Source organism: Salvelinus alpinus, chromosome 12 (assembly GCF_045679555.1).
Source record: "Salvelinus alpinus chromosome 12, SLU_Salpinus.1, whole genome shotgun sequence".
In the NCBI taxonomy this organism is placed as follows: Eukaryota; Metazoa; Chordata; class Actinopteri; order Salmoniformes; family Salmonidae; genus Salvelinus; species Salvelinus alpinus.
Genome location: NC_092097.1, coordinates 36,175,337 through 36,303,565, shown reverse-complemented (window position 1 = coordinate 36,303,565; position 128,229 = coordinate 36,175,337). Strand labels below are relative to the sequence as shown.

Sequence of the window (128,229 nt, the reverse complement as noted above, 5' to 3'; positions counted from 1 at the left end):
TATTGCATGACATAAGTATTTGATACATCAGAAAAGCAGAACTTAATATTTAGTACAGAAACCTTTGTTTGCAATTACAGAGATCATACGTTTCCTGTAGTTCTTGACCAGGTTTGCACACACTGCAGCAGGGATTTTGGCCCACTCCTCCATACAGACCTTCTCCAGATCCTTCAGGTTTCGGGGCTGTCGCTGGGCAATACGGACTTTCAGCTCCCTCCAAAGATTTTCTATTGGGTTCAGGTCTGGAGACTGGCTAGGCCACTCCGGGACCTTGAGATGCTTCTTACGGAGCCACTCCTTAGTTGCCCTGGCTGTGTGTTGCGGGTCGTTGTCATGCTGGAAGACCCAGCCACGACCCATCTTCAATGCTCTTACTGAGGGAAGGAGGTTGTTGGCCAAGATCTCGCGATACATGGCCCCATCCATCCTCCCCTCAATACGGTGCAGTCGTCCTGTCCCCTTTGCAGAAAAGCATCCCCAAAGAATGATGTTTCCACCTCCATGCTTCACGATTGGGATGGTGTTCTTGGGGCTGTACTCATGCTTCTTCTTCCTCCAAACACGGCGAGTGGAGTTTAGACCAAAAAGCTCTATTTTTGTCTCATCAGACCACATGACCTTCACCCATTCCTCCTCTGGATCATCCAGATGGTCATTGGCAAACTTCAGACGGGCCTGGACATGCGCTGGCTTGAGCAGGGGGACCTTGCGTGCGCTGCAGTATTTTAATCCATGACAGCGTAATGTGTTACTAATGGTTTTCTTTGAGACTGTGGTCCCAGCTCTCTTCAGGTCATTGACCAGGTCCTGCCGTGTAGTTCTGGGCTGATCCCTCACCTTCCTCATGATCATTGATGCCCCACGAGGTGAGATCTTGCATGGAGCCCCAGACCGAGGGTGATTGACCATCATCTTGAACTTCTTCCATTTTCTAATAATTGCGCCAACAGTTGTTGCCTTCTCACCAAGCTGCTTGCCTATTGTCCTGTAGCCCATCCCAGCCTTGTGCAGGTCTACAATTTTATCCCTGATGTCCTTACACAGCTTTCTGGTCTTGGCCATTGTGGAGAGGTTGGAGTCTGTTTGATTGAGTATGTGGACAGGTGTCTTTTATACAGGTAACGAGTTCAAACAGGTGCAGTTAATACAGGTAATGAGTGGAGAACAGGAGGGCTTCTTAAAGTAAAACTAACAGGTCTGTGAGAGCCGGAATTCTTACTGGTTGGTAGGTGATCAAATACTTATGTCATGCAATAAAATGCAAATTAATTACTTAAAAATCATACAATGTGATTTTCTGGATTTTTGTTTTAGATTCCGCCTATCACAGTTGAAGTGTACCTATGATAAAAATTACAGACCTCTACATGCTTTGTAAGTAGGAAAACCTGCAAAATCGGCAGTGTATCAAATACTTGTTCTCCCCACTGTATACTGTATATAGGACCCACCTTAGTGGTGGATGGCAGCCATATTTTTGGGATAGGACTTTTATAAATGTTATTTGCACTGTGAGTTTTCAAATACTTTTAACCTCTAATTCCTCCCAAACCCGGATCCGGGAGCACCCCCCACAGTAAAAAAGCTGACTAGCATAGCGTCACAAGTAAATACTAGCATCTAAATATCATTAAATCACAAGTCCAAGACACCAGATGAAAGATACACATCTTGTGAATCCAGCCATAATTTCTGATTTTTAAAATGTTTTACAGGGAAGACACAATATGTAAATCTATTAGCTAACCACGTTAGCAAAAGACACCACTTTTTTTACTCCACCAGTTTTTTACTCCATCAGTAGCCATCACTAATTCGACCAAATAAAGATATAAATAGCCACTAACCAAGAAACAACTTCATAAGATGACAGTCTGATAACATATTTATTGTATAGCATATGTTTTTTTAGAAAAATGTGCATATTTCAGGTATAAATCAGTTCTACATTGCAGCTGCAATCTGAAATAGTGCCGAAGCTGCCAGAATAATTACAGAGACCAACGTCAAATACCTAATTACTCATCTTAAAACATTTCTGAAAAATACACAGCGTACAGCAAATGAAAGACCAACATCTTGTGAATCCAGCCAATATGTCAGATTTTTTAAGTGTTTTACAGCGAAAACACAATATAGCATTATATTAGCTTAGCACAATAGCCAGAAACACAAGCAATTTACCAGCAGCACAGGTTAGCGATCGTAACAATACAGCAAAATATATATAATTTTGGACTAACCTTGATATACTTCGTCAGATGACAGTCCTGTAACATCATATTACACAATGCATATAGGTTTTGTTCGAAAATGTGCATATTTAGCAGCACAAATCGTTGTTATACAATGTGATCAGTGGCAACAGGTCATGCATTCTGGCCAAAGCCATCTTGGAAAGGCACCTAAGTTTACGATTATTTATCGATTAGATTGACTAAAAAATACAGGTTGGACAGCAAATGAAAGATGCATTAGTTATTAATGCAACCGCTGAGTTAGATTTTTAAAATTAACGTTACTAGACATACAGTGTGCGTTACAGCCAGACTAGTGCCGCAATAACGGCGGACAAATGCGTTTACATTTTTCCACATAAATACGGAATAACATCATAAATAGTTCTTACTTTTGGACGAGCTTCCATCAGAATCTTGGGCAAGGTGTCCTTTGTCCAAAAGAATCGTTGCTTGGTTGTAAAACGTTGTCTTCAACTTCGGAATTAGCAGCTAACAATAGCCATGTGGAGCAGACATGCCCAAATCCTCAAAATGCAATACTAAGGAAATTCCGAAAATAGCAATATACTCGCATAAACTGATATAACTCGGTTTAAAATAACTTCGTTATGATGTTTCTAACACCTAAATCGAATTAAATTACAGACGGATACATCTAAGGCCGATAACTGAGCGTTCCAAAATTTCATCCTGAGGTCTTGCTTCGCGTCATGACGAACGACAAAAAGAGAGGTCCCTTCGTTCCTTGGAGCTTTATAAGCTCTGAGATCTACGTAGACACTCCATTCCAATTCTCATTGGTTACTGACATCCAGGGGAAGGCGGGTGCAGTTCATGTCGACCCATAGGATACATACAGAGTTTTAAACTGATCTGAGAACAGAGCCTCGTTTTCAGACCTTCGCAGTTCCTGTCATGATTTTCGCTGCAGAACGAGTTCTGTTTCACCCACAGACATAATTCAAACGGTTTTAGAAACTAGAGAGTGTTTTCTATCCAATAGTAATAATAATATGCATATTGTACGAGCAAGAATTGAGTACGAGGCAGTTTAATTTGGGAACGCTAAATGTCGAAGTTGAAACAGCACCCCCTGTAGTGTCAAGAGGTTTTAAGATGTGAAATGACTACTATGTAGATGGTGACGATATAAGTATGGGGTATGTTTTAAAGGTTATTCTAAATTGTTTTAAATGTGCATACAGCAAGCATTGATTAGCAACTTAGAAAGTTAAGCAGGAACCAAGATAGCAGGATTTGAGCAACCAAGCTGAAATTGATGAGAGAAAATGGATAAGCAGCAGGAATTGAGCATCCAAGGTAGTAGACTGTTTCTGGACATCTGAAGGAAACATTGGCAGTATTCTCCTCAGAAGTGTCAAGTCAGTATTTAACAGGACAGTCCTTCTGGTGGTAATTTTGCAGGAATTCACCAAAGGCATAAAAGCAGCATATCATCCCTCAAAGACAAGGTCTTCTGGAACTCTATGTATGGAAATCCACATCTTATGGAACTCCAGAAGCACATTAAGTGAAGTTTAATTCCCTGCAGGACACAAATAAATTATCCAACCATTAGCACCTTGGATTTGACAGATAAAGATAATTGTCCGAATAACGCCCCAATTATTTAGTTAGTATATTAAATGACAGACATGATATGATGTGGAAAGGTGCGAAATTATGTCGTTAAACTGTCAATTGCAATTATCGTGAAACTGATCTGATTATGGTATTTTGTAATACTCTTTTGTAACTCTGTTATGATGTAACAGTACTCTACTTGCGTTGTGTACAATCAATCATCGACACAAACTCCAACTTTTGGCACCAGTCAAGGAGTTTTATTCTGATAGGAACAGCACAAAATTGCACGTCATGCAATGCACGGCTCACCATCCAACTCTGCACTCACGCACTGTACAAAATATACGAACCCCCCCACCAGACACAGTAAGTTGCTAGCTAGTATTAGCTGGAATTCTCTACAACAAAATGCACAACAAATATTCACCAAAAAACGCTGCATCTTATGTGTGATGTTCGAATATCATTTACAAACAAATTGATATAAATTATACATTTAAATCATCACTTTGGAGTATATAAATCACTTTTGACGTACAGTGCTTTGCAACCAACAACTTACCGCTGGTTTGGTGCTTGTTCACTGGGACGATTCTAACTGAAACATCCTCCCTCGTAAGCAAGCTACGCAAACCAGCCAATAAGATGCCATGTAGAGTAGATGAAGGAAAGACAAAACTAAAACCAAAAACCAATTGGCTTAACAATAAAGTGGCAAGGGGAATCACCAATATAACCCTGTTACAATGATACATTACACAATTATTTTATAAAACAGTTTTATAACACTAGCCTTTGAATCAGTTATTTTCATTCTAAATATTGTTGATGATATCATCATTGACAATCGGCCTTTAAACTTTTAACAATTTTATAGTGCAGTAATAACAGCTTTCTCCATTATTTATGGCTGCACTCATCCTGACAGTGTGTCACAACTTACATGTTCACACATGAGTCCATATCAGACGATATTCTGGGTACATGCAAATTTGAGCAATTCTGGATGAACAAATGTTAGGCAAGGGAATCTTTTTTGTACTGGCTCAAGGTCTTTGTTTCAGTGTGTTATCACACCAGAGGCATAACAATAGTTGTGTCTATGAATGCAATATCCTGAGATTTTCCAATATAATACAAAAGAAAACACATACGCTTTTCCCCTCAGGTTGCCATACTGATAATTTTTCACATCTGTTAAAGTTTCAAGTTTTAATGTCACATGCACAAGAACAGTGAAATGCCTTTCTTGCAAACTCAAAATCCAACAATGCTATAATCAATAATAATGTAATACTAAAATAAAATAAAATAAAAACGAGAAATGTGAATAACACAATAAGTAAGTAAGCATACTATATACAGGGTCAGTTCCAATACCATATTTACAGAGTGCACGGATACTGGAGTGATGGAGGTAGATATGTATAGGGGTAAGGTGACTAGGCATCAGGATATAAGATAAACAGAGTAGCAGCAGCTTGTATGTGAGTGGGTGTGCGTGTAACGGCTTTCCTCCTCTTCAGACGAGGAGTATGAAATATCGGACCAATGTGCAGCGTGGTACGTATCCATAATATTATTTAATCGAGAATGAATACAAAAGAACAAGAGAATAAATGAAAACCGAAACAGTACCGTATGGTGCAAACACGAACACAGGAAACAATCACCCACAAAACACAATAGAAAACAGGCTACCTAAATATGGCTCCCAATCAGAGACAACGACTGACACCTGCCTCTGGTTGAGAACCATACTAGGCCAAACACATAGAAATATAACAACAGAACAAAACATAGAAAAACAACATAGAATGCCCACTCCAACTCACGCCCTGACCAACTAAAATAAAGACATAAAAAAGGAACTAAGGTCAGAACGTGACAGTACCCCCCCCCCCCAAAGGTGCGGACTCCGGCCGCAAAACCTGAACCTATAGGGGAGGGTCTGGGTGGGCATTTCACCGCGGTGGCGGCTCTGGTGCGGGACGTGGACCCCACTCCACCATAGTCTTGGCCCACTTATGTGGCGCCTTTGGAGCGGCGACCCTTGCCGCCGACCTCGGACTGGGGACCCTTTCAGCGTGCCCCGAATAGACGGGAGACTCTGGCAGCGCCGGACAGGCGGGAGACTCCGGCAGCACCGGAGTGAAAGGCGGCTCCGGCTACGCCGGAGTGACGGGCGGCTCAGGCAGCTCCTGACTGACGGACGGCTCAGGCAGCTCCTGACTGACGGGCGACTCAGGCAGCTCCTGACTGACGGGCGACTCAGGCAGCTCCTGACTGACGGGCGACTCAGGCAGCTCCTGACTGACGGGCGACTCTGGCTGCTCCGGACAGGAGGGAGACTCTGGCTGCTCCGGACAGGAGGGAGACTCTGGAGACTCCGGACTAGAGGGCGACGCTGGAGGCTCCGGACTAGAGGGCGACGCTGGAGGCTCCGGACTAGAGGGCGACGCTGGAGGCTCCGGACTAGAGGGCGTCGCTGGAGGCTCCGGACTAGAAGGCGTCACTGGAGGCTCCGGACTGACGTCCTTCGTTGGAGGCCTCATGCCATGGATCCTCACCGGAGGCTTCGTGCCATGGATCCTCACCGGAGGCTTCGTGCCATGGATCCTCACCGGAGGCTTCGTGCCATGGATCATCACCGGAGGCTTCGTACCATGGATCATCACCGGAGGCTTCGTGCCATGGATCATCACTGGAGGCTTCTTGCCATGGATCATCACTGGAGGCTTCGTGCCATGGATCATCACTGGAGGCTTCGTGCCATGGATTATCACTGGAGGCTTCGTGCCATGGATCATCACTGGAGGCTTCGTGCCATGGATTATCACTGGAGGCTTCTTGCCATGGATTATCACTGGAGGCTTCTTGCCATGGATCACCACTGGAGGCTTCGTGCCATGGATCATCACTGGAGGCTTCGTGCCATGGATCATCACTGGAGGCTTCGTGCCATGGATTATCACTGGAGGCTTCTTGCCATGGATCATCACTGGAGGCTTCGTGCCATGGATTATCACTGGAGGCTTCTTACCATGGATCACCACTGGAGTGGAGAGATGTTACGGGATTTTTGTGTTTAATGACTAAAATATGTATACATTTGACTTAGACGTTACTGTATGAATGAAACCAATTATAATCATAATTCTGAGTGTAATATGTTCCTTATTAGAAAGAATGGAGTTATCTTCAGACAGGCTGGAATGCTGTGTTCCTTACAGGACATTCTGTCTCTACCCAGGGAGGGGAAAGACCTTGAGTTGGTTGCAGATAGTTTAACAGGTGGCAGACAGTAATGAGGCTGTGAACTGTATTGCCATTGTATTCTAGAGGAGGATGGACATTAAAACCTATGACATCATATTTATTATATAACCTGATGTAAATTGTACTATGATTCAGTACTCTCGAGAATAAACGCTATTGATTGATTGATTTTAAGACTGGTTTTCTGTCCATTTGGCTGATAATTATCTTTCAAATTCTTATTTACGGGCAGAATGTTTTAATTGAATTGGTTGATAAACAGGAATCAAAATTCCTTTAACAAGAGACACACAGGAGGCCTGGCTCTGGGAGAAGGCACAGGGCTCACCAGGCTGGGGAGACATGCAGGAGTGTTAGTGCTTAGCACAGACACAGACCTCACCAGGCTGGGGAGACATGCAGGAGGCCTTGTCCTTGGCCGAGGCACCGGATGCACTGGACCGTGGAGGCGCACTGGCGGTCTCGAGCGCAGAGCTAGCACCACTTGTCCTGGCTGGATCCCCCCTGTAGCCCGGGAAGTGCGGGGAGTTGGAACAGGCCGCACTGGGCTGTGCTGGCGAACTGGAGACACCGTGCGTAGGGCTGGTGCAGTATACCCCGGGCCAAGGAGGCGCACTGGAGACCAGATGCGCTGAGCCGGCATCAACCCTCCTGGCTCGATGCCCACTCTAGCCAGGCCGATTCGAGGAGCTGTGATGTAGCGCACCGGGCTATGCGTGCACACTGGGGACACCTTGCGCTTCTCCGCATAACACGGTGCCTGCCCAGTCACTCTCTCGCCACGGTAAGCACGGGGAGTTGGCTCAGGTCTCCTACCTGAGTCCGCCAATCTACCCGTGTGCCTCCCCCCAAAAAAATCTGGGGCTGCCTCTCGTGCCCGTTACCTCGCGCCAATTCCTCGTAGTGGCGCAGCTCCGCTCTAGCTGCCTCCAGCTCCTCTTTCGGACGGCGATACTCCCCCGGCTGTGCCCAGCGTCCTTTGCCGTCCAAAATTTCCTCCCAAGTCCAGGAGTCCAGAACCCTCTGCTCCTGGTTACCACGCTACTTGGTCCTTTTTTGGTGGGTGATTCTGTAACGGCTTTCCTCCTCTTCAGACGAGGAGTATGAAATATCGGACCAATGTGCAGTGTGGTACGTATCCATAACATTATTTAATCGAGAATGAATACAAAATACAAAAGAACAAGAGAATAAATGAAAACCGAAACAGTACCGTATGGTGCAAACACGAACACAGGAAACGATCACCCACAAAACACAATAGAAAACAGGCTACCTAAATATGGCTCCCAATCAGAGACAACGACTGACACCTGCCTCTGATTGAGAACCATACTGGGCCAAACACATAGAAATATAACAACAGAACAAAACATAGAAAAACAACATAGAATGCCCATCCCAACTCACGCCCTGACCAACTAAAATAAAGACATAAAAAAAGGAACTAAGGTCAGAACGTGACAGTGCGTGTGTGTGCGTGTGTGTGTGTGCGTGTAGGGCCCTGTGAGTGTGCATACAGTACAAAAATCTAAAGGTAAATAATGATGCAAGGTTAACTCAGATAGTCCATGTAGCTATTTTGTTAGACATTTGTCTGTCTTATTGCTTGGGGATAGAAGCTGTTCAATAGCCAGTTGGTGCCAGACTTGATCCACCAGTACCGCTTGCCGTGCGGAAGCAGAGAGACTAGCCTATGGCTTGGGTGGTTGGAGTCTTTAATGATTGTCTGGGCCTTTTGGATATAGATGTCCTGGATGGCAGGGAGCTCGGCCCCATTGATGTACTGGGCTGTCCGCACCACCCTCTGTAGCGCCATGCGATCGAAGTCTGCGCTATTTACATACCAGGCAGTGATGCAGCCAGTCAAAATGCTCTCAATGGTACAGCTGTAGAACCTTTTGAGGATTTGAGGGCTAATACCAAACTTCTTTAACCTCCTGAGGGGGAAGAGGCGCTGTCGCACCTTCTTCGCGACTGTCCGCGTGTTTGGACCATTTTAAGTCTTTAGTGATTTGGACATTGAGGAAGTGTTAGTCATTGTTTCAGGCAGCCGCTGTAGTCCACAAGGTCATGTGTGTTCACACCTCTTACAGTACAGGACCTTAATACCATGTCATTCACAAGCACAGACATTGATTTATACATGACTTTAATCCAGCCAATCATTAAGTGAAAAACAACTAACTATGTGCATGCCATCCAGCCAATGTACTACCACTGCTCTTAAAACACACCTTTTTATCTTTGCTTTTCCTTAGGGTGCTTTTTAGTTGTTCAGTTTTTATTGTTATTCTTTAGTTTTTTATCCTCTCATGTTTGTTGTGTAGTAAATATTTCAGTTTTTATTTAAATAGTTTAAAAAAGTTTTTTCCTGTGAAGCACATTGTGTTGCATTCCATGTTTGAAATGTGCTGTATAGCTTTATTTGATTTGATTATACAATACAACCTTGTCCCCCCAAGCGTTAGGAAGCAGGGGCTTAGCAACACAGTTGCTTCAATCACTTTAGTCTGGCAGGCTTCAAGTACCCTGTGGGTCCAGTAAACATTATCTAAGCATTTCCAAGAACCATCATAAGAAGACATTAGTGGAATGAGAGTCATGGCACTGTGGGAAAATAGTCTTTATGTATTTTTTCTGATGTCTAAGTTTCATAATGCCGTCTCATCTTGCTGTCGCCAGGATTTAATACCCAGATTGCATCCCAAATGGCATCTATTCACTATAGCATGCACTACTTTTGACCAGAGCCATCTGTGCCCTGGTCAATAGTAGTGCACTAAATAGGAAATAGAGTGCTGTTAAGGACGTAACCCCAGTTACTTTGATGCAACATAAGCCGCTGGCTGCACAGTAGGGGTCCACGGTCCAACCAGTCATCTTGTGACACAACCCTAAAAATGACGTGGCCAAAATGATTTGTGTTACTTAATTTATAATGCTATATGGGTCACTTTTGACAACTATATATGTTTTTTTGTATTATTTTATTTTCAATCGAATGTACATTTGAAATTGATGCCAAATTGAAATGTATCAGATGATCAATTATGGTCTAGTTTTTACATTATAAAACTTCTTTGTCATGTTTGTGTGTGTGAGTATATATATGTGCATGTGTGTGTGTGTGTGTTCACCATGTCATATAGTATGAAAATGCATAGCATAGCCCACCTTCCTCAAGTGTAAAGACTCAATCATTCTGTAAATTGAAATTCAAGGTGGAGGAAAACATGTTTACTCCATCCAGGCTTTACATGCTGTACATACATGCCAGTATTTCAACACATTGTTGCAAGTACTACTACCATTCATTACTACCATTCATTGACTCCATCCACCAACCAACCAACACTTGCCCATTGCAGTGCCCTTGATTTACCTCAACACTTCAAGGTTTTGTAATAATAAACCTACAGCACTTAATTTATGAAATCTGTTTCTCTTTATTTGGATACTCCCCTATAGATGGTCTACAGATTCTTAAGCTATCAACAAACTATTAACTGCTACTTTTTTGATACAACAACTAGCTGGGTTACAGTTTGGGTTAGAGTAAGATTAGGGTAAGAGTTAAGGTTAGGGTTGTATTTAGGATAAGGGTTAGGGTAAGTGGATAGTTGGAAACCATCTATTTGGGTCTATCAAAGTAAAGTGTTACCATTTAGTCTATAGTATATGGTATAACCCTGGTATAACCCTGCTGCTGTTCAAGGTCTAATTAAACAAGGCAAGCAGCTCTCTTCAATCACACTGGTCACATTACATGATTCATTCAGATATTTAGGAAGACCGACATGAGGCAGGAAACAGTTGATGAATAAGTACTTCTATTTACAAACAAGCACAAATAATCTAGCTGGAATTTGTGAATTCTTAGGCATTGCTGCTGAAGCTGTATATAAAGTATGTAAAAGGCTCTCTTTCCAAGAAAACAAAAAAATGTAAGCCGTGTTCATGTTAGCATAAGGTTTTCAGAACTGGGCTCTGATCATTATTGTACCTTGTTTTGAGGAGATGACCCTAAAAAAAACATACTTATGGATTCACCTGCTGCTCATGATCATGTCATCTCCATCTTTTCATTCAGATTTCATGTATCATTATCATAATAATAATCATAAGCATTATCACCACCATTATCATCATCATCATCATCATCATCATCATCACAATGAAGCTTACTCAACCACTGAATAATTCAACAAATTCTAAACTTTCCGTAGTCTAGCCTGTCAAGATCCTTTTGCCACAGTTCACTTGTTGACCTGTTTGAAAGATCTCATGTACACTAAATTGAAAAGGAGGACAAGTACTTTTATTGACTGGGTGCTCATTCACTCTCTTCAGGCTCATTAGTTACTAATGGGGCCCTAGCTGAGGCTCCCTTGTGCCGAGGTTAAAAGTGCAGCTAGGACTTATTGCTCCAAGGGTGAAAGTCTGTGATCTTGCCCCTTCAGCACATCAGTAATACTGTACACACCCAAAGAACATGAGACAAACACGACACATGAGACAGACAGCACACGAAACAGGCACAGCACATGAGACACACAATAAAGACCCTGGTTCAACCAGACTTTGGTTCAAATACATGTGTACTTGAGTATCTAGTATTTAAAATACTTTTTCTGTGTATTTGAGTATTTTCAAATACACAGCCCAAAACAACTACTTTTATTTGAGTATTTATATGGTTATTTGTTTAAAAAAATAAAAATGAATAGTCTGCCAAATTGTATTTGACAGTATATTCAAATACTTATTTCAAATACTATTTTCTACCCATCTCAACCCATCCTTCCAATGTTTTTTTCATCTGCATACTGTAAAAGAGTATCAATGTATTTCTAAGAACACTGTACTCTATGTAATACAAGGAATACAAAGGCTCCTGGTTAAGGCTCATTTAAGCCTGGTGCCCTAACCCCTGTCTGTCTTCTCTGTCTGCACCTAAGGTGGTCTCAATATCCAGGCTGCTACTCACAGAGCTGAGGTCAGCTGCAGTTTCACAGCCCACCCCTACATACATAAATACCAATGGTATTTCAGGCTGGCCTCCCCATGGTGCTGGTATCTGGAACCTCAAGATGTAGGCCCTTGATGAACTCAAACCCTAGAAGGCATTGGCATGATAATGGACTTGAGGCCCAACCAAGGTCAGGACTTCAGGAATTATGTGTTTTCAGTTTTCAGTTCCATGTTTTCCCATCACTAGGACTGACATAGAGAAGTGGACTTCGCTCTATGTTTCGCTAGTTTCTAATGTAATGGGCCCCAGCTCCCCAGGGGGCCCCCACTGACTGATTCTGAATGCAAATGTGATGATTAAAAGCTTTATAGGGCATACACATTGCACAATTGCCTGAAATGAAATACATATGAAATTGGGGGGGGGGGGAATGTCCCTTTTGAAGATAGAGGGACCTTATACAAAGAACTAATTATGTCTGCATGTGCATAAATATAAAACACATAGTCTTTGTGATGTCTACACGGGACTTTGTGATGTCTGCAGAGCACAGGACTTTGTACAGTAGTAGGATAAGCCCAATGCCTTGTTATTATAGTCTGGTTGTCCCAAGGCTAAGATATAAGCACCCTCTTCTGAATGTACATCAGACCAGAATCTGTTAAAATGATTCCTTCTATACAGAGAAGGAATATCAAAGACATATCTATATCTATATCAAAGACACTAACTGTAATACAAAATATCAGTATTATCTGTAATTCCTTTAATGTCACTGAGAATTATAAACCGTATAAATTAGGAAATTAACCTGTTTCAACAAGAATTGAAAGTCAGTTATCCTATATTGGAATTGTACAATGTGTTATTCTGTGTAGCTCTGCTGAAACATCAGTCTCTCCCAACCCAGCTGAGAGGATCACAGTCCTGCAGGCATTCTTTTGGACACTAAAAGTGCAGCTCTCATTCAAATATCTGGATCTCGTGCTAGCTAATGAATGACTTGTCAGCCCTCATGTCTTTGCATCCCCCTTCAGGCAGAAGCAGCTGGAATCTTGACAGTGCTGTTATCCATAAAAGCTCCAGCAGCAGCAGACAATTGCACCAACCACTGACCTCCAGGCAGGAATTCAACAGACTCGACCAGCAGTACTCGCCTTCGGACCCTCTCTCTCTCACTCACTGCAGGATGGCAGGTCCTCTCTTGGCAGGCAGGCATGAGACTCTCCCCAGACCGATGCAGGATGCCCAACAGAGGGTCAATGAACGAGGCCAGTGGGAGAACAAATTTGAGTTCATTCTAACTGTGGCTGGCGCTATTGTTGGACTTGGAAATATATGGAGATTTCCCTATCTTTGTTACAAGAACGGTGGGGGTGAGTCAACATAGTCCTATTTTTGTCTTTTGGTTAAATACAGAGAGCTCCAAAAGTATTAGGACAATGGTTTGGCTCTGTACTCCAACACTTTGGATTTGAAATGATACAATGACAATGAGGTTAAAGTGCAAACTGTCAGCTTTAATTTGAGAGTATTTCCATTCATATTGGGTAAACCGGTTAGAAATTATAGCACTTTTTGTTCATAGTCCCACCATTTTAGGGAACCAAAAGTTACCTATATGTGAATTAAAGTAGTCAAAAGTTTAGTATTTTCCTAGCACGCAATGATTACGTCAAGCTTGTGACTCTACAAAATTATTGGATGCATTTTCTGTTTGTTTTGGTTTTGTTTCAGATTATTTTGTGCCCAATAGAAATTCATGGTAAATAATGTATTTGTATCATTTTGGAGTCATTTTTATTGTAAATAAGAATAGAACATGTTTCAAAACACTTCTATATTAATGTGGACGCTACCATGATTACGGATAATACTGAATGGATCGTGAATAATGATGAATGAGAAAGTTCCAGACGCACAAATATCATGCTCCCTCTCCCCCCGAAAGGTGGTAACCTCCCTGGTTATTGTAATGGTGAGAGGTTAGCATGTCTTGTGTATGATATTTGTGCATATGTAACTTTCTCACTCATCATTATTCATGATTAATTCAGGATCATCCGTAATCATGGTAGCATCCATATTAATGTAGAAGTGTTTAGTGTTTAGGGGGATAGGTCCCTTTAAAAATGTTCTTTAGAACTTCCAAAATGTTCTTTAGAACTTCTAAAATACTTCTCATAGTTATGGGTCAGTAATAAAAATAATAAGTAATAATATGAAATAGGTACAGTCTGTGAGGTATGTGGCTGTTGATCTAATGTCTCATAACAGCTATTCTTACATTGAGCCAGTTGGCTAGCTCGCGAGTTGGTTCTGGCTCGCGAGAATACTGTTATTAAGGTCACCAGCTCTGTCTTCATTTTAGATTCCCATGATTAAGCAATAGTTTTTTTTTTTATTCCTGCAAAATTTCTTGCCGTTTTGTACCTAAACACCATTCAGTGTTACATCAGAGAACATGAAATTAACCAAAAACATTTTTGATCTTATTTAATATTGTTCACTTATTTGCATCTTGCATATATTTTGTGTATATTATTACAGTTTACAATATACACTGAGTGTACAAAACAGGAACACCTGCTCTTTGCATGTCAGACTGACAAGGTGAATTCAGGTGAAAGCTATGATTCCATCAATCAGTGTAGATGAGGGAGAGGAGAGAGGTTAAAGAAGGATTTTAAGCCTTGAGACAATTGAGACATGGATTGTGTATGTGTGCCATTCAGAGTGTGAATGAGCAAGACAAACGATTTAAGTGCCTTTGAACGGGGTATGGTAGTAGGTGGCACCGGGTTGAGTGTGTCAGGAACTGCAACGATGCTGTTTTTTTTACACTCAACAGTTTCCCGTGTGTATCAAGAATGGTCCACCACCCAAAGGACATCCAGCCAACTTAACACAACTGTGGGAATCATTGGAGTCAACATGGGCCAGCATCTCTGTGGAATGCTTTCGATACATTGTGTAGTCGATACCCCGACGAATTGATGCTGTTCTAAGGGCAAAAGGGGGGTGCAACTCAATATTAGGAAGGTGTTCCTAATGTTTTGTACACTCAGTGTATACTACATGCTTAACTTGTATGTGATTCTACAATAGATAGTAGAACAAATAATGTTGTATAACACACTTTCCACTCCTAATAACATTACATTGAAGTTTCCAAATTTGTTCTCTTTTAATAAAAAGTTTGGTTGTGAGAGCATATGATGAAATTATCCTATTATTTTATCCAAGTCTCTCTGTCTTGTTTACACATGCATGGTTGATTTGCTGCCTGGTCAGATGTGAGATCAGGCAAAAAGAGAAAAGAGAAGGATTGGTTTGTTGTTTAGCATAAAGCTCCTTTAAATGATACAAAGAAACAAAGCTGCATCCAAATACTGTAGTTGAACCCCCTGAAAACTCATACCGTCTGACCCCATGGTCATTGTGCTGGTTTCGCATTCACATTCCTTTGAGATAAGTAAGTATACATTAATTCACCTTGCATGGTAACAATTTAAAGATGATTTTTGGGGGGGATTTTCCACACTGCACTTTCAGGAGTGTGTTTGGTTTGCACAGTAGTGTGTCTCTCAGATGTAGGGAGATAGTTGACACTAGATTTAGATATCAGTAATGTGACCCGTTCAGTATTGATGATGGTTGAACACGGCTGAGAAGTCATCTGTCGCAGGCAACAGGAATTTGATTTCTAAAACTGAGTATATTGTGAGGGTGTGATCCATGAGACAAATTTAAATTTAAAGTGGCATGAAAAAAAATTGGTTTGTTCAGATGTATAATGATGAAAGATACAAAGACTTATGCATACTGTCAGTGTCAACTTAATCTCAGCACCCAGAACCAAATCAGCTTTCACAAGATATTGTCAACTGAAGGTTAAAGTTTGAACATAGATTAACATCAAGCATTGTATATGGAGTTCTAATATGTGTGACTCCTTCCTGTACTGTAGGTGCGTTCTTCATCCCGTACATCCTGTACTTGGTGACCTGTGGCATCCCTCTGTTCATCCTGGAGACGGCTCTGGGACAGTACACCAGCCAGGGGGGCATCACCTGCTGGAGGAAAATCTGCCCGCTGTTTGAGGGTGAGTATTGCTGTACAGTTCTGTGCACTTAAAAATGATGTTTTCAAATGCCTTTGCTGCAGCCCAAGTAGGCTACATTGTTTTCATTGTGACAAATTCTCTCGTAGGATGAGCCTTTATTATGTGCTTTCCGCATTTCATAATGTAGATGTCTTGCATGGTCTTGCTACAGCACAGTAAAGTTGAAAGATTATGGTACATCATTATGTAAAGTAGAAACCATAATGAAGTAAACAAAATAAACCACTTTGCAATGAATAGTAGAGTGAGACTTAGAGTAGAATGAGTAGGTGTGGTTCCTTATTCGTGCTGAGACACGAAACAAATAATTGCTTTGTGATCTTCATTCATGAAGATTTTTGTGCAGTTACATAGGGCCCCAATTTATTACCATTCAAAAGTTTTAGAACACCTACTCATTCAAGGGTTTTTCTTTATTTTGACTATTTTCTACATTGTAGAATAATAGTGAAGACATCAAAACTGTGAAATAACACATATGGAATCATGAAGTAACCAAAAAAGTGTTAAACAAATTAAAATATATAATAAATGTGAGATTCCTCAACTAGCCACCCTTTGCCTTGATGACAGCTATGCACACTCTTGGCATTCTCTCAACCAGCTTCACCTGGAATGCTTTTCCAACAGTCTTGAAGGAGTTACCACATATGCTGACCACTTGTTGACTGCTTTTCCTTCACTCTGCGGTCCGACTCATCCCAAACCATCTCAATTTGGTTGAGGTAGGGGGATTGTGGCGGCCAGGTGATCTGATGCAGCACTCCATCACTCTCCTTCTTGGTAAAATAGCCCTTACACAGCCTGGAGGTGTGTTGGGTCATTGTCCTGTTGAGAAACAAATTATAGTCCCACTGAGCCCAAACCAGATGGGATAGGGTATCGCTGCAGAATACTGTGGTAGCCACGCTGGTTAAGTGTGCCTTGAATTCAAAGTAAATCACAGACAGTGTCACCAGCAAAGCATCCCCACACCATAACACCTCCTCCTCCATGCTTTATGGAGGGAAATACACATGCAGAGATCATCCGTTCACGCACACCGCGTCTCACAAAGACACAGCGGTTGGAACCAAAAATCTCCAATTTGGACTCCAGACCAAAGGACACATTTCCACCGGTCTAATATTCATTGCTCGTGTTTCTTGGCCCAAGCCAAGGTGTCCCTAAGTGTCCCTTATTGGTGTCCCTAAGTAGTGGTTTCTTTGCAGCAATTTGACCATGAAGGCCTGATTCACACAGTCTCCTCTGAACAGTTGATGTTGAGATGTGTCTGTTACTTGAACTCTGTGAAGCATTTATTTGGGCTGCAATTTCTGAGGCTGGTAACTCTAATGAACTTATCCTCTGCAGCAGAGGTACCTCTGGGTCTTCCATTCCTGTGGCGGTCCTCATGAGAGCCAGTTTCATCATAGCGCTTGATGGTTTTTACGACTGTACTTGAAGAAACGTTCAAAAGTTCTTGAAATTTTCCGTATTGACTGACCTTCATGTCTTAAAGTAAAAGTAATGATGGACTGTCGTTTCTCTTTGGTTATTTGAGTTGTTCTTGCCATAATATGGACTTCGTCTTTTACCAAATAGGGCTATCTTCTGTATACCCCCCTACCTTGTCACAACACAACTGATTGGCTCAAACGCATTAAGAAGGAAACAAATTCCACAAATAAACTTTTAAGAAGGCACACCTGTTAATTGAAATGCATTCCTGGTGACTACCTCAGGAAGCTGCTTGAAATAATGCCAAGAGTGTACAAAGCTGTCATCAAGGCAAAGGGTAGCTATTTGAAGAATCTCAAATATAAAATATATTTTGATTTGTTTAACACTTTTTTGGTTACTACATGATTCCATTTGTGCTATTTCATAGTTTTGATGTATTCACTATTATTCGACAATGTAGAAAATAGTAAAAAGAAAAGAAAAACCCTTGAATGTTCTAAAACCTTTGACCGGTAGTGTATATCCAACTAATATTACAACAGCGTCCCTTTCTGAAGACCGTGTCTGAATTAAATGTTCACTTTTTAAAATTAATAATAATATATGCCATTTAGCTGATCCTTTTAGCTAAAGTGTCTAACTGCACAGAGATAGCATACATCTTAGCAGCAGGAAATTAACCCTTCATGACCCTGGTGTTGCTACTAGAGCCATGCTTTTACCAACTGAGTCTGAGTCCCACATTAATTGATGTCATGATCGCACAGCTGAAGCAAGCACACACACACACACAAATAAAAAATGTGTTTAAAAATCAGACAGATATTCTTCGGAAGGGCTACTTGAAACATAAATTGATTTAGATCTTAGACATACAGTATTTTCAGAATGAAAATATCTATCATGGAAGCCCAACGGCCGGCAGATGGCGATATTGAGTCGTGTCATTTTACCGTCCAAATGCATTGTATGCAGCCGGCAATAGTTTTGTATCCCTCATGGACCAATTTATACCTAAAACATTCTCCATTCAGGCTGCATAGGCTGCATTTTCCTCCTTAAATATATTTAATTGTGAGAAAATGAGAGAAAAAAAACTGGGAAAATATGCTTACTTTCATTATGAAAAACCATTTTCCACCACCAGTGACTAAATGCTAATCCAAGATGTTGTGTATTGCGTTCAGCCAATCAGGTTGCATCAGTCCGTTTTCTCACCCCTAACCTAACACAGCGCTGTATTAAATCAAATCAAATTTTATTGGTCACATACACATATTTAGTAGATGTTATTGCGGGTGTAGTGAAATGATTGTGTTCCTAGCTCCACCAGTGCAGTAATATCTAATAATTCACAATAATACACACAAATCTAAAGTAAAAGAATGGAGTTAAGCAATATATAAATATTAGGACGAGCAATGTCGGAGTGGCATTGACTAAAATACAGTAGAATAGAATACAGTATACACATATGAAATGAGTAAAGCAGTAATTAAACACTATTAAAGTGACCAGTGATTCCATGTCTATGTATAAAGGGCAGCAGCCTCTAAGGTACAGGGTTGAGTAACGGGTGGTAGCCGGCTAGTGATGGCTATTTAACAGTCTGATGGCCTTGAGATAGAAGCTGTTTTTCAGTATCTCGGTCCCAGTTTTTTTGCACCTGTACTGACCTTGCCTTCTGAATAGTAGCAGGGTGAACAGGCAGTGGCTCGGGTGGTTGATGTCCTTGATGATGTTTTTGGCCTTCTTTTGACATTGGGTGCTGTAGGTGTCCTGGAGGGCAGGCATTGGGCAGACTGCATCACCCTCTGGAGTGCCCTGTGGTTGCGGGCAGTGCAGTTGCCTTACCAGGCGGTGATACAGCCTGACAGGATTCTCTCAATTGTGCATCTGTAAAGGTTTGTGAGTGTCTTAGGGGCCAAGCCAAATTTCTTCAGCCTCCTGAGGTTGAAGAGACGCTGTTGCGCCTCCTTCACCACACTATCTGTGTGGGTGGACCATTTCAGATCGTTGGTGATGTATACGCCAAGGAACTTGAAGCTTTTCACCTCCACTGCGGTCCCGTCGATGTGGATAGGGGTGTGCTCTCTCTGCTGTTTCCTGAAGTCCACGATCAGCTCCTTCATTTTGTTGAAGTTGAGAGAGAGGTTATTCTCCTGACACCACTCCGCCAGGGCCCTCACCTCCTCCCTGTAGGCTGTCTCGTCATTGTTGGTAATCAGGCTTACAACTGTTGTGTCGTCTGCAAACTTGATGATTGAGTTGGAGGCATGCTTGGCCACGCACCCCTGTGTTGAGGATCAGCGAAGTAAAGGTGTTGTTACTTACCTTCACCACCTGGGGGCAGCCCGTCAGGAAGTCCAGGACCCAGTTGCACAGGACGGGGTTCAGACCCAGGGCCCAAGCTTAATGATGAGCTTGGAGGGTACTATGCTGTTGTAGGCTAAACTATAGTCAATGAACTGCATTCTTACACAGGTATTCCTCTTGTCCAGATGGGATAGGGCTGTGTGCAGTGCGATGGCAATTACATTGTCTGAGGTTCTATTGGGGCGGTATGCAAATTGAAGTGGGTCTAAGGTGTCAGGTAAGGTGGAGGTGATGTGATCCTTAACTAGCCTCAAAGTTCAGTTATCTTTGCTTTCTTGGTTACAGGAACAATGGTGGACATCTTGAAGCAAGTGGGGACAGCAGGCTGAAACCAATGGTGCTTTCAGGTGCTTGTCGGAACTAGGAAACTTGGAAATGTCCGTCTTGCTAATTGAGGCATAGACCCTACATGCTGCGTTCAACCAGTTAGCAAGTTCTGAATGAATGAGCTCGCATATTCCCTTATAAGACCTTTGCTTGAAAAACGAGAAACCGTTTTTTTTTGCTCTCCTGGGCTGAGGGTCAGAATTGCGATGACATGAAAGCATAAGAATGGCGCTGTTAAGATCAGAGATTCATCTCCTGAGTATACACCTTAATTTGAGTTGTACATACCTATGTCTCCTGATTGCAAACCAAGTAATCTTACTTATGTCTTCATACTCTCTTGAGAACCTTGATAGTCTCAGAATTGAGTTAGTCGGTAGTGGTGAGCACTCTGAAGTCGAGCCAGTCCAGGATGTAGTGGGCCTACCTGCGGTGACAGGTCTGGTCTTCCAATGTTTGCCCTGAGAGTCCTACCAGAGATGATTTTGGACTGGTAGGAGTGAGATTTTTGGAAAGAGTGAATTCCTGCTTTTTGGCCGACCCATACATTGTGCTAAGCTGGGTAAAGGACAAACTGGGTATGGTTACATCTGTTTTGAGAAGTGGAATTGTTTAGATTTTTTGTGTATCTGCCTCCCAGAGGAAGCGGGTGCTTCGAATCATGCGGATCAAATGAAAAGGAATATTCCTATTGCTTGTGATGCTCTACATTTGGTTAGACATAGACCCACTGGCGAGACTGAGAACATCCTGTCTGTCTTGTTGAGCTTTGATACAGAGTTTATACCTGATAAAGTCAGGTTTGGGTATATTTGCTATTATGTGAGGGCTTCTGTTTCCGAACCCGCGTCGGTGCTGTAGGTGCAAAGGATTCAGACATGTTGCAGCAGTGTGTAGAAGGGAGATCCCAAGACGTGAGAAATGTGCAGGAGGGCATAGTCAGAGATAGTGTACAGTTGGGATAGAGAAAGTACTGTGTGTCAACTGTGGTGGTGCCCATGCAGCTGGGTATCCAACGAACCCTGTGAGAGAGAGACAGGTTGAGATTTCCAGAGTGGATGCAAAAAGTTTCCTATGCTGAGGGCAGTGAAGAAAGGCGAGGATAGCCCAAGGCTGAGTGTGTCGACTGGAAGGCCCCCAGTGAGTAGGCCTTAAGAAAGAGAGCCAGAGAGGATGAGTTTGACTTAGGTTGGATTTCATGCATTTATAGCCATGGTGATCAACTGCACTAAACTGATGAAGCGGAAATCACAGAAGATAGATGTGGTAGTTGCAGCAGCAGAGAAATATTTGGGAATGAGAGATTTTAGTGCAGAAGATCTACAGGAAGTTGAGAGACGGGGTTCCGGCCTCCCAAGCCGATGGCCTGGTGTAGGATGGTTTAGGGCCAAAGTAGTGGGATGGTGTGATGGGTTTGGGGAGATAGTGTATAGAAGGTACTCTGGTCAGATGAGGCAAAAATTTAGCTTTTTGGCCATCAAGGAAAATGCTATATCTGCTGCAAACCCAACACCTCTCACCACCCCGAGAACATCAATGAAAAACATGTTTTTCATTGGCAGGGACTGGGAAACTGGTCAGAATTGAAGGAATGCTGGATGGCGCTAAATACAGAGAAATTCTTGAGGGAAAGCTGTTTCAGTCTTCCAGAGATTTGAGACTGGGACGGAGGTTCACCTTTCAGCAGGACAATGACCCTAAGCATACTGCTACAGCAACACTCGAGTGGTTTAAGGGGAAACCTTTAAATGTCTTGGAATTGCCTAGTCAAAGCCCAGACCTCAATCCAATTGAGAATCTGTGATATGACTTAAAGATTGCTGTACACCAGCGGAACCAATCCAACTTGAAGGAGCTGGAGCAGTTTTGCCTTGAAGAATGGGCAAAAATCCCAGTGGCTAGATGTGCCAAGCTTATAGAGACATACCCCAAGAGATGGGTCTCTACAAAGTATTGACTTTGGGGGGGTGAATAGTTATGCACGCTCAAGTTTTGTCACGGATCGCTAGGAGTGGTGGGTGTGGAGTCATGCGCAGAGAGCAGTGCTTTCAATGAATACGTTTATTTCAGCTGGGTCCAGCCAACAACCAGGCAAAATGACCAATAAACCGAATAGTCCCTCAACCAGGGAAAATAACAGACAGCCAACACATAAAAGCAAAAACAATAATACACCACTGACATAAAGGATAAGCTCGCACAACAGCAGGCGGGACCTGGGAGTTTAAATAGCCCCTAATTAACAACAAATAAGATACAGGTGAAAACAATCAAGACCAAACCAACAGAAAATAAAAAGGAATCGGTGGCAGCTAGTAGACCAGTGACGACGACCGCCGAGAGCGGCCCGAACAGGGAGAGGAGCCACCTTCGGTGGAAGTCGTGACAAGTTTTCTGTTTTTTTTGTCTTATTTCTTGTTTATTTCACAATAATAAATATTTTGCATTTTCAAAGTGGTAGGCATGTTGTGTAAATCAAATACAAACCCCCCAAAAATAAATTTTAATTCCAGGTTGTAAGGCAACAAAATAGGAAAACATTTTAGAAATTGCCTGGCTGGGCTGATGAGACAGTGGATTGCGCAGTCAGATGGAACAGAGTAAATAGGCATATTGACATCATAGATTTAGCCAGTGGTATCTTGTGGAATAGACACAGGCTGGAATGCGGTTTTAACCAATCAGGATTCAGGATTAGACCCACCATTGAATAATTAAATGATAATGCCCGGGTAGCCGGTGTTTGGAGGATATATTGGCACGGGTGTTGTTGGGCTTGAGACAAAGTCGAGGGCCGGCAAACCGTGCCAATATATCCTTCAAACACTGGCTTCAAGTGCATTATCACTTTTATACAACGGGTTACCAACATATTCAAATAATGATTTACATATTTTCATTAGAAACATCATTTTGATGGATTTGTTGTTCGTTCTGTCGATTCAGTTGCTAGAGACGCAACCCAGTCGTTCAGTCTTTTTGTTCTGTATCTATAGACACGACCCAGTTGTTTGTTCTAAATGTTCCATTGCCATACTGCCTGGCAACGTTCTTATCCCTTGCTTGCTAGCTAGTCAACTACGGCTAATTTAGTCACGTCAAAAAGTGCAGCCAGAATAACAGCAAAGTAGCCGCATTTGGATTTGTTTAAGCTGTTTTCTGGTGACATTTACTTGGATACATCTATGAGCTAATGAGGCGTGATTTTGCCTGGCATAGAAAATGTGCTCACTCGTCAGGACACTGTTGTTCAGAGGAGCTATCCAACAACACAACTAACACAATCACTTCAAACTGAAGCTGGAAAGACTACAAACTCGCTGGACTTAATTTCATTTTACCTTTTTTCAATTGACATTTCTTTGTATGTATCCATAAAAATTATGCCAGCTGATTCATAATTTCGACTGGCTGAGAAAAGCTGCCTGACTGTCTGTCTCATCCCGACACCCGACACGTTCATTACCAAGGTTGGGTAGGTTACTTTCTAAATGTAATTCGTTACAGTTACTAGTTACCTGTCTAAAATTGTAATCAGTAACGTAGCTTTTGGATTACCCCCCAACTCAGTAACGTAATCAGATTATATTCAGTTGCTTTTAGATTACTTTCACCTAAAGAGGCATTAGAAGAAGACACATGTATGTTACCAATTGAACGACATCTATTGCAGGATAAATCAATGTTAAAGTTTAAATAGCTGGCCATATATGGATGTTCAATTTTACTTTATTGGTTGGTGATGTAGGCTTCTTCTAACCCATCACTTTCTGCCTTATACAATAATATGATTAAATTATATCTTTACATTAATATATATAATTTACAAGTCAAAAAATGGACGTAGCAACTATAGATTGACCCTTTGAGTCTCTGAAATGTGTGCGAGTTTGAGCATGTGTCCATTAGGCCAATGCATTTTATTTTTTTATCTTCATGAATTAGCCCCACTTTTATTCCATAGGCTGGGATCCACACTATGCAGCTGTTGCAAGAGCGCATTTTTCACTGGCTATCCACTGGTTTCAAAAACAATGATTGATAGGACAGTTTTAACTTCTTGAATTAACTTCTCTAGGGTATGTGGGACGGTAGCGTCCCACCTCGTCAACAGCCAGTGAAACTGTAGGGCGCCAAATTCAAAACAACAGAAATCCCATAATTTCAATTCCTCAAACATGCAAGTATTTTACAACATTTTAAAGCTACACTTGTTGTAAATCCAGCCAAAGTGTCCGATTTCAAAAAGGTTTTACGACAAAAGCACACCAAACGATTATGTTAGGTTAGAGCCAAGTCACCGAAAAAGACAGCCATTTTTCCAGCCAAAGAGAGGAGTAACAAAAAGCAGAAATAGAGATATAATTAATCACTAACCTTTGATGATCTTCATCAGATGACACTCATAGGACTTCATGTTAAAAAATACATGTATGTTTTGTTCGGTAAAGTTAATATTTATATCCAAAAATCTGAGTTTAGGCGGGACGCTACTGTCTCACTTGGCAAAAAGCCTGAGAAAATGCAGAGCGCCAAATTCAAATGAATTACTATGAAAATTACTATAAAAATCAAACTTTCATTAAATCACACATGAAAGATACCAAATTAAAGCTACACTGGTTGTGAATCCAGCCAACATGTCAGAATTCAAATAGGCTTTTCGGCGAAAGCAAACGATGCTATTATCTGAGGATAGCACAATAGTAAACAAAGACAGAGAAGCATATTTCAACCCTGCAGGCGCGACACAAAACGCAGAAATAAAAATATAATTCATGCCTTACCTTTGACGAGCTTCTGTTGTTGGCACTCCAATATGTCCCATAAACATCACAAATGGTTATTTTGTTTGATTAATTCCGTCGATATATATCCAAAATGTCCATTTATTTGGCGCGTTTGATCCAGAAAAACACTGGTTCCAACTTGCTCAAACATGACTACAAAATATCTCAAAAGTTACCTGTAAACTTTGCCAAAAAATGTCAAACTACTTTTGTAATACAACTTTAGGTATTTTTTTACGTAAATAATCGATAAAATTGAAGACGGGATGATCTGTGTTCAATACAGGATTAAAACCAACTGTAGCTAGCTTTCTGGTCTCGCGCCTCTAACAAACAGGACACTTCAAGTGACCCTCCTTCAAGATGGCCGTACTTCTTCATTACACAAAGGAATAACCTCAACCAATTTCTAAAGACTGTTGACATCCAGTGGAAGCGGTAGGAACTGCAAGCAGGTCCCTTAGAAATCTGGTTTCCCAATGAAACCTCATTGAAAAGAGAGTCACCTAAAAAAAAAGAATCTGAATGGTTTGTCCTCGGGGTTTCGCATGCTAAATAAGTTCTGTTATACTCACAGACATGATTCAAACAGTTTTAGAAACTTCAGAGTGTTTTCTATCCAAATATACTAATAATATGAATATCTTATCTTCTGGGGATGAGTAGCTGGCAGTTTAATTTGGGCATGCTTTTCATCCAAAATTCCGAATGCTGCCACCTACCCTAGAGAAGTTAACTTCTAACGAGTCAGAAACCCGGATCCGGGAGCACCCCCCACCCCCCACCAGTAAAAAAGCTGAATAGCATAGCTAGCATAGCGTCACAAGTAAATAGTAGCATCTAAATATCATTCAATCACAAGTCCAAGATACCAGATGAAAGATCCACTTCTTGTGAATCCAGCAATCATTTCTGATTTTTAAAATGTTTTACAGGGAAGACACAATATGTAAATCTATTAGCTAACCACGTTAGCAAAATACACCATTTTTCTTTGTCCACCATTTTTTCTCTACACCAGTAGCTATCACCAATTCGGCCAAATAAAGATATTGATAGCCACTAACCAAGAAAAAACCTCATCAGATGGCAGTCTGATAACATATTTATTGTATAGGATAGTTTTTGTTAGAAAAATGTGCATATTTCAGGTAGAAATCATAGTTTACAATTGCACCCACCATCACAACTCGACTAGAATAAATACAGAGAGCAACGTGTATTACCAATTTACTCATCATAAAACATTTCATAAAAATAGACAAAGCATAGCAATGGAAAGACACAGATCTTGTGAATTCAGACAATATTTCAGATTTTCTAAGCGTTTTACAGCGAAAACACAATAAATCGTTATATTAGCATACCACATGTGCAAACGTTACCCCAGCATGAATCAAAGGCAAGGGGAGCGATAACGTTATGATCACCAAAATATATGAATTTTTTCACTAACCTTCTCAGAATTCTTCCGATGACACTCCTGTAACATCATATTACAAAATACATATAGAGTTTGTTCGAAAATGTGCATATTTAGCCACAAAAAAACGTGGTTATACAATGAGAATACTAGCAAAACTGCCCTGAAAATGTCGGGCGCTATATTTGAGAGTGATCTAGTCTAATCGATAGCTAATCATAAACTTGACTAAAAAATACAGGGTTGACAGGAATCGAAAGACAAATTAGTTCTTAATGCAATCGCTGACTTAAATTTGTAAAATTATCCTTACTGTGCAATACCGGGTCCGCCAAGCAAAGCTACACATAACAAAATGGCGACATATGCGTTTAAAATTTTTCAACAGAACAGCGATTTATCATCATAAATAGTTCTTACTGTGAGCTGTTCTTCCATCAGTATCTTGGGCAATGTATCCTTTCTTGGGTCTAATCTTCTTTTGGTCGAAAGCTGTCCTCTTGTCCGTCGAAATGCCCACTAACGTTCGACCGGGACCCCGAAACGTGCCCGGTGCTTCAATGTGCATCACAAAGCAATGCCTCAAAATCGCACTAAACGGATATAAATTGCTATAAAACGGTTTAAATTAACTACCTTATGATGTTTTTAACACCTATAACGAGTAAAAACATGACCGGCGATATATAAGTGGCTAAACCAACGCTTGGAAAGAGAGAGAGTCCGACGTCCATCTTGCGTGAGGCGCAGCGGGAAAAGAACGGTACATCCGGTCTTTTCTGTTTTATACTGGCCCTGATTGCGCAATCGACTCCATTCAAATTGTCACCTCTTACTGACATCTAGAGGAAGGCATGGGCAGTGTTTGTATCCTCATAGGATTTACAGGGACTTTAAAACTGACCTGGGACCAGAGGCCAAAATGTCTGAAATCTCACTCCATATCAGGAAAAGTGCTGTAGAATGGGTTCTGTTTCACTCAGAGACATAATTCAAACGGCTATAGAAACTAGAGAGTGTTTTCTATCCAATAATAACTATAATATGCATATTGTACGAGCAAGAATTGAGTATGAGGCAGTTTAATTTGGAGACGATAAATGCTAATGTTGAAACAGCATCCCCTATATTGAGAAAAGGTTAAACAGTTTCTGGGTTCAAATACACATTTAGATTTGTGAACAGCCATCCACAACAACCACAATCCGTAAGGCTCAAATAGCTAAATGAGAGAGCAGCAGTGTGATTCACATCAATGCGCTATGTAGATATCAATAATAAGTGATATCCGTATTGCAGTAGACTTCACCACTGCTGTCATCCTTACTTCCAAGCGTTTACTCAAGTTGGATAATCTTTGGATGCTGACAGCAGTCGCACCATTGGAAGACATAGCTTGGACTGTAGCCTAAAAAAGCCTATTCCTGCTCTTTTCCCGTGATCCATCAAACACATTTGGTGTGTCATCATAGTGGTCAGACTCACTCAGGTGGAACAAACAAACGTGTGCCTTTTTTCACTGCTGATTTGAATGTCATTGAGAAAACAGAGAAGTGTCATATTTTTTTGCACAAACATCCTTTCTGGATTTAAAAGTAATCCTCCAAGTAATCGTCTAGTTTTTCAAAAGTATCTGTAATCTGATTACAATATTTTTGCTGGTAACGTAATGGATTACAGTTACCGTTTCTTTTTGGTAATCCCTTACATGTAACGGATTACATGTAATCCGTTACACCCTGAGCCTGTTCATTACTATGGCCTGGGACATCTGGAGATCGAATTTGAATATTGAAACAATGCTGCAAATGTTGGCGACAGACAGCAAGGCTTATACACATTTCTGCTTTTGAAAACGAAATGTTAGTCTAAAAGGAATGTGCAATAATGTCTAGATGCTTTTTATGGTGGAAATCAAGTTAATAAATTGCCTGGGTGGGCTGATGAGACAGTGGATTGTGTAGTCAAATGGAACAGATTTAGCTGGTGGTAACATGTATTTGTATTTATTATGGATCCGCATTAGCTGCTACCAATGCAGCAGCTACTCTTCCTGGGGACCAACAAAATTAAGGCAGTTTATACCATTTTAAAACATTACAATACATTCACAGATTTCGCAACACACTGTGTGCCCTCAGGCCCCTACTCCACCACTACCACATATCTACAGTACTAAATCTATGTGTATGTATAGTGCGTATGTTATTGTGTCTGTGTGTGTGTGTGTGTGTCCCCGCTGTTCCATAAGGTGTTTTTTTATCTGTTTTTTAAATCAAATTTTGCTGCTTGCGTCAGTTACTTGGTGCGAAATAGAGTTCCATGTCGTCATGGCTCTATGTAGTAATGTGTGCCTCCCATAGTCTGTTCTGGACTTGGGGACTGTGAAGAGACCTCTTGTGGCATGTCTTGTGGGGTATGCATGGGTGTCTGAACTGTGTGCCAGTAGTTTAGACAGACACCTCAGTGCATTCAACATGTCAATACCTCTCATAAATAAAAGTAGTGATGAAGTCAATCTCTCCTCCACTTTCAGCCAGGAGAGCTTGACATGCATAATATTAATATTAGCGCTCTGTGTACATCCAAGGGCCAGCAATGCTGCCCTGTTCTGAGCCAATTGCAATTTTCCTAAGTCCTTTTTTGTGGCACCTGACCACACGACTGAACAGTAGTTAAGGTGCGACAAAACTATTGCCTGTAGGACCTGCCTTAGAGCATCGCTTTATTATAGACAAACTTCTCCCCATCTTAGCTACTACTGCATCAATATGTTTTGACCATGACAGTTTACAATCTATGGTTACTCCAAGCAGTTTAGTCATCTCAACTTGCTCAATTTCCACATGATTTATTACAAGATTTAGTTGAGGTTTGGGTTTAGTGAGTGTTTTGTTCCAAATACAATACTTTTAGTTTTAGAAATATTTTGTGCTAATTTATTCCTTGCCACCCACTCTGAAACTAACTGCAGCTCTTTGTTGAGTGTTCCAGTCATTTCAGTCGCTGTAGTAGCTGACGTGTATAGTGTTGAGTCATTCCGCATACATAGACACTCTGGCTTTACTCAAAGTCAGTGGCATGTTGTTAGTAAAAATTAATAAAAAAGCAAGGGGCCTAAACAGCTACCCTGGGGAATTCCTGATTCTAACTGGATTACATTTGAGAGGCTTCCATTAAATAGACACCGTCTGGAATGCGGTTTTAGGATTAGACCCACCCGTTGTATAAAGCCAGATAACCAGTGACGATGCTTTGGCTTGCCTGGAGAGAAAAAATGTGTGCACGAACTGACGAAAATGCCCTGGCTGTAGTTCAAGTGCAAGTCGGAACTAGGAAACTCGGAAATATCCGATGTGCTAACTGATTGATCGCGGCACGCGTATAACTATAACCTGTTAGGAAGTACAAAATAAAGTTACAGAAATTGAAGCCTATGCCGCCTGATGTTTTAGGTACTAACCGGTCCACGAAGGATATGAACGTTTTGCCGGCTGCACACAATGCATTTGGACAGTAAGGTGACAAGACTCAATTATGTGCCGGACAGGCCTTTGGGGCTACTGTCATTGGGAATCAACTGCAGTGAAAGTAAATTGAAAAATCGTGTTAGTTTTTTATGAGCATGTTGCTATGTTTTGCTTGTCTTCATCAGGAATGGGCTATGCCGCCCAGGTGATCACTATATATGGATGTATGACCTACATAGTGATTCTGGTGTGGGCTTTCCTCTACCTGTTCTCATCCTTCACTGCTGACCTACCATGGGCTAACTGCAACAATGCTTGGAACACAGGTATTTACAATATTGTTGACTTGACTGAAATTTGGTGCAGAGGAGGACTGCTATGTTTCATATGTTTCCACTGAAACAGACCCCCAGCTGCCTGAGGGGTCCCCACTGGCGGATTTTTAACACAACTTTATATGGCCTATATCTATTTAATAATTTCTTGAAATTAAAAACAGAAATGTAACAGGTCCCCAAATGGTCAAATCCCCTGACTTGGTGGCAGTTTTATCAAACGGTGTATTAGAGGCTGCTGGGTTGCGATAATCTTTATAGGAGCAACTACCTCTGTAGCCTAGTTATTTTCTCTTTTTTTAAATTGAACCTTTACTTAACTAGGCAAGTCAGTTAAGAACAAATTATTATTTACAATGACGGCCTAGGAAGAGTGGGTTAACTGCCTTGTTCAGGGGCAGAAAGACAGATTTTAACCTTGTCAGCTCGGGGATTCGATCTAGCAACTGGCCCAACGCTCTAACCACTAGGCTACCTGCCGCCACAATAATGAAGCACAGAGTGCTGCTAACAAGTAACATCCATCACTGAAATTCAACGACTCTTATCAACAACAAAAAATTCGAACTGCTTGCAGGCATGGTAGTTCAGTGAGGGGAGATCATGAGCAATCAGTGTGTTCACGTGAACATCTTCTGACAGTTTGCACAAATACTGAAGACAGTGAGAATAATGGGGGAGAGGAGCTGTCTGGTATCTTCTATCCCCCCCCCCCCCCCCCCCCACACACACACACACACACACACCCACACACACACACATCAAAGTGTTTACCTTGTCATCGGACCTCTTTAAAACATTTTCTCAGAATGAAAGAAATAGCGTTTAACATTTTAAGGGTTCATATTGCTTTTGAGTCAATTACATTAAGAGAATCTGTCTATTAGGTTGCATATCCACTTGAAGCTGTCAACTTAATAACCTGTTTCAACTAGACTTGAATGTATTTCAGATTTTTGTGTGACATTTGGCACCAAGAATGCCAGCACCAATTGGACTGTTCCACTCCTGAATGTGTCATCTTCTGTTGTGGAGTTTTGGCAGTAAGTCTATAATAAATGCTGTGTTTTTAACCCCACTGCATCGTTCGTGATTAGATTCTTGACTCCTCAAATTAGAAATTAATCAGATACTATTGTCTTATTTCTTAAAAGGAACTATTGTAATTGTGAAATAATTCTTATAAGCATACAATAGACTACAATACATTTACATACAATATATTTTATTTTGGTGATCAAATGTATTGCTGTGTCAACTATTTCTCCTTATAGCCGGCGAGTGCTGAGAATGTCAGATGGAATTGAGTCATTGGGAGGCATTAGATGGGAGCTGGCTCTGTGTCTTCTGCTGTCCTGGGCCATCTGCTACTTCTGTATCTGGAAAGGAGTTAGGTCTACAGGGAAGGTGATTTTGATTTCATATATTAGTCAGACAGTAGTTTCATAATTGTGCATCATTCCAATCTCAATCAATCTTGAATTCAGAGGTAACAAAACAAACATAAAATAAACAGAGGGACAGCTATTTGATGTAGCTTTAAAGTTACTTGGTGCAATGATGGGCCCATAGTTGGTATGGTGATACCAGTATGCTTGGCTATATTGTGTTTTCTGTATTCTACTAATCCTGTACTACTAATTTATAGGCAGCCTACTTCACGGCCACCTTCCCCTATGTAATGCTAGCGGTGCTATTTGTCCGAGGAGTGACCCTTCCAGGAGCTAAAGATGGCATATTCTACTACTTGTATCCCAATGTTACACGCCTAGCTGATCCACAGGTATTATCTGTAGTATGGGCAAATTTCCCAGACACAGATTAAGATTAGTCCTGGACAACAACAAAAAAAACACTTCAAATTTAGTATTTCCATTGAACATCCTTAGTCCAGGAGTATGCTTAATTGGTGTCCAGGAAACCGGCCCTCTAAGTCCTTGTTTAGTCTCGCATCTTACTGATATACATTTCCCTTGTGCTACTTAAACATATTCAGTTTATGACTTCAGTTTAACTCTTCTTTGTCTGTTTGTTCGTCAATAAGGTTTGGATGGATGCAGGAACCCAGATATTCTATTCTTACGCCATATGCCTGGGCTACCTGACCTCTCTTGGAAGCTACAACAAATACAACAACAACTGCTACAAGTGAGGCTTCAAATAGTGTGTGGGTTTGATAAAAAATTGGAGGTACTAATTTGGCACATTGAAGATCTCACATAGTTTGCTTATTTAGCAGTACCAGGAGGATCTATGGTCACAAGATCTCTTCAGTCAGTCAGTCAGTCTGGAGACAGGAAAAAGCACATCTGGTTAGGTGAGGTGCAGGCTGGAGAAGTAGAACGCATAGAAAAGAAAAACCACACACTGTCATGGCTCTGACGCATTTCTTTTTATCACTTAATAACGTTTCAACAGCAAGCTGCCTTCAGGGTTTCATCTGGCAAACACTGCAGGTCAAGATCTCTTCAGAGCATATAATAACAGTTTGCTTATTCACCTATGCCAGGAGGTTTCATGACACATTACCTCAATCGCCCTGAATGTTAATAACATGTATTTAAATCTTATTAGACCCTTGCCAACAGTGTATGTGAAAGAGGAAGGTGTATTTATACGTTAAACTTGTTTTGTGCCTTGCAGAGATTCCTTCTACCTGTGCTTGTTGAACAGTGGGACCAGCTTCGTGTCTGGTTTCGCCATTTTCTCCATACTGGGTTATATGGCTGGGGAACAGGGTGTGGACATCTCTGTGGTTGCTGAGTCAGGTGAGTCTTTAAAGGACATCAATCTACAATGGTATGACTCCCTATTATCCTACTGATCACCCCAAGTACTGTCTGACAACATAATTGCTAGGCATTGTGGATGGCTGAGAGAGCGGAATGCTGAGATAGAAAAATTATGTTCAAGACAAACAGTATCTGATATTCTATCTTGTCCTCAGTCTGCACTTTAATCATCAGAGAGAGCTGGCCCATCTTCTTTAGTTAGTGAGACCTGCGCCTACTTCACCTTTCATCTGAACTTCATTTTGTCTGCATCTATACCTTGTCTGGTAGAAGCACTGTCTCAGCTCATGAAATCTACTTTTTTGACATGCATAACTGAATGTCTCGTTAAATTAATTCAATCAGATTGCATTTGGGTACATATATTCTGTAACTTTTTCATTGTTGTGCTGCTGAAGGTCCTGGCCTGGTCTTCATAGTGTACCCTCAGGCAGTGTCCTTGCTCCCCTGCCCTCAGTTCTGGGCTGTCTGCTTCTTCACCATGATCATCCTGTTGGGAGTGGATAGCCAGGTTAGAGCTCAACACACCTGGGTGTCCTGTCCCTGTTGTGTCCCTCCCTTTACCTTTCCCTCCTATGTACCTTGCCCTCTCTCTCATTTTCCCCAGTTTGTCGCCCTTGAGAGCCTTATGACCTCGGTAACGGACTTCTACCCCAACCTCATCAGAAAGGGCTACCGGAGGGAGCTTCTGCTGCTGCTCATCTGCTGCTGCTGCTACCTGGTTGGACTTATCATGATCACAGAGGTGAGAGGTCTTCGCTGCACACCAGCTCTCAAACTGTTGTTGCTGTATGACCACAGGTAGAGGTGGTTTTCTAAAACTGAACACTTAATATCAGGAACATGAATTGTGAAGTGTTATAGTGAGGTAAGTGAAGTAACTTCAAAAGAATGGCAATGAAAGGTTGGATCTAAGCAGCACTTTTTCAAAAACTAAACCATAAAATATACCGAACAAAAATATAAACGCAACATGCAAAAATTTCAAAGATTTTACTAAGTTAGTTTATAGAAGAAAATCTGTCAATTTAAATGAATTCATTAGGCCCTTATCTATGGATTTCACATGACTGTGCAGGGGAACAGCCATGGGTGGGCCTGTGAGGGCATAGGCCCACCAACTTGGGAGCCAGGTCCACTCACTGGGGAACCAGGCCAGCCAATCAGAATGAGTTTTTCCCAACAAAAGGGCTTTATTACAGACATAAGTACTCATCAGCATCCCCCCTCCTCAGATGATCCCACATGTGAAGAAGCCAGATGTATAGGTCCTGGGCTGGCGTAGTTACACGTGGTTGTGTGGCCGGTTGGATGTACTGCCAAATTCTCTAAAACTAAGTTGGAGGCGGCTTATGGTAGACAAATTAAGATTAAGTTCTCTGGCAACATTCCTGCAGTCAGCATGCCAATTGCACACTCCCTCAGCTTGAGACATCTGTGGCATTGTGTTGTGTGAAAAAACTGCACATTTTAGTCGCCTTTTATTGTCCCCCAGCACAAGGTGTACCTGTGTAATGATCATGCTGTTTAATGGATTATCTTGGCAAAGGAGAAATTCTCACTAACAGGGATGTAAACAAATTTGTGCACAACATTTGAGAGGAATAGTTAAATAAAAAATGTACTTTTTGTGCGAATGGAACATTTCTGGTATTTTATTTATATTTTATTTCAGCTCATGAAAAATGTGACCAACACTCAGTATAGTTGTTAATTAGTGGTCGCATGTATCAGCTCTGATCCTAGCTGAGTAAACTCCACTCTATCCATATATACAGGTCCAAAACGACCCCACTGGGCACAGACGTCAATTCAATGTCTATTCAATGAAATTACGTGGAAATAACGTTGACTCAACCAGTGTGTGCCCAGTGGGATGGTAAAGAACGTAGGTCAGAACCCCCACCTTACTGTGTACCTGAGTTAAGCATGCACGCATAATTGGAACATAATTCCCTGTATGCACTTTTCTCTCTGCGTAGTCGTGCTATTCATTCGGGGTGATCAAAGAAATGAAGGTGTGGCGGAGGTGTGTCCAGGGATGCAACTTTGGTTTTGGAAGATGGGGGGACATACAGTGCATTTGGAAAGTATTCAGACCCCTTGATTTCTGGAAAATGTTTTCCTCGTCAATCTACACACAATAGCCCATAATGTCAAGGCAAAATCATGTTTTTATACATTTTTGCAAATGTATTACAAATAAAAAACAGATAAGTATTCAGACCCTTTGCTATGAGACTCAAAATTGAGCTCAGGTGCATCCTGTTTTCATTGATCATCCTTGAGATGTTTCTACAACTTGATTGGAGGCCAACTGTGGTAAATTCAATTGATTGGACATGATTTGGAAAGGCACACACCTGTCAGTAAAAGGCATATGACAGCCTGCTTGGAGTTTGCCAAAAGGCACCCAAAGACTCTCAGACCATGAGAAACAAGATTCTCTGGTCTGATGAAACCAAGATTGAACTCTTTAGCCTGAATGCCAAGCGTGGAGGAAACCTGATAGCATCCCTACGGTGAAGCATGGTGGTGGCACTGTCAGCATTGTTTTTCAGCGGCAGAGACTGGAAGACTAGTCAGGATCAAGGGAAAGATGAACGGAGCAAAGTACAGAGATATCCTTGATCAAAACCTACTCCAGAGTGCTCAGGACCTCAGACTGGGGCGAGAGTTCACCTTTCAACAGGACAACGACCCTAAGCACATTGCCAAGACCACGCAGGAGTGGCTTTGGGACAAGTCTCTGAATGTCCTTGAGTGGTCCAGCCAGAGCCCGTATTTGAACCTGATTGAACATCTCTGGAGAGACCTGAAAATAGCTGTAACGCTCCCCACCCAGCTGACAGAGCTTGAGAGGATCTGCAGAGAAGAATGGGTGAAACTCCAGAAGTACTAGTGTGCTAAGCTTATAGCGTCATACCGAGAAGTCTCAAGGCTGTAATTGCTGCCAAAGGTGCTTCAACAAGTAAATTTTTTAAAATCAATTTTAGAATAAAGCTGTAACGTAACAAAATGTGGAAAAAGTCAAGGTGTCTGAATACTTTCCGAATGCACTGTATGGATGCAGTGTAGTTTACTCAGCTACTTTGATCCAAGTCATTTATGGTTGGTTATTACAATAACTAAATCTGTAAACATTGATTTGACTTTATATTAAAGTTTTATTTTCTCACAGGGTGGCCTCTACATCATCCAGCTGTTTGATCATTATGTGTGCAGTGGTGCCACTCTGCTGCTCCTCTCCATATGCCAGTCACTCAGTATTGGATGGATATATGGTAAGAATAGACGTTACACTATGTAATCATGGGCAAACATACACTACTGTTCAAAAGTTTGGCGTCACTTAGAAAGGTCCTTGTTTTCCATGAAAACATGCATGAAATGAGTTGCAAAATTAATAGGAAATATAGTGAAGGTGTTGACAAGGTTATAAATAATGATTTTTAATTGAAATAATAATTGTGTCCTTCAAACTTTGCTTTCATCAAAGAATCCTCAATTTGCAGCAATTATAGCCTTCAGATCTTTGGCATTCTAGTTGTCAATTTATTGAGGTAATCTGAAGAGATTTCACCCCATGCTTCCTGAAGCACCTCCCACAAGTTGGATTGGCTTGATGGGCACTTCTTACGTACCATATGTTCAAGCTGCTCCCACAACAGCTCAATAGGGTTGAGATCCGGTGACTGTGCTGGCCACTCCATTATAGACAGAATACCAGCTGACTGCTTCTTCCCTAAATAGTTTGTGCATAGTTTGGAGCTGTGCTTTTGGTCGTTGTTCTGTTGTAGGAGGAAATTGGCTCCAATTTAAGTGCCGTCCACAGGTTATGGCATGGCGTTGCAAAATGGAGTGATAGCCTTCCTTTTTCAAGATCCCTTTTACTCTGTACAAATCTCCCACTTTACCACCACCACCAAAGCACCCCCAGACCATCACATTGCCTCCACCATGCTTGTGTAACGGATGTGAAATGGCTAGCTAGTTAGCGGGTACGCGCTACTAGCATTTCAATCAGTTACGTCACTTGCTCTGAGACTTAAGTAGGGTTTCCCCTTGCTCTGCAAGGGCCGCGGCCTTTGTGGCGCGATGGGTAACGATGCTTCGTGGGCAACCGTTGTTGATGTGTGCAGAAGGTCCCTGGTTCGCGCCCGTGTCGGGGCGAGGGGACGGTTTAAAGTTATACTGTTACATTGATGCTGTTGACCCGGATCACTGGTTGCTGCGGAAAAGGAGGAGGTTGAAAGGGGGATGAGTGTAACGGATGTGAAATGGCTAGCTAGTTAGCGGGTACGCGCTACTAGCATTTCAATCAGTTACGTCACTTGCTCTGAGACTTAAGTAGGGTTTCCCCTTGCTCTGCAAGGGCCGCGGCTTTTGTGGAGCGATGGGTAACGACGCTTCGTGGGTGTCAGTTGTTGATGTGTGCAGAGGGTCCCTGGTTCGCGCCCGTGTCGGGGCGAGGGGACGTACTAAAGTTATACTGTTACACTTGACAGATGGCGTCAAGCACTCCTATAGCATCTTTACATTTTTTCTGCGTCTCACGAATGATCTTCTTTGTGTTCCGAACACCTCAAACTTAGATTCGTCTGTCCATAACACTTTTTTCCAATCTTCCTCTGTCCAGTGTTTGTGTTCTTTTGCCCATCTTAATCTTTTATTTTTATTGGCCAGTCTGACATATGGCTTTTTCTTTGCAACTCTGCCTAGAAGGCCAGCATCGCGGAGTCACGTCTTCACTGTTGACATTGAGACTGGTGTTTTGAGGACTTGTGAGGTGTCTGTTTCTCAAACTAGACACTCTAATGCACTTGTCCTCTTGCTCAGTTTTTCACCGGGGCCTCCCACTCTTCTTTCTATTCTGGTTAGAGACAGTTTGCGCTGTTCTGTGAAGGGAGTAGTACACAGCGTTGTACGAGATCTTCAGTTTCTTGGCAATTTCTGGCATGGAATAGCCTTTATTTCTCAGAACAAGAATAGACTGAAGAGTTTCAGAAGAAAGTTCTTTGTTTCTGGCCATTTTGAGCCTGTAATCAAACCACAAATGCTGATGCTCCAGATACTCAACTAGTCTAAAGAAGGCCAGTTTTATTGCTTCTTTAATCAGAACAACAGTTTTCAGCTGTGCTAACATAATTGCAAAAGGGTTTTTGAATGATCAATTAGCCTTTTAAAATGATAAACTTGGATTAGCTAACACAACGTGCTATTGGAACACAGGAGTGATGGTTGCTGATAATGGGCTTCTGTACGCATATGTATATATTCCATAAAAAATCTGACGTTTCCAGCTACAATAGTCATTTACAACATTAATGTCTACACTGTATTTCTGATCAATTTGACGATATTTTAATATTCAAAAAGTGTGCTTTTCTTTCAAAAACAAGGAACAAGGAAATTGACCCAAAACTTTTGAATGGTAGTGTACATATGAAAAGCTAGCTTCCTCACTAGATTATATTTCTCACTGTAAAGATACAAAGTAATTGAAAGTCCTTAAAGGGACTGTTCATGAGTATTTTGTCACTGTCACATGCCTGTCTCTGTCCAAGGTGCTGAACGCTTCTTTGACAACATTGAGGATATGATTGGCTACAGGCCCTCCTCCCTGCTGAAGTACTGTTGGCTCTACATTACTCCAACTATTGGCACCGTGAGTTTAAGACCAGTGCATTATTATAATTCTTTCACTTTCATTTATTGATAACTGTAAGCAGTTATGCTTACAAAATGTCGTGCTGTCCATTTAAATACAGTGTCAAGAAATAATGAAACAACATTGCTGTAAAAAAAAATCTCTTCAAGGTAACCTTTGTATTCTCGCTGCTGAAGTACAGCCCTCTGAAGTTCAACAACACCTATGTGTACCCGTGGTGGGCCTATGGGCTAGGCTGGATCCTGGCTATGTCCTCCCTCTCTCTCATCCCCATCACCATGGTCTACAAACTGTACCAGGCCAAAGGGACTTTCTGGCAGGTCAGTGACATTATATGATGGAACGTTTTCCCTGGGACATTTAAAAATGTGAATGATTGCATCAAGTAAGTTAAATTGAGGTACAAACAAAAGTTTTTAAATGAAAAAGGCTAAATAAAATCAAATTAATCTGGTCAGAAATGCTGGGACCTTTAATTTGGGCCTTTTAACTCTAGCATAGAGTTTCTGAGCTATTCTGAGATTTTGAAGAATACTTTTGCAGCAAATTGATTATACTTATATTGAGACTTCTTTGCTTCCCCAGCGCCTCCAGACAGTCTGTCAGCCAGCAAATGACCTTCCTATGATGAAGAAGGAGATGGCAGGTCTCTATGCTCTGGACTGTGTTACTGAAGATGAGAAGACCTACAATAATCTGTAGACTGACTGTTCTGCTATTACTTTTCGGGCCGGTTTCCCAGACCCAGATTAAGCCTAGTCCTGGACCAAATATTATTTACCATTCTTTTTAGTCCAGGAGTAGGCTTAATTTGTGTCTGGGAAACCATCCCTTTATATTATATTATACTCTATTTGTGAAACTTTATTAGTAAGGGTTTTGGTTTTTGTGGGTTTTATATAGTTGTAGCTGGTCAGAGTTGTGCTTGAGGTATTGGTATTGTGTTTGGATTGCAGAATAGTTCATATTTTTTTATTTTGTATTAACTGAACATTTGTAGCATAATGTGTAAAATCATCGCAAAATATTTTTCTTATATGATTCAAATAATTAGTTGTAGACCATTCATAAATAAGATACACCTAGATCACCTAAAAAATGTTGACCAGTTTCCCAGACTAAGCCTAGTCCTATGCTAAAAATCACTTTCAATGGCGAATCTCCATTGAGCATGCTTTTTAGTCCAAGTCTAGGCCTAATCTGTATGTATACACTGTATACAATAGGTAATCAATCCAATCCAAGACATTGACATTTACCTTTTTATTTTACCGGGGAAATTAACATTACATCCTGTACTTTACTGACTTTATTGTCCCCATGGGGAAATGTTGTTGCAGTGTCATGTACACGTTTAATGAACTCTTTGTAATGAACTATTCTTATTTGAAGAACCAAAATGACCAGCCTCAGGATCGAATTATAAACAATAGTGTAATAAACCCCTGTGCATAAGGTCACGAAAAGATAATGCATTGCAGTCTACTGGTAAACTCCAAAGCCATTTCTGATGTCTATATGGCCGTGTCTAGACTTGACAGTTCATGCAGCTTTAGCGTTCTGATCATGGAATTCTGAACGAGTCATGCGTCTACACCAACATTTTAATTGTTTACCGTGTCCACTGTGTGTCCGGATTCCCTTTTCCCACGCTATATTCAAATGCCAGTATGCATTCTACAAATGGTGGAATAGGCAAAATATGTCAAGAATAACCACTGATGGCAGTAGCTAACTACTGTAGCTAACTAGCCAGCTAACATATGTAGCTAGCAAGCAACGCTAAAGGAATTAACAAAAAGGTTAGCATAAACTAGCCTAACAACAAAAAAGTTATTCTAAATATTAGCTAGCTGGCAAGCATTTGAGTCCAGCAAACACGTTCCTCATGCTAGGAATTTATTTCCTCCAACGTTATAATGAACAGGTGCCTCTTTCCCAAAACGCAAGTTTTATGGAGACTTGTGGGAGTAGTGCTGATGACGTCGCCCACTGTATGTGCTTTCGGTAGCCTTATTGCGTCTAGACTGAGGAGAAATCCGCAAACAATGCATCCCTGACCACCTCCTAAAGTGGAACACAATCAGACCACAAAGCGACTTTTGTGCGTCTAGACCCGTCTTTTCCATGCTATCTTCGTATTCTGATAGAAGTCAAGTGTAGACACAACCTATCTTGGTAAACTGTTGGTCTTGCGATAAAATACTCTGCTGTGGAAGATTTGTGTGTATTTTTAGAAAGTCAACAAGTACACCTTGGACATTGTGTATATACAGTGTACAAAACATTAGGAACACCTTCCTAATATTGAGTTGCACCCCTTTTAACAGGTGACATCACTGGCCTCGATTCACCTGGTCAGTCTGTCATGGAAAGAGCAGGTGTTCCTAATGTTTTGTACACTCAGTGTATGTCGTATCAATATGGAAATGAACTATTTTAACTAATACTGTTTTTTAAGATTTGTATTAACCTTTATGTAATAAAACACTTTAAAATAAAATAGTGTTCATCGTTACTCCTTACTGGTGTTATGTAGGCCTATGTATCATATAGCCTACAATATGTGACACAGACCAGGGTTGGGGTCAATTCAAATTGAAGACTCTCAATTCACGATGTGATTTGAAAATGGAAAATCCCAAAATTGAAAAACGTTTGACATAAATAGCTTCTCCTTTTTAGCTTTTTAATTTCAGTTTGCTTCCTGAATTTTGGGCTCCCGAGTGGTGCAGCGGTCTAAGGCACTGCATCTCAGTGCTAGAGGCATCACTACAGACCCTGGTTTGATTCCAGGCTGTATCACAACCGTCCGTGATTGGGATTCCCATAGGGCGGCGCACAATTGGCCCTACGTCATTAGGGTTTGGCCTGGGTAGGCTGTCATACCCCAACCTTGATCCAGCCCTCTGCTTGAGTACAAAGGGAAATGCTTTATATTTTCTGGTCTGGTGGACTTAAGCAAAAAAAATTAGTTGCCTCAACTGGATAGATGAAGACAACACTTTTCTCAGCTGAGTGAGTTTGGTGTAAACAGTGCTGCACTGCTATATCTCTCAGAGAACAGCTAATGTCAGGGAGAACAGCTAAGGTTAGAGAAAACAGTAAGGTCAGGGAAAACCGTGAGGGGCCACAAATATGGAAGGATATGACGGTTATTTGACTGAGACATGGATTTGTGTTTAATGTTGAATCTGTGTAGTACAGCCCCATGAAAATGTTAAGTGATGTTTTTTGTGAAAGCTTTTCAGTTATGTTTCATTTCCTGGCCTGATTAAGTCATGTAAAATCGACTGAAGGCTGTAAAAAATAACATCCAACTTCTTCTTTCTACTCTGTCCCAAAGCCTGTCAACACTTCATTCAGTTATTTAAAGATTTGCTTGCTCACAGAGAAACTCTTCTTCAGATTCATCATGATTACTTACAATGTTACAGATATGGCAGTGGTCTTGTCTTGGATATTACTTCCTTATTGTAACCGATTCAAATGTGCTTACAAATTGGATGCTAAAAATGATAGTTGAAAAATAATGTGTTTGACCAAGTTGTGAACATGCAGCCTGCTCTCCTAGACTAGGCGTAACATAGTAAATGTAAATACTGGACACTGAAATTAGTATGATATATTACGTTTGGTATGGTTACGTAAGACAGAAGGTTACATAAGGCAAAAACACGAACATCTAGCAACCCAAAGGTTGCATGTTCCCATCTTAACACAGACAACTTAAGCATTTTAGCAAATTAGCAACTTGCAACTACTTACTACTTTTAGCTATGTTGCAACTACTTAGCTTGTTAGCTGACCCTTCCCCTAACCCTAACCTTAACCCTGTAACCTAACTCTAACCTTAACCCTAACCTTAACCCCTAGCCTAGCTAACGTTAGTCACAACAAATTGGAATTTGTAACATATCAAACATTTTGCAAATTCGTAACATATTGTACGACTTGTAATTTGCAACATATCATGCGAAATGGATGATGGAAATCCACAAATTAATACATACCATACAAAACGTAACATATCAGACTACTTGGAGTGATCCGGATTTACGTTTACTATGTTTCGTCTACACCTGAGTCCAGGTTGGAACACGAGACTATGGAGAAATACAGGATCCATAAAATCCTCCTCAATTGGCAGATTTCAAAGTTTGTGTAAGCAAACTTTTAGACGTTACAAAACAGTTCTGTGAATTTGGCCCTTCGCCAAATTGGCATGCAAGTTTGGCACTTATGCAATGAACAGCGGGAGCCGGTGAGTAGTAGTTGAAGTTGTGATCCTGCCAATAGTTTCCACTAGTTACCACAGTCACAAAGTCAAAATTGGCTGTAGAATACAATAGTATGAGTCATAATACCTAGCGGTCAAGCATGGAAATGGTTCCAATAATTTTTACACCATTCATTTTTCACATAGTGGATATTACAAACACTTCAAATATAGGCTGTGTTTCGTGTAGGGTTACCCTGGTGTGACGTTTTGATAACTGTCTAAATCTCTCTCAGACAATGTGACAATGTTTAATCAATATATTCGCCAGTATTTCTCCCCCCCCAAATTAAATGCTAATTAGCTGCTCTCATGACTGTCCTGCTCGGCTCAGGTTACCAATGACCACAATACTGCAGAGAGATTTCATCCCCACCAGAGGAGAAGGGATCTCAAGGGATAGGAAGATGTGGGGGTTTTATGACCCCTCACGCCCATGGTAAATCTTAGGCCACAGACAAAATTCCTTTGTCCTCTCACTATGGAGAACCAGCCTCAGAACATCAAACATGAAATAAAGGGACTTTGGAACAATGGTTTCCGTCAGCCACAATGGTGGTCATGACGATAGATGGAATATGAAAATGTATGTTATTTTTGTTTTGTTATTAAAGGTTAATATCAAATCAAATCAAATCAAATTTATTAGTCACATACACATGGTTAGCAGATGTTAATGCGAGTGTAGCGAAATGCTTGTGCTTCTAGTTCCGACAATGCAGTAATAACAACAAGTAATCTAACCTAACAATTCCGCAACTACTACCTTATACACGCAAGTGTAAAGGGATAAAGAATATGTACATAAAGATATATGAATGAGTGATGGTACAGACGGCATAGGCAAGGTGCAGTAGATGGTATAGAGTACGGTATATACCTATGAGATGAGTACTGTAGGGTATGTAAACATAAAGTGGCATAGTTTAAAGTGGCTAGTGGTCCATGTATTACATAAGATGGCAAGATGCAGTAGATGATATAGAGTACAGTATATACATATACATAAGAGATGTGTAATGTAGGGTATGTAAACATTATATTAGGTGGCATTGTTTAAAGTGGCTGGTGGTACATTTTTACATAATTTCCATCAATTCCCATTTTTAAGGTGGCTGGAGCTGAGTCAGTTTGTTGGCAGCGGCCGCTAAATGTTAGTGGTGGCTGTTTAACAGTCTGATGGCCTTGAGATAGAAGCTGTTTTTCAGTCTCTCGGTCCCTGCTTGGATGCACCTGTACTGACCTCGCCTTCTGGATGATAGCGGGGTGAACAGGTAGTGGCTTGGGTGGTTGTTGTCCTTGATGATCTTTATGGCCTTCCTGTGACATCGGGTGGTGTAGGTGTCCTGGAGGGCAGGTAGTTTGCCCCGGGTGATGCGTTCTGCCGACCTCACTACCCTCTGGAGAGCCTTACGGTTGTGTGCGGAGCAGTTGCCGTACCAGGCGGTGATACAGCCCGACAGGATGCTCTCGATTGTGCATCTGTAGAAGTTTGTGAGTGCTTTTGGTGACAAGCCGAATTTCTTCAGCCTCCTGAGGTTGAAGAGGCGCTGCTGCGCCTTCTTCACAACGCTGTCTGTGTGGGTGGACCAATTCAGTTTGTCCGTGATGTGTACACCGAGGAACTTAAAACTTTCCACCTTCTCCACTACTGACCCGTCGATGTGGATAGGGGGGAGCTCCCTCTGCTGTTTCCTGAAGTCCACAATCATCTCCTTTGTTTTGTTGACGTTGAGTGTGAGGTTATTTTCCTGACACCACACTCCGAGGGCCCTCACCTCCTCCCTGTAGGCCGTCTCGTCGTTGTTGGTAATCAAGCCTACCACTGTAGTGTCGTCCGCAAACTTGATGATTGAGTTGCGTGGCCACGACTGCGTGCATGGCCACGCAGTCGTGGGTGAACAGGGAGTACAGGAGAGGGCTCAGAACGCACCCTTGTGGGGCCCCAGTGTTGAGGATCAGCGGGGTGGAGATGTTGTTACCTACCCTCACCACCTGGGATAGATGACGTTATTACGAAAACATTGTAACGTTAAGAGTTTTCCTAGTATATGTTTGATGTTTAACATTGTACGTTGTGTGGAAAATGTCCAAATCAAAGAGAATGTTTTGGTAAAGATGAAATGTGAAGTTAATTGTCTAAAATTGGATTTGAGTAAAATCTAGACCTTGCCTCTTAACTTGGTACACCCAGAGAATTGCCCTAAAGGCGGTTACGCCCACTTCTGACCCGAGGGTATAAAACCTGTGAGTGAAGAATTAACATATCAGACTAAGTGACCCAAGCTGCAGCCAAGGTCTAAAAAGTAAACGAACCCAAAACCCAACACAAGTTTCAAGACAAATAAATATTTTTTCTACCCAAGCTACGGATTAGTAGCTGTGTCTTAAGCGGGTGAATTGAAGCAGGACCACCTAGCCTCCACTCTCCATCGACTCGTGGTATCTACACGGTTTCATTCCTATGCTGTGAGCTCTGAGCTACAGAGCTGTCTGTCCTCAGAAGACCCCTTCCAGAGCAAGGGCGAGGAAACAGACCACTAAGCCAAAAGGACACTGACATCGTGAGGACAACCAGAGAGTTGCGCCGGAGAAGTGCGTCATTGAGCAGCCTAAACGGTCCACGCGGAGCTTCCCATCTGAGACCTCCCACGCGTAATTACATCATTATATTCTGACCCATAAGAGCGGCAGTTTGGGGCAAGGCTAGGGTTAAAATAAGCATTGCTGACAAATTCACCCAAATGTATATTTCTCTCGTGTACTTTCTCTTTTTCTCTCTCTTTTTAATCCCCATTTTGGGTAACACGCGCCATAGTGTGTTGGCCCGTTATACTAAATTCTAATCAATAGCCTAGAATGTGTTTTTGTGTATGTGTATCTTTTATCATCATTTTAGCTTTCTAGTAAATAAATACTCAACTAAGATTGGTGTGGTACGAACTCATTGGTGAGACCCGGGTCCGTGCAGATTCCCGGATTATGCGACGTTCAGAATGAGACTGTAGAGGAAACTGATTAATTAGCGACTGTTGTAAAATCGATATTCTGATATTCTTTGAGTTAATTTGGGAAATAGAAACTCAATAAAACTAATGGTGCCCCAGGTTAATGTGTTAATAATTGTTTAATTCAGTTAATCACGCAATTAGAAACCTTTAATCATTCGATGAGCAACAGTCGTCACATTAACTAATACAACGTCACGACACTGCTAATGTGGCTATCATACGGAACTACAAATGCCTGTCTCAAGCTTCACGTCACTCATCAGGGCCATGGTGATTTGGACGAGACTGCCGAATCAAGGCAAAGTTAAGAATCTCTGGATTAACCATCGAATGTTAGCTACAGTACATTTAGTAATGAATAAATTGGCTGAATTTGTTTAAATTGAAAATTCTGTGGACTGTCTTGGGCAAGTTTAAAATGTATACAATACCTGTTATTTAGCTAGTAACATTAGCCTGGCTACAGGGCTAAATTAGCAGTCTATTTGTCTAACCATTTAAATGCATGAGAAATTCATAAAACCGAGTTTAGCTTTCTTTGGCTTTTATAAACCAACAGTCTAGCCTGCTAGTTAATTAGCTAGCTAACTTAGATGATGAAGCTAGGTGTTTTTGACTTCCTGCCACTTCCAGGGGGTGGGGGCAGGCAACAACACATCCGCAACGCTGACCCTCAACATGGGCCCCTCAGGGGTTCGTGCTTAGTCCCCTCCTGTACTCCATGTTCACCCACAACTGTGTGGCTACGTGCGACTCCAACACCATCATTAAGTTTGCAGATGACACGACGATGGTAGGCCGATCACTGACGACGATGAGACAGCCTACAGGTAGGAGGTCAGAGACCTGGCAGTGTAGTGCCAGGACAACAGCCTCTACCTCAACCTCAGCAAGACAAAGGAGCTGATCGTGGACTATAGGAAACGGAAGGCTAAGCACGTCCCCATCCACATCGACAGGGCTGTTGTGGAACAGGTCGAGAGTTTCAAGTTCCTCTGTGTCCACATCACTAAGGAATTATCATGGTCCACAGACATCAACAGTCGCGAAGAGTGCAAGACAACCAACGCCTCTTCCACTTCAGGACGCTGAAAAGATTTGTCTAGAGCCCTCAGATCCTCAAAAAGTTATACAGTTGTACTATTGAGAGCAACTTGACTGGCTGCATCACTGCGTGGTATGGCAACTGTTTGGCATCCGACCACAAGGCTCTAGAGGGTACTGCGTACGACCCAGTACATCACTGGGGCTGAGCTCCCTGCCATCCAGGACCTCTATACCAGGAAGAGGAAGGCCCTAAAAATGGTCAAATATACCAGCCACCCAAGTCATAGACTGTTCTCTCAGCTACCACAGGGCAAGCGGTACTGATGCACCAAGTCTGGAACAGGACCCTGAACAGCTATAAGACTGCTAAATAGTTAGTTAAATAGTTAACCCGGAATATCTGCATTGACCCTTTTTGCACTTATCTCTTTTGACTCAAAACATATGCTGCTGTCACTGTTTATTATCTATCCCGTTGCCTAGTCACTTTATCCCTACCTATATGTACATACAGTGCATTTGGAAAGTATTCAGACTCCTTGACTTTTTTCATATTTTGTTACGTTACAGCCTTATTCTAAAATTGATTAAATAGATTGTTTTCATCATCAATCTACACACCATACCCAATAATAACAAAGCAAAAGCACATTTTTGCAAATGTGTAAATATGAAATAATATTAAGTATTCAGACCTTTACTCAGTACTTTGTTGAAGCACCTTTGGCAACAATTACAGCCTCGAGTCTTCTTGGGTATGACGCTACAAGCTTGGCACACCTGTAATTGGGGGCGGGGCGTTTCTCCCATTCTTCTCTGCAGATCCTCTTAAGCTCTGTCAGTTTGGATGGGGAGCGTCGCTGCACAGCTATTTTCAGGTCTCTCCAGAGATGTTCAATTAGGTTCAAATACGGGCTCTGGCTGGGCCACTCAATGACAGTCAGAGACTTGTCCTGAAGCTACACCTGCTTTGTCTTGGCTGTGTACTTAGGGTCGTTGTCTTGTTGAACCTTTGCCTCAGTCTGAGGTCCTGAGCGCTCTGGGGCAAGTTTTAACCAAGGATCTCTCTGTGCTATGCTCCGTTCATCTTTCTCTCAACCCTGAGTAGTCTAACAGTCCCTGCCGCTGAAAAACATCCCCACAGCATGATGCTGCCACCACCATGCTTCACCATAGGGATGGTGCCAGGTTTCCTCCAGACGTGACGCTTGGCATTCAGGCCAAAGAGTTCAATCTTGGTTTCATCAGACCAGAGAATCTTGTTTGAGAGTCTTTAGATGCCATTTGGAAAGCTCCAAGCGGGCTGTCATGTGCCTTTTACTGAGGAGTGGCTTCCATCTGGCCTCTCTACCATAAAGGCCTGATTGGTGGAGTGCTGCAGAGAAGGTTGTCCTTCTGGAAGGTTCTCCCATCTCCACAGATGGTGATTATTGGGTTCTTGGTCACCTCCCTGAACAAGGCCCTTCTCCCCCGATTGCTCAGTTTGGCCGGGCAGCCAGTTCTAGGAATAGTCTTGGTGGTTCCAAACTTCTTCCATTTAAGAATGATGGAGGCCACTATGTTCTTTGGGACTTTTTTTTGGGACACACCTACTAATTCCAGGGTTTTTCTTTATTTGTAATATTTTCTACATTGTCGAATAAAAGTGAAGACATCAAAACTATGAAATAACACATGGAATCCTGTAGTAACCAAAACAGTGTTATACAAATCCAAATATATTTTATATTTGAGATTCTTCAAAGTAGCCACCCTTTGCCTTGATGACAGCTTTGCAAACTGTGTGTAGATTGATGACAATAAAAAAAAATTCTATACATTTTATAATAACGTAACAAAATGTGGCAAAAGTCAAGGAGTCTGAATACATTCCGAATGCACTGTATCTACCTCAACGTTCTTGAGTCAACAGTGTGCTTACTTTACTGCAGGATGACATTGATCTGTTTGTTGTTATCCTCTGGAGAGCAGATAATTTGTGTTCCAACTTGGCAAGGTTATGAAACCTTATTTAGTCCTACTTGCTAAGGTGGGTTTTAAATGAATTGGTATCCACACGTTTGTTTTTGAGGTAGAATAACTGTCATGTGTCATTTATGCCAAATTGAAAACCTTATTTGCACCTGCTCTATTCCAGAACCAATGGGTGTGCCTGAGTTATCACCTCTCATCTAGGTAAGCTGTTTCAACCTGGAACACTATTCTCCTGCTTTGGTCTGTTTGTAATTTCAGGAAGTCCTGAAGAGCAGTAGTGGGTGAAGGGTTTTGTCCCAGCCCAGCTCTAACACCTGACTTAAATAATCAACATAACAAATCACAGGGATAGCCTATGATTTGTAATCAGGTATAAGCAATCCTGCCATTCAGATCTGGAGAAGTCCACCTTTTTAAGTCATTATTCTGTACTATGGGTACAATTGGAGGGGGATTCATTTCGATGGTATTGATATATAACGCAAGAAATCGTCATCGGAGACTAATTTAAATAAAATGTCTTATTAGGAATTTTCAAATAACATCAATTGGAATTGTCTTTCTCGGCTGTGATTCAGTTAAACCGCAGTACCAAAGCAATACTGTAGGTGCAGTCAAAGCGTGCTTCCAGACGGAAAGTTGAGGCTGGTGGGAGGGGCTATAGGAGGACGGGCTCATTGCATTCCATTTATTCCATTCCAGCCATTACAATGAGCCCATCCTCCTATAGGTTCTCCCACCAGCCTCTTCTGGTGTCAACTTTGAATTCAACCTAAGCCACAGATTGTTAATTTCCTCCATTTTGTACTAGACCTTTATAGAGGCAGACCAGAAGACAGTCAAGAAGCGCTTTGAAAGCAAAATCTTGCACTATGGTCATATTCATAGAATATGCATTGTAAGTAAAGTCACCAAAAGTGAAAACATTGTCATTGTAAGCAGTGCTGGTTGATGTACAGGCCTAAGTGACCACACACACACAAATGGACCTACAGCTGGGGTAAGATTATTATTATTATTTTTAATGTAACCTTTATTTAACTAGGCAAGTCAGTTAAGAACAAATTCTTATTTTTCCATCATTCACACAGTAGACATAGTGTAAACCACCATGTCAACAAAATGCTGTCCTCGATGCTTAATTTGTATTGGGTATGGCTCAATTTGTGGAAATGCTGTTATTACTCATCGTCTTTAATGATGTGTTTCACAGACACACAATGACCACGATTTGAATGCTGCAACTGAGACGGAATGACATTGAGGGATACACTGAGACCCCTAGTATTACTGGATATTTGGGAAGATATTTGTAACAATGACCATAAAAAGGGGAGCAGACTTACACCAGCACCCCATTTTGTTAATTACATGGCCAACCATCCCTCTAGCTACCCCTTATTCCACACTATGCCTTTTATGCCCCATGGTTCCTCAACTTCGGACCCTTTGGAACTCTCCATCTTATCTCTATAAACCCACCCTACCTTCACCCATTTTCCCTATGCTGCTTCCTTCACTTGTTTTTCTCCTGATTTGTTAACATCTAGACTTAGTAACACCATTAAAAGGGTTTTGGTGTGTCTAGCCTGGTCCCAGACCTGTTAAATTGAGAAGAAGGGTGTTGATAAAGCTGAATTTAGGCATAGCTTCCTTGTTTTGAGTCTGTTAAGTGTGCTTTTCATTCCGCAGGATTTGACCTAGTATTTTATATGAATCCTACCTTACACATCCAGTTGTTTCAACATTTGTAACTCACCCACCAAAATCACAGTATGCTGTTTTACATTTTGGTTTATTTGTGCTGGTTTTATTCCTTAAATGGAAAAGCAGAAGAATCTGTGTGCTCTCTGATAGTAATAATAGTTCATATGGTGCTCTTCGATGTCCCAGGTTTGTGGCATTGACGAATAAATCATTTAATCTTTACTTCAAGTCAGATGTGTATATGTTATGTATGAAAGGCACATGTAGGCATTGTTAACTTTTTTGATTTATTTAAAACAATGTAATTGTTGGAATTCAGGTGTTGGATGTGATTGGTGGGTGACTAGGTGCATTCTTGTCAAATAAATGTGCTTATTCATTCATGATTATGGATACATTCTGAAATGAGTTAATCTGTCTTTGAATCTGCAACAGAACATGGCAATACGTTACATCTGAATAGCTTTAATACAGCAGTTGTTTGGGAATGTCACTTTTGCCACTGGGGGGTCAGTAATACATAAGATGATGGGCCAGGACCATAGACTTGAATAGACATAACATCTCTGCATCTGTGCCATGATGACGTCTGTGAGAGCATGGGCTGCGCCATTGAGGCCATCTCTGTTCTGAAATGGTACATTTTCTTCTTCACGAATACAGTTCATTGGCTGATCGCTCCTGATGACCTAGCTGTCACAACTACGAACGGGTCATCAGATCATGCCAACCGGGTCATCAGGAGGGATCAGCCAATGAAGTTGGAAGTCCCGCCCCCAATTGACTAAATCAAAATGGCAAAAGTCCTCAATGGCACTGCCCATGCTAACACAGGCTTTTGGCCAATAGGTTTGGTTAGGTTTCAATTATAAATCAATCCTAATGTGACTTGGATTAAAGAAGAAGTGCCTAGACTGGTGCAATAAATATACTATTTAAAAAAAACTCTGTTTACACTAATCCAATGCTTTTTTAAATGTCAGTAGTAGATGTAGGAAGAATCAAGTACCTTTACTTTTATCTGACAGAAAGAAAATACAACAAATGAAGTCATGGCACATGTTTATGTAATATTACACATGTATCCCTGACTAGGGTTGCAAAGGGTTGGAAATTTTCCAGTAAATTTCCAGAATTTTTCTAGACATTTTCCATGGGAAGTTTTGGGACTTTTGCTTAAATTCATCAAAAAAGTTAGCTTATAACAGTGAACCTTTTTTGTGGGATACACATAAGGCAATTCTAGGTCTTGTGGCATATCTTGGTTAAACTATCCTCAATTCAATGGAATTGCAACCCTCTGCATGCACAGTGCATTCTTCCATCACATGTGCAGTGCACTCTTCCATCACATGTACAGCTGATTCTCAAGATCTTGCACACTAATGAGATGCTATTGAGCCCACACTACTACACTGTCTGAGCCAAGGACTACATGCTCCCTCAGCGCTCACAACAAGCAACCTATGACAAAAGTCCCTCTACTTCTATTCGAGGTGAAAATGATGAATCAGACACCTTATCAATAGCAATGTTTTTTTGATTCAATGGAGGAACGTAGTCAGAGAAATGCTGATGAATGTCTTGCTCGAGCTGTGTATGCAACAGGTTCATCTCTGATGCTCACAGGCAATGTGTATTGGAAGAGATTTCTGAATGTTCTTCATCCAGCATACACCCTTCCAACCAGACATGCTTTATCTACTAATTTGCTGGATGCAGAGTTCAAGTGAAGGTCAAGCAAATCATAGAGACAGCAGACTGTATTGCAATCATCTCTGATGGGTGGTCGAATGTTCGTGGGTAAGGAATAATTAACTACATCATCTCCACCCCTCAACCAGTATTCTACAAGAGCACAGACACAAGGGACAACAGACACACCAGTCTCTACATTGCAGATGAGCTGAAGGCAGTCATCAATGACCTTGGACCACAGAAGGTATTTGCACTGGTGACATACAATGCTGCGAACATGAAGGCTGCTTGGTCTAAAGTGGAGGAGTCCTACCCTCACATCACACCCATTGGCTGTTCTGCTCATGTATTGAATCTGCTCCTCAAGGACATCATGGCACTGAAAACAATGGATACACTCTACAAGAGAGCCAAGGAAATGGTTAGGTATGTGAAGGGTCATCAAGTTATAGCAGCAATCTACCTCACCAAGCAAAGTGAGAAGAATAAGAGCACCACATTGAAGCTGCCCAGCAACACCCGTTGGGGTGGTGTTGTCATCATGTTTGACAGTCCTGGAGGGGAAGGAGTCTCTCCAAGAAAGGGCCATATCACAGTCTGCCGATATGGACAGCCCTATCAAGAGGATCCTCCTGGATTATGTATATATATATATATATATATATATATTTTTGTACCTTTATTTAACTAGGTAAGTCAGTTAAGAACAAATTCTTATTTACAATGATGGCCTAGGAACAGTGGGTTAACTGCCTTGTTCAGGGGCAGAATTACATATTTTTACCTTGTCAGCTCGGGGATTCAATCTTGCAACCGTTCGGTTATAAGTCCAACACTCTAACCACTAGGCTACCTACCGTCCCATTTTGGGAGAAAGAGTGGTAAGCAGCCTGAAACTCATGAAACCTATAGCAGTAGCCATTGCACGGATTGAGGGAGACAATGCCATCCTGTCTGATGTTCAGACTCTGCTTACAGATGTAAGAGAAGAAATCCATACCGCCCTGCCCACTTCACTATTGCTCCAAGCAGAGGAAACTGCTGGTCTGAAATACATCAAAAAGCGTGAAGACTTCTGCCTGAAGCCCATACACGCCACAGCATACATGTTGGACCCCACGTATGCTGGCAAGAGCATCCTGTCTGGTGCAGAGCTCAACAGGGCCTATGGTGTCATCACTACCGTGTCTCGCCACCTTGGCCTGGATGAGGGAAAGGTTCTTGGCAGTCTGGCGAAGTTCACTTCCAAGCAAGGGCTTTGGGATGGAGATGCAATATGGCAGTCGTCCCAACATATCTCATCAGCCACCTGGTTGAAGGGACTTTGTGGATCTGAGGCTCTTTCCTCTGTTGCCTCCATCATCCTCCAAATCCCAGCAACATCAGCCGCCTCAGAGCGCAACTGGTCTTTGTTTGGGAACACACACACCAAAGCACGCAACAGGTTGACCATTACAAGGGTTGAAAAATTGGTGGACACCCGGGCAAATTTGAGGCTTTTTGAGCCTGACAACGAGCCATCCTCAACAAGGTTGGAAAGTGACAGTGAAGTTGAGGCCTCAGAGTCTGATGTTCAAGAGGCGAACATTGAGGAGGTCCAGGGAGAAGACATGGAAGCCTGAGAGGAAGACAACCAAAGCTTTAGTTTCTAGACGATCATTTTACAGATGTATGTAAAAAACGTTTTTGGGAGATGCGATGGATCATTGTGGATCATTCAATATTCCTTGTCTTCTGTTGTTCTGTGAAATCATCCCATGTGAAGAGTCAACTCATTTAAAGTTTAATTCGTAACTAAATAGTTTTTTTTTTTTCTATTGGAAAGATTTAATCATTTGCAATTATGTCTACTTATGATAAGGTAAAAGGTTTATGTTTCTGTCTCCATATGATATGGTAAATATATCCAATGCAAAAAACATCTACATTTAAATGGTATTAATATTAATTTGCATATATTCCCATGGAAAGTTTCCACCTCTGAATATTCCCTGACTAACCCCTTCAAATAGGGTTATAAAAACATCTGCAACAGCATCAAAAACATAAGCAATACAACAAATATCTTAGTCTACAGTCAACCAGTTTGCCAGCTCCTTGCCTGCCAAAACTGAAGAGGTGACTCTGTAAACATGCCCCATTTACCTCTTGAAGGTATTTCAGCAGCTCACATAGAGCACTTAATGCCCTGCCAGGTTGACCTTCTGGCTGGACAATTTTCTATGCGAGGAAGCTATATTTCTGAAGCACTATGTTTTAGATGCTTGCTGGATTCATTGTGCTAGTATCTTCCTGGGGTCCTGCTGCTGCAAGGCTGTACTCTCTAATTTGCTGTTGTACAAAAGACTCTGCTTTACTCATCAGTGGCTCCATCTCTGTTGAGCGATGTGCCATCTGGCAAGTTGCTGGATGGATTGGATCAAAGTTGGCTTCCAGAGGAATCAGTATGCATGCGAAGCACTCATGCAGTGACTTGTGGAGGACCTGTGCCAACTGTTTGGCAACAGTAATTGACTGCAAGGTCAATTAAAGGTTGAGAAAGCACGGCACCACATCAGACAGCGACTGGCTGTCAGTTTAAAGTCGGTCGGTGTGGATCGCAAACGGCTCCTGTGACTTCACAAGCTGCTCTAGCTTGGCCCCGTCACGCTTGGTGATCGCCGTTGGAATGCTTCCCTGTTAGCTAGTGATGCACAAACTAGGCCTATTTACCTATTTGAAACACCGGCATCAACTGGCAGCATTTACCCACCAGATTCAGAAGCTTGAAAACCACAATAGAAAAAAAGCTTGAAACCATTAGAAGTTTAGAATTTTTATTTTAATTATGATTGTAATTATTTTATTTTAGTTTGTTTTGTAGTAAAATAATAGTTTCAGTATAGTTTTAGTTTTTCAAATGTTAATTTTTTTTTATTTCTGTTTACTAAATCGTTTTTCTAATTTTAGTTTCCGTTTTCGTTTACTATAATAACCTTGATATACACACACACACACACACACACACACACACACACACACACACACACACACACACACACACACACACACACACACACACACACACACACACACACACACACACACACACACTTATTTACCATGGAAAATTAAATGTGTAAGCCTATTTGATCCAACCCCCTTTTGAGAAAAATGTTAAGATGGTCATATCTTAATTCTTTCCATCCTGACTGTGATGTAAAATACCTGCCTTTTAATCTTCTCTCACGTCTTCTCTAACATAATAGAGGTTAGGTTAGTCAAATAAATCAGTGATGTGACTGTTGGGGAGTAGACATTATTTACCTTGCCTGAAATATTTTCCCTGAGGGGCAAGAAGGTATGGCACAGAAGAGGAGAGATATCTTCCACTGTTCTGTTCTAGCCACAACATGCAAAGACAAACACTCTCACACACATTCCTCGCTTCTCCAGACCTTCGCCTCAGTCCCAGTCTGTTTGTGCCATCATGCCAGCTCCTTGTCACTCATGGTGATGCCAAATGTCTGGCTTGACAATGACAGCAATGGAGTTGGCAAGAGCACAAATCTGGGACCAGGCTAGACACATAGGCCTATTCCTCTAGCCAACTCACACTGCACCACAAACACACACACTAACTCCACTACCTCTCTATGCCCCCCCCCCCCCCCCCATCTAGGAGCAGTAACTGTGAGGCTCTTGGCCCCGCCCTTCTTTTCCCTTATCATACCACACACACACACACACCTTAACCCCACTACCTCTGTTTCCATCTAGGAGTCTTTCGGCCCCACCCCTCATCACGTCCGTCACTCTTGGATCCCTGACCTCCCAGTGGACAGCAGCCTGCTGTTTGAGTTCCTGCTCTTCCTCTACCAGCTTGGTGGGTTGCAGTACAGACACACACACAGTACATTAATATCTACAGGACTGTGTGGTGGTAACTCTATAGTCATCCGGCAGTCTCAACATCTCTGGTTAGTAGCATTACAGACACACACATGAGCACACAATTGTACAAACACCCGCACACAGTCACAAACACACACACACACACACACACACACACACACACACACACACACACACACACACACGTCTGTTGCCTCTACCTCTCTGTTGAGCAAACACACACAACTTCTTCAGTCCGTTTATGTTGTCTCATCTCTGCAGACCATCCATCTGATCGACTACCATCTAGCTATTTTCATCACTGTGATGCTGGCCAGGAAACTGGTGTGGACCATAGTGTCAGAGGTACTACATCTACCTACAGTGGGGAGAACAAGTATTTGATACACTGCCGATTTTGCAGGTTTTCCAACTTACAAAGCATGTAGAGGTCTGTAATTTTTATCATAGGTACACTTCAACTGTGAGAGACGGAATCTAAAACAAAAATCCAGAAAATCACATTGTATGATTTTTAAGTAATTAATTTGCATTTTATTGCATGACATAAGTATTTGATACATCAGAAAAGCAGAACTTAATATTTGGTACAGAAACCTTTGTTTGCAATTACAAAGATCATACGTTTCCTGTAGTTCTTGACCAGGTTTGCACACACTGCAGCAGGGATTTTGGCCCACTCCTCCATACAGACCTTCTCCAGATCCTTCAGGTTTCGGGGCTGTCGCTGGGCAATACGGACTTTCAGCTCCCTCCAAAGATTTTCTATTGGGTTCAGGTCTGGAGACTGGCTAGGCCACTCCAGGACCTTGAGATGCTTCTTACGGAGCCACTCCTTAGTTGCCCTGGCTGTGTGTTTCGGGTCGTTGTCATGCTGGAAGATCCAGCCACGACCCATCTTCAATGCTCTTACTGAGGGAAGGAGGTTTTTGGCCAAGATCTCGCGATACATGGCCCCATCCATCCTCCCCTCAATATGGTGCAGTCGTCCTGTCCCCTTTGCAGAAAAGCATCCCCAAAGAATGATGGTTCCACCTCCATGCTTCACGGTTGGGAGGGTGTTCTTGGGGTTGTACTCATCCTTCTTCTTCCTCCAAACACGGCGAGTGGAGTTTAGACCAAAAAGCTCTATTTTTGTCTCATCAGACCACATGACCTTCTCCCATTCCTCCTCTGGATCATCCAGATGGTCATTGGCAAACTTCAGACGGGCCTGGAAATGCGCTGGCTTGAGCAGGGGGACCTTGCATGCGCTGCAGGATTTCAATCCATGACGGTGTAGTGTGTTACTAATGGTTTTCTTTGAGACTGTGGTCCCAGCTCTCTTCAGGTCATTGACCAGGTCCTGCCGTGTAGTTATGGGCTGATCCCTCACCTTTCTCATGATCATTGATGCCCCACGAGGTGAGATCTTGCATGGAGCCCCAGACCGAGGGTGGTTGACCGTCATCTTCAACTTCTTCCATTTTCTAATAATTGCGCCAACAGTTGTTGCCTTCTCACCAAGCTGCTTGCCTATTGTCCTGTAGCCCATCCCAGCCTTGTGCAGGTCTACAATTTTATCCCTGATGTCCTTACACAGCTCTCTGGTCTTGGCCATTGTGGAGAGATTGGAGTCTGTTTGATTGAGTGTGTGTACAGGTGTCTTTTATACAGGTAACAAGTTCAAACAGGTGCAGTTAATACAGGTAATGAGTGGAGAACAGGAGGGCTTCTTAAAGAAAAACTAACAGGTCTGTGAGAGCCGGAATTCTTACTGGTTGGTAGGTGATCAAATACTTATGTCATGCAATAAAATGCAAATTAATTACTTAAAAATCATACAATGTGATTTTTTGGATTTTTGTTTTAGATTCCGTCTCTCACAGTTGAAGTGTACCTATGATAAAAATTACAGACCTCTACATGCTTTGTAAGTAGGAAAACCTTCAAAATCGGCAGTGTATCAAATACTTGTTCTCCCCACTGTATCTACCGATATGGGCCAGGAGAATGGTTATTACATTCGAAATAACAGTAAAGCAGGGCCTCCCGAGTGGCGCAGCGGTCTAAGGCACTGCATCGCAGTGCTTGAGGCGTCACTGCAGACCCGGGTTTGATCCCAGGCTGTGTCACACCCATGAGTGTGACCCATGAGGCGGCGCACAATTGGCCCGGCGTCATCCGGGTTAGGGGAGGGTTTGGCCGGCCAGGATTTCCTTGACCCATCGCAATCTAGCAACTCCTTTTGGTGGGCCGGGCGCCTGCAAGCTGACTTCGGTCGCCAGCTGGACGGCGTTTCCTTATTTAGTTCATTATTATAATAATACATTTAAAAAATACAATAAAGCTATTACATTATTGCCAGTTATTACATTTTGGGCTAGTCATTACTGGGGCTAACATTGCCCACTCCTGGTTTAAGTATGTCCAGTCTTCAGTCTCTTACATATTGTTTAACTGGCAGTATTGTTCTATCATTATATCGACATTTCACATTCCTCTCTCCACCCCTTTCTCTTCTATCTCCCCTCTCCTCCTGTCACGCCCTGGCCTTAGTTATCTTTGTTTTCTTTATTATTTTAGTTAGGTCAGGGTGTGACATGGGGGATGTATGTGTTTTGTATTGTCTAGGGGTTTTGTATGTTTATGGGGCAGTGTCTAGTCTAGGTGTATGTATGTCTATGGTTGCCTAGATCGGTTCTCAATTAGAGACAGCTGTCTATCGTTGTCTCTGATTGGGAACCATATTTAGGCAGCCATATTCATTAGGTAGTTCGTGGGTGATTGTCTATGTGTAGTGTTTGTGTCAGCACTATTTGTTTATAGCGTCACGTTCGTTCGTTTGTTGTTTTGTTAGTTTGTCAAGTTTTCTTTGTTTTGTTTCATTAAAAGAAGAATGCATTGTTATCACGCTGCGCCTTGGTCCTCCTCTCTTCAACGTTACGACGATCGTGACACCTCCATCTCTTGTCCCCAGGGGGAGTAGTTGTGTTCAGGCTGACGAGAAGGACCTTGCAAAGACCATCCAGTCCATCTCCTTTCTCAACCTGTTGTTCCCGCTGGTGGTACCCCTGTCCACCCTCACCTTCTGGCAGAGGGAGATCCACGTCTGGACCCCTCAGATGAACATGGTGGTGTTTGTGGGAGACTGCAGCAGGACTCAATGACACAACCTATTTGTTCCCTAATATTCAGCATTACAATTAATTGTTGCTATGGTTTTAAGGAGCATGAACTGAAGTGCATGTTTGCGTGAGTGTACAAGTGCATGTGTATGTGTGAGTGTATGTCAATTTTCTATGATTCCGTTTATTTTGAGAGCAAACACACTCCACCAGTGATATAGTTTGTTATGATGTCAAAGCTGAAGTGCAATGATGATGCTGAATTAAGTGATGAAAACATACGTTTATTGTCTCTGCCAGGCCCTGAGTACTGTCTCAGAAACCCTACAGCAAGGCAGTGGACTGCTGGTCCATTGCAGTCATCGTCTACATTCTGTAAGTATGAGGGGCATACTTGCACTGATCAACCAGCTGTGTGTGTATGTGTGTGCGTACGTGTGTGTGTTTGTTTGTGACTGCGCGTGGGTGTTTTTGCGTCTGTGTGCAAGTGTGTGTGTCCGTAATGCTGCTAACCAGAGATGTTGAGACTGCTGGATGACTATAGGGTTACCACCACATGGTCCTGTAGATATTAATGTTCTGTGTGTGTGTCTGTACTACAACCCACCAGAGACGTGGAGGCAGCAGGATGACTGTCAGAGTACTACCACACTGTCCTTTAGATGTTGATGTACTGAATGAACAGCGCCACAAGCAGGTAGAGGAAGAGCAGGAACTCAAATAGCAGGCTGCTGTTCAATGGGAGGTCAGGGATCCGAGAATGACGGACAGGTTCCAGCCTGATGAGGGGCAGGGCCGAGAGACCCACACAGTTACTGCTCCTAGATGGAAACAGAGGATGTGGTGTAATAAGGGCCGAGAGGGCCAGGGCCGAAAGATGGGGGGAACAAGGGGAGGGACATGGAAAGGTAGTGGGGTTAGTGTGTGTGTTTGTGGTGCAGTGTGAGTTGGCTAGAGGAATAGGCCTATGTGTCTAGCCTGGTCCAAGATTTGTGCTCTTGACAACTCCATTGCTGTCATTGTCAAGCCAAACATTTGGCATCAACATGAGTGACAAGGAGCTGGCATGATGGCACAAATAGACTGGAACTGAGGCGAAGATCTGGAGAAGCGAGGAATGTGTGTTTTGAAGTGTCTGTCCTATATCAAGGAGATATAAGGAAATAGCTCAGGAAATATTTGTTTATTTGGACACATTTAACCCCTTATTTCTGTTGGCACAAAAGTACCTCCATACTTCCATTAATTTGTATGGGTTACCTTCAGATGAGTCCCAGAGAACACCATCGTCTTCGTGAGTCATCTTTCCATAGAGTGGTGAAATTAGTTTGACGCCAAACCCTTCGGACGCTACAGACGTTTTCATGAGAAGACCGGTTTTCAGGATGTCTCATGGTCTGACAAACCGCAGATGCGGAAGGCCGACATAGGCGGATGCGGTGGATGGAGACGCAGCCCATCTCTAGTCTAACCTGATGGATTTTTTTATTATGTTACTTAGATTGACCCACAAGTTCATCAATAGACTTTTAAGGAGTAAAACGTCACCACTACTGCACTACTTTGGCCCTATCTGACCATACTCCAGGCCAGCAGCTTGGGAGGATGGGACACTATCATTCAAAACATCTTATAACTCTTCTGCAGTAAAATCTTGCACACCCAAGTACTTCTCTGCAGCTGCCACCACAACATCTATCCTCTTTGATTTACTGTACGTTCCATTCCTGCGGTACAATTGACAACCATGGCCATGAACTCCAAAAAAAAAAAAAACTTACCGAAGGACGTCTTAGGATCCCTCACCCTGGGCCCATCTTCCTCTACTGCTCTCTTCACTGCCTCAGCATACGACACCTTCTGCACTATTCTGATCCTGGCAACCTCAACCTGCCTTTCTCTCACCGAACACCTCTGATGTCCAGCAATATGGGTTTATAGTTTACAGACACACACACACACACACAACTTATCCCACCGATACTACATTTTCCTTTGTCCCATGTCCTCCTGCACACTTCTCACATCTAGGAAGCTCCCTCCTACACACTGCAGCCACATGACCATAAGCTTGACACCTAAAACATTGTAATGGATTCGGGACAAAAGCTGTCACAGGATAAATGACACATCCTAACTTGACTTTATCTGGTAAAGACTCATGCATCAAAACTCAGTAGTACAGACAGAGTCTTCTCTGTTTCACAACGCTCTCCACCGGGTCAGCGTCGTTCCAAACGGCGGGCGTCACAGACACCTGGAATCTTCAACTTCAGTTGATCCTCAACACTTAACGCCACTCCAGTTATCACTCCTTTCAAAAGGTGCCCAGCTCCAGAGAGGAAAGCAAGTCACAGTTCTTGCCCCCAGTCGTGTGATGCGGCAGAATCGCATAAAACCTACACAATTCCACTTCAAACCTCTTCTTCACCCAACCTGACACCATATATGGATCAGCCAAAAGGAAAGGATCCATTCTCTCCAAAAATGCCACTCCCACTGGGCCAAAATCCTCTTCATCACCATCGGGACGAGGCTCAAACTCAGCAGTCTTCACCGCACCTGCCACTGCAGTTAATTCATCCTGCACTGTCCTCACGTTCAATTACCTTCTGTAGTTCTTCCACAAGTTCTGTGTGATCCACCATTCCATATTCACTCAAAACAGGTTCCACTTTTCTCCTTTTTTTCCTGTCCCTCATCTTCTCCTTCATCAGATCTTCCAGAAGGCTTGTGCATTCCCGCATTCCATATTTACTTCTATGTTCCACTTTTCTCTTTTCTTTCCTGTCCACCATCTTACCCCCAACTCATGGCCACACTGGCAGCCATCTTTCGGGTCGCCTTTCAAAGCGTGTTGTATTATGGGTATAAAAGTTGTCCGACTTGCAAGCCATTTACAACAACCATGTGATGAAGGTCATGAACTTTCGACTGCAGTCGACTGGAAATTTCTGCAGTTGCTCCTTACCAACTGCAACTTGAAGTCAGATCCAAAGCATTGTGCAAGACAACCTTCTTTAGTTTTTTTGGGAAGCAAATGTTTTATTTATTTTTTACCTTTATTTAACTAGGCATGCTCATAAATGGTTGATGTCGCTACCTATTACTGGTTATTATCGATGCATGTTTACTGTATTGGGTGGTTGACTATTTAGAGAAGAGGTGTCAAACTCATTCCACAGAGTGTGGAGTGTCTGCAGGTTTTTCCTTTCAATTAAGACCTAGACAACCAGGTGAGGGGAGTTCCTTACTAATTAGTGACCTTAATTCATCAAGGGTGGAGTGAAAACCCGCAGACACTCGGCCCTCTGTGGAATGAGTTTGACACGTGATTTAGAGCTTAATGCATTTTTATCCTTAAATCCTTACAATGTAATTACATATGTGATCCAGATTTCTAACATAAATAAATGAAATATCCTATAAGCAATAATTTGGCTAATGTATTTATCTAGATCAGGTGTAGGCAACCCTGGTCCTGGAGTACCGCAGGCACTTCATGTTTTTTATTTAACTGGCCTGGAAGACCAGATGTGTTGAATTTAGGCAATCACTGAACTGATCAATTAGCTCAGTTGGTCAGGTGTGGTGCCTAGGTGAAACAAAATCCTGCAGTACCTGAGGTATTCCTAGAACAGGGTTGCCTACCACTGATCTAGATGTTACTGTAATGTTATGTCCCATATAGCCTACAATGTCTTTTCTGTAATATTATCACCAAAAAAATTCAAATTTGTTGATTGTCTTAAGTGTGAATACAATTTAATACATATTGTAGGCGACACCTTGTAGGGGATTTCTACACTGGCACTTTTAGAGGCTTAATCTGTATCCAGGAAACCGTCCCTTAATGAACATGTACCCACAACACCAGTCGGGGGATCAATACCAAGTGCATTTGAATGTTGGCATATTGTTTACCCAGCAACTTATGTGAACCGACGTACATGTATAGTCTAATCCTTTTCTGTACAGTGAGTGTTTTGTCCTTGTGATGGAATCAAATTCTGTTATTTACATGCTTACTGACAAATGTAACAAAGTTTCAAGTAAATACACTGCATGCTGTAGTTATGTGGAGTGATGCGGACATGCAATCAATTACCATACAGTAAGAATATTTGTGGACTCCATTTAATCACCTGTTACAAATCCATGTTGCAATCACAAATAATAATGAGGGCATGAATTAATGGCAAACAGGCATATGCCATATGCTGCAAAAACACCTATATGTTCTCATTCTAGTAGCCTACACACTCACTACCTGGTTATATTTTGACAAAACCATCAAAAAATACAAAACAAGCCTTGTGACTGTTGGAAAGAGCTTGGGCTGGAATCTAATTTCCTTATCAGGATATTCATTCCTTGGATCATGTTGATCATGTTCAGCTTTGTGTAGAAGTGGAATTATCATCCATCATCCACTTCATCGGCAATAACCAAGGCAAATGCCAGCGTATCCTAGAAACAGCAGAAGTCGTCCGACTTGCTGTCGGTGCATATGTACCTCCCGACTTCGGTCTACAATCGGCTTACCACTCAAACGCACCCATTGGATGAATATGAAATGTTAATGGGAGCGTTCGAGAGGATCACTTTTGTAAAGTCCGATACCATCGTTGGTCACCGCTTTGCGAAATGTGTTGGATTCTGGGTATAAATATTGCGTATAAATATTGTCCGATCTTAACTGCATGAACTTTACAGCAACCATGTGATCAAATGTCATGATGTTTCAACTGCAGCCTTCGCCTGCATTTTGAGAGGCACCATTTGTCAACCAATCATTTGTGTTTTTGTTTGACACGGAAATGGGACCAAAGACATGACTGAAACAGGAAGCAACTTTGCCGTGATTCATATGTATACAGTGGATATGCACAAATGAATGTGATATTTGAGGCTCTCTCTCCCCAATTGATAGTACAATGTATACACATACAGTATATTTACAGTTTGTGAGTGTTTGATGTGGGTTGGAGACATGTATATTTCTATCTTAAAAAGAAAACGGTTTTGGCCTCCCTAGTAGCGCTAGAGATCCTGGTTCGAGTTCAGGCTCTGTCGCAGTCGGCCGCGAACGGGAGACCCATGGGGTTGCGCACAATTGGCCCAGCGTCGTCCGGGTTAGGGGAGGGTTTGGCCAGCAGAGATGTTCTTGTCCCATCACGCTCTACGACTCCTGTGGCGGGCCGGACTGACACGGTCGCCAGGTGTACAGTGTTTCCTCCGACACATTGGTGTGGCTGGCTTCCGGGTTAAGCGGGCATTGTGTCAAGAAGCAATGCGGCTTGGCTGGGTTGTGTTTCGGAGGACGCACGGCTCTCAACCTTCGCCTCTCCTGAGTCCGTTCTGGAGTTGCAGCGATGAGACAAGACTAACTAGCAATTGGATACCACAACATTGGGGAGAAGGGGTAAAAGTAAACACAAAAAAAGGTTTATAAACAATGGCAACGCTGCTATGTTGCACTGAGCCTTTCTGTTGGAAAACCACATCGGTGTCCAACTTTTGGCTGTAGCGCTGCACCTCCCCCGACTTCACTCCTCGACATTCGTCTGCAGTCGGTTGCTTCAGCCTTACCATTCAAACAAGCCCAATATCTTCGGCTGTGAGTGATGAAAAAAAATACAGCCTCAGCAACAATTATTTGAATAATTCAATGGATGTTTAGTTCACAAAAGGTGATACATTTATTTTCAGGAATTTTCAAATCTGGAAATTGTCTTTATGTGCCGGGCATCAGTTAAACTGCAGTACCGAAGCAAAACTGTAAGAGCAGTCGAAACCATGCTTTTAGCCCAGAACCCTGGCCCCTTGCAACAAACACTTCATTGAAGAATCCCTACTGTTGACCAATCACCGGCAAAGGGGCATAGACCTTGGCTACCGAACTTCGTCTTGCCTCAAGAAGAAAAATAAGTGCACACAAACAGCCGAACAAACCCTTGCCAAAGACCAAAAAATTGTTATAATATATGCAAACTCTTTCAGATGGGAAGCATTACCTTAACCATTTTTACTTCAATGGGGTATATACACCCTAGGGATCCTCAATAAATGTTTTGCACCAGGAGGGTTCTTTGCGTGTCCGTGCTACCTGGTATCCTTGGGACTTTCCTACCCCATTAAAGTTGACATGTTAAATGGTTAAGGTAAGGGTTAGGGTAGGGACATCCCAAGGATTCTGGACAGCACGACAAAAGTCAGTGAGTAAAAGTTTGGGGAGGTGCATCTGCAACAGCCGAAAGTCAGACACTGTAGTGGTTTTCCAACAGCAAGATCAACCTGGCAGTGTCAACATAGCTGCTATTGTTAATAAAAGTTTGTCTGTATAAAATGTTGAAATAAACCTTTTTGTACCCCCATATACAATGGAAACATAACATGTGTACAATTCATTGGTTAGCGAGAGGTTTCAAATATGACTTTTAATTTGTATCCCCTGTAGATTTAGAATCGCAGAAAAGTTGGTTCCTGTTTCAGTCACGTATTCGGCCACATTTGCGTGGGTCAAACAAAAACACCCTAATGATAGGTTGACAAATAGTGCCTCCCACAATTAAGGTGATGGCTGCATGGTGCAGTTGGTGAGAAGCAAGCAACTACAGCGACTTGAAAGCGAATGGCCCAGTATACCAATAGGGCCAAGCTTCCTGTCATCCAGGACCTCTATACCAGGCGGTGTCAGAGGAAGGCCCTACAAATTGTCAAAGACTCCAGCCACCCTAGTCATAAACTGTTCTCTCTGCTACTGCACGGCAAGTGGTACCGGAGCGCCAAGTCTAGGTCCAAGAGGCTTTTAAATAGCTTCTTCCCCCTAAGCCATAAGACTCCTGAACACCTAATGAAAAGGCAACCCAGACTTTTTACATTGCCTGCCCCCCCTTACACCACTGCTATTGTCTGTTGTGATCATCTATGCATAGTCACGTTAATAACTCTACCTATATGTACATATTACCTCAACTAACCGGTGCCCCCGCACATTGACTCTGTACCAGTACCCCCTGTATATAGTCTCACTATTGTCATTTTACTGCTGCTCTTTAATTACATGTTACTTTATTTCTTATTCTTATCCGTATTTAAAAAATCATATTTTTTTTTTTTAAACTGCATTGTTGGTCAGGGGCTTGTAAGTAAGCAATTTACTGTAAAGTTGTTGTATTCGGCACATGTGACTAATACAATTTGATTTGAACATCAAACTGCATGACCTTTGATCACATGATTTTTGTAAAGTTCATGCAGTCGACAAGTAGTCGCAAGTTTGTCCATTTTTATAACCATAATGCAACACACTTTGAAAGACAGTGACCATCGATGGTTAACAACTTGACAAAAGTTATCAGTTCAAACACACCCACAAAGTTCAAGTTTGCCTGGATAGAATCAGCTACATTGTATCACTTGAGTGCAACATTTTAATGTGCCTGCATCTGTACACAGAGCCAGTCTCTGTACCTCCATTTTTTTGTTGTTTATTTTCTCTCAGGTAAAGCTGAGCAAATAATAAAACAAAATATATATTTTTTAAAGGGACTAAAGAATATAACATAACTAAGGAATAGAGGCTGATGTACTCACCTAAGGACTGTTAAAGCTCAGTACAGCAAAGATGTCTGTAGAGCAGGGGTGTCAAACTCATTCCACGGAGGGCCTAGTGTCTGCAGGTTTTTGGTTTTTCCTTTCAATAAAGCCCTAGACAACCAGGTGTGGGGAGTTCCTAACTAATTAGTGATGTTAATTCATCAATCAAGTACAAGGGAGGAGCGAAAACCCGCAGACACTCGGCCCCCCGTGGAATGAGTTTGACACCTGTGCTGTAGAGGAAGAGGCTCAAACTCAAAGCTTTCTGAGGAGACAAAACTCCTAATCCACATCCTGAATATAAAGCAGCGACTGCAGACAGTGGAGAAGAGCCTAGACTAATGTGATGAGCAGCAGAGCAAACATCTGGGTGAGGTCAGTTACGGCGGTCGGGAGATCAGGACCGGGAGGGGGGCCGCCCCATTCCCACCTTACTACAAACGTGGAATGAAACCGTCGTTGATGCACAGCCGTCGCCCCTCCACCCAAACCAGTGCAACATGCCACTGCTACAGCCAGGCCTGTGGTCCTGTGTACCCAGGAGACTTCAGTCAGCCCCAAGCCTTGGAGATGTAACGGATGTGAAATGGCTAGCTAGTTAGCGGGTACGCGCTAATAGCGTTTCAATCGATTACGTCACTTGCTCTGACACTTGAAGTAGGGTTTCCCCTTGCTCTGCAAGGGCCGCGGCTTTTGTGGAGCGATGGGTAACGACGCTTCGTGGGTGGCTGTTGTTGATGTGTGCAGAGGGTCCCTGGTTCGCGCCCGTGTCGGGGCGAGGGGACGTACTAAAAGTTATACTGTTACAGAGAGAAACCTGAAAACCAACCAGCCAGGAATACCACCAGGCTTTGACAAGGTCAACGACATGCACAACATGCTGTGTTGCCCACAGCGGAAGCAGTGACCGTCAACATGGCTTCAGCTCCTCAACGCCACGCTACCATCACACTGGTCCAATGTGATGGTAGTACCATCACATTGGTCCATAGCACAATACAATGGCTTAGGACCCATATGCCCTACCGGTGAACCCTCTGAACCCAGGCTATACAGGACACCAGGGTTACCAGGCTGATGTCTAGTCTGGCTGGTCCACGTCCATGTACAAACATAATCAGCCACAAAGTCACGCATCAGCTACATTGTCCACCATTCATCATCGCTGGGAATGGCTACTCTCTGCCAAATGCAATGGCTTAATACTCCAACCCCTGTTCCTTCACAAATCATGTGAACAATGGGCAGACCGATGGCCTCTCAGCTACTCTCCACTCCAATGGATATGTTCAGATTGATGGCCTCTCAGCTACTCGCCACCCTAATGGAACAAGCACAGCCCCGTACAGTCCTGCTGCCAGAAGCTCACCATTGAGACAGCCCTCAGGCAAAGCTTGCCACATGCAATGGTAAAGAGGACTTGAACTCCTTTATCCTTCCATTTGAGAGGCTGGCCAACAAGTGTGGTCGACTGAGGCAGACAAAGTAGACAGGCTGCATTTCTGTCTCAGTGGCGCTGCCATCAAGTTTGCGTGTGCACTACCAGAACACATCTGGGAGTCTTACCATGGCCTAACTGGTCAAATGGCTGCCAGGTTTGAAAAGAAAGCAACCAACCACAGCTAGAAGGCGGCTTGGAAGCCTACGTCAAGCAAAGAGACCTCAACAGTACAAGAGGAACTGCTCACACTCACCAAGCAACGCTCACAGAGCAACAATTTAACAAGCCAATCTGTAAACGAAGAATAAAAAGTTCTAAAGGAAAAGTTCTAATGGAAGACAACAGTTAAATGAGAGTCCTGTGCCATGAAAAAAAAATAGTTGTTTTCAGTAGGTACCTCTACTTACCTTCTCTAAGGGGACCCCACTAGCAGCCTAGCTAACTGGCTACAGCATTCCAACTGGAGCAATAGTAGAGAGATAAATAACATCTACACAAAGCACAATATTGTAAAAATTCATGTAAATTTTCATTCGCTTTTTGGTCTTAATTTAAGGTTAGGCATAAGGTTAGCAGTATGGTTAAGGTTAGGTTTAAAATCACCTTCTAAAGTGAGAAATTGTAGAAATTGGCAGGGTTTATGACTTCCTGGCACCTGCTAAGGGTAGGTGCTAGGTGAACTTGGATAACCCTCAAACTATAGGGAGATTACCAAACATTATAACCAAAACATAATATTTCCACAACAGAGTAGGCTTTTTTTTAATACCATGTGACTGTCTTATGAAAAAGACCAACATTACTGTATGTTCTGTTGTTTGTCTCCCTCCAGTGGTAGTCTGTTCAAGTTACAGGATGAGATTTATCTGCAATCATTAGATAAACACCAGGCATATTCTCAAGTGTGTCATTCCTACCATGTCACTCATAATCATTTTAGTGATAATGATCACAATGGTTAGGCTACATTATTGATTTGAGAATAACAAAATTAATCAAAGGCATAAATCATGACAAAATGAATGTACAAATAAGAAAGCAGTTGCTGGTTGTATGAATGAGTCTCAGTTGGGTACAGTCGTCCTGAGGATTTTTATGTCATCGGCAGGTCGGTCTTGTGAGTTCGTCTCAACCATGCCGATGCGGTTGACAACTGATATACCTTGGCACACCCTCCCAAAGATACTGTGCTTCCCATCCAACCATTGAGTAGGCCCTAGGGTAAGGAAGAACTGGCTTCCGTTGGTGTCTGGTCCTGCATTGGCCATTGCTAAGATCCCTGCACCTAGGGAGGGAGATGGCGCCATAAGAAAGCAGTAGAGAGCAACATAAAAATACAACGTTTTGGTACTATGACATGTTTTCTCCTGTTTATAAATTGTATAGTTACCTGTGAATTTCAAGTCAGGGTTTAGTTCATCTTCAAACTGTTTGCCAAAAATGGAGGCACTACCACGGCCTATAAGCAACGCGCATTACAGGGAGTAAGAATCTGATGAACAGATTTACAGCCTCAGAGTTTAGTGAAATGTCTTATTTTATGTCTCTCTGGAACATTCTGAATGTATCACCACTCTGAACACAAAAAAAGAGCAGAGTTCAGGAGGTCAAAAGCCAGCGCCACATTCAGCTGCCAAACGTTTTCGAACAATGCAGATAGAAATTTCATGAAGAGAGCCAATGTGATTCCTTATTCTACATGTCAGAGAGTCATGTTTGTTCTACATAACATTTCTATCTGAACATTTTAAAACGTTGTGTCCTGCTGAACACCCCCCTGGTAGTGGAACAATATGAAACAAAACATTGGAAATAATTTCCCAACCATCTGTATGTGTTAATCTGTCTCACCTGTTCCTGGGGGTCTCCTCCCTGCACCATGAAGTCCTTGATAATTCGATGAAACTTGGTGTTGTTGTAGTAACCTCTCATGGTCAACTCAGCAAAGTTTTTGCACGTTTTGGGAGCATGTCTCCAGTACAGTTCCACTACAATTGTACCCATTCTGGAACATAAGAGAGGACACTAAATTAAGCTAAGAGCATTCCTTTTCCATGGGATATTAAATTAACCAATGGACAGCAATACATAGCATTTGGTATTGGATAAACATAATTGAATAGCAAGCATTTGAATAACTCCTAGCTAGCTGCTCATTCATTCAAAACAATAGCTAACGTTAGCTAGCTGGCTACCGGTGATTACGTTGTCTCCAGGCTCACTGTGGGTGGCTGCCAGTTATCTGGTGGTATTCCCGACATGATGACTTAACAAATGTATAAATAAATGTACTGAATCTGCAAAGTAGCCAAATATTTTGCGCTGTATCAATGAAAACTGTCTTGCCGCTACTGTGGTAGAAACCAGAAGTAACCTCCGCATGTGCAGGAAATTAGTTTTCTTCTTCGTTTTCTTCTTCTTCGTTTTCTTCTTCTTTTTCTTTGTTTTCTTCTTCTTTGTCGTTTTCGGTTTCTTCGTCGTCGTCTTCTTCTTCGTCTTCTGTGGGTTTTATGGCGGACTACACTCAAAAAGGTGTATTGCCGCCACCAACGGGACGGTTTGAAAATAAAATAAATAAATGAATACGTAATATTGAAACTAACTTAATCCAACCAAATAAAAATAGTAACATTGCCAAAACAAAGAAAACTCCCACTTCTTCCTTCTTCTTTTTTAATTGTATTTTTATTTCACCTTTATTCATCCAGGTAGGCCAGTTGAGAACAAGTTCTCATTTACAACTGAGACCTGGCCAAGATAAAGCAAAGCAGTTCTCCATATCTCCCTTCTCAGGCTCTAGGATCTAAGTGGGAGGGACTTGTGCTAATATTGTATGTAATATTGCATGTAATCTTTCGGCCCCAGGAACCGCTCCGCCGCAATCACTATGATATCACCTCCACTTTACCTGCCACCCTAGACCAACTTCAATTTGCATACCGCCCCAATAGGTCCACAGACGATGCAATCGCCATCACACTGCACACTGCCCTATCCCATCTGTACAAGAGGAATACCTATGTAAGAATGCTGTTCATTGACTACAGCTCAACATTTAACACCATAGTACCCTCCAAGCTCATCATTAAGCTTGAGCCCCTGGGTCTCAACCCCGCCCTGTGCAATTGGATCCTGGACTTCCTGACGTGCCGCTAAACCAGGTGGTGAAGGTAGGAAACAACATCTCCACCTCACTGATCATCAACACTGGGACCCACAAGGGTGCATGCTCAGACTTCTCCTGTACTCCCTGTTCACCCATGACTGCGTGGCCATGCACGTCTCCAACTTCAACATCAAGTTAGCAGACGACACAACAGTAGTGGTGTGGGCTTGATTACCAACAACGACGAGACAGCCTACAGGGAGGAGGTGAGGGCACCCGGAGTGTGGTGTCAGGAAAACAACCTCTCACTCAACGTCAAAAAAGGAGATGATCGTGGACTTCAGGAAACAGCACAGGGAGCACCCCCCTATCCACATCGGCAGACAGCAGTGGAGAAGGTGGAAAGTTTTAAGTTCCTGGGTGTACACCTCATGGACAAACTGAAATGGTCCGCACACACAGACAGTGTGGTGAAGAAGGCGCAACAGCGCCTCTTCAACCTCAGGAGGCTGAAGAAATTTGGCTTGTCACCTAAAACCCTGTCAAACTTTTACAGATGCACAATTGAGAGCATCCTGTCGGGCTTTATCACAGCCTGGTACGGCAAATGCACCGTCCACAACCGCAAGGCTCTCCAGAGGGTGGTGTGGTCTGCACAACGCATCACCGGGGGCAAACTACCTGCCCTCCAGGACACCTACAGCACCCAATGTCACAGGAAGGTCAAAAAGATCAAGGACAACAACCACCCGAGCCACTTCCTGTTCACCCCGCTACCATCCAGAACGCGAGGTCAGAACAAGTGCATCAAAGCTGAGACCGAGAGAGTGAAAAACAGCTTCTATCTCAAGGCCATCAGACTGTTTAACAGCCATCACTAGCACAGAGAGGCTGCTGCCTATATACAGACTTGAAATCACTGGCCACTTTAATAAATGTATCACTAGTCACTTTAATAATGCCACTTTAATAATGTTTACATATCTTGCATTACTCATCTCATATGTATATACTGTATTTTATACCATCTATTGCATCTTGCCTATGCCGCTCGGTCATCGCTCATCCATATATTTATATGTATATATTATTATTCCATCACTTTATTTAGATTTGTGTTTATTAGGTAGTTGTTGTGGAATTGTTATATTACTGTTAGATATTACTGCACTGTCAGAACTAGAAGCACAAGCATTTCGCTACACTCGCAATAACATCTGCTAACCATGTGTATGTGACCAATAAAATGTGATTTGATATTATTTGATTTCGATCTTCCTGGACCTTTTATGGGGGGCCTTAGTTCAGAATGGAACTTTACCGCCACCTACTGCACAAAAAGTAGAATTCAACTAGATACAAAAACTGATTTTCCTGTTTTTTATATACACTCAGTGGCCAATTTATTTGGTACTCCACCCCATTCACGAACATATTAGCTCCTACAGACAGTGGGTCATGTGGCCGTAGCTTGCTATATAAAGCAGGCATACAGGCATCAAGGCATTTAGTTACTGTTCGATTGAACATTGAACACCAGGGGGCTTTTCACTCACGACAGTGTCTAGGGTTTACAGAGAATGATGCGACAAACAAAAAACATCCAGTCAGCGCCAGTCCTGTCAGCGAAAACAGCTCGTTGATGAGAGAGGTCGAGAAAAAAATGGCAAGAATCATGCAAGGCCACAAACAGGCAAATAACGGCGCGGTACACCAGTGATCTACAGAGCAGCATCTCAGAACGCACAACTCGTCGGTCCTTGTCATGGATGAGCTATTGCACTCCTTTCAGCTAAAAACAAGAACAAGCGATTCCAGTGGGCATGCAATCACCAACACTGGACAATTGAGGAGTGGAATAACATTGCATGGTCTGACAGATCCTGGTTCCTGTTGCGTCATGCTGGTGGCAGTGGCACGATTTGGCGTAAGCAGCATGAGTCCATGGCCCCATCCTGCCTGGAGTCAATGGTACAGCCTGGTGGCGGTGATGTAATGGTGTGGGGAATGTTTTCCTGGCACATGTTAGATCCCTTGATACCAATTGAGAAACGTTTGAACGCCAAAGCGTATCTGAACATTGTTGCTGACCAGGGGGGTCTGACCCGGTACTAGATGAGTGTACCTAATAAACTGTCCACCAGGTGTATATTTCCACACTATGAGGTTGGAATAATACTGTGAAATTGTGAAAATTATGATAATGCCCTTTTAGTGTAAGAGCTGTTAGAAAAGACCACTTGAAATGTTTGCCTGTTTTGGTGGGGAGGGAGTTTTGGCCTCCTGGTGACATCACCAGGGTTTAAATTAGTCATTAGACCAATGGGAGAGTTCCAAATCTCTGTGCCAATAACAGCTAGTTCTCAGTTTTCCCCTCACCACTTCCAGACAGTCCAAGCAAAATTCTTGCTTGAGAAATTGCTCTTTGCTAAGAAGCTATTTTTGTTTATTTTTGACAATTTTTATTGAAAACAATCACATCAAGGTACTTAATTGTTAGCTAGAAATTATTTGATATTGAGATAAAAAAGAACAGCTGCAATTGACCTTTAAAGTGAGTAGTGATTTAATTTATCTCTATGACGATTTCACTGTAAGAAATATGTTTGCATGTTAATATAGTGATTTTGAATTTTAGTAGTTGTGCAAAACTACACTGTGCAGTTTATAATGATTAATATGACAATGAAAAACACACAAAAACTGTGTTGAAGACCTTTAACATAATCAACAAAACACTGTAAGACAAATAACTATTCAAGGCATCCCTAGTCAAAAACTTCTCCAAAATTAGTGATTTTTCCAATAAAATCCTATAAGATTTTCACAACATTATAGGATGTTGTGTCAGCTCTATCAGAATCCTACTGGAATCCTATGGGATCCTATAGGTTTTTGATATGTCTTAAATCAGAACTTTTCTTGATTGAACCCATTATATTAAAGTTTGTTGTCATTTCTTCCAGTACAATACAACAACATGAATTACAATATTTTATTTGATTGGAAACAACAGGTTTTATTCACCACCACAATATGGGAGTGATTCAAGGCTACACGTTCATTTGGAGTTTGACAGTACACATTTTTCAACAAAACACTCACTTGAGTTATTTGATTTGATTCTTATTCATGCAACTTCTTGTCTTTTTAATTAGAATGCATTACAATATTATATACAATACTAAATACAATTTTACAATAACGCAAGATTTTAGGGGGTTTTCCCCTTAGAATGTACAACATATTTACATTGCATATATGCAAAAAAAGTAGAATGAAAATACATTTTTAGGTACAGTAACACAAAGATATTAACATTCTTCATTTAATATACAGTATAATAGTCAGCTATGCATTCAAATAGAGAATGTTCCATTTACCCTCTTTCTGTTGGGATAGGGAGAGGAAAAGAAAAACCTAAAGATAATGACACTCCTTCCATTCCAGGATTGTACCTACCCCTCTCACTCCCTCCCTGCCTCCCTGCCTCCCTACCTCCCTGCCTCCCTGCCTCCCTACCTCTCTGCCTCCCTGCCTCCCTACCAGGGTTGTACCTACCCCTCTCACTCCCTCCCTGCCTCCCTACCTCCCTACCTCCCTGCCTCCCTACCTCCCTACCAGGATTGTACCTATCCCTCTCACTCCCTCCCTGCCTCCCTACCTCCCTCCTTACCAGGATTGTACCTACCCCTCTCACTCCCTCCCTGCCTCCCTACCTCCCTCCCTACCAGGATTGTACCTACCCCTCTCACTCCCGCCCTGCCTCCCTACCTCCCTCCCTACCAGGATTGTACCTACCCCTCTCACTCCCTCCCTGCCTCCCTGCCTCCCTACCTCCCTGCCTCCCTACCAGGATTGTACCTACCCCTCTCACTCCCTCCCTACCTCCCTGCCTCTCTACCTCCCTGCCTCCCAGCCTCCCTCCCTACCAGGATTGTACCTACCCCTCTCACTCCCTCCCTGCCTCGCTGCCTCCCTACCTCCCTGCCTCCCTACCTACCTCCCTACCAGGATTGTACCTACCCCTCTCACTCCCTCCCTACCTCCCTGCCTCCCTCCCTACCAGGGTTGTACCCCCTCCCCTGCCTCCTCCCCCCCAGAGCTGTCACCCCTACCCTCCCTCCATCCTTAGAAGGTGCTCCCTCCCAATTGTCCCTATCTCGACATTGCCGGCGGTTCCCCACTATGGGGTTGGCATCTCAAGTGGAAAGGAGGCAGTTCAATATTGGTTGCTTATGATGTTATTATAGTTGACGTGTCCACTGTCCACGGGTGCTCCATGTGTTAAGCAGCCGAGTTAACTATAGTGTATAATGTTTAATCCGATAGGATTCCAATACAAGGATCTAATTAGAGGCCAATATGAAAATCCTTTTGGAACCAGTCCTATTGGACTAATATAGGATTCTATTGAATAGGATTTTATTTACAAGAATCTAATAGAAAAATCTTATCAGTGTGCTGGAGTCTGGTGTAGCAGTCTAAGCTCCCAAATCTGGACCACATATGCCTCCTCCTAGACTCAAATCAAATCAAATTTATTCATATAGCCCTTCTTACATCAGCTGATATCTCAAAGTGCTGTACAGAAACCCAGCCTAAAACCCCAAACAGCAAGCGATGCAGGTGTAGAAGCACAGGGATTCGAGCCCTGGCTCGGCCGACTGTCTGTGCCCTTAACTACTTTACCCCTCTCTATATCTGTCTCCATATCTGTACTTACATCTGTCCTGTAAAAAAAAACCTATAAAATAACAAGTTACCCTAGTCAATAATAGAAGCCAAAAGAAAATCCTATCAGATTTTGGAACCAGTCCTATTGAACTCCTATAGGATTCTGTCCTAGGTACTAGGTACTATCCCATGGGATAAAATCCTATCCTATTGGATAGCTTCCAAAATCTGATTGAATTTTCTTTGGGATTCTAATTGGATATTTTTTTGGGGGGGATCCTATAGGATTTTTTTGACTAGGGATATTGCATACAATTACATAATTCAACACTATTTTTATTTGACCTGCAATTAAACCTTACAAGCCAGTTATGGAAAAAATCATTGAGGGAAAAAGACATCACATGACCTGATACCAGTTGATTGGTACAGATTGTCCAAGAAACTGACAGAAGAAGAGTGATGAGACACCTTGTAATGGACGGCATTACCAGACAGTATTAGACAGAGTAGCTAGATCTAAACTTGTCTGGTAAGACAACAATTATAAGGTCTAGGTAGGAGCATCAGAGGAAAGTAGCCAGGGTCTTTGGTAGCTACAGCAGCTTGTTGACAGACAAGCTGTGAAGAAAGAAGACAGAAATAAGTTGGAGAATTGGAATAGTTAATAGCAACACGCCAGTGGTGAAAAGTTAAACAAATGTATTGGAGGTAATAGTAATTTCTACAATTATAGTAAGACATTTATAACTGGAGCAGATTCTTTGTCATAAGGCAATATTACACAATCTTTAAATTATTTGAACTTTAAAGGGACATGCAAATAAATGATGACATTACAATTTCAGAGAGTTCAGAATGAGTACACAAAGCTGTGATTAAATTATTGTGTGTTGTTAAACCAGAACTCAGAAGAACAGCCCTTGACAAACACCTCCATCACTTCATGCTTTTGTGTCCGCTTTCCACTAATTTGTACAGCCAACCTCTTGTTACAGAACACACAGTTTGAGAACTCTGTTTCCTTGTATACCTTTACTTTACCTTGACAATCATAATGGTGTTGAATAGGGCAATAGGTTGAGAGTTATAACTGGTTGAGAGTAATGAAAAAAATAACTTCAACAATAGTGAATCAACCTCTCATTTTAGTTTAAATGCAATAATCAGTTTCAGAGAGAGAAATAAAGAGAAAGTGAGAGCAGGAGAGCCATAGAGGTCGTTGTGTTTATTTTTCTCACACAGATCTCAGGTGTCAGCTGCACAATATGCCACGCAGGTACAGTAGGGCCGCTGGACCAATCACGAGCCAACAAAGGCCCAGATTCAGCTTCGACTGGGGGAGGGGAAGAGGAAGTGGCTATTACTGCAACAGTCATTTCACTGGTATTCTTTAACTACTGGGTGGGGTGGAAAATCTACACAAAGGGCAGGAGGCAGGGAGGAACTACTTTTCACAAATGGGGGGTTAGGCGGAAGGTGCTCACCACAGACGACGTTTAGGACTATTACCTCATCCTCTTTTCCTATGGGACTATCTCTGTCAGCCTTTAAAGTCTGGTGTCACCTGTTCTGGATGCTTCCTTCAGCCAGTTGTTCCATCATCATCTTATTCACATATGTAGTCCTTTAAAAAAAACTACCCTACTACAGTCTCCATCTTTCCATGTTATGAACTTTGAACTGGAGTTCACGTGACTTAGAGTCTACACCTGAACAATGGAAATGCCAACAGACATAGAGGGTCTCTCTCTAAAACATAGAGTTGACTGAAAACAATTTCCAAACAGTAAAAAACAATTTAACTGTGAACACGTCCTGCTTCAGGTATGCTACAGTGCCGTTGCACCTATATTGGTTGTTGAGATGGTGTGGTTGTTTGAGGGGCTTTCAGAGGACATCATTACCAGACAGTGTTAGAACACCTGTGTACAGCCCAGCACTGTCAGGTAAGACGTGCTTTGGAAGCCAAAGAAAGGGAAGATCACCAAAAGCACATAACTAACTATATCCAACCTCAGAGCATATCTACGTCTACACAACCCTTAGAATACTACTCAAACCTATCAGCAACTCATAAGATATTACTACCCAGGATCAAGGGCTAAGAAAATACAGTGCTACGTGGGATTGTGTTTCTGTGTTATGTGTTTTTGTCTATGATGCCTGCAGAGGGTCATCATCATCATTACCAGGCAGTATTAGAGGGAGTTATAACATCCAAAACTACCTCGTAAGATGGAGATGGCCATCCAAATATCAATATTTAATTTACAAGAGCAGCACAGATGCGGACAGTGTAAATAGAGGAGGCTACCATACAGGTGGGTCCAGAAAAGCACTGACTACCTGCTGTGTTTACCAAACCCTGTTGGATTTCTTGATGTTTTTATTCTATAATTTTGCAACCACATCAGTAGGCTAAGTCATTGTTAATAATTATCCAAACACATCACAACTGGGCTTTTTATGATCCAAGAACATAAACTATAATTTAAGAGGCTGTGGTTATACAAAGATTCCTTGAAGTTATGCACCTGCACTGTTAGCTAAAACAAAGTAAGGTAGGCCACTGGGACCTCGCAAAGTCAGGCCGCAGCTGTATCAAAACGCTACTATTACACAGGTAATGTAGTATTCTAGAGTACCACAATGGCAGGAATTTCAGAAGATGATTACTCCCATGTCTCGACTAATATGCCTCAAGATCACCTTATCATTGCCACATTGGCTAACTGCCACCAACATTGAATGCCCTCAATGACACTTCTCGGCAAACATTATACATTACATAACATCCTATGTACAAACTGTATGCACTGTGCACAATTCACAGTGTTCCTGCACCATTGTAGCATTTCAAAATTGGTCTGTGTTATTTCACCAAATACATAATGTCTGATTACATTTGCCCTTTTATGAAACGTATCCACATTACTTTCAGTAGTAGTTTTGATTTAATTCATTGTAGTCTACAAGTAAAATCTTGTTTGAATTCTTTCTTCATGTTCAAAATATATAGCCTCCATTGTTGTCAGAACAAACTTAAAGAAAAGGTTTTGCTCTGAAACAAGCAAAGCAAACATTACTTGATGCAAATGTCATGGGATTAGTTGGTTGCGAGAGCGGGAAAGGTTGAATGGCGGTGGGAGAAGGTAAAAATGTGGGACAAAAGAGGGAGAGGGAGTATGTAGGAGGGTAAAAAGGGAGGGGACTGAGAAGGAAATCAAACAGCAACACCTGTAATCTTACCATTGTGAATAGAGCAGTAAAGGAAGAATGTAAAAATAAAAAAGTGAGGAGTTGTAGAGGGAGAAAAGAGAGGGGAAATATCTCAAATTTCCCCCTGGAGCCCGAGAGAGAGTCACATCCAGTCTCTCTCTGGTCATTCAAGACCCCATGAAAGGCAAAACCCACAGACATGCCCTGCTTCCTCCTAGTCTTCAGCCAGGCAGCATTTCAGTAGACAGACCAGCACTAGAGGCCCTCTAAGGGAGAAAAGGAGAGAGGGAGAGAAAAGAGAGAAATCATCTTTTAGGAGGCTGAAAGAACAGTTAAATAAGGAAGCAATTGAAATACAAGAAATGTATATATTTGGCATCTATCAGATAATAATCTGATGCTCATCCCTAGTCTCTAATCCATTTTTGGGGCTAAGGAAGATGTGACATTATATTCTCCTTTTATGAAACATGATGTTTTCAATACTCCGGAGTAAACCTTTACAATAGGTTTTACATGACCTTTTAACAATAAAGACCTGTTTTCTTGAATAATCTAATTAAACTCTAAATTGTAGTTACAGTATATTGATACATTTCAAGTGACACAAGTATAGTCATGACTTTACATCATATCCAGTTGTATGCATAGATGCAAAAATCTACTTTGCTTTAAAGCCAAACAGGTAATTCAGCATCTGCATGGTCACCGCCTACCCTGAGTGCTTTGCATGCGTGAACAAACAGAAATTAAACAAAGGACTCAACCGGTTGCTTAGTCATTCAGACAAAATGGCTGCATGGTCTTAACCACACAAAACCAATCCATGCAATCCACTACCTGACCTCTCACCAGTGAACGCCATTAAACTTGTATACACTTTCAACACATATATTTGAGGCTAGGCACATTGCCACATCACAAAATGTATCTTATTCTCGCAGGAAGAAATTCTAAAAAGCCCTAGCAACAATGACCTCTTGAGAAAATGACATTATCACCACCTGTAGATGACAGGTGTTAGTTGTGTATACAGTAGCATCAGCTACAGTTTTAATGCATTTTCCTATTGTATCTTCCACATTCCCAACCGTGATATCCATCGTTGCTTATATTTAAGTAATTAACTGCTGGCCTATGCAAGTAAAGGAATAGCACAAACAAAGTAAGACTGCAACTGTTCTTTATAAACCAACAATTATCAAACCAGAGATTCGGATTGAGCAGCGAATTCTTACTTTAGTTTAGGCCAATAACTACACAACTTAATGTACTACTCTACGTCTATTGACATACAGAACTTGAATGAGGAGGGGGAAAACTCTTATTTAGTCTCATCTCTAATCATACCAGTAAAAAACAAGTAAGAACAAGCCTGACCAGACCCTTTTGAAGTTATTATTAGAGAAGACAAGCATGCCAGTTACATCTATTACACTGAAAAGAAGAGGCCCTTTCCCTCTCCACTTTTTCCCCCCTTTAAATCTGGAGCCAAACAATTGTCTGTGTAGAATACAAAATAATTGAAAAGAGAAACTGTCTCCTTACAGCATATCAACAACAACATAAAGTCAATTCATCCATGAGACCACCATACTTTGCTTATCCTGCACATAGTAGAATTTAAAAACTTTTGACAAGACTCTTTCTGTTTAGACCTATGTGCCCTAACTGGTTTGTCTAGTCAAAGGATAGATTTTTTTCTTGTTTTGTACCACCATTCTCCTCTGTTTAGAGCACAAGCTAGGGAGAGAGGCTTTCCTCAGTGATGACAGGTGTCTCTTATCTGTTGCCATCTCAGTCAAACACCCTTCAAATCTTGACTTATTTTCCATTTGAAAAATCATATTACAGATAAATACTGAAGTAAAACAGGAAAATATCAGCATACTGCCATTAAAATAATATTCTGTGATAGTGATCTTATAAAGTATTTCAAATAGTCCCTTGTGTAAAAACCGGGTTATAGTAATTAAGAAAACTTAGTACAAAGATACTACTGTTTAAAAACTTTAGTTTTATAATTACAAGTTACCCTATCCTTCCTTGTAGCAGCCAGAGAGCCAGAAGCCATAACAAGAGATACTATTGTGTTACCGGGTCTTGTTGCTAGACAGGCTTTTCTTCCTCTTTCCTCTTGCTGAAGGACGAATGATTTCTTGCATGCCTGGGTCAGATTCAAAAGGCAGAGAGGCCTCCGAGATTCAGGAGAACAGTTAATCAGTAGATGTCAAAGGAAGGCAGAAAGGCAGACACCAGAGGTAGAGGTGATGTCCATTGTTGAGGGACCCCGGAGTGGTGGTGATGTTACCTGGACAAGCTCTTAATGCGAAGAGTCTGAGTTTGTAAAGGTTTTGATTTACATGTACACCTACCAGCCCTACCCCAATGTCTCTCTGTGGTGTAACCAATCACCTTGCACCAAGCACCTAGCAGGTGCGTGCGTCTCCTTTGCTGTGATTCGTCGGGCCAGCCTACTGAGAGTTCACTGGGGTATGTGTGTTCGTGCATGTATGACATCAGCTTTACAGTCGAGAACCACGCCCTGCCCCGGCAGGGCTTCTCTTCCTCATCTCAAACACACCTTTCTACCCCTGACCTGAGCTTGTGTTAAAGAGTAAAATGAATGAACAAAGTGCATTGATATACAAAATAACATAATAATGTAACTCCTAATGGAGTGTAACACAGTAAAAGGTATAAGTAATAGTAAAAGCTTGAGGTAAAAGTACATTCTTGGTCAGTCTACTATACATGCATCTCTCTAATCTATATATATTCTCAAAAGCAGTAACTATACATATTCTCTAAGGCTGTACTAACATACAGTACCTCACTCAACTGATCAAGGGCTTGATGATTAGTTAATTTGTTAAACTCAGGTGTGCTGAACTAGTACTGGGCTGAAGCAAAGGCCTGCACCCCAGGAAAAGGGTTATATGAACACTGCTGTAAATACTGCAGGTAATACTGACAGACACCCATGGAGTCATAGACACGGTGGTTCTGAAATGACCGCCAGGCCAGCTTTACTTTTAAGAACAAACCTTTAACCCCGATTGGAAGTTTATGGGTGGTTCTTGAATTATGGTTGCATTTGGGCATGGCATTTTGGGGAAAACAATGATTTACGTTTTCTGTAGTTTTTATTTAATTTAAATGTATTTGGGTACATCTTCCCATTCTAAATCAACTAATAATTTAGAACATACTAAAAGGGTGTGATTAGAGAATTATTTTGTTTAATATAGATTCCTCCCCCGATAACATTTTGCCACTTGAAATTATGCTCAAGGTTGTTGTATATCTTTGTAATCAAGGCTGTAACACCAATGACATAAAACCAAGGGACATACATTATACTAGTATGCATTTTTTGGTTTTATTAAATAGTTGCGTTTACTGTCTAGCATTCAAAATAATACATAGATGTCTCTAAATCCCCAAAACTTGTCACTACACCTCTACCAGAGGAGGCTGGTGAGATGAGCTACAGGAGGACAGGCTGATTGTAATGGAATGGTATCGAACACATCAAACACATGGAAACAACGCATTTGACTCGGTTCCATTGATTCCATTCAAGCCTTAAAATGAGCCTGTCCTCCTATAGCTCCTCTAACCAGCCTCTTCTGACATCTGCACATCACCAATGGGAAAAGCCAATTTGCTAGCACCCAGTCGTTTTGACAATACATACACATATATGTTCTGTAGTATAAAGGACTTACAAATGTTTTCTTATTAAATAACAGTTCAATGAAACAGAACATGTATTATTTGTCATGTTTTTGTCAATTTAAAGTGTTTTTACAGGGTGCCAAAGTCAAGGGACAGCATTTACCAACGCAATTAAAAATCATTTGCTCAAGATCAGTTGATGACGTTCTATGACACACAGCTAATCTCACCTCACCTAAAACCACGAATATGCAATACAGAACCAGCCACTAATAACTACTAACTAATATCAGAGTTAATTTTTTTTGATAAACTATTCAATCAATATACTGTATATTTAAATATTTAATTAGATCTAATATTGAACTCCAGTCCATTGTATAATAGCGGACAAAGACTGTGAGATCTTCCAATTGGTGTGAGTGGGCATGGGGTAATCCTCAGAGGACACATGCACCCCAGCAACAAGGCTGTGCTCTGACTTGCATTCTCAGGTAATTGGGCCCCAGGTGTTTGTGCACCAGGTGGGGCAGTACAGGTGGTTCAAATGACTAGAGCCCATGGGACCAGGTGAATCTGGGAAGCAAAGCAGCAACCAAACAAGCCAATTAACTGGCTGATTCAACTTCCTACTCAGGACATCTGCCTTGCATTGATTGCACAGTGGTTAAACCACAAACTAATTGTCAAACATTGTCAATCCTGTAACCTCACTCAGATATTCAGGTACCTCTCTGCATTCGTACACAATAGGCTACATAAAGAACAACACCCAGAGACAGATGTCATGTTCCAGCTACAGGTGGAGTAGGGGTTGTGGGAATGATGCAGCTACTGGTACACAGACAGACAGAGGGGGAAAGGGGGAACAGACAGACCCTGTGGGGATGGTGAGCTCAGCTCAGGGAATCCTGTTACGATGGCGTTACCATGGGTACCAAGGCACACAAACACACCGCCCTGAAGGTACTGTACGTTTATCCCTGATGTGATGTAGTTTCATCATTCTCATAAAGACAAATACAAAGTATTTCAGTCCATTTACATTTGACCAACAACACATTTTGTCTTTGATAAACAATAAGATATTGCATAAAAGTGGATGTTGTAAAAAGCCATGTTGACTGGCAAGACCATATACGACTTCCTGGTTCTGTACAACTCATAAAAGACACAGATTACAGTATAGAGTAAACAGAATGCTGTGCCTGCCAGCTGTAAGATATTGGGCCACAGCCAGGGAGCCTGCGTGAAAAATGTATATTCACACATACAGTATACACTCACACAGCAACCAGAGTTAGCGATATATTGAGCAACAAATACAGTAGGCCTGCATACCACCAGGGGTTACACATAGAGATCCCAGGAGGCTGGTGGGAGGAGCTATAGGAGGACAGAGTCATTATAATGGCTGGAATGGAATTAATGGAACGGTAGCACATCAAACATATGTAAACCACATGTTGGACTCCGTTCCGTTAATTCCATTCCAGCCATTAAAATGAGCCCATTCTCCTATAGCTCCTCCCACAGCCTCCTCTGATAGAGAGCCTAGTACTGTAATTCCTAATTTTATGGGATTACATTGGGGAGGAAAAACAAATCTCATTAGGCTTCTGGAGTTGGGTGGGGAATAGTAGCTTTCTTTCCTCCATTTTCGTTCAATATTGTTTCTATTTCTTCAAGATTGTTTGCCTATAAGTTTCATATTATATTAGAAGATTTTCTCTAGAATGGAGAGAGGAAGATTGAGGGTATGAGAGTAAAAGCACAAATGTTACAAATTGTCAGAAAAAAGAAAGGGGGAGATGTAGGTTTCAAGAAGATGGAGTGAGTAAGAAGGGTTGGGGGAACAGGTTGATTAGCAGATGTAGTTGTCCTGTGGGAGAATTGGAATACTGGCAATCTGACTTTGTGTTCAACTTTGTGCTCAACTTAATGTAGGCAAAGGCTCAAAGTATACTGGGGTATAGGCCAAATAACTATCTGTACTGAAGATGACATGTTATGTCAGCCCAGATACAGTATTTATTTACTAGTTTTTGATTTATGATTTACTCTCAGTGCATCAAAAGCACAAACCCATGAAATGTAGGCCCTATTCCTAAACTATAGAGGGCGGGGTGGAGAGCTCTGGTTGATGATTCCAGAGAATAATAAGAGCAAAACACAGAAAAGGACAGAGTGGAAGTATTTTTCTCCACCTCCCAGAACTTAATGCACAACTCGCCGGCATTATCCAGGAAAGACTGCCCTTCCTCTCACCTTGACTTCTATTTTAATTCAAAGGTAAGTGACTAACCACATGTATCTGTTATGTAAGAAAATGACCATTGTTATGACAATATTAAAGCACGGATCTGCAGGTGCTTTTCACAACCGAAGCGCAAGGTGTGTTTTCCGGTTTTGAAGAAAGACATTTGAGTTGTTCCTCGACCTTTACCAAAGAGAACTAAAAGTATGTGGACATCTGCTCATCGAACATCTCATTCCAAAATCATGGGCATTAATATTGAGTTGGTCCCCCCCCCCCTCCTTTGCGGGGATATACTTCCACTCAGTCACGAGCATTAGCGAGGACGGGCACTGATGTTGGGCGATTAGGCCTGGCTAGCAGTTGGTGTTCCAATTCATCTCGAGGGGGTTGAGGTCAGGGCTCTGTGCAGGCCAGTCAAGTTCTTACACCTATCTCAACAAAGCATTTCTGTATGGACCTCGCTTTGTGCACTGGGGATTTGTCATGCTGAAAAAGTTGTTTCCACAAAGTTGGAAGCACAGAATCGTCTAGAAAGTAATTGTATGCTGTACCTTTAAGATTTCCTTTCACTAGAACTAAGGAGCCTGAACCAATTAAAACAGCCCCAGACCATTATTCCTCCACCACCAAACTTTAGTTGGTACTATACATTTGGGCAGGTACCGTTCTTCTGACATCCGCCAAACCAAGATTCGTCTGTCGGACTGCCAATGGTGAAGCGTGATTCATCACTCCAGGGAACGCGTTTCCACTGCTCCAGAGTCCAATGGCAACGAGCTTTACACCACTCCAGCCGATGCTTGGCATTGCACATGATGATATTAGCGTTGTATGCGGCTGCTCGGCCATGGAAACCCATTTCATGAAACTCCCAAACTGTTTTTGTGCTGATGTTGCTTCCAGAGGCAGTTTGGAACTTGGTAGTGAGTGTTACAACAGAGGACAGATGATTTTCACTCGCTACGCACGTCAACACTCAGCTGTCCCGTTCTGTGAGCTTGTGTGGCATACCACTTTGCGTCTGAGCTGTTGTTGCTCCTATACGTTTCCACTTCACAATAACAGCACTTACAGTTGACCAGGGCAGAAATTTTACAAACTGACTTGTTGGAAAGGTGGCATTGTATGACCGTGTCACGGAAGAGCTCAGTGACTTTCAACGTAAGGCCATTCTACTGCCAATGTTTGTCTATGGCTGTGTGGTCTATTTTATACACCTGTCAGAAATGGGTGTGGTTGCAATAGCCGGATCCACTTATTTTTAGAGGTGTCCACATACTTCTGTTTATTTATAACTAACCCTTCTGTAACTTTTCAACAGAAGTTCCCCTCTGTTTCCGCTAGCTAGTCTAGCCACTGTCATGTTTCATCCGTGCAAAGTTTTAAAGTTACTACAACATTTCAATTAAAGTTTGATTAGAGTTCTAAAGTTAGCTAACCCCTTTGGAGACAACATTTAGTCAATTTACCTGATGATACAAGATACAGTAAATTACTACTTTGCATTCTCAACCCACGTACGAGACTATTTGCACCAAGTTCAAGGGATGTTCCATTGACAGGATTACTAGGGGATCTCATGTCAATCGGATGATTTGAAATCCCTGTAGGTATCTTTCGAAAAAATGTATCCAATGTCAACGCCAAGAATAGAGGACCTACAACATTCAGAATTATACATATTGGGGTTTGGCTGTCAAGACGTCGTCTGACATTCAGTAGTCCTTCTAGCCTTGACCGATGCCTTACCACTGCTTCGGTCTAGTCCAGTGCAATGTAATTAATGAGATGGACAGTAGCTAATCCAATTAGGCAGATAACCTACTGCTAGCACCACTAAGCTCACAACCAGAAAGGACACTTTTAGGAAAAGGACTCTTCATGCAGTGAAAGTCATTTTTAACCACCACTGACTGAAATAGCAATAGGTTCTACTGGACCTAGTAGATTTGTATTCAGCAGTCAACAAAGGGCCTCTGATATAGCAAGGCCATTTGGGGTGGTGTTCATGCCTTCATTGGCTTGACCTAAGGTTAGATGGTATGTGAAAAACATTGATACCTCAAATGACTGATACACTGTGAAATAAACATGCTGATTTACATTTTAAGGCTCTAGAGTTTGCACAATGGACATTGAAGTATCATGTTTATAGGACTGATACAAATTCTGGTTAGCAGTCTTAAATATATTTAGACTTTTCTCCTCCAAAGGTCGAGCACCATGTCCATCCTGAAGATTCATGCCCAGGAGATCTTAGATTCTCGTGGCAACCCTACTTGTAGGTGGACCTCTACACTGACAAAGGTAAATGTTGCTATTGGCCTAACCCTGTGTTCCTCAGTTTGGGAACCACTGCTATAGTTGATTATCCAACTTTTCATGACAAACACTATTTTATATCTGTCACTCTTATCTCCCAGGTCTGTTCAGAGCAGCTGTACCCAGTGGCGCTTCCACTGGTATCTATGAAGCCGTGGAGCTCAGGGACAATGACAAGTCACGCTACCCTGGGAAAGGTGTGTATCTGGGGTTAATATATTCTAACTGCATAATATGATTATAATGGAATCTATTTCAGGGAGGTCTCTATAAACGTGCTACCTACAGTTTTTACTATTTTATTCTCCTGACAATTTTCTTCCTCAGTCAGGTGTAAAAAAGGGTAAGTCAGTGCGTTTGCTCTTGATTTAACAATTGACACATGGAGGATTTGCTCGACATACTGAATGCTCATGTGAATTGCAAGTGTCAAATAACTTAGTCATCCCAGTGTACAAGTTAAGCATGTAACCTTTGAGTGCTTATCATTGTGCCTTGACATACTGGGAAAAAATACAGAATAGTGCTCACTTACATAAAAAAGCATAATTGTTTATCCAAGGCTTTTCTATATTTTTGTGTGCATAGTAAGTGTAGTGAATGCTGTGTGTTCAGAGAAGCAGAACTGTTTTCTCTGAACGCATCCTTGTGCGTGAAGTTAATCTTTTGTCACAGTAATGGTTGCATGATTCACCAATCTAAAAAACTGAATGGTGCTCTGACTGAGGTCCATTTGTTTTAGTGTCTGAAAAAGCATACTGGGTTGTTGCTTGGATTGCTACTTTCTAAATCCCCCAATTGTCAATGCTTCTTACACTTCAGCTCCACTGCATGCGTTGCTTTGCCATCAGGGTCACATCAATGTGATGTTCTATCTGCTACAGAGCACATTATTTCAATTCACAAGATGGAATGAATGTGCGTGTCAGCCATCGAGAATTGAATCTCTCTCGTTCTTGCGGTTGGATGCTGCCATTGGATGTTACACAACGTGAGCACAACACGTGCAGTAGAGAAGCTTTCATTCATTTCACCGGAAGCAATCCCTCTGGCTGATGGCAACTCCGGATGCCCGATGGCTGCAGAGTAGCAAGGCTGTTAGTCAGTAATGTTTCATTGTCCTTTCAGGTGTCTCACAAGCCGTGGACCACATTAACTCTGCACTTGCACCTGCAATCGTTGGTCAGGTACTGTAGGAATAATACTTTTTGAAAGTTGATGTACAATGACATGGAATGTTGTCTTTGCTCGTCTTGATGTTTCCCTACCTGGTAAAGATAAACAGGTCTAGTGCCCACTCTGCCACATACTCGTAGTTAAGGCAGCCCTTGTTCCTCAGTTTAAATGCTATGTGCTTAACTTGTTTGTTATTCATCTCAGGATGTGTCTGTGGTTGAGCAGGAGAAAATTGATCTGATCATGCTTGACATGGATGGCACAGAGAACAAGTCTAAATTGTTTCAGATTAAAATGCAGAGGACATGTTTTAGCTAGTTAAATGCATTGATTGTAAGTCACACTGAATGAGTTCTGTCGGCTAAATAACTCAATATTTTCCCCATATGAGTTTTTTTTGGTCAATTTCACTTGCATTTATTCTTATTTTTGGCACATCAGCCAAGTTTGGTGCCAACGCCATCCTGGGTATTTCCCTGGCGGTGTGTAAGGCTGGTGCAGCAGAGAAAGGTGTCCCCTTGTACGTCACATCGCTGATCTTGCTGGGAACCCCGAGGTCATCCTGCCTGTGCCGGTGAGTACAGGGTGTGAAAGTCAGTACTGTAAGAGTAAAATACTGTCTATCAAAACACGCTCACACATGCCTTGTCTTACAGCTTGTCGTGTAGTTCATTTTCTCCATCCATATCTCTCAATATATTTTAATTTAATGAAATCAAATAAAAATCTTTGATTTTGTATTTCCCAGGCCTTTAACATGATCAATGGTGGGTCTCACACGGGTAACAAGCTGGCCATGCAGGAGTTCATGATCCTACCAGTGGGTGCCAGCACCTTCAAGGAGGCCATGCGTATCGGGGTTGAGGTCTACCACAACCTGAAGAACGTCATAAAGAATAAGTACGGCCAGGACGCCACCAATGTGGGAGATGAGGATGGCTTCGCTCCCAACATCCTGGAGAACAAGGAAGGTATCAGATGTGATCATAGGGTTTTTATTTTGATCACATAAAGTATATATATATTTTTTTTTTCAGCATATAAAGTATATTTTGGTACTTTTTTGGATGCAGCTTTTTCTACGGGAAACTCACCACCTCCGCCACTAATGTGTAGTACCCACATGATCACAAGGTGTTGCCAATGTATAAAACCATATTCTAACAAATGAACATCTGTTTAATTTTTCACAGCTCTAGAGCTGATCAAAGAGGCCATCAGCAAAGCAGGATACACCGAAGCGGTGGTGATTGGCATGGGTGTGGCAGCCTCTGAGTTCTACAGGGATGGTAAATATGACTTGGACTTCAAGTCTCCTGATGACCCAGAGCGTTACATCACCCCTGATGAGCTGGCTGACCTCTACAAGAGCTTCTGCAAGGATTACCCAGGTGTCTTGTCCTTGTTTACCTTCGAGTATTTCAAAAGTATGTAATGTTGTCTCTGGCTGGATCAGCTTTGTATTTTATCACAAATTCAGTGAATCAGTTTACACTACAATGGAGATGGGCAAAGTTAAATATTATGGTTGGAAAATGAAATAAAACACAATGTCCTATTCTATGGTTTAGTCTACTCTAACGTACAGGACTATGACTTTCCTCTCGGTGATCACTGATCTATGTCCCCTCTGTGACAGTGGTGTCCATTGAGGACCCCTTTGACCAGGACGACTGGGAGGCGTGGTTCAACTTCACCGGCAGCACGGAGATCCAGGTGGTGGGTGATGACCTCAGTGACCAACCCCAAACGCATCACCAAGGCCGTGGAGGACAAAACCTGCAGCTGCTTAAAGTCAACCAGATCGGCTCTGTGACGGAGTCTCTGGCTGTGTAAGTTTCACCCACTATCTTTACTCCATAGTGACTTCAAGAGGAACTCTGACCTCAGTTTTTTTTTTGGGGGGGGGGGGGGGCAGACCTGAGAAAATACCTGAGATTTAGGAGTTTATGTAATTATACTATACATTGATGAGCATTAAATTGATATTTTCATGACTGTCAACAAACCGTTATGTCAAGGCAAACAACCTGCCAGTTGTAAGTCTAATGTGAGCCTCGCATGATGCAATTTTCCAACGGTGTGAACTTCTAACCACGTCATGAGTCCTCTCTTTCCCCTGTCCAGGTGCAAGATGGCCCAGTCCAGTGGTTGGGGAGTGATGGTCAGCCATCGCTCTGGGGAGACTGAGGACACCTTCATTGCTGATCTGGTGGTGGGCCTGTGCACTGGACAGGTAAGGGGCTGCCCAAAGGAATCATTGTTATGATTGATTTTAAATGATTTGTTACTGTATTTTAGTTACTGTACATTATTGCTATGTAATGTTGCCCCTGTCTGTTTGTCCAGATTAAGACTGGGGCTCCTTGCCGCTCTGAGCGTCTGGCCAAGTACAACCAGATTCTCAGGTGAGGGTTCATGACCTTTACAGCCTAATCAATGTTGTGATGCTTGTCATTTTTATTCTGCTGGATTTATTTTCTTGTTGATCATGGTTTTTACCCATGTAATCCTGCATGGCATCATAACCATTGGGGAAATGTATAATTTTAGTTGACCATTATACAGAATCACCTTTATTTGCCAAATAATTTGCATGTACTAGAACTTGATTAGGTGAATTGGTGCTGCTACAACTAGAATAGACAGACAGACAAACAATCACATAGTATGGACACTGAAGATAAACTGCAGACTAAGCTATACACTTCATTATAACTATGTTTTGAATATTGCTTTGTAATGCTAAACTGTATTTTCTGTTTCCTCTCAGAATTGAAGAGGAATTGGGAGACAAGGCTGTCTTTGCTGGGAAGAACTTCAGGAACCCACTGGCTTAACTGAGTGCAATGGACACATACTCATTGGCATATAGGCACACACTTGCACATAACGGTTTAGCAAACATTCCAATGATTACTTGCACACGCTGAAGAAGCTTACGGAACAAACGGAAAGTGTTACACACACGTCAAGGCAGCTAGAAAGGCACATGTGAAGTTACACTCCAAGACCATAGGTTTTGGTGACATGCATACATTACCTACCCTAGTCTACATACATTCTGCTGCCCTAGAATCACAAGGTGTCTGTGGAGACTAGTTACTTACAATTCTGACACTTTTTGTTGGGATGGTGGCACATTTTGGTTAGTGTTGAGTTGCTATTCTTCATATTTCAATAGAGCAAAATAACCAAAATAACCATTGGTTTGGGACAGTACAAAGGCTGTACCTATGGCTATAGAGGCAGTTGCATAAACTCATTTGTTTGGAACTGAACCATTTCCCTGTTGTCATTACTTTTTTGCAAGATGTGTACATTTTGATTGTCAAGCATATGTATTATAAGGGTGACAGGTGTGACTATTCTACCAATGTTCTATAATTTATTCTTGAAATATGTATTCCTGGAATATTGGTCTGGGCTGGATAATGTATCCAGGTGTGAACCTGTTCAGTATTCTCGCGCTCTGAATAATGTCTGCGTTCGAAGCGGTTCTATATTTTGGTATCGATTCTCTCTGGGGCATGGCTCTGTACACACTACAGTAGATTATCCTATTAGCGACCGCGGCACATGCTCCGTTATATCTACGGAGAGCGGAACTTTTAATGCTGAGCGTGGGGCTGAGGTCATTGCACAGTTTAGTGCTAGGGGGAAAAAAATCGTCTCTTAGCCTCCATTTTGAGTAGTATGGAATAGCATAGTTTGTATCGACCACTACGCTGGCAGTGTCAACCTAAAAACGACACTAAGAGCCTCCGACATGGACGACCTGTTCAGTCCGAGAAGGTAATGGCGTTGCCTCGTACATTTTTACATTGTTTTAGACGCAAATATTTTAAATGTCTGTGTTTACCTTGCCATTTTTATGACATACTTGGAATTGCAATGGTCGCGATGGCGTTAGCTCGATCCATGTAGCTAAAGCTAGCAATCTATCGTACGGATAAAATATTTCAGTATCTAGATATATTTAATTGATCACGCGGTGCATTGTGGATTACTGTCATCTGTGTCAATTCAGCTGTCACAGATTTGTTGTGGTTTCTGTCGATTTTCACTTCGGCTCCCGGGAAAAGACTTATGTCAATACTCCATTTTGCGAGACTGTCGGGCCACGTAAATAGACAATGACGATGTGAGGATGCTTATTTTAAATGTAAAGTATGCGTTATTATACGCTTCAAAGCAACACGCACCAGGCTATGCTTATTTTGTAAAAAGGCAAGTGTGATAAGCATTGCAAGTGGCTGGAGACAGGACTCGTTTATGTAATGTTTGGAGGGAACGTAATAGCCGCATTCAGATTGGCTTTCACTGATGGGTGGGCGGGATTAAAGGAAACCGCTGTCCAATTGAAATGCAAGATTAACCCAGTAATATGAAATATTTAGATTAGGATTAGGGATTAAGATTTTGCCTTGTGATTTGTGTTAAATATGTTTAATTCCTTTGCATATTGCATGCACTAGTATGTCAGAAAAAGGGATGTATCTAGCACTAGTTTTTTTCTGTTTTAGAACAGAACATTAACATTGCTATATGGTTATAAACATTACAATGCAATACAATTTAACTGTCCATATGTTACAGCAAACAACAGAAATTTGATAGCACACATCACACACATTTGAGAGGAGCACAGGGTCAAGCTACAGTGCAGCGCCCCTGGATGAAGAGCATGTTGTGGGGTTAAGGGCCCTGCTCAAAGGCCCAACGGTAGGGGATTGTTAAGATGTGAACCCAGCAGCCCTTCAGTTGTCAGATCAAATCCCCTCTTCTAGCGCTCGGCTCGGGATTCAAACAGTCAAGCTTTCTGCTAATGCTCCAATTCCTTAGCTGCTGGGCTACCTACCTGCCATTACACTGTTCACTTGATTGATACTACAATTGATAATGACATTTTGTCAACATGTGACTTGAATAAAACAATGAGTTTTTAATGGTGAGCGAGCGTTACGCCTTTTCATTTTCAATGATTCTCTAATCAAATGTTTCTTGATTTTAGTTTTTATTCTGTTCAAATCAGTTGCAAATATAACATAGATACTATGTACAAAAACAATATAACAATGTAATATCTAACTTATATGTTATAACTGAATTATCCTTACTTCCAGGAGCCTGAACAGCACGCAGGGGGAGATCAGAGTGGGATCAAGTCATCAGGTAATAGTCCATTAACCCCCTTTAAGCAGGCTGTCCCTCTCTAATGTATTGCCCATTGGAGACGGGCAATACATTAGACCTTACCATATAGCAGTACCGTTATGTCTTCAACAATCTCCATTGGTTTAGTGTTGCAAAATTTGAGAGCCTCGTGATACATACAGTATGTCATAAACTATCTCGCTGTCATAACCTGACATGTATTTGTGAAATACATGGTGCATATCTCATATCACTGTAATCAACTGTCTATGACAGTGAGACAAACATGGTATTTATCTGTCTGTATTATTTGTGTGTATGCAGGCTAAGCTCCCTGAGCTGCAACCACGCCCTGTGTTTGGTGTTCAGACTCAGACAGAGAATGAAGAGCTGGTGTGGATGCCAGGGGTCAATGATTGTGACCTCCTCATGTACCTCAGAGCTGCCAGGTTAGTGTCGACTCAGCAGCACTCATATTAGCCTGGTCCCAGATCTGTTTGTGCTGTATAGCCAACTCCTGTGGTTGTTGTTGGGTATACAGCACAAACAGATCTGGGACCAGGCTGCACTCGTAGTGTATCTCTTGTGTGATGAATGGTGCAACCCTGCCAGATTTAAAAACGGATGGGATTCATACCAAACCTGATGTCTGTCAGCCCTGCATAACACTGGTGTTGAGAGTAAGAGTGAAGTGCATTATTATGGTCATTAAGTAGTGTGTAGAACATAATCGTTTCAGTTTGACTGCTGCTGGTTTTTAGTTGTCATTTAGTATAAAGACTTGTCCTATCAGAGTTCTTCTAGCTAGCCTGTCAGGTCATTATTGTTAAAGATAATGTAATTTAAAAACACTTCTGTAGGCGACTGTAGTGCATAATGTTTGTCATGCTTGTCATCCTGACTGACTGCACAGCAGGATGTATTTATCTTCCTTGTCTCTTCCTGATTGAAGGAGCATGGCAGCGTTTGCAGGGATGTGTGACGGAGGATCCACAGAGGACGGGTGTTTGGCGGCCTCTCGTGACGACACCACACTCAACGCTTTAAACATGGTGGGCAGGAATACTTTTCTGCATTTAAATGGGAATATGAAATAGAACAATGAGATCATTTCATTTTCATTTTCACGTTCTCATTTATTTTTTCAAGTTAAATGTAATAGTTTTTTGTTTTTGTTTTTTAAACATTGTAAAGAAATGTTTTTATAAAAAAATATAGTGTACAATTGCAAAAACAATATATTGTTACAAATAAGATCTTGAACCCTTCTCAGTAGATCTTTGATTGTCTCCCTCCCTCTACAGTTACACGCCAGCCGTTACGACGCAGCTAAAGCTCTCCAGCGCCTAGTGAAGAAACCTGTGCCCAAACTCATTGAGAAATGTTGGTCAGAAGATGATGTGGTAAAGCAGCCTTGCACCATGCTTACTTCAGGTCCAAAGACAAAGTTTAACTTTAGGCACTTGGGCCTGATTTATAATTGAGATGAGCATTGTAACTCTGACTTTTGCATAAATGATTCATTGATGTCAACGTGAGATTTGCTCAGATATTTTAGTTAAGCGCTCAAGACAGAATATGGCCCTATGTGTTGTTAGGGCTGCTCTGTGGTTACATCGGTTTACTCCAATACGTATTATGGCCATTGTGTAACATAGACAATAGTGAAACAATATGAAACACGTTTACACTGCATGGTATATTGTTGACTGTTTGTTTTTATTTCACCCACAATCTCTTTACAATCAACAGAAGCGGTTCATCAAAGGTTTGAGACAGTACGGCAAGAATTTCTTCAGGATTCGCAAAGAGCTGCTGCCCAACAAGAAAACGGTAAATGAAAACACCTGGTGTAATATATTTTACTATCATACTGTGTCGTATGTCTGTCTAGACATAACAGACATATAACTAGACATAACTATACACACAATCAACAGACCTAACTGTTTGTAATGCAGTCAGTGGTTCCTTCTTATTTGATATATTTGCTGATGTACTTGTTACTTTCCCCAGCAAGAAAACCAAATAATTTCACTCAAACAGAACGGGGAACTAACAAAGAATCACTGACAACAACCAAAACAAAACAGGTGGGGTTTTAGGAGGGGTTCTGAAAGACACTCTTGGGGGTGTCCACTAAAAGTTGACTAGCAACAACAACTGGAACCTAAAAGCCACCCACCACGAGTGTCCACTAAATTTTGCCCAAGAAGAGACAAAGAAAAGAAAAACCCATACCAAATTTAAAGACAGGAGGCGAACCGAAAAGGTGGAGCAAGACGAAAACATGGAAGATCAGACAAAGTAATGTTTTCTAGAAATCAAATAGGGAGAGCCAACTAAAAGGTGTTGACCCTCCACATCTCTCAAGACCACTGGGGCACTGGGCCAGCCACTCTTAAATATCACCTGGGTCAGCATAGGTGAAATAACTTCTGACTAACGAGACCGCAATCAGCACAGGTGTAACACATACTGACTAATGTCATGACGCTAGCCCTTTCAGTGACGGGGGGGGGGGGGGGCAGTTTTTATGACTTTACAACCACGTCGTGTCTCCCTGACCATGCCGTATGGGAGAGAGAGGGTCACAGTAGAACAAAGGAACTCTCCCGCCAAATTCTATCTCATCCCAGAATTTGAGAATTTAACAATATTCCTATATTGGAGAATGTGTAAACGGTCGGTGGAGAAGCCAGCTACGATTTGGTCCGTTTTGTTTCATGTTTATGACCTCATGAAAGACAATACAGCAACATTACCCTAACTCTGTTTATACAGGTTCCTCAGTTATGAGGCTTGCATCTAATTCTTGTATAAAATGAATGAGTAAGATGAAACTATTTGTGAAAGGATGTGATGTTAACCTTTAAAATGAGAGAATTGGCCTCCCATGTAAAGTTTAACTAAGTCAGTAGCCACGCCGAAGTAAATAGACATTGGTTGGAAATGATGAACCAACCCCTTTTCAACTCTTGAATAAAAGCCTCCGTGACGAAAATCCAACTCAGTTCCAAATAACGGGAGGACTTGTCCTCCACGTTGAAAAGGGCTAATTTCAACTCTACAGGCCAGGAAACGTGAGGGCTTGCTCCACACGTGAAATGATATGAACTCTGAACTATTGATCACCTAAAGAAGAAGTGCATACTAAACTAACATATATCAGACTGCAGCTGAACATATGCGCAAATCTAGTACGTGAACACTGACCGACGAGGAAGCATCTCCAGAGTGAGATGAACCTCTCAGAGCACGTGAACCTCTCACACGATGACCCGGAAGATTTCACAAAGGACGAGGGCGACATCGACTGGGCAAACCAGAGCCTCACATCACCAGCTCAACTATCGAAGCCAGCTTCACGTTAAATACAGTGCATTGCTTTTTGAATGGGCTATTGTTAGTGGCATATGTAGTTATGTGAGAATAGCTTTCCAGGTCTGATAGAGACCAATGTTCCTTAGTCTTCCTTCCAAAACCCCCTTCTCTTCTCTCTGAATCTATCGTGTTATAACCAAACTGTTTGTGTTTAGTCCACTAGGGATGGTATTTACTGTATAATGTTATTATGTATTGTATATTCTGTAATTGTTTAATTAGTTAGTAAATAAATAATTAAGCCAATTTGTGTATGGATGATTCATAGTAGAGTCTGGGTTTGTGCAGATAACCAAGAATTTTACGACGTTCAGATGAGACTGACGGAAGGTAATAATAATAATTAATTAATAGAAGAATAATTGATCAGATATTAAAATCTGAAGAGTTATATTTGGAAGAGTTATATTTGTGTAATTTAGTAATCTGAAAATTTTCCGTGGTGCCCTGACTTCCTAGTTAATTAAATTTACCTTATTAGTTTAATCACATAATAACAATTACAGAGAATTGATTTGATAAAATAATGTCTTCATTTAATGACAAGTCAGAGACATGACACTAACGATGTGACATCATTTGGCGCGCCCTACGTGCTAAAGTCCATCCTCAAAACATAATTGGAAAAACCAAAACCTGTAACACACTCCAGCAACGCATTCAATATCTTTATCTGTATCTTCATTGGAATCTGCACACTGTGCCCTCTTCTTAAATCACGTGTTGTGTTGTTGGCAGGGGGAGTTGATCACATTCTACTATCACTGGAAGAAGACGCCTGAGGCTGCAGGCACGCGGCCGTACCGTCAGCACCGTAGACAGCCGTCCTCACGCAAGGCCAAGACTCGCGCCACTGCTGCCACTGTGAACACACCTTCCCAGTCCCAATCCAGTGAGTGCCGGGGGTTTTCAATTCCTCTAAGATTTAGCTTATTTTATGGCCGGGTTCCTGGACACAGATTAGGACTAGTAGGGGATAGTGGGGTAAGTGGAGACGTTTTTTACATTGAGCATCACTCAGTCAAGGAAAATATTGTATTCTTTCTAACAAAGATATACACTATGTATACAAAAGTGTGTGGACACCCCTTCAAATTAGTTGATTCGGTTATTTCAGCCACACCCGTTGCTGACAGGTGTATAAAATCGAGCACACAACTATGCAATCTCCATAGACAAACATTGGCAGTAGAATGGCCTTAGTGAAGAGCTCAGTGACTTTCAACGTGGCACCGTCATAGGATGCCACCTTTCTAACAAGTCAGTTGATCAAATTCTGCCCTCCTAGAGCTTCCCCAGTCAACTGTAAGTGCTGTTATTATGAAGTGGAAACATCTAGGAGTAACAACGGGTCAGCAGGGAAGTGGTAGGCCACGCAAGCTCACAGAATGGGACCGCTGAGTGCTGAAGCGCGTAAAAAAATATTCTGTCCTTGGTTGCAACACTCACTACCGAGTTCCAAACTGCCTCTGGAAGCAATGTCAGCACAAGAACTGATCGTTGGGAGCTTCATGAAACAGGTTTCCATTGGCCGAGCAGCCGCACACACGCCCATGATCACCATGCACAATGCCAAGCATTAGCTGGAGTGGTGTAAAGCTCGCCGCCATTGGACTCTGGAGCAGTGGAAATGCGTTCTCTGGAGTGATGAATCACGCTTCACCATCTGGCAGTCCAACGGACAAATCTGAGTTTGGCGGATGCCAGGAGAACGCTACCTGCCCCAATGCATAGTGCCAACTGTAAAGTTTGGAGGAGGAATAATAATGGTCTGGGGCTGTTTTTCATTTTTCGGGCTATGCCCCTTAACGCTACAGCATACAATGACATTCTAGACGATTCTGTGCTTCCAACTTTGTGGCAACAGTTTTGGGAAGGCCCTTTCCTGTTTCAACTTGACAATTCCCAAGTGCACAAAGCGAGGTCCATACAGAAATGCTTTGTCGAGATCAGTATGGAAGAACTTGACTGGCCTGCACAGAGCCCTGATCTCAACCCCATCGAACACCTTTGGGATGAATTGGAACGCCGACTGCGAGCCAGGCCTAATCGCCCAACATCAGTGCCTGACGTCACCAATGCTCTTGTGGCTGAATGGAAGCAAGTCCCTGCAGCAATGTTCCAACATCTAGTGGAAAGCCTTCCCAGAAGCGTGGAAGCTGTTATAGCAGCAAAGGGGGGACCAATTCCATATTAATGCAGATGATTTTGGAATGAGATGTTTGACGAGCATATATATATATACATATATTTCAGGATGATGTGTATTCCTGGAAATAATCAGAATTCATGTAAGCATTACAGTTTTGAAAACACAGCATGTCCAAAAAAAACTGGTCTCTTGGTACAACTTACCCTGTGTATGGGGTAAGTTGAGCTGCGGGAAAGGATAAGTTAAGCCGCCACAAAATACCAGTCTCAACAGTGAAGAGGCGACTCCGGGGATGCTGGCCTTCTAGGCAGAGTTGCAAAGAAAAAGCCATATCTCAGACTGGCCAATAAAAAGAAAAAATTAAGATGGGCAAAAGAACACAGAATGCCAGCATCCTGGAGTCGCCTCTTCACTGTTGACGTTGAGACTGGTGTTTTACGGGTACTATTTAATGAAGCTGCCAGTTGAGGACTTGTGAGGCGTCTGTTTCTCAAACTAGACACTCTAATGTACCTGCCCTCTTGCTCAGTTGTGTACCGGGGCCTTCCACTCCTCTTTCTATTCTGGTTAGAGCCAGTTTGCGCTGTTCTGTGAAGGGAGTAGTACACAGCGTTGTAAGAGATCTTCAGTTTCTTGGCAATTTCTCACATGAAATAGCCTTCATTTCTCAGAACAAGAATAGACTGATGAGTTTCAGAAGAAAGTTCTTTGTTTCTGGCCATTTTGAGCCTGTAATCAAACCCACAAATCCTGATGCTCCAGATACTTAACTAGTTTAAAGAAGTCCCGTTTTGTTGGTTCTTTAATCAGAACAACAGTTTTCAGCTGTGCTAACATAATTGCAAAGGGTTTTTCTAAGGATCAATTAGCCTTTTAAAATGATAAACTTGGATTAGCTAACACAACATGCCATTGGAACACAGGAGTGATGGTTGCTGATAATGGGCCTCTGTACACCTATGTAGATATTCCATTAAAAATCAGCCGTTTCCAGCTACAATAGTCATTTACAACATTAACAATAACTACACCTTATTTCTGATCAATTTGATGCTATTTTAATGGACAAAATAGTTGTTTTTATTTTAAAAAACAAGGACATTTCTAAGTGACCCCAAACTTTTGAACGGTAGTGTGCATTCATTACAGAATTCGCAACAGACTGTGTGCCCTAAGGCCCATACTCCACTATCACATATCTACAACACAAAATCCATGTATACGTGTGTGTATAGTGCGTATGTTGTCAATATGTGTGTATGCATGTGTCTGTGCCTTTGTTTGTGTTGCTTCACAGTCCCACTGTTCCATAAGGTGTATTTTTTTATCTCTTTTTTAAATCTGATTCTACCGCTTACATCAGTTACCTGATGTGGAATAGAGTTCCATGTAGTCATGGCTCTATGTAGTACTGTGTACCTCCCATAGTCTGTTCTGGACTTGGGGACTGTGAAGAGAACTCTGGTGGCATGTCTTGTGGGGTATACATGGGTGTCTGAGCTGTGTGTTAGTAGTTTAAACAGACAGCTCGGTGCTTTCAACATGTCAATACCTCTCACAAATACAAGTAGTGATGAAGTCAATATTTCCTCCACTTTGAGCCAGGAGAGATTGACATGCATATTATTAATATTAGCTCTCTGTGTACATTCAAGGGGCAGCCATGCTGCCCTGTTCTGAGCCAATTGCAATTTTCCTAAGTCCTTTTTTGTGGCACCGGACCACACGACTGAACAGTAGTCCAGGTGCGACAAAACTAGAGAGACTGTAGGACCTGCCTTGTTGACAGTGCTGTCAAGAAGGTAGAGCAGCGCCTTATGGAAATACTTCTCCCCATTTTAGCTACTGTTGTATCAGTATGTTTTGACCATGACAGTTTACAATCCAGGGTTACTCCAAGCAGTTTTGTCACCTCAACTTGCTCAATTTCCACATTATTTATTACAATATTTAGTTGAGGTTTAGGGTTTAGTGAATGATTTGTCTCAAATTCAATGCTTTTAGTTTTTTAAATATTTAGGACTAACTTATTCCTTGCCACCCATTCTGAAACTAAGGGTCTGTTTCTATCGTCTAGTCCAGTAACTGTAGATAACACAATAGGAGTGGGTATAGTCTTTGTCTGAATGAATAGCAGTGGGTATAGTCTTTAATCTGGTCTCTTCTCTCTCCTGTAGTGGACATAAGTTCAGCCAGTGAGGATGACCTGGACAGTGAAGACAGCGAGCAAGGCACCTGTGGACACTGTGCCACAACCAGTGAGTATCGCTTAACTCTCTCCGTTTCTTTATTTCCCCCATTGATTCTATTGGTGTGCATTGATGTCATGTATCATACTTGCTCCACCAGCCACCGGTGCTCAGTTCAATGGGTTCTGATGTACTGTATGTTTCTGTCCTATGTTGATGACAAATCAAATTTCTCCTCTTGTGATCAATAAAGTTTATTCCATTCAATGCTTTAATTTCAGCCTCTAAGGACTGGCAGCACGGAGGCCGGGATAACATCCTCCTGTGTACCACCTGTCGTACCTACTACAACAAACATGGCCGCCTGCCGCCTGGCCCTAAGCCTGCTGACCCTCCCTTCATGTTCAAACCTGTCAAAGAGGAAGAGGAGGGCAACGGGAAGCATGGCATGAGGACGCGACGCAGCAGAACACCGGTAAGCCTGGGAACCGCCCATCTTAGCCCCATCTTGTGTATACCTCCCTTTCTCCCTGCCACCCACACTCCTCTCTCTCTCTCTTTCTCTACCACCCTCTCTCTTTCCCTACCATCCTCTCTCTCTTTCCCTACCACCCTCTCTCTCTTTCCCTACCACCCTCATCATTATCCTTCTCCCTCAATTGTTGTTATAATATCTTTCAATACTTACTCTAAGTTGTATCTCTCTCCAGTTGTCTTCATTAAGAAGTGGCCACCAGAGGCTGACCGGCTCTCCTACCAGTGAAGACCAGCAGTCCAGTAGCCATCCTTCTCCCGCCCCCAGTGGAGCTAGCTCCACCTCCAACGTATCCAGAACCTCCTGTTTAGAGAAGACTGATAACACAAAGAAGCCTGGCAAGGTACAGTCACACACATATATTATTTTTGAAGTTAGGGAAATAGATTTGAATGCACAGTAATGGTGCATTTGTGAATTTAAGTACACCTAATATCATATACAATCATAACATCTAGTTGTATTTCTGCCATTCAGACCAAGGCTTCCCCTTTGTCCAAATACTTTTTACTGTGTTGTATATTCATGTAGAACTGAATTGAATAAGTGAATTATATTCCTTCCATCTAACAGAAGATAAAGGAAGAGGCGCCCCTACCAAAGAGTACTAAACGTTCCAGGGAGAGTGCAGCCCAGGACCCAGAGGAGCCTGAGAGAACACCAACTAAAAGGACGAAGACACTGCAGGTCAGACAGAGTGTAAGACAATAGGAAAGCAATGACAGCTACAAGGTGCAAGATCAGAGAGAAGCAAAATGAGCTAAACCAGCCTGCCTCGTTATTCTTTAGTTAATGTCTTATCTTCCCTGCACTGAGCTACATTGTTGGGTGTAACTAGATCTATCCAGTGGCTCTTTTTGGGTAACATTAGCATGATGAGAACCTCCCCTGACCAATAATTCTAACCTTGTGTCTCCATCCTCCTCTTAGGGTGAACAGGCAGAGTGCCGGTCGGAGGGCGATGGAGAGGCTGAGGCAGAGGGGGGTGAGGTGGAGGAGGAGAGCTGCTCAGACAGCCGCAGTGCCCAGGACGACGGCAGCAGCGACACCAAAGACATCGACCAGGACAATCGCTCCTCCTCCCCCAGCATCCCCAGCCCTCGCCAGGGCAACGAGAGTGACTCCGACTCCTCTGCCCAGCACCTCCAGGGTGCCCACCAGGCAGCAGCAGAGACCGTCAGTGCCCCTGCTGCTGCCCTGGCTGAAACACAGACCCCACAGATTGTTCCTCCACCACAGGTTGCAGGCTCAAACACATCCCTGCCTCCCCAGGGTACCTCTCCCTCTGCAGAGCCTGGCCAGGTACAGGCCCAGGCAACCCCCTCCCCAGAGCTTCCCCAGCCTTCAGCCACCTCTGCTCAGGCTGGTCAGTCAGTTAGCTATCAGACAAGTCCCCTACACAACCGACCCCTATCCCCCTCCTCTCACCCTCTCGCTGGCCCCTCACTCGTCCCTCCTCCACTGGGACAGGCCTTCCATCCTCCAACTCCTGTATTCCAGGGTCCTCTTCCTTCTCCTGGCTCTCTGCCTCCCACCCAGCCCCTGTCCCTCCATGGTGCTCCCACCCAGTGCCCCCACCCCCAGCGACCCCCTCCTCACTTTCCCAGGGAACCCTTCTTTCCCCAGGCCCTCCCCCTCACCTCCGGGCCCCAAATCAAACCACCCCCAACCACACCCATCCCTCCATCTCACAAGCAGCCACCACACCTCTCTTCTTCCCTTGCTCCCCCTTTCCCGCAGATGCCGTCCAACCTGCCCCCTCCTCCGGCACTGAAGCCCCTCAACTCCCTGCCCAACCAGCACCCTCCCGGTGCCCCTCCACCCCCCCTCCAGCTCATGCCCCAGTCCCTGCCCATGCAGCAGGGACTCCCACCCCAGCCTCCCGTGCTCACGCAGCTGCAGAACCTCCCTGGCAGAGGCAGCCACTCCCACCCCCACTCCTCCCACCCCCACTCCTCCCTGCCCTCCTGCTCTGCCCCCTCAGCCTTGCACCCTGTCCTCTCTGCCTCTTCTCCCTCTACCATGGGTCCAGTCCCTAGTCTCCAGCCCTCCTTCCCCTCCCTGCGCCCCTCGCCCGGAAACCCCATTGTCATTGGAGGGTCACATGTCCAGATTAAAGAGGAGCCATTGGATGAATGTGAGGAGCTTGAGAGTCCGCCCCCTCCACCCAGAAGTCCCTCACCGGAACCTTTGGTTGTCAACATCGCCAGTCATGCCAGCCAATCAGCACGGTACTTACTGCATGACATCACTCCAGACAGTCCTGTAAGATGGGCCTCCTTTACACAGTTAATTGTGGCCATTGTGTTTCTCAAATGTTAACAGATGTTGTTGTTCATCTGTTCATCATCTGTTCATCATTACATATGTTCTCAAACAATATTGTTGTGTGATTGCTATATTTGCTGTTTGATTCATTTCAGGTTTTTCAAACACCTGGACCGTGGCTACAACTCGTGCTCCAGAACAGACCTGTTCTTCACTCCCCTGGCCTCATCCAAGCTGGCCAAGAAGAGAGAGGAGGCTGTGGAGAGATCCAAGAGAGAGGCTGAGCACAATGCCCGAGAGAGGGAGAAGGACAGAGAGAGGGAGAGGGAACGAGAGAGGCAGGAAGACAAAAATGCTGTGAGTAATATTCCCTGTTCCTTTTTTTCTTTGACATAACTGACGTGATATCTATGTATCTCAGCAATGTTATCAATGATATTATTACGTACTAGTACAACAATGTTATCAATTATATTATTACATACTAGTACAACAATGTTATCAATGATATTATTACCAGTGGTGGAAAAAGTACCAAACTGTCATACTTGAGGAAAAGTAAAGATACCTTAATATAAAATTACTCAAGTAAAAGTCACCCAGTAAAATTGTACTTGAGTAAAAGTCTAAAAGTATTTGGTTTAAAATATACTTAAGTATCAAAAATAAATGTAATTGCAAAAATATACTTAAGTATCAAAAGTAAAATTAAAAGTATAAATCATTTCAAATTCCTTATTTTAAGCAAACCAAATGGCACCATTTTCTTGTTTTTGAAATTTACGGAAAGCCAGGGGCATACTCCAACACTCAGACATAATCTGTGTGTTTAGTGAGTCCGCCAGATCAGAGGCAAAAAAAAAAACTACTAAAGTAGTACTTTAAAGTATTTTTACTTAAGTACTTTACACCACTGATTATTATATACTAGTACAACAATGTTATTAGTTGGATGTTTTGGATACCTGTAGGACTCTATACATTGTTTTCTCGCAAATTTGAACCACCTAAATGAGCCTCTTCCTCTTCCAGAGAGCGTCCAGCTCGTCCCACGACAGCCGTATGAGTGATGTCCAAATGTCCGGCCAGGTCCACATGCGCTCCTCCTTCGAGCAGCCCCCCACCAGTGTGGCCGCTGTGCCCCCTTACATCGGCCCTGACACCCCGGCCCTGCGCACCCTCAGTGAGTACGCCCGACCCCACGTCATGTCCCCCACCAATCGCAACCACCCCTTCTTCGTGTCCCTGTCCCCCGGGGACCCTCTGCTGGCATACCACATGCCTGGCCTGTACGCCGCCGAGCCCAGCCTGAGAGAGAGGGAGCTCCGTAACCTCCGGGAGAGGGAGCTCCGCGAGAGGATGAAGCCTGGCTTCGAGGTCAAGCCCCCGGAGATGGAGACCATGCATCCATCAGCCAACCCCATGGAGCACTTTGCCAGACATGGAGCCCTGGCCCTGCCGCACATCGCTGGGCCGCCCCACCACCCCTTTGGCCACTTCCACCCGGTCATGCAGAACCACCTGGAGAGGGAGAGGCAGGCACTGGCCCTGGCCGGGCCCCAGATGCGTCCGGAGCTGAGCTACGCTGAGCGACTGACTGCTGAGAGGCTCCATGCTGAGAGGATGGCATCGGTGGCTAACGACCCGGCCGCCAGGCTGCAGATGCTCAACGTCACACCGCATCACCACCAGCACTCCCACATCCACTCACACCTGCACCTACATCAGCAGGACCCACTCAACCAAGGTGAGGGTAAGGACACTTCTATTCAATTATATTCTGTCTTGTTTCATCTTCAGGATATGTGTGTACTGTATGTGTGTGTGTGTACTGTGTATGTGTGTACTGTACGCACATTGATTATTGTTTTAAAAACAAGAACAGTTGATTTGTATTATATATATTTTTTTATATTCTTATTTAATGTTGTTTGATAGTCTTATTTAATGTTGAGAGAAGAGGCTGACTCTCCTCACTGTATTACTGTCTACCTACCAGTGTAGTCATCAGTTGATATGTGTGCACTGTTCGTCCCCCTGCCCAATATTAACTGATGTTTATGAAATGTGTTAATTTATATATTGTTTGTTCTCCTGCCTCATTAGATGTGTGTTACTGTCACCCAGGTAATGGGCCCCACCCTCTGGATCCCCTGGCTCCTGGGCCCCGTCTGGCCCGCTTCCCCTTCCCTGGAGGCCCCATTCCCAACCCTCTGCTCAACGACCTGCCCCACGACCATGACATGTTGCGACACCCACTGTTTGGTGAGGAACAATAACATTCACCTTGACTATCTATATGGGAATACACACACCTTCAAGTCACTGTATTCAGACTATATTTCTGTGATTGTGAGGTGACTAAGACTCACTGATGTTTTGTGCCCCTTGATCAACATCCAAACAGCCTATGCCGCTGTTGCAGGAGCAGGTTACCCCCGTGAGCTCCAGGGGCCCATCCCCCAGATGTCTGCAGCCCACCAGCTCCAGGCAATGCACGCCCAGTCAGCAGAGTTGCAGAGGCTGGCCATGGAGCAGCAGTGGCTACACGGACACCACCACCTACAACACGGGGGGCCTCTGCCCGGACAGGAGGATTACTACAGGTGAGGTGATTACCAACTCTGAACAATAACAACAACAACAGTTTACCTGAACACAGTGCTTTCATTTATGCATTTACTGAAAAATTGAAATCACTAGACAAAGTTGGATCTCGATTATTGATGGGCTAATATTATATCATAAATCAGTAGACAAAAGTGGGATCTTGGTTTATTGATGAACTATTGCACTAACATGAATAAACTCAGCAAAAAAAGAAACGTCCTCTCACTGTCAACTGCAAACTTAACATGTTTAAATATTTGTATGAACATAATAAGATTCAACAACTGACAAACTGAACAAGTTCCACAGACATGCAACTAACAGAAATGGAATAATGTGTCCCTGATCAAAGGGGGGTCAAAATCAAAAGTAACAGTCAGTATCTGGTGTGGCCACCTGCTGCATTAAGTACTGCAGTGCATCTCCTCCTCATGCACTGCACCAGATTTGCCAGTTCGTGCTGTGAGATGTTACCCCACTCTTCCACCAAGGCACCTGCAAGTTCCCGGACATTTCTGGGGGGAATGGCCCTAGTCCTTACCCTTCGATCCAACAGATCCCAGACGTGCTCAATGGGATTGAGATCCGGGCTCTTCACTGGCCATTGCAGAACACTGACATTCCTGTCTTGCAGGAAATCACGCACAGAACGAGCAGTATGGCTGGTGGCATTGTCATGCTGGAGGGTCATGTCAGGATGAGCCTGCAGGAAGGGTTCCACATGAGGGAGGAGAATGTCTTCCCTGTAGCGCACAGCGTTGAGATTGCCTGCAATGACATCAAGCTCAGTCCGATGATGCTGTGACACACCGCCCCAGACCATGACCGACCCTCCACCTGCAAATCGATACCGCTCCATAGTACAGGCCTCGGTGTAACGCTCATTCCTTCGACGATAAACGCAAATCCGACCATCAGCCCTGGTGAGACAAAACCGCGACTTGTCAGTGAAGAGCACTTTTTGCCAGTCCTGTCTGTTCCAGCGACGGTGGGTTTGTGCCCATAGGCGACGTTGTTGCCGGTGATGTCTGGTGAGGTCCTGCCTCTCTCAGCCTATTGCGGACAGTCTGAGCACTGATGGAGCGATTGTGCGTTCCTGGTGTAACTCGGGCAGTTGTTGTTGCCATCATGTACCTGTCCCGCTGGTGTGATGTACTGATGTACCGATCCTGTGCAGGTGTTGTTACACGTGGTCTTCAACTGCGAGGACGATCAGCTGTCAGTCCTGTCTCCCTGTAGCGCTGTCTTAGGGGTCTCACAGTATGGACATTGCAATTTATTGCACTGGCCACATCTGCAGTCCTCATGCCTCCTTGCAGCATGCCTAAGGCACGTTCACGCAGATGAGCAGGGATCCTGGGCATCTTTCTTTTGGTGTTTTTCAGTTAGTAGAGAGGCCTCTTTAGTGTCCTAAGTTTTCATAACTGTGACCTTAATTGCCTACCGTCTGTAAGCTGTTAGTGTCTTAACGGCCGTTCCACAGGTGCATGTTCATTAATTGTATATGGTTCATTGAACAAGCATGGGAAACAGTGTTTAAACACTTTTACAATGAAGATCTGTGAAGGTATTTGGATTTTTACAAATTATCTTTGAAAGACAGGGTCCTGAAAAAGGGATGTTTCTTTTTTTGCTGAGTTTAGTTTATTAATGTTATTTTCCTCCACAGCCGTCTGAAGAAAGAAGGTGACAAACCATCGTGAGACACCTGACGATGTGAGTCACCATGGAAATGCATAAAGAGATAGTAATGCTGTGTACTTTTGAAATACATTATGTGACAACTAATCTTAGTTGATCTTTTTTTATTAGTCTAAATGTAATTGAGAGTTAAGAATCTTTGTGGCTCATAATGCTTGTTTCTTGCTCAGCACTTAAAGGGATAGTTTACTCCCAAATCATCGAAAGTTTGTGAGAGTATTTCATATCTCAATAATGGTCTGTTATAAAAGATTAGCATAGTTTCAGTTCCATGCCATTTTTTGTCTAAAAACGTTACACATTTTTCCACTTAATATGGATTTTGTAGCTTTTAGATTTCTCCTAATGCAATATAGCGGGCAGGATCTACACAATAGATGGTGTGGAATATAGCTCACCTTTGAAGTTATGAAAACATCTGACAAATTTGATTAGGGGGTCACTATCCTTTTACTTTCTAAACAGTCTGACTGATCTCCTTGTACAGAATGACATTTAATATTATATGTTTGGATGATTGACTGTAATAACCTTGCATGACTGTTTCCCTACGATTTTCATCAGAACTTAGAGTAGCGTTGCTAATGTGTGATTAGACAACAAAAAAAGCATAGTAGATTAATTTTATTCTATATCTGCAAAATATTTGTCTAAACCCTAAAGTTTTATATATTTCAAGATGTTTTCACAATTTAACCTACGTCTGACACATACAGTAACATTTTTTAGATTGTAAATAATACATGTTCAATATTCTATATTATTAACTATGATTATTATGAATATTAGTGAATTCTTGACTTGGAAGCTGGCACAATAAAGTTACATTATTTAGCTATACACACACAGAGTATATAGCGTTATAAAGTAAAGTGAGTTAACACAGACAATTATAAATTGGAGTATCACTATTGTCACCCCTGACATAAAACGGTGTTTAGAACAGTGGATCCAGATAGTAATATTGTTTTGGTTAGACAAAACAGAAAAAGCATTTAAACCTTGGCATCTCTACCATGGACAAACCCTGTTTGAATATTTATGTGAAATAATATGGAAAAACAAAGTGTATGCATTGCATATTTATTTGAATAAATAACTCTGCAATAACATGATAAAATGTATTGTTCAAACTATACCCTCTATGGATGGATGGATGGATGGATGGACCTTTTGGGGAATTGTTTATGTGGTAACAGTAATAGGCCAATAGGGGGTAATCCTCACCCTTCCTTAGTGAAACTGTTGTTTCAGTAGGATCACTTTCGAATCAATCAGATCAAGCGTTAACCGGCGGTGTCTGTGGTATAGCTGCTTTGGAGCTGTCAAATCGGTGAGCAGCTGCTCTTGATCATTGTCATGAAGCCACAACCATCCTACTCGCGTTAGAATTTCAGAACGAGAAAGTGAAGGCTATAACAAAATAATGAGGGTTTCTATCAGCCTAATCGAGGTGTAGATTACATTCCAGTGTTCTCACATTCCAGTGTTCTCACATTCCAGTGTTCTCACATTCTAGTGTTCGAACTTGAAAACAAGGCTGCATGGGATTTCTCTTTATGCGACTTTGTGCATTTGCCAATGGCAAAGGTATAATTCCAGGAGCCGCTTGTGGATTTGACAGCTCTAACACAGTTCAATCTCTGACACCGCCAAAACAATCGCTATGCGGGTGTCAGCTAAAGTGGATCTGATTGAATAGAGTCCCTAGTCCCAAGCATATGGGACTGTAGACCCCACATTCAGACCTGTGCAATAATAAATGGAGACTGAGTCAAAGAGATGTATGGTAAGTTGAATTGCTTAACAATGACAAATAGCTTCTTGAAGTTATTCAATCAATTTACACACAACACCATACTGTATATTATAGAGGTTCATTAAACTTGTCTAAGGTGAAAAGTGCTAGTGTTGCTCTTGATATTGATTTCACATTTGTCAAATATGGCAGATATTATTTGGCCTTTCTTTCCACTGCTGATAAAACCATTCAGAGCCTTGCATAGACCATGTTAACATTAGCCTTTAATAATCATGCAGAATAATGATGAAATACATTGTTACTTTAATAGGTGCACAATATGATATTATGTTTTGTAAACGACAGAGCCCTTGGTGGAAATGTAATTGAGATCTTATGGTAATTTACTACAGCTGAATGATTTGTTTGGGCTGACCATCATTTAGATAATTAATTAATTAATTAATTACACAACAACAAGCACATAACAAATTTTATCAATTCTTTCAATTGGACTTAAAACTCTCCAATGTTTTTCTTTTCACTCAACGTAACGCTTTGGAAGTACAATCCGTCATGCAAGTCATGACATGTACAACATACACAACATGACCAGAAGTATGTGGGCAACTGCTCGTCAAACATCTCATTACAAACTCATGGGCATTAATGACTTGGTATCCCCTTTGCTGCTATAACAGGCTCCACTCTTCTGGCAAGGCTTTCCACAAGGTGTCGGAACATTGCTGCTGAGACTTGCTTCCATTTAGCCACAAGCATTAGTGAGGTCGGGCACTGATGTTGGGCGATCAGCCCTGGCTCACAGTCTGCGTTCCAATTCATCCCAAATGTGTTCGACGGAGTTGAGGTCAGGGCTCTATGCAGGCCAGTGAAATTCTTTCACACCGATCTCGACAAACCATTTCTGTATGGATCTCGCTTTGTGAACGGGGGCATTGCCACAAAGTTGAAAGCACAAAACTTTTGCCACAAAGTTGAAAGCACAGAATCGTCTAGAATGCCATTATATGCTGTAGTGTTACGATTTTCCTTCACTGGAACTAAGGGGCCTAGCCCGAACCATGAAAAACAGCCCCAGACCATTATTCCTCCTTCACCAAACTTTACAGTTGGCACTATGAATTGCGGCAGGTAGCATTCTCCTGGCATCCGCCAAACACAGATTCGTCCGCCAGACTGCCAAATGGTGAAGCGTGATTCATCACTCCAGAGAACGCGTTTCCACTGCTCCAGAGTCCAATGGTGGCGAGCTTTACACTTGGCATTGCACATGGTGATCATGGGCTGCTCGGCCATGGAAACCCATTTCATGAAGCTCCCGACTAACAGTTTTTGTGCTGATGTTGCTTCCAGAGGCAGTTTGGAACTCGGTAGTGAGTGTGCCACCGAGGACAGACGATTTTTACGCGCTTCAGCACTCGGCGGGCCCGTTCTGTGAGCTTGTGTGGCCTACCACTTCACGGCTAAACTGTTGTTGTTCCTAGACATTTACACTTCACAATAACAGCACTTTCAGTTGACCGGGGCAGCTCTAGCAGGACGGAAATTTGACGAACTGACTTCTGTCGGTAAGATGGCATCCTATGATGGTGCCACGTTGAAAGTCACTGAGCACTTCAGTAAGGCCATTCTACTGCCAATGTTTGTCTATGGAGATTGCATGACTGTGTGCTCGATTTTATACATCTGTCAGCAACGGGTATGGCTGAAATAGCCGAATCCACAAATTTGAAGGGGTGTCCACATACTTTTGTATATATAGTGTATTTGATATGATCTTTGCATAGAAGTGGCCTACACTATGTTTGTTGACCATGTACTTTCACATAATTTTTTTAATCCCTTTTACATGCACACAATATTTTACAAAGTTCTGCCATTTGCATGCATGACAAAGCAAAGGCATGGTGTGGCTTCTCTCCAAGCATTAACATAAACCTACCTGCTTGACTGACATCTTTGACTTACACTTAACCTTGACAAATACATTTTCTCCACATAGACTTTCTACATTCAAATGGCATTGATTTTACTTTGCACATTTATCAAAAATAGGCTCTCTGGTTGCCTTCCAAATGTTCTTGATAAAACTAAATAACTGAAATGCTGACTGAATTAAATCACAACAAATGCATTTTACATGAACCAAATACTCTGTTTTACACACATGAAGATACCACATAGTCATGCTTACCATGTTGCTGTAAAGTGACATCGACATACTGTACAGTCTAATCGTCTCTATGGTCCTCTGTTATAACAGAAAAATGTTAGCCCTGCTATGTAGGTGTGTTTAATGCAATCTGAGAAATGTTTGCACACTGAACATATGATCACTAAATTATAACATATCTCACTGTCAAAACATATATAATTGACCAGCTCAAGCTTCCCGTTGAGTAAAACATTAGGGGCCGGTGTCCCAGACACAGATTAAGCCTAGTCCTGGACTAAAAAGCACTTTCAGTGGAGATTCTCCATTAAGCTTGCTTTTTAGTCCAGGACTAGGCTTAAGCTGTATCCGGAAAACCACCCCATGTGGATTAGAATACTTGTGAACTTTACTACTACTGTACTGCCAGTAAACACTATGTTATGATATGGCAATTACTACTGTGATTGAGATATAAATGGTTGTTAGTGTTACTTCGTTGTATGAAACTGTTGACACTGCTATGGCCCCAAGTGAAAATGTCTGGAAACGTTCCCCTAGACGCAATAGCTACATATCATGCCTCGTCCTCAGTTGAATCATTCAGGTCTTCAGCTTCCCTTCTCTTCACCACATAGCATCAAAGGTACTGGATGGCAGATATGGTACTCACATTTGCCAGCAGAGCTGAACAATAGTTCAGAGAGAGTTATTTACAGTATTTTGAATCTGTCCCAGAATTATACTTTAGCCTGGTCCCAGTTCTGTTTGTCCTGGCATGGCAGGAGTTGGCAGGAGCAGAAACATACTGGCATCCTGGCTACAATTATACATGTGTTGTTGAAGACATACAGTGTCAACTTATCTATATGCAATTTTTATACATAAGAAAATAATAAATACACAAAAAAATTATTTAAAAAACAATGAGCGCTGGACTGTCGTTCACGGTCACAAACCAGCGCTCTCTCTCTCCCCTTGGCACCTTTATGGCGTCCCTCTTGCATAATATAACTGTTTCGGTGTGGCAGACCAGCTGCTCCTGGGTGACATTTTGTCCTGGGTACAGGTCCTGGGGTGGCAGTGGCACAGTGAGGGGTGTTGAGATGGCATTTAATATACCAGTGCCACCTTCTCTTGACAGCTCTCCATCGAATCCTTTGATATATGAGACATTACAGGCTCCAGAGGGGTCCCTGTTAGCTATGCACCTGTTGCTAGAAGATTCTGGAACTGAACCCAGATCATTTGTTACATCCTGGTTCCTTGATCTCCTCTGTGATCTGCTCAGCAGTCTCTCCTGGAAAACCGGTCATGTGATCAGAGTTGGGCAGCCACACTACTGTAACCTTCCACCTATCTACAATATCATAACATGCTCTGCTTACTATAAACACTAAGGGGGATTCCAACCCAAGTTAAGTACGCGTAAATGGAACGTAATACGCTATTTATGCACGTTTCTCTCTATGCATATTCTGACCTTGAATTTAACCATGAGAATAGCATGCTATTCACCATCTACTTGTTGGGGATGGAGATCAAAGAAATGAAGATGTGTCAGAGGTGTGTCTACAGATACGCCATATTCTGACTTGGATTTAGTTCCCTCATAATTCCACCACTTTTGCGCACGATGAATAAGGTCGAGCAACTTGTCGGTTCCAAGTGGAACATCTACTTAATTTTTTCCGATAGAAATAACACCATTCTCCATGCACTGTAATTTACAACTGGATAAGAGCTATTGATAAGAGCCTAGGTAAATGAGTAAACCGTTTGGATAAGGGGATTGTAATTATAGATGACAATTGCTTTAAATCTATTTTACCATATGATCGCTGTAGACAAATGTGAAACCAGTCATTTGGCTGCAAACTGAAGCATATCAACATATCACCTTTTTCCACAGTGAAGTTTATGTAATACTGGCCTTATAATTTGGGATTAAATTTGGAGACCCAAACTGTAGGCTTCTGTAGCCATGCGCAAAAGACGGTATGGCATCAAACCTACCTGAGTTGGTTTATGATTTCTAGAATGTTTTAATTATATGAGCAAACTTTTCACTGTATTTTTTTCTATTTGTATCGCACATACATTTATAAGTGTCACTGACTTTAGAATTGATTTCCTTACTTTAGCATAATTTCATTACATTGTTTGTTTACCATTCATTCACCTGTCACGTTTGTGTGGTTGTTCCTGAGGATAGCAAGCAATATTGGATCATATTAGGCTAACGTATTACAAGTTGTGCAATCATTTGGGACGTGTAGCCTATTTGAATCATTCTGGAATTCAGACCATACTAGCAGTTTAAACCTGGCCCACGGTTCACCATGACTGGACCGTTGTCATCACAGTTCCATGATTAGTGAGGAATCGGGATTATTCGGGAAGATTTATAGGACTACTGTTCAACCCCTATTGTTCACTTTTCTCACCTTCCAATATTTAATGAGTTGAACAATTGAATATGGTAACTTTCAGGATTAATCAAACCACTGTACTTTTGATTCACCAATATATTTAGTGAGAAAGCCTGTTTTTATTATTATTCATAAATACTTTCCTAGCCCTAAATAAATATACAAGATCAGAGTATTTTTTTAACCACCAATTGGTGCTGAAAAGGAGATGAATATGCGTGTATTTATATGGCTTTCTTTCATTGATCCCTAATATTCTGAACCATTCCCTCCATACAGTGCCTTCATAAAGTATTTACAACACCTTGACTTTTTCCACATTTTGTTGTTACAAGGTGGGATTAAAATTTATTTGTAATTTTTTTGTCAACGATCTACACAAAAAGGAAGAAAAGCTCTAACATTTGTAAAATACAATACATGAAAAATGAAACACTAAAATATCTTGATTGCATAAGTATTCAACCCATGTTAGAATCACCCTTGGTGAACCCTTGGTCAACACATGTTAGAATCACCCTTGGCAGTGATTACAGCTGTGAATCTTTCTGGGTAAGTCTCTAAGAGCTTTACACACCTGGACTGTACAATACAGTATTCAGACCCCTTCACTTTTTCCACATTTTGTTACGTTACAGCCTTATTCTAAAATGGATTAAATTAAATGTTTCCCCACATCAATCGACACACAATACCCCATAATGACAAAACGAAAACAGGTTTTGAGCTCAGGTGCATCCTGTTTTCATTGATCATCCTTGAGATGTTTCTACAACTTGATTGGAGTCCATTCAATTGATGGGACATGATTTAGAAAGGCACACACCTGTCTAAGTGGTCTCACAGTTGACAGTGCATGTCAGAGCAAAAACCAAGTAATGAGGCCAAAGGAATTGTCCGTAGAGCTACGAGACAGGATTGTGTTGAGGCACAGATCTGGGGAAGGGTAGCAAAATAATTCTGCAGCATTGAAGGTCCCCAAGAACACAGTGGCCTCCATCATTCTTTTTGCAATGTAAGTAAAATGGTCTGTCTGTTCAAATGTTCTGTGCATTGTTGTGTGCACTGTGATGCCTTTTAAGCTAGTGGAAGCATTTGTCATAAGCACAACACCGGTCCATAAGTAGGCCCACACCTCTACCATTCAGTTAGTATGGGAACTGTATTGTAGGCTATAGTATGTGTGATGTAGGTGTTCCATGCTAATGTGTAGTGTCTATTCAGCAAGAACGGACTCCTACCTGCAGCATGAATATAAAGTCTCCAGGTCCAGACTGTCCTGCAGCAGTGACATGCTGTGTGTGTGCGTGTTCCTGCCAGTGGTGTGTCAGAGTCAGAGTGGGGCCTGGCCATTACCCATGTTATAAATAGACCTGTAGCAGTGATTCTGGCTGCTGGTCACATGTAGGGCCCTGCACGGGCCACGGTCTGGGCGCCCTTCCACACTTGTAACATTTCAGTGCCATAAATATAAGCCACTCTGAAGTGGAAGAGGTAGGACAGGATCAATTGTATAATTACCCATTACCTTACACCAGTACTGCCTTACACAATAATAGTGAGCATATATCTAAACAGATGCAGCTCAGTCCCCTCCTGTACTCCCTGTTCACTCATGACTACATGGCCTGGCACAACTCCAACACCATCATTAAGTTTGCCGATGACACAACAGTGGTAGGCCTGATCACCGACAATGAAGAGACAGCCTATCGGGAGGAGGTCAGAGACCTGGCCGCGTGGTGCCAGGACAACAACCTCTCCCTCAATGTGATCAAGACAAAGGAGATGATTGTGGACTTCAAGAAAAAGAGGACCGAGCACGCCCCCATTCTCATCAACGGGGCTTCAGTGGAGCAGGTTGAGAGCTTCAAGTTCCTTGGTGTCCACATCACCAACAAACTAACATGGTCCAAGCACACCAAGACAGTTGTGAAGAGGGCACGACAAAACCTATTCCCCCTCAGGAGACTAAAAAGATTTGGCATGGGTCCTCATATCCTCAAAAGGTTCTACAGCTGCACCATCGAGAGTATCCTGACTGGTGGCATCACTGCCTGGTATGGCAACTGCTCGGTGTCCGACCGCAAGGCACTACAGAGGGTAATGCGAACGGCCCAGTACATCACTGGGGCCAAGCTTCCTGCCATCCAGGACCTCTATACCAGGCGGTGTAAGAGGAAGGCCCTAAAAATTGTCAAAGACTCCAGCCACCCTAGTCATAGACTGTTTTCTCTGCTGCCGCACGGCAAGCGGTACCGGTCCAAGAGGCTTCTAAACAGCTTCTAACCCCAAGCCATAAGACTCCTGAACACCTAATCAAAGCAGCAGCCACATGACACACACCAGCATGATCAGTAGCACTGCGATCAGCACCAGCCGCTTCCAGTCTGAGAAGAGGCTGCAGAGGCATCGTCTGGCCCAGACGAGTCTCCTTCTGCCAGCCTCAGTCTGTCTGGATGCAGCCTCCTCCTGGATTATCCCGATGTTGATACAAATACAGGTGGAGGAGCCGTCCGGATGGAGAAGGTCAGGGCTGCCGGGGTTGGAGTAACACAGCTTCTTCCCATCCAGCCACACCCTCTCCTCCTGCTGCAGGTGGGTGGGCAGCCGGCACAGCACCTCCAGACTTGTGAGGAGGGCTGGGGGGCCACTGGCGGGGAGGGAGGTGGGGTGCCTGCAGAGGGGGCAAGGGATCTGGCCCCCTTCCTGTTCCACAGACACGGCCATGACCTGGGTGACACACTCCAGGCAGAAGGTGTGGGTGCAGTCCAGCAGCTTGGGCGTCTTGAAGACATTGTCGTAGGTGTTGAAACAGATTAAGCACTCCGGCTTGTCCTCGCCGGAGGAAGGGTCAATCTCCTTTTCGAGCACTGGATCCGGGGCCTGTGTGTGCCAGACCTCTCTCTGGTTCTGTTATGCACCTACAGGAAAAGATGCCAACGATAAATGTTTCGGTTTCAAACATAGGGTGACCGTTTGAAAATGTTTAGGTTGGTATTCTGTTTTGCTTGCACACCCTGAAGATAAAGGATAGGCTTACGTGTCCGATTAGCCTGTATCAATTTGACAAAAGGTTTTGGCACATTGATTCATTGAGGTCAGTACAATACCAAGGCAAACATCGCTCTTCAAATATTACATAGAGATACACATTACCGATAAGACTATTTGTTCACTTCATTACTTGCTTCTCTAATCTTGTACTGAACGTGTTCAATTTCATTGATTCAACTATGCCAACCAACCCTTAAACATTACCATCTTGGTTTTTGTTTTGTGGTTGAACGTTTGGTTGTGTTAACATTTACGTTATTCTACATTAGACATTTAAATTGTCTTGCGCATTCTGTCTGTTCTTGTCATTGTTTCCTTTACGTTGTCAACTGTGACAAAGGAAAGTGTTACAGAAATCCCCATTTCCTTATTGATCTAGGTCCTTAAGTGTAGCTAACAGGTGAGTGAAGTCTTTGTTAACAGCCCAGGTGGAAGTTAACAGACGTCATTTCATGTCCAGCAGATTAATCATTAAAGGATAAGTTCTCTTTTTTCAACCAAATCTCTATTTTCGATGTAAATGGTATATTATAGAAGGGTCCAGACACCTTTTTTGTGATTTCACATGTTTTTGAGAAACTTAACCCAAACAGCAAAATGCTTCCTTATCCTTGTTTGGTATGGGGGCAAACAACGGCTACAAAAGCACCCAAATACGTCCTTTTAGAAACGGCAAAGCTCTCAGTATAGTGATATAGGTCTTTAAGATGTTGTACACATGAAATTGTGTCATTCCAAACTTTATCCGCAATGTTATATTCTCTTTTGCGCGACTCAAGCATTTTTCCCTATCCAGCTGTTCCATTCGCCATGTAGCCTTCTCCTACAGGTAACTGCCTGAATAAGGGCCATTACGAGCCACCAGAACAGATTCAATGCGCCCTGGTATAGATTAGGGCTGAACCCAATTAGTCGAAAGGCTGTTGGTCAACCAAGCTTTTTTTTGTTGCAAAAAAATAAATATATATATGGCACAAGAGACACCTGTCTGATTCGCACCCTTCTCAGTGAACTAATCCATTGCGGAAGCCGTGGGGATAGAACAGGCCAAGAAGAAGGGGTGTGGATAAAATGCACAATGCAAGTCTCTTTCCAATGCGGTCTCCAACCAATTTGTGCACATTCATTGTTTCATAACTTCATTGTGTGAATTGTTTGCCTTGATACTGTCTATCAATTCCCAATTACATATATCACCAGTAGTAGCCTACATTTACCATTAATTCCTAATCTACAATGTTTGTTTGGTTATGGTAAGTTGTGTTAATGCATTCAATATACTATTATTCCAGTCTTTTACAGTTCTCATTGTCAGAGTGGAAACTGTTTGCAGAGTGCACAACCTATGATGCACTTGTGAGAAACAAGTTTTGGTTTATTTCATTCCATTTACAAGTTTTGTCAATTGAATCATTGTCTTTTGTTTGGAGTGTTTCTGTCAATGTTGAGTAAGGCACCTGCTTACACAGAAGTTTGCCTATAGGCTACCTGGCCTGCACGCAAATGTAGGTATAGAAATGTTCCCATTTGGGGATCGGATAGTATTTATGTTTGGCTTAACACACCACCACTAATGAGCTGTGCAGCTTCTCAAAGTAATGTTTTCTTCACCTCAAACAGCAAGCAAACAAAGTCTGTTTTTACATCCATTGAGAATGACAATTTTTCCTCAATGTATTAGAATTCTTTTCCCAGCTCTCTCCCTTTCGATAACCACTCAGTGTGAAAGGGAAAAATGTCATGCTCTGATCCAGTTGAAACGTTATAAAATAGGTCTACCTGATGAGCTCTTATCTCTTGCACAAAATAGCCTACAGCTGTGTCTGTCTCGATCTCACTGGCTTGGGAAACTCTGACTGCCCAGAATATTTTACAATGTTTCAAGTTTGTTGCAGACAGACCATGCGTAGCCAATGTGATTTCTAGGATATTTATTTTCATCAGGATATTTATTTTCATCAGGATATGTTCTACCTGCAGGCTGCAATGTTTTCATTTGTTGGCTTTATTTAGGCTATTTTTACATAGTTGGCAATGGCAATAGAAGTTACTTTTTAGGTTTGTATAATTTTAATTTGGATAGAACTGGCACGTAGATCGGTAGAAATGTTAAGATAAATTGGCATTCCACGTGAGAAAGGTTGCCGACTCCTCATGTAGCTTATTAATGTCAACTTAAGGCGAGTAATGGCTGAATCTGCGAAAGCCAGCAGCAGTGGGAGGAGGTCAGTCAGGTTATCTTGATCTCTGGCTCACATGAGTCATTTGTGTCTTATTTCATAAAATGGCAGTGTGTCTATATATATATATACAGTATATATATATATAATATATATATACAGTGCATTCGGAAAAGTATTCAGACCCCTTCCCTTTTTCCACATTTTTCCATTACAGCTTTATTCTAAAAATGTATTAAATAAAAAAAACATCTCATCAAGCTACACACAATACCCCATAATGACAAAGATAAAACAGGTTTTTAGAAAACGTATTTACATAAGTATTCAGACCATTTGCTATGAAACTCAAAATTTAACTCCAGTGCATCCTGTTCCATTGGTCATCCTTGAGATGTTTCAACAACTTTATTGGAGTCCACCTGTGGTAAATTCAATTGATAGGTGATGTTTTGGAAAGGCACACAGCTCTCTATATACAGTTGAAGTCAGAAGTTTACATACACTTAGGTTGGTGTCATTAAACTCGCACACTGCCCTAACCCACCTGGACAAGAGGAATACCTATGTAAGAATGCTGTTCATCGACTACATCTCAGCATTTAACACCATAGTACCCTCCAAACTCGTCATTAAGCTCAAGACCCTGGGTCTCGACCCCACCCTGTGCAACTGGGTCCTGGACTTCCTGATGGGCCGCCCCCAGGTGGTGAGGGTAGGAAACAACATCTCCACCCCGCTGATCCTCAACACCGCAACAGCGCCTCTTCAACCTCAGGAGGCTGAAGAAATTTGGCTTGTCACCAAAAACACTCACAAACTTATACAGATGCACGATCGAGAGTATCCTGTCGGGCTGTATCACCGCCTGGTACGGCAACTGCTCCGCCCACAACCGTAAGGCTCTCCAGAGGGTAGTGAGGTCTGCACAACACATCACCAGGGGCAAACTACCTGCTCTCCAGGACACCTACACCACCCGATGTCACAGGAAGGCCAAAAAGATCATCAAGGACAACAACCACCCAAGCCTCTGCCTGTTCACCCCGCTATCATCCAGAAGGCGAGGTCAGTACAGGTGCATCAAAGCTGGGACCGAGAGACTGAAAAACAGCTTTTATCTCAAGGCCATCAGACTGTTAAACAGCCATCACTAACATTGAGTGGCTGCTGCCAACATACTGACTCAATCTCTAATCACTTTAAAAATAAAAAATTGGATGTAATAAATGTATCACTAGTCACTTTAAACTATGCCACTTTATATAATGTTTACATACACTACTCATCTCAAATGTATATACTGTACTCTATACCATCTACTGCATCTTGCCTATGCCGTTCGGCCATCGCTCATCCATATATACAGTGGGGCAAAAAAGTATTTAGTCAGCCACCAATTGTGCAAGTTCTCCCACTTAAAAAGATGAGAGAGGCCTGTAATTTTCATCATAGGTACACTTCAACTATGACAGACAAAATGAGATTTTTTTTCTCCAGAAAATCACATTGTAGGATTTTTTATGAATTTATTTGCAAATTATGGTGGAAAATAAGTATTTGGTCAATAACAAAAGTGTATCTCAATACTTTGTTATATACCCTTTGTTGGCAATGACAGAGGTCAAACGTTTTCTGTAAGTCTTCACAAGGTTTTCACACACTGTTGCTGGTATTTTGGCCCATTCCTCCATGCAGATCTCCTCTAGAGCAGTGATGTTTTGGGGCTGTTGCTGGGCAACACGGACTTTCAACTCCCTCCAAAGATTTTCTATGGGGTTGAGATCTGGAGACTGGCTAGGCCACTCCAGGACCTTGAAATGCTTCTTACGAAGCCACTCCTTCGGTGCCCAGGCGGTGTGTTTGGGATCATTGTCATGCTGAAAGACCCAGCCACGTTTCATCTTCAATGCCCTTGCTGATGGTAGGCTTTGTTACTTTGGTCCCAGCTCTCTGCAGGTCATTCACTAGGTCCCCCCGTGTGGTTCTGGGATTTTTGCTCACCGTTCTTGTGATCATTTTGACCCCACGGGGTGAGATCTTGCATGGAGCCCCAGATCGAGGGAGATTATCAGTGGTCTTGTACGTCTTCCATTTCCTAATAATTGCTCCCAGTTGATTTCTTCAAACCAAGCTGCTTACCTATTGCAGATTCAGTCTTCCCAGATACTAATTGAGTGTATGTAAACTTCTGAGCCACTGGGAATGTGATGAAAGAAATAAAAGCTGAAATAAATAATTCTCTCTACTATTATTCTGACATTTCACATTCTTAAAATAAAGTGGTGATCCTAACTAACCTAAGACAGGTATTTTTACTAGGATTAAAGGTCAGGAATTGTGAAAACCTGAGTTTAAATATATTTGGCTAAGGTGTATGTAAACTTCTGACTTCAACTGTAAAGGTCCCACAGTTGACAGTGCATGTCAGAGCAAAAACAAAGCTATGAGGTCAAAGGATTTGTCTGAGACAGGATTGCATTGAAGGTCCAAGAACACAGTGGCATCCATTATTCTTAAATGTAAGACGTTTGGAACCACCAAGACTATTCCTAGAACTGGACGCCCGGCCAAACTGAGCAATAGGGGGAGAAGGAACTTCCTTTGTGGAGATGGGAGAACCTTCCAGAAGGACAACCATCTCTGCAGCACTCCACCAATAAGGCCTTTATGGTAGAGTGGCCAGACGGAGGCCAGTCCTCAGTAAAAGGCACATGACATCCTGCTTGGAGTTTGCCAAAAGGCACCTAAAGGACTCTCAAACCATGAGAAACAAGATTCTCTGGTCAGATGAAACCAAGATTGAACTCTTTGGCCTGAATGCCAAGCGTCACATCTGGAGGAAACCTGGCACCATCCCGACCGTGAAGCATGGTGGTGGCAGCATCATGTTGTGGGGATGTTTTTCAGTAGCAGGGACTGGGAGACTAGTCGGGATCGAGGGAAAGATGAACGATGAAAGTACAGAGAGATCTTTGATGAAAACCTGCTCCAGAGCACTCAGGACCTCAGACTGGGGCGAAGGTTCACCTTCCAACAGGACAACGACTCTAAGCACACAGCAAAGACAATGCAGAGTCTCTTCGGGACAAGTCTCTGAATGTCCTCGAGTGGCCCGGACTTGAACCCGACCGAACATCTTTGGAGAGACTTGAAAATAGCTGTGCAGTGACGCTCCCCATCCAACCGGAGAGCTTGAGAGGATCTGCAAAGAAACTCCCTGAATACAGGTGTGACAAGTTTGTAGCGTCATACCCAAGAAGACTCGAGGCTGTAATCACTGCCAATGGTGCTTCAACAAAGTACTTAGTAAAGGGTCTGAATATTTATGTAAATGTGTTTTTAAGTTTTTTATTTTGTAATAAATTTGCTAAACTTTCCAAATGCACTGTATATGGAAAAAACACATTTTGAAAAGATTGGTGTAAAGAACAGACGACTTTCGGTCGACCAAGATTTTTTTTTAAATTGTCGGGCACAGCCCTAGCATAGATTCTACAAATGTCTGGAACTTCCTGTGTGGAAGCACTCCATGCTTTCAATATACTTTGTATCCCTCATTTACTGAAGTGTTTCCTTTATTTTGGCAATTACCTGTAGAATAGACAGAGGTATTACTCGAGTCGCAACAAAAAATGGAATAGAACGTTGCGGATAAAGTTCGGAAGGAAACACTTTAATGTGTACAACATTTAAAGACTTGCATCACTATACTGAGAGCTTTTCCATTTCTAAAATGACGTATTTGGGTGTTTTTGGAGCCTTTGTTCATGTTTTTTTGGGCCCCTACTACACAACAAGAATGAGAAAGTGATTTGATGTTTCTCAAAAACATGTGAAATCACAAAAAAGGAGTATGGACCCTTCTATAATATCTCATTTACACAAAAAAAATGAAATTTGGTTCTAAAAAAATAACTTTAACTTTACAGTCTACTTTCTGACTCTCCCTCCCTTCTATCGATAGAGCAACATGAAAAACTAGAACACATCCTTATAAAATGAGGAAGATTATTGCCATCAGTTTTACCAGTGACTGTCAGCTATCAATTTACAGTATGTTTTAGCTTGATAGCAGCTTTAGTCGAATATAAGTTAACGTGCATTACCATATTAGGAAAAAGCTTATTTTATAACTTCTTGCCAGTGCCATTTCACAACAACAAACAGATGGAGGATAGAAACATTTTATCGTTCAGTCCGGAAACCAAACCAAATGAGTAGTATAGTCCTTACCTGCAGGGAGTGGTATTAACCCCTGTTTGGGGTTTTAGGGTGGGTTTCTGTATAGCACTTTGAGATATCAGCTGATGTAAGAAGGGCTATATAAATAAACTTGATTTGAGTAGTAGTATTGATTCAATGTCTTATATTTCTAGAGGGGTTTTCCAGGGGTCAGTAAATGGGACACTGATGGAGCATCGACAGCAATGACATTGCTCTTGTCTTTATTATCCTTCAGGTAATATCTCTGTCACTCTCTCCTCTCTCTGACTCCTTCAGGTAATATCTTAGTCCCCCTTTCCTCTCTCTGATTCCTTGCTCTTTATGAGCTAACAGTCCAGTCTCACCTGCAGTGCTCAGACACTCTGGAGGGGAGAAAGGAGTAGGGAGGGAAATACCAAGGAGGAAGAGACTGGTTTTATGATTTTTTGTTTTTACTAAGACCAAAACAGGCCACGTTAAAATGTGCTTGAGGGCCGCATGTGGCCCATGTGCTGTATGTTTGCGACCCTTACTTTAATACATCACCCAGGGATGTCTACTAAAAACAAAATTCCTTAAAAACAAACAACTCCACCAGTCATCAAAGCCAGAAGGTCATAATTAAGTGAAGTGTTTGGAGGATATTTTGGCACGGGTGTTGTTAGGCCCGAGACGAAGTCGAGGGCTGGCAAACTGTGCTAATACATAGGTTGTGTTCATTTAAACCTGCACTAGGGAAACTTTTACCTCATGGCCACATGATTGCATTTACATTTGACTATTTTTCGTGTGTATAGATGCGCATTTTAAGATGTGCAGTGGTAGAATGGTGTTGTTGCCATGTGTGGATATGTATAGGAATGTTTGCATATGTATTGAAATTCTGATTTATACATTTATGCTTAATATATTTTGTAAATGTTTAGGAGAGAATAGGGCTCTGAGGTTATATGATAATGTGTATGACGAGGAATAAATGTTTATGATAATGTTAATTCTTTGACACATGCTAGTGAAAATGTTTTGCTTTCTGTTCATTATATTTAGCACACATGCATACACAAGTCAATGGACATTTTAAGGTGGATTATGTTTGATTGGATGTAATTAACAGGAGCACAGATTCTCTCTAAAATGCAACCTCAAGTCGCTCTCCCTATCCTCTAACCGGGACACCTGTATCAGCTCCTAGTGGTTCTTCGGGCTGGATATGGAGTGGGATACAGGCGTTCCCATGGATGGGGACCTCATTTCCTCCACCCTCACTGGTGAACCTAAGCCTGACTCTGCCATAGTTGGGCCCGGCTCTTATGAGATGCAAGCTAATGGAACCTCCACTGTCTCTCAGCCAAGTGCAGCAAGTGAACATCCAGCAGGAGCTAGGCCTAAAGAGGAGCCTGTTTTGGGTGGAAAGAGCCAGATGGGAGACGGCCCCCAGCCCATTTCAGACAATGAGGGTTTCCCCTACATAACCCAATCTCAGAAGAGATTATCCACACAACCACAGCAGCTATATGTGGCAGTCTACCTGGCTCAACACTCTCCATCCAAGCCCTCTCCCTCAGAACCTATGGAGGCCGCAACACAAGAAGGCCTGCCATTTCACCAGTCTCTGGAAGACACCTCACGGAGGAGTTACACTGAGGGATCAAAGCGACGTTCTGTTAAATCGCTCAGATTCACTAAATCATTCCATTCAGGGGGCCACTCTTCATACCGGTCATCTCAGAGCCGTGGGAGTGGAGTCCCATCAGAGGCCCTCAGTGACTCAAACTGCTGGCCTCAGGAAGCATATGAAGCTTCTTAAACTAGAGCTCAAACTGCAAATCATAGAGCAAACTCAAGCTGACGTAGTGTAGGCGCTTGGACACCCAAACACGACAAGCCTTTGAAGCATGTGAAACCTTAGCCAAGCGGCTAGAAAGAAGGCAGCATCTACGGCAAGCTGAAAGAGATCTGGAGATGGCTCAGATAATCGCAGCCTTAGAAAGGAACCAACAGAAAAGCATTGAACCTGACCTAGAGCAAAAACAACAAAGGGTTGAGCCTGACCCCCACCATAGAGTTCATTGCCCTCTTCAACAGCGGGAGAGGCTTACAGGAGCAGTCAGAGCACCACAACCTGTCATGTTGTCATTCTCCTCTGCCAGTGAGGAGTTATAGGTTCAAGATCCATGTCCGGATCAGGAGGAGATGCCAGTACAAGATGAGTCAGAAGTGGGAGGTTTAAGATCTGGATTGATCACAGGATCAGTCACAATCACCGCAATCTCCTTCACCGTCACCTTATCGGCCTCTTCCTACACCAGGGCCGAAACCTCTACCCCGTGCACAGACCCGTGGGGTTCAAAGTCAAACCCCACCACTGCAATCACTCCCAGTAAATTTCTGAACCAACCTCAGCGTTAGTCAACTAGCCATGGAGTCCAAACCCCACCTCAGCCGGTGCTTTCAAGCAGGGTTCTGGACTCACCTCAGACTCCAATGATAACCAGGTGGGATCCAAATTGGTTACCTAGCCCAGCCTTCCCTGCTTAGCTGGGTTCCAAATACACCTCAAACTTCTGGACCACGCTCACCAGAAGGTTGTCAGGTGGCCCAGTCTGGCCCTGGCTCTGATCCATCAGCACATCTATCCTCCCAGCCTTCAGCTTAGCAACTGACAGGGGTGGAGCACCCTGACCCCTTTCTCTCACCATCGCTACCACAGCCAGAAAATGCACCCAACCTAGAGCTCCTTGTCGCCTCTGCTTATGGTATACCCAGACCTAAGCTGCCTGCCTTCGACAATGGGAAAGAGAGTGATTTCATCCTCTTGAAGATGGCCCTAGACAGCCTACTAGGTAACCATGGTCACCTCTCAGAGCAGTACAAGTTTCAAGTGCTCCTGGATTGTCTGAAACTGCTAAGTGCACAGAAACTGGTGAAGTCATACATGTACGACACCAGGCTGGTCCCCATCAAGCCAGTCTGTACTGGCCCTCTGGGGAAACCCTGTCGCTGTCCACACCTTGCTTGGTTGGGCTGTGCAGGATCTGGTAAGCCTGATGCCACAAAGACGTCCAGCAATGCCTGTTCACTGCCATTGCTTCTCCAGCCACGAAGAATGTAGAGAAGCGTGGAGACATTCCTCCATTGAGACAAAAAGGAAGTCACACGTTTCTAACAAGGTCAGTGTGCCTTGAATATCCGGGAGGAAAATTCCCACAATAATCTTGGTGGATAGTGTCCAGAGAGATGCAACTCCTCTACTCCGGGCCCCCAAGAGCCCACAGTTTCATGCTACAAAACAAGCAGTGATTCCTTCCCTTCGTGGCACTTAGTGTCAGTTGCTAAAGAACCCAAGGCTGGAACCCAAAGTCCAACATCAGGAGATCCAGGAGCTGGTAACCTCAGGCTATGT

The 128,229-nt window shown here is 42.5% G+C and overlaps 3 protein-coding genes, 1 long non-coding RNA gene and 2 pseudogenes across 10 annotated transcripts; 3 read left to right on the top strand and 3 right to left on the bottom strand.

Annotated features, from left to right (window-relative positions):
* Positions 1-10,324: 10,324 nt before the first annotated feature.
* Positions 10,325-41,340, top strand: LOC139536010 (sodium- and chloride-dependent GABA transporter 2-like). The gene is made up of 15 exons (XM_071336075.1): positions 10,325-12,271; positions 13,122-13,460; positions 16,055-16,189; positions 30,225-30,365; positions 31,327-31,417; positions 31,649-31,781; positions 32,023-32,157; positions 32,419-32,522; positions 33,018-33,142; positions 33,565-33,677; positions 33,774-33,911; positions 36,348-36,450; positions 38,734-38,834; positions 38,987-39,157; positions 39,423-41,340. Exons 1-15 carry the CDS (start codon positions 12,244-12,246, stop codon positions 39,537-39,539), a joined length of 1,974 nt encoding a protein of 657 aa, XP_071192176.1. The 5' UTR covers positions 10,325-12,243; the 3' UTR covers positions 39,540-41,340.
* Positions 41,341-69,334: 27,994 nt separating this feature from the next.
* Positions 69,335-70,993, bottom strand: LOC139536009 (peptidyl-prolyl cis-trans isomerase-like 1; annotated as a pseudogene).
* Positions 70,994-77,588: 6,595 nt separating this feature from the next.
* On the bottom strand, positions 77,589-81,942 carry LOC139536008 (uncharacterized). The gene is made up of 2 exons (XR_011667244.1): positions 81,700-81,942; positions 77,589-79,868 (listed from the first exon to the last, which is right to left on the bottom strand). It is a non-coding gene; the product is annotated as an uncharacterized lncRNA (long non-coding RNA).
* A 5,824-nt stretch (positions 81,943-87,766) lies between these two features.
* LOC139536007 (alpha-enolase-like) lies at positions 87,767-92,322 on the top strand (annotated as a pseudogene).
* Positions 92,323-92,672: 350 nt separating this feature from the next.
* Positions 92,673-110,157, top strand: LOC139536006 (arginine-glutamic acid dipeptide repeats protein-like). 7 transcript variants are annotated; one of them, XM_071336074.1, is made up of 18 exons: positions 92,732-92,836; positions 93,641-93,766; positions 94,168-94,216; positions 94,523-94,647; positions 95,151-95,250; positions 95,503-95,601; positions 95,951-96,031; positions 98,321-98,474; positions 101,912-101,992; positions 102,205-102,398; positions 102,634-102,801; positions 103,032-103,157; positions 103,389-104,689; positions 104,882-105,083; positions 105,759-106,479; positions 106,833-106,991; positions 107,134-107,332; positions 109,006-110,157. In XM_071336074.1, the coding sequence occupies exons 4-18, from the start codon at positions 94,598-94,600 to the stop codon at positions 109,037-109,039; spliced, it is 3,669 nt and encodes a 1,222-aa protein (XP_071192175.1). In that variant the 5' UTR covers positions 92,732-92,836; positions 93,641-93,766; positions 94,168-94,216; positions 94,523-94,597; the 3' UTR covers positions 109,040-110,157. The 7 variants fall into 7 exon arrangements, with proteins under 7 accessions (XP_071192170.1, XP_071192173.1, XP_071192169.1 ...); XM_071336069.1 differs by lacking the exon at positions 93,641-93,766 and having other exon boundaries at positions 92,673-92,836; positions 103,032-103,145; XM_071336072.1 differs by lacking the exon at positions 93,641-93,766 and having other exon boundaries at positions 92,673-92,836; positions 105,759-106,473; positions 106,854-106,991.
* A 7,545-nt stretch (positions 110,158-117,702) lies between these two features.
* Positions 117,703-127,525, bottom strand: LOC139535290 (RING finger protein 223-like). Its single transcript, XM_071334601.1, has 2 exons — positions 127,406-127,525; positions 117,703-118,296 (listed from the first exon to the last, which is right to left on the bottom strand). Exons 1-2 carry the CDS (start codon positions 127,523-127,525, stop codon positions 117,703-117,705), a joined length of 714 nt encoding a protein of 237 aa, XP_071190702.1.
* Between the last annotated feature and the right edge of the window lie 704 nt (positions 127,526-128,229).

Excerpts from the sequence above, each read along its gene's own strand:
- LOC139536010 (XM_071336075.1), top strand. The coding sequence starts at position 12,244 with ATGATAATGGACTTGAGGCCCAACCAAG. Across the intron at positions 30,366-31,326 it reads CAACAATGCTTGGAACACAG|ATTTTTGTGTGACATTTGGC; the intron begins GTATTTACAATA and ends AATGTATTTCAG. Across the intron at positions 33,143-33,564 it reads CTCTGTGGTTGCTGAGTCAG|GTCCTGGCCTGGTCTTCATA; the intron begins GTGAGTCTTTAA and ends GTGCTGCTGAAG.
- LOC139536006 (XM_071336067.1), top strand. The coding sequence starts at position 92,811 with ATGGACGACCTGTTCAGTCCGAGAAG. Across the intron at positions 94,217-94,522 it reads GAGTGGGATCAAGTCATCAG|GCTAAGCTCCCTGAGCTGCA; the intron begins GTAATAGTCCAT and ends GTGTGTATGCAG. Across the intron at positions 106,992-107,133 it reads GTTGCGACACCCACTGTTTG|CCTATGCCGCTGTTGCAGGA; the intron begins GTGAGGAACAAT and ends ACATCCAAACAG.
- LOC139535290 (XM_071334601.1), bottom strand. The coding sequence starts at position 127,525 with ATGGTGAGAGAAAGGGGTCAGGGTGCTCCACCCCTGTCAGTTGCTAAG. Across the intron at positions 118,297-127,405 it reads GGCCACCTGACAACCTTCTG|AACCAGAGAGAGGTCTGGCA; the intron begins GTGAGCGTGGTC and ends GGTGCATAACAG.